We start from the raw sequence: 137224 nt of genomic DNA, 5'->3' as shown, positions 1-137224 counted from the left end.
CGTCACTGTCAATGTTGAGACGGCGTCTTTAGAACCAGGCTGCGGGAATCGAACCCCGTCTGCCCCTCGCCAGTGGAACATATCCCCGTTCTGAAGGACTACAGAATTATTCAATTTGGACCTGTACTGGAAGTTGAAGCAAGCAGAAAAGGCCATTCTGGAGATACAGCAGAGGACCAGACAATTCCCTGCCCTCTTACAACTTATCTCCAGCAGATGGAGTTGAGATAGCATTTGGAGTTACAGAAAAAGACATTATTGGCTTGTGGTTTTCACTTAGAGGAACAGCAACACCAGCACTGGCCTGCGAGGGCCCAGGCAGGAGTGTGGGATGCCACCGCCCAGCTGGCACCTCTTGATGTCATTTAATTTGCATACACCTGAGTTCCCTCTTGCCAGAAGCGGCCTTGAATCCTCCAAGGGGACTGTGGGCAGTTTGGTACAGTGCCATTTATTTGAAAAGAAACACCTTTTGAACAAATTCTTTTCAATAAGATGCAGAGTTGTCTCCACGACTTTTCAATTCCCCTATGATAGTGTAGTCACTTACCCTACAAGAACTCAACATCTATTACACATCCAGGAATGGAATCTATGAACACATCTCGGTCTCTTTTTGGAGCGGGAATCCACTCTACTTTTCTGATGGTCTCCTCTTTCGTTTTCCTTTTTGAGAAGTAATGGCAGTTGAAGCCTCTTGTCCTTGGGCAGTTGTTTCCATAACTATGTAAGGGTGGCATTAGGTTGTTTTCCTACTTTCATCTACTCCTGCTGCCCGTCTACCCACATCTGTCTACAGGAGACACAGAGAGATCCTTCCAGTGTGGGCTGGATTTTCAGACTCCTCCTTTCTGCCACATTTGTCTCTGTTAGATCTGCTATCAACATGCTGCTTGCTGGAGGGGCTGCCCTACTACAGGGATAATGGTGACACCACTGAAACCAGAGTTTTGAGATGAGTCCCCGCTTCTGCTGGCAGATGGGGTCAGTGCAGGCCACAGGCCTCACCAATTTCCTTCCGGGTTCTTGTCTCAGAAATTTGAAAAATAAAATGATGGAACACAGGAGTAAACGGAGTAGGATTTAAGTAAGAAGAGAAAGAACTCCTACAGTGTGGGAGGAGACCTGACCTCAGGAAAAACCCATTCTGGTGTGCTAGCCTAGAGGAGTACATAGTTTTGGGGTATGGATGTTTATCAGAATCTGCGTTAAACAGATACTGGAGAATCAAGAATGTTGGCAGTGTCTTCTAGTCCAAGTTTTTTAAAATTTATTTTTAAAGTTGTAGATGGACAGCATGTCCTTATTTTCATTATTCATTTATTTTTATGTGGTGCTGAGGATCAAACCCAGTGCCTCACATGTGCAAGGCAAGCGCTGTACAGCCCCAGCCCTTTAGCCTAAGTTTTAATCCTTCCTGTAACTCCCATCTGGGTTCATTCACCCTCACCTTCCATCCCCACCCCACACCCACACCAGTGAGCCTCATGGTCTTTACATTTGAAAAAAGCCTTAATGGGATCCATTACCCTAATTGCCTGACCATTGACTATCCTTATTCAGTAGTTGTGACCCACGCTTCCATTAGCAGCACTGGAGAAAACCACTGACATAAAGCGAGGGACAGTTCTATACCATTCCACCTTGTCTGCTCCAGGGTCCCCCAGCAGAGTCCCATGCAGGTACACTTTCTTTTTCTGCCTGAACTCTGACTCCAGCTCTACCATCCCTGCAGGTCCTCACGGTGGGATGTGAATCTCTCTGGAGCAGGGAGCACATCTGACCTTGCCTCCTCAGGCCACTCCTGCTAGGTCTTGACTTGTGGACCACTGCCAGTCCAGTTGCAATCTCTGAGTCACTGGCACCGGTGGCTCCCCGAGTGGGTCGCATGTCTGAGGATCCCAGTTTTCTCAAGTCACCAGTGCCCTAATACAAGCTCAGTCAGTTCAGCATAACAGCATGCTGTTACCTGCAGCAGTCGAGTAGGGTTTGTGTTCCAGAGTCAAAGAATGAACACCACCCATGCTGAGTGGAGCAGGATTACTAAAAAGGAAGGTGAGAGAAAGAGCTCCTGGCTCCGTACGCCTTGGAGAGACAAGAGTGCCATGGAGGTCTTCCAGCGTTCCTTCTTCTAAAGGCACACACGGAGGAGTTGAGAAGCTCTTCTTGTTTGGGTCTTGATACCTCAATTGTCCCACTGCAGGCCCGGCTGGATCATGCAGTTGTTCCCTGTGAGACAGAAACTTTCCCCCTTTGAGAAAGAGGAACCGTTTCATCACACGCCAGGCATGTGCAGATGGTGTTCTGCTTGCCCTGTTGCCCTTCCCATGCTCTGGTCTCAGCTCTTCCTGTCCGCGCACAGTGCAACCTGAGGCACGCTCCTGGTCTGCAGTGCACACCCGGGGCCCTGCCTGTGTGGCGCCTTTCTGCTAGGGCTCCGTGACTACTCTGGGAACTGCCTCCAACACTTGCAGCACTCCTCTCTGCGTTTTCAGGGTGTCCCCATCCTCACACGGCGGTTCACCCTCCAATAGGAAAGCCACCTCAAGCCCCATGAGGCTGGGGCCAGCTGGGATTCCCCCAGACTCCATGCCCTTTCTCAACTCAACTCTCAATTCAAATGGCAAATTTCTCTCTGAGATCCTGCCGACGATACTGATGGTTCAGCCTCACAGCTGCAAAGGGTCCAGTGCACTGTTTACCAATGCCAAAGAGAGCTTAGAGGACTCGGTGGAGAGGTTCTGAACATTGTATCACTCCCTCCTTGGCAGTGAAGGGACGGGATACAATGGAAGGCCACTCTGGGCATACAAGCTGGGGCTATACCTGCACAGGTGGACTTCTTCAGATGTTCTGTGACTTTACAAACCAGGTCATGCTCTTCAGTATCTCTCCCAAGGACTCCCCCTCTCTGTTCCCTCATCACCACATTCTTTTAGAGAATGTCTTATCTCTTATCTCAGTGTAAGCTTTCCGGGGGTACTGATTAATGTTTAACCCAGTACATCACACCCCTCCCCGGCACCCTGCTCTTTTGAGACAGGATCTTGCTAAGTTGTCCAGGCTGTCCACAAACTTACGATCCTAGTGCCTTATCCTCCCGAGTCACTGGGATGACAGGCTTGCACCACCTGTGTTTCTTTAAGGGGAAGATACCAAAATCAACCGAGGGTCAAGCAATGTTTGCAAGAAGGAAAGCAAAAGTGAGTTTGAGTCAATGTCTAGTGAAACCCATGTTATGCCGCTGTCCTGTAAAGATGTCCACAGGGGGATCAGAGAAGATCATCCAGCAGGGTCTGCGTCACGGGAGGCCATCCTCGTTCCCTCCTGGTGGGAGGAATACTCCTGGGGGAAGGTAAATGACCACGGGCATCATTGGCTATGGTGTTGCAGCAGCGCCACCTGAGGAAAAGAGAGGTCAGGTACACAAACGTTTTTTTCTATTTTCTTTTTTTGAGATGGGGTCTTGCTGTTACCCAAGCTGGCCTTGAACTCCTAGGCCTCATCGGTCCTCCTGCCTTAGTACCCTGAGTAGCTGGGACCGCAGATGTGTGTCACCACGCCCCGCCACTCACCGTTTAAATGGGGACCTGCCATTGCAGCTGAGCTGGCTTTCCTTGAAGCCTAACACGTCCTCCATGCTGAATATCCACGTTCTCAGGCAAGTCAGGCCAGGTTTAACGACCAGCAAGCAAGGTACTCCTTGATCCAATGAAGACCGTGTGTTCAGGGGGGTAGCTGGCCTGGCTTGCAGCTATTGCAGTTATACAGGAAGGGGTGTCAATTACCCTTTCAGGAGAGACTTAACCCCTCTCTTTGCCTCCTAAAAATCTACTAGCTCCATGGGCTTTTGATTCAGAGTTTCCCCTAAATGCCCGGATCCAATTCACCAATGTTTTGGCTACGATAGAGCAGATCATGTTTGCAGGATGGTGGCTCTGTCCAGACCTGATACGAAAATCTCAGTCCTTGTCCCCAGTGCCAATTCAATGACAAGGACAAGGTTTTAAGAAAAAGGAAGTTGCATTGCTTTGCTAGCAAAGGAGAAACACAGTGAACTCCTGTCCCAGAGGCCGTGATCCTGTCAGGGGGAACAGCGGGCTTTTAAGGAGGCAATTCAAACACTGCACTCCAGCTGTGCCCTGCATGCAGTTGAAATTCATTTGTAGACCTGAGGGAGCCATTTCTTAGATCTCCAGGTGCCAGTCTCGAAGTCTGGACTCCTTCATTCCTGTGGTCTGAGTGAAGGGCAGTTCAGTCTAGTACGGCAAGAAGAGTAATCTTAATTCTGCCATGGTCAAGGAGTGGGTGAGGGAGGAGAGGGAGGGAAAACATGTCAGTAGTAAAATAAGCCACAGTGGAAAGGGTGGACCCCGCTGTGCAATGACAACGCAAGCTGGGCTGCAGTGAGGCAGTAATCCAGAGGTCCTCTGCTGGATCCTGGCTTGCACAGATGGATGGATGTGCCCAGGACATGGGCATTTGGCAGATTATTTGAAAGGGCAAAAACTCAGGAGCAACCACCTGTTTGTCAACAAGGAATGGAGATGATGGCTATTGTGCTCTGCATGAGGCGGCTCTGCTGAGGCAAAGCAGGCGCATCTGTGGATCACACTCTTCTCCAAACCGTGAAGTCACATGTCAGAGAAGACTGCAGAGTGAGTCCCTTTTAGTTCAAAACCAAGACCAAATAGACACTTCGTCTAGGATTATGGGTAGAACAGAATGTAGCACCAAAGAATGTAACCTAACGCCATGAACTGGTTACCTGAGGTGAGGAGGATAAAAGAGAAGGTGTTTCAAGGACACTGGGGATCCTCAGGTTCTGCAAATTCTCCATCTTAGTGGCTTGGAGTGGTCGTGAGGATTGTTCTTCTGTAAACTGGCACGTGTACCTTTTAGAAAGGCTGTAACATGCATGCATGCATATAACAAATTTAAGGGGGAAACTTCAGGTGCTCATTTAGGAGTACCTATCTCTTGCCCTTGGTGATAGTCACCGTGTCACAAAGCCTCTGCCTTCTAGCCTCATTCAACAACAGACAATGATAAAGGCTTTCAAACACTGCCCTGTAGGAAGTAGGGAGGGAAAGTCCAACGAGGACATTTTAGTCAGGTAATGAAAAACAAGATTTGGGCCCTAGTCTGGGCACCAATTTTAGGCTGCAAATCATTTAGTAGTTACTCGCTCCTTGATAAAATCAAAGGTCCCCCAATTTTCCCCCCCTCTCCTGGTACTGGGGATTGAGTGCTCTACCACTGAGCTGCATCCCCAGACCTTTCACTTGTATTTCTCATTTTTAGACAAGATCTCACTAAGTTGTCAAGTCTGCCTTTCAATTTTCCATCCTTCTGCCTTGGCCTCCCCAGTAGCTGGGACCACAGGTCTGGGGTACCATGCCCAGTGGCCCTCCAATTTGAGGGGAGTTCTGTACTGCAGTTCGACTTGGTAGAACAGTCTCTCCTGGTAGGACAGAAGCAAAGGCTGAGCAATGATCTTTTCGCCTGTTCTGTCCTTTTGGTTTTGGGACATTCAGTGTGAGGCGACACACTGGTAAGTGCAGTTTGATGTGTCCTGTGAAAGGAGCTGCATTTTCTCTTGCTTAACCCTTGAGGAAACCCCCTGAAAAGGGCTGCTTGCCGAAACCAGACCCTGCTCTTCCTACAGCCACCGAGCTGGGCACTGCCCACCAACTCCTGCAGTGGCCCAGCGGTGTGTCCACTGGGTCTTGGCCATGGTGCCACGGGCCCCAAACCCAAGCCCCGTCCCTCAGAAGGCGAGAATGCAGAGTGAGCACAAGATGCAGCTCGACTCTGCCCACCGGTCCGCCTCCTGCCTGTGAACCGCCGAGCACAAGCCCAGGAGACCTCAACCCTTGGAGACCTCAGCTTGAACTGGGGAAGACACAAGCCCGCAGAGCCCCAGCCCGGGAGGCCCAGCCCTGGGCGGCTAGAAATGCTCCCTCGCGGGGACGGGGTGTGAGGCTGGGGCACATGATGCGGTTCTCTGTGACCCTGTGCTCTGTGACACAGTGCGCTCCTGGGTGGTCGGCCCACAGCGCAGCTGTCCCGCCTGTGCTGAAGGTGGGTCTGTCACGGATCGCTGCGGCGCTGGGGCAGGGGTCTTCGAGAGACCTTGGGCTCAAAGCTGTGTGAGCTGGCTATGCAAGAGTGCCAAGTCGTGCGGAGACTGCGGGTTGAAGGTAACATCTCACTACTTGTGCATCGGAGTGACGTGAACATGATTTCTGCTTGGTGGCCTGTGGGACAACTTCAGGGCTGACCTCCCCACTTATAAATAGGGTAATTACTGCATCGTTCATACTTAACCGACTTGTAACAAAGAAGAAAATCCTGATCTTCACATTTAAAAAGAGTGTGTTTATATCACATTTAAAGAAAACTCAGAATTATTAGAGAAAAATTCAAAATCAGCCCAAACTGTTAAAATATGAAGATGAGTTTCAAAACGTGTTCATCGTCTGGCCTGCCTTGGCTCTGTCCACAGTTGTTCATTTTTTTCCCTGCTAAGTGGAAGATGGCTGCGGAAAAACCTGGGAATCCCTGCACCCTGGAACTGGCTTCCGAGTCCTGAAGCAGTGGTTTAGGATACCCGCGGCCTGCTGGGCCTGCTCCTGAAGGAGGATACTCGGAATGTTCCACAGCTTGCTTAAGGAAGGTCTGCTCCAGAGCAGGCCTGGAACCCAGAGTCCCCGTCCTGTCCCACTGCTCCCCGCACCTCCCGTGAGGGCACCAAACGTCTCTGACATTTGTTTCTTCCTCGACAGGGGACCGCAGCTAAAGGGAAGGCGCATTTCCCTGCAGGCACCATTTCTGTTGGAAATGAGTGAAATACCAAGTTGACCACTCATCCTAGCTCTGCTATTCTACAATCTTCATTTAAATTTTTCTCCTATAAAGAAAATGAAACCTTACAGACTATTTTGAGGAATTATGATTACTGATATTAAAAGAAGAGGGTAGGCATAGAGTTTCACTCACACTCCAAGAACCAAAGCCCAGGGAGACAGCCTTCTGTAGAGTAGATGACAGAAGGGACAAGGCCTAGGAAGGACTCCTACTGCACATCTTTTTTACAACTGTAAGTTTTTGAGTCATAAGTGTATATATACATACCTAGATAGATATACTATTTATTCAAATGTTGAATTTAAAAAATAAAACAACTTGAGTACTGATTAAACAACATTTAGGAAAAATTATTCCTTAAGCTGAAAGGAGGCATGAAACTAAATGCTTAAGATTCTAAATTCCAAAGGCAAACATTCTTACCACATTCCCAGTTACTTACCAAGCTAGGCAGGATTGTGGTTCTCCAAAGTTCACGTCCTGATTAGCCTAGGGACTTGAAATGTGTTACTTGGTAAAGGCAATCAAATTGCACACAGAATTACGATTATTAATCTGCTGACTTCAAGACTAGATTATTCTGGATTATGCAGATAAACCCAACGTAAGTTAAGAGGTCCTCACAGGTGGAAGAGGAAGGCGGATGATGAAGTGTTACAGCCAGGTGATGCAACCTGAGAAAGACTCCACTGGCTACTGCTTACTCTGAAGACAGGAAAGAGCTGCCAGCTCAGGAGCGCAGGAAGCTCTAGAAGCTGGAAGGGTAATTCCCAAGCATCCATAAGAGCACATGGGTCCGCTAGCACCCAGTCCAGGGAGACCTTTCAGATTCTGACTTCCAGATAATAAATGTGACAATTTATTACAACAGCAACAGGAAACACATCTACCTAAACCCTGAGATTCAGACTAATGTTGGGTTCCTCTTCTGGAAGACAACAAGCCATCATTCTTTGAAGTGAGGGCCACAGATCACTAAAGCCCCAAGAATGTTCAGCCAACCTAAAGAACGATTTATGAAGGTGCAAGACTATTGAACATGTAAGAATTCAGATTATGCCATCATTTACCGAGATAAACACCCAAGGAAAAGTCTCAATGTCATTTGAAATAAAACTGTCCTTTCTAGACCGGAGTGAACAATGAGAAGCAGTGCCCAGCGATGACTGCTACTCTCTTGGGCATATTTAAACTTAAGTGCAAATCTAGGTGAGTCTGGTAGCAATCCGAACATCAAACTTTTGTTCAGTGATTGAAGTGAGAGTACAGACCGGGCGGTGAAGGGAGGGAGACAACGATCACGGGCCTCTTCATGGGAGAGGCAGAATTCACGCTGGGTTAGGAAATGCCAGGTGATCTCTTTCCACCTGAATGATGACCAAGGATGGGGAGATAACCACCATCCTAAGCACACTGGAGTTCTAATTTAGCAAGAGAAAGGGAACCGCCAGCCTAAGACCAAGGTAGCACATTGGCACACACCACCTATAACATTCTGTTAATGCAAATGTGAATTTCCTTATCAGAGTCACTTTTTTTTATGAAAAATCAGGGGTTTTGTTCATTGTTCGTCCTAGGGATTGAAGTCAGGGTTGTTCTACTACTAAGCTACACACCTTTCTCAAATTTTTTGAGATAAGGCCTCGCTAAGTTGCTGAGGCTGGCCTTGAACTTGGGATCCTCCTATCTCAGCCTTTGGAGCTGCTGGGGTCACAGGAATGTGCCACCATGTCCAGCCTCTAAATTCATTTTTTTGTCCTGGGGATTAATACAAGGGTCTCGTGCATGCTCGGCAAGTTCTCTACCACTGAGCTATATCCCTAACCCCATCTGTTTTCTAATAATAGGAGCTGAAAACAAATGTATGGGCATGATAGGGAACAGCCATCCCTGAGTGGGGGGGATGCAAGGGAATCATTCTACAAGCAGGACCCACTATGCTGACATCCACATGCTTTTTTTCCAAGAAGCTATTCACCTGCAGCCCTGCTGGACTTTAGTGGACTGATAGGTCACACTCCTCAGCAAACTTAAATGCAGGCCTGAAATAATATCCATAAAAGGAATGCAAGTTACCCCGAAGGGGGAACCTTTTGTGACCCTTTCACAGGCCAGATTCAAGTCAGGGAGATACGTATAATTCCTCCTACTGTGAAATCTGTCTGTAAGAATGTATGGTTAAGAATCCAATTCGGGGGCTGGGGAGATAGCTCAGTTGGTAAAGTGCTTGCCTTGCAAGCACAAGGCCATGGGTTCAATTCCCAGCACCACACACACACACACACACACACACAAAAAAAAAAAAAAAATCCAATTAGGACCAGGCAGGGTGGCACACACCTGTAATCCCAGAGACTGGGGAGGCTGAGGCAGGAGGATTGCGAGTTCAAGGCCAGTCTCGGCAAAAGTGAGACACTAAGCAACTCAGAAGTTCCTAAATAAAAAAATAAATATTTAGATATTTAATCTAAATAAAATACAACACAGGGCTGAGGATGTGACTTGGTGGCCAAGTGCCCCTGAGTTCTATCACAGGCAACCCCCCCAAAAAAGGGGGGGCAGGGGATGTGGCTTGGTGGTTAAGTGCCCCTGAGTTCAATCCCTAGTACTGGGGGGGGGGGGGGGGAATAATCCAATTAGAACTGGTCAGCGGGGGCCAAGACGACCTAGAGTTGTCATGGCAGTGGGGAGTTGAAAGTCAGATGTTATCCTGTCAGTCACAAGTGAAGAGGTGGACCTGGGCAGGACTCTGGAAACTTCTCTGGGATCCCCAATAAAACTGGAGTGCATTAGAGGCACATTGTCCCTCTCCTTTCTGAGAGTACCCACTTTCTCCCTTGAGAATGTCCTTTCCCTCTTCCTATCCCTTCAATAAACTCATGCCTATTACTCTGAGCAACACGTCTGAAATCTGACTAGATCACAAGACTCCAGGCCTGAAAGGGCCTTTATGCTGCCTCAGTTTCCCAAAAGGTCCAGCCTGTAACAGGGAAAAACATGCCACAGAGGTAAATCATAATTAGTACTACAAAATGTGAAAATAAAACAGCAGAATTACTCCAGGCCAATGTATGAACAAACTTTCTATCTAAAAAGTCAGACAGTAAACAGTTTTGTGGTCAGTCTGTTGCAACACTCCAGTGGTGTAAAAGTTGTCACAAACAAATGAGCAGGGCTACCCAGAAAGACTAGACAAAACGGGCAGCAGGCTAGACTTGGCAGAAGCCATCAGGTAAAGGTGAAAGCTGTGATGTGCAAGTAGAGGCTCAGCAATGTCTGCACAGGCCAAACGACAAAAAGTAAAAAATCTCAGGAATGTCAGGATCTTGGTTAAAAAAATGTCAATTTTAGGAAATCCGGATCCAATATATCAAATTATACAAGAATATGGAGAATTTTATCATTAAAATCCACTGGCTTTAATAGACTTATTTAGAAACTTGTATCCAAAAATGTAGAATGCATACATTTTTTGAAGTTCATGGAACATATTCCAAAACCAGTCCTATATTTAGCCACGAAGAAAAATATCAAAGTAGAAATTTTCAGGCCACATTTCTCAATCATAATAAAATAAAATTTGAAGTTATATCATTTAGAATGCTTTTGGATACAAATTTGCAGAACACCCAACTAAAAGTAACCCCAGCACTAAAGGTTTATTTCTCTTACAGAAGGCATCAGAGGCAGTCCCAGCACTGCCCGGGGTCTCCAGGCTCTGAGGCAGCTTCTCTGAGGTCCTTTGTTTTCTCCTCTTGGTTCTAAGACAGCTGCAGGCATCTCACACTCATGGGAAAATGTTTGACAACAGGAAGTGAACGTTGAAGGAGCTAACTTCTTCCCCAAAGCCCCAGTGACTACCACTGGAATATCCTGGTTACTCTGAGCTGCACAGGAGGATGGAAAATTAGAATCTGGACATTTTCAAATTCTAAGGCAACAGACAGATGCTGACAATAAGGCAGGCTGCCACGGCTGCTGGGTAGGCAACCAACATCTGCCTGTGACAGAAGTCACAAAATTTAACCCAAAACAAGTTGCCCACATGGAAATCAAGACTCTCCCAAACTTAGCCTCTTCCTGAAATAGGGTCAAATGGAACTGTGATGACCAGATGACCACCTGCCAAGTCACGGCGTCCTGAGTCTTTGGGAGGCTTCAACAGCACACTTCATGTCTGAGTACAGGTCCTTGGGTCTGTGCATGCAATGCATGGGAGCTGCATAGGCTGCCTCACCTCTCTTGGTGTGTGTGACTTCTCACCACCCCTTTTGGTACCTTCGTGGTTCACTTCCTGGGAAGTGATCCAAGAATAATTTGTCCAGTTCCTCACCCACCCCCAAGGAAACTAAAACTTGGCTCTTGTTGAAATTAGTAAGCTAGAATTAGAAAACGCGATTCTGAATGTGTTGGAGATAAATATTCCCAACCTTCCCCACTTAACAGTAGTCTAAACACATTCCTTTGTATGCACAGATGTCTCCCTACAACTCAGGGTGAAGGCCAAGCTCTGCCTTCTCCTCAGGTCTTCTGTGAGGTGCGGGCGTTGGCAGCTGTAACGGGCCTGAGCTAGTGGGCTTTCCCCTTACTTCCATTCACATGGTTGCTTGCCAGCACAAACTCCCGGATGATCAACAGGGGGTCCGTGCCGATGGCAGGCTCTCCTGCTTCTCCACTCCGAAGCCTGCAGTGCTGCAGCGTGGCGGCATGGCAAGTGGCAGTCCTGCCCCATCCCTGGCGTTCCCGGGCCTTTCCCTGGGCGTGAGAGGCCTGATGCTGAATCAGCTGTGAGCAGTGACCGAAGGCCCTCCCACACTGCTCACAGTCACAGGGCTTCTCGCCGGTGTGAGTCCTGAGATGGACAGTGAGGTGTGACACTCGTTTGAAGGCCCTACCACACACCTTGCACTGGTAGGGCTTCTCCCCAGTGTGGATTCTCTGATGCTGCCTAAGCTGGGAACTCACTCTGAAGGCCTTCCCACACACCTTGCATTCATAGGGCTTTTCACCCGAGTGAGTCCTCTGATGGCGAATGAGAGTTGATCCCTGATTAAAGGCTTTCCCACACTCCTTACATTCATAGAGTTTCTTGCCAGTATGAACAGTCTGGTGCTGAATCAGCTGAGACCGGTGGCTAAAGGTCTTCCCACACTCCTTACAAGCATAAGGCTTTTCCCCAGTGTGAGTCCTATAATGTACTTTAAGATGTGAGATCCGATTGAAGGCCTTGCCACATTCCTTACACTGGTAGGGTTTCTCACCAGTGTGAATCCGTTGATGTTCAATCAGCTGTGAGCTCCGACTGAAGGCCTTCGCACAGTCCCTACATTCATAAGGCTTCTCACCAGTATGAACTCTCTGGTGCTGTATGAAATTGGAACCAGAATTGAAAGCTTTTCCACACTCCTTACATTCATAGGGTTTCTTGCCAGAATGAATATTCTCATGCTGAATTAGCCGTGAGCCGTATTTAAAGGCCTTGCCACATTCCTTACATTTATAGGGTTTCTCATTAGAATGAATTCCTGGATGATTAATAAGGAATTCCTCCTGCCAGAAGTCATTTCTACACTTATTATATCCACATGGCTTTCCTCCAGTATGAATATTCTGGTAAAAAATGAGAGATGTCTGCTGGTTCAAAGTGGGTATCTCTTCATGACTAATTAACATTCGACTGAAGCGCATGTCTGGATCTCCTAGTTGTCTGTCAAACTGACTTTTGCATTCCCAGTTGCCAGGCAAACCTGAACACTTGAGACCATAACTTGCAAGTCTTTCCATTATCTCCCACTGGGGCGATTTGACTTCATAAACATGCTGCTCTGGATATAACACTTTGGTATCATAGCTGGATTCCAAAACTAAAACAGAAAAAAAAAGTTGTTTTTTTTTTTGTTTTTTTTTTTTTTTTCCAGAAGGAACTCTAGTAAAAATTGGAAGGGTTAGGCTCAAAATAATACTTATAAGCTCTTGTATGTGGCTAAGCATTAGAAAGTAAGCAAGTAGGATAGAGAAAGAAAAAACAAACCCATAATGGAGATTAGTATGGTAATCAGGAAAGTTATAGAGTAGTTCTAAACATGTTAGTGTAGATCTCAATCACCTGTGAATCACTTTTTTTTTTTTTTTTTTTTTAATAGGTTTTTATGGCTGGGTGTGGTGGCACGCAGCTGTAATTCCAAAGGTCTGGGAGGCTGAGGTAGGAGGATTGCAAGTTCAAGGCCAGTCTCCGCAACTTACCAAGACACCATCAAAATTAAAAAAAAAAAAAAAAAAAAAAAAAAATAGCATAAAAAGGACTGGGGATGGAGCTCAAAGGTGCATCCTAGATTCAAGATTCAATCCCCAGCACCAGGAAAGAAAGAAAAAAAGGTTTTCAAGAGATTCCAGAAGAGACAAATATAATCTGATATAACCTAGAGTAACTTGCAAATCACTGATTGCCTGGGGCTTGGAGACAGAAGGGAGTGTGTGGGAGGGCACATGAAGGAGCACAGGCAGCTTTCAGGGTCAGGGCAATGTCAGACTCGACTGTGTGGTGGTCACATGGGTACAGATCTGTCAACACTCATTAATATCACACTTGAAACATACATTTATCAAATATAGTACGTTTTTCAAAATCCTGGAGATTTCACAAGACAAAGTTCAAAGTCTTGCACAACAGTGAATATAATTAATACTACTGAACTCTACACTTAAAAATGGTTATAATGGTAATTTTGGTTATGTGTATTTTATCACAATTTCAAAAAGTAAAAATAAAAAAAGTGAAGGCAGGAATGTGTGGCTGGATCTGTCCGCCTGGGCACCCAGAGGCCATGCTGGCACAGCAGCTGCGAGACAAGGGGCTGCAGAGGCAGCCATACTCACGCCTCCCTGCAGTTTGCACGACAGGGCTGCTGTTTCTTCTGTGCATTTTCTATCACTGAAATTTAGCTGAATACAAGGCAAAGCCACTGACAACTGAGCAACCTCCCAGGACCTTCCCATTGCTGTAAGGTGACTCAGGAAAAAGAGGGCCCTGTTCCTTTCTAGGGGATCAGGTCCAGTTGATCAGAAGTCACATATTTTGCTGCTTATTCAGATTATAAGCAAAAAGTGAATGGTGTATTTGGTCCAGAGTTTATCTGACATAAGATTTTAGCTGAGGTGACTGCAATTATAGCTCCTAACCCCATTTGGCTAAAAAAGACTCATTTACAGCTTGATGTTAAGGAACCACAGGGGACAGCAGATGGGTGCATTTGAACAGGTTTATAAAGTGTTATCAGCAGATGATCTGAGAGGACTTTGCTTCATATGGTAGTGGCATATCGACTTTGCTCATTTTGTTGTTAAAGTATGAAGCAAAACTACTGGAAAATATGGTTGCTTCTACAGCAGAAGATGAAGACATGAAAGAGCATCAGGTTTTGTGAAAATGACATGGCTGCTGTCACTTCAAAACCTTGAGCCTCAACTACAGTACATCCCCACACTACAAAAAGACAATGCAAAGAGGCAGAGTAAAGACATTCCCAGACACTGGCTGTGTAAGAGGAAGGCCATGGGAGTCTACTGTAGCCCAGTAACGCATCTGGCCAGACAGATTCCATCAGTCAGTCATGGTGGCCTCCTTATATGGACCTACTCAATGGTTAGGACCTCCTACCAAGAAAACGAAGAGAGAAAAAGGGAACCAAAGGACGGCAGCAGACCATGGAAGTGAAAGCTGGCCCAGTGGACAGAAGGAAAAGGGTGTAGGAAGAGCTCACTGTGCCCAGGTGGACCTGGGGTTGTAGGAGTTAAAGTGATAATACATTACTTCATCTTTCTTGACTAAGTAGGAAAAAACCTTGGCTGCTTCCAAGGAAAAGCCTTTAAAAACACTCCTTTCTCCGTGTACTAATCTATCCTATCTTAAATTTTATTATCAATGGCAGAGAGTAGTGTTTATTTCATGAGCATTTTCCCAGTTTTCTAAATAAAACCATCTCTAATTATATAATATATATTATTACCCAAAGATAGTACTATAGTCACAATGTCTAACCTCTGGTATCTATTTAACTCCTTGTAAATGTGGAACAGCAACAATAATAGGTCTTATCCCAACAGCTCAGGAGGCTGAGGCAGGAAGATTGCGAGTTCAAAGCCAGCCTCCACAACTTAGCAAGGCCCTAAGCAACTCGATGAGACAAAATACAAAAAAAAAAAAAAAAAAAAAAAAAAAAAGAGGGGTGGAGAGCTGGGGATGTGGGGTTAAGCACCCCTGGGTTCAATTCCCAGTACTAATTTTTTTTTTTTTTTTTTTTTTTTGTAATTAGAAAAAAGAAAAAGAAAAGAAAAAAAGTAAGTTCTGTGTTTTCACATTTCCTGATGAGATCTGGCACAGTAAAGTGAACTATCTGCGCATTAGTACTCAGTTTTGGACAACCAATGGAAAAATGTCTAAAAATTTTATGAATAGTCAGCATTACAATATTTTGGTTTTCACTTCTAAGAAGTACTTGAGTTTAGCATAATTAAACATTTAAATTGTGAGCACATTGAATTCAAGTGGTGACAATTGAGGACAAACTATTAATTGTTGGGGACAACAACAAAATGCTGACTCTTGGTCGTACCAGCACACGCGCATCCTGGTACCTTCTCCAGTCTTATGATATATGCAGACAGCTAGAAGGCAACTGTCTTTTTGTGATTTGTTAATAGAGCCTGGACTGTCCCCTATTTGTCACACCCAGTACTGTGGTCTGGACAGGGCCCCTGCGCTGGCACTGAGTGGTAGAACCTTTAGAGGCAGGCCCAGTAGGTGACTAAAACACAGGACACCCCTCAGAAGGGGTGGCGCCCGAGGTTGCAAGAGCAGTTCACCCAGTGGGTGGTTATAAAGCGAGGCCACCATGTGCATTCGGCCTCCTCTTCATGTTGCTGTTTCGCTTTTCACTTTTCCACCATGCTGCAATGCACAGTTGAGGGACCTCGCCAGACACCAGCGCCATGACGTTGGGACCTTTTAGCCACCAGATTCATGAGCCAAATAAACCTATTTTCTTTGTAAGTGATCCAGTTTTTTGTCTTTTTTGTTACAGCAAAACAAAATGGATTAAGATCAAAATATCATTTAGTAGCAGATGCTGAACACCCTATTTAATAGATGCTGTAGTACTCTGAGTAGCAGATGAACCTCCTGAGTCCACTGGCTCACAGGAGACATTTTCCTCAAAGTCTGTATCTGAGAACTATGAACACTTTAATTTCAGAACACCACACAGCATGATAGGCAAGTGGTCCACCACCAAGCCACATCCCCAGCCCACATACAGTGCTTTTATTATTATTATTATTTTTTTTTTTTTGCGGTGCTGGGGGTTTGAACCCAGGGCCTTGTGCTTGTGAGGCAAGCACTCTACCAACTGAGCTGCATCCCCAGCCCGATACAGTGCTTTTAAAAGCATCCAAGCAAGTTGTACCCAAAGCTTTGTCTTACGCATACGTAAGCTATGGAACTGCCTCTACTAGATGAGGTACACCAACAGATTTGGAACGCTGAAACCATGCCAGACTAAGATTATTTAACCTGCCTTTTGTTTTCTAAAAACTGCTAACGACAATATGGAACAACTTGATTACATCAGAAAGAGCAATTTGGATTGTTAAAAAAATGAATGGTAGCCAGGCGGGGTGGTGCACACCTATAATCCTAGCTATCCTGGAGGCGGAGGCAGGAGGATCCCAAGATTGAGGACAACCATGACAATTTACTGAGGCCCTGAGTAATCTACCAAGACTCTGTTTTAAAAAACAAAAAACAAAGATAAACAAAAAAAAAAACAAGACTACCGGAATAAAACTATTTCATAATTTTAAGATTTATTTTAGATTATTAAAAATATTGACTTGTGTCTAAAGGATTTAAGAGTAGAAATCAATCTCCCTCTTACTCTTTCAGCTCTGCTTACGCCCAGTACTAAGCTGTTTGTTTGCTACTGTCCAGACTGTTGGTAACAGTAGATGAGCACTTCTGAGCTGAAAATATATTAGTTCAGCCTTTTCCTCCTCCAGTATTGACATGACTTGAGCATCCTAAGAATACAGAAATTTCTGAATGATTTAAATTAGGATTCTTAACATAGAAAGTATTTAACAAAAGGACCAACTTTCTGCCCACTCAAATCTCTTCTCCATCATCTTCACATTTCTTATTCATCTAAACACTGCATTTTTTAACGACTTTAAAAAACATGAGGGGCTGGTGTTCTAACTCAGTGGTAGAGCATTTGCCTGGCACATGTGAATCAATGGGTTTGATCCTCAGTACCACATAAAAATAAATAAAGGTCTGTGTCCATGGGCTGGGGAGGTAGCTCAGTCAGTAAAGTGCTTGCCTTGCAAGCACAAGGCCCTGGGTTCGATCCCCAGCACCACAAAAAAAATAAATAAATAAAAAATAAAAAAAATAAAAATAAAAAACATGAGGGGCTGGTGTTCTAACTCAGTGGTAGAGCATTTGCCTGGCACATGTGAGTCAATGGGTTTGATCCTCAGTACCACATAAAAATAAATAAAGGTCTGTGTCCATCAACAACTAAAAGTATTTTTTAAAAAGAAAGAAAGAAAAGAAACACGAGCTGGGCACAGTGGCACACGCCTGTAATCCCAGCGACTTGGCAGGCTGAGGCAGTAGGATCACAAGTTCAAGGCCTGCCTCAGCAACTCAGTGAGGTCCTAAGCAACTGAGTAAGACCCTGTCTCTAAATAAAAAATAAAAGATTGGAAAAGGCTGGAGATGTGTTTCAGTGGTAAAACAACCCAGGGTTCAATCCCCAGTACCCAGAAAAAAAAAAAAAAAAAAAGAGAAAAACTTGTGAGGAGCATGATATTCACACCTTCTCAGAGTGGGTCCCACACATCATGGCATGCTCTGCTTCCATAGGAGCTTCCCAACGCCCCCCATACAGACCAGAGCTCGCACCAAAGCGGCCTTTCCTCTCTCTCTGTGCTCCATGCCTTACTCAACTCCAGCCACCCTGGCCATCAGGTCTCAGAGGTACCAAGTGTTTCCCTAACCAGCTTCACACACACAGGCTACAGCTGATGTTTACCAACTGCAAACTCCTGCATCTCAGCTAAAATGCCTCATCCTTGGATCATCTGCCCTGTGACATGGCCCAAATGAACCTTTTCTTTTTTCTATGTATGTGCATGTGATGTGTGTGTTAAAGCCTGTTTCTTACTACAGTGTAAGTTCCACAAAGGCAGGGTCAATGTCTGCCTATCTCACCAGTGTACACTGTGGTGCAGAACAAAAGCTCAAAAAGTCACTTGCTGATTGTTCTCCAAAATTTAAATAAAGAGTTGATACAAATTCCTTTAGAAAAGTGGTTAAAGGATACACATATCTTTCCAAAAAGAAAATCCTTTCCTTAGGAAGCGTCATATTTGTATTCACTCTATCACTAAATACAATATGAATTTTTTAAAAATGTTTCAGGAAGGAAAGACCAAGACCTCTGTAAGATGTTACTGGTAAGATGAGAAGATGATAAAACATGAGCTCTGAATCTGGCAACTTGAAGCGAAGATTTTCTCAAGGGCCACTTCCTTGCTAACCTGTCTTGCCCTCTCCCTACCAATGCCTCACTCACCTGGACACAGGCTTCCTGACATCACCCTCTCCTCCATCCAGGGCTCTCTGCCTTGCTCCAGGAAGGAGATCACATCAGGTTTGGATACAGCAAGACCTGGTGAAGAAAACAGACCACCCAGTTATAGTGGGGAGTGGGGGAGTCCAGAACTGATTCAGGGCTGGGTCATTGCACAGGAGAGGCAGTTGCAAAAAGGGACTAAAGGAAGACCTAATGATTGCCTGAAACAGCTTCAGCTTGTGGGGCTGCCCTTTAATCACTCACTGAACTGACTAGCACCCAGACACAGACCAGGAAGGAACAGAAATGCCCAAGAGTAAGATTCAAGCCAACAGACCAGATCCACCTTACCCAGCGAGACCAGGTTGCTGTAGGTCTCCAACATCACATCTCTGTACAGATCCCTCTGAGCAGGCTCCAGCCATTCCCATTCTTCTTGGGAGAAGACTATGGTCACATCCCTGAAAAGTTCTGACCCCTGGAACAACAGGAATAAATGATACATGCATACTTCAAAGAGATGTTTTCACAGTGGGATTAGAGAAACTGGAGGTCTTTGCAGGAAGGGGTTGTTCTGGGGCTAGATGTGATAAAGGGACAGAGGAAATAGGCAAGACTAAAACAGAATGTCTAAATATTCTTAAACACCCCCCTTTACAGCAAGCCAAAGCTTCTGAACATAGGTCTGGGATGAAAATTAAAAAGATACACAGAGTTTTCTTTATTCTGAGAAACAGTGTGCTAAAATACACTGCCTGCTCTACTTGACACATTAAATTCTCAATTAAGAAAAGACCTATAATTTTTTCCTTCATGGAACGACAAACAAAAGATATTTAATGGGCTTCACCTAAATATTGTTCAAAAATTTTTATTAAATTTTTTTTTAATCTAAAACCAAGAATTTCTTGAAAACCTAAATTCATCATGTCAGAATATATCATGAGCATTTTCTTCATGAAAAAAACAATGAATATGAAGATGACTGTTACTAACTATACAATTTTGTATCAAGTGAAAAGAATGGCACATTGTGTTACTTTGGACCCAGGATTTGGATCACAAATCTCTAAAGCTCTTACCAGTTCTGACGATCCACCTATCAGGCTGACAATTTCATTTGCTATCAGCCACCTGCCTTAGTTCTGCACTGCTCTTGCTCTTAAGAACAACCCAGAATCAAATGCTCTCTGCAACCTCAAATTAGATCTTATTCTGGCTTTCAATCTCTCATGGATTCTCAGCTAAGCCTCCATTATTTCTTCCAAAGAAGGACACTGTACCACACGCTAAAAAGGAGACCAACCAATACCACCTCCCCTGCTTTTCTATGTGTGATAATCCCTAAATGTCATTTCCATCTCTTTGAACCTCAGTTCTGACACAGGATGCTCTCATTTCATAAATGGAAATGCATTTTTGCTCATCTGGTCTCCTGGCAGAAGGCTGAACTGTTAGGAAATGTGGAACGCTATTCAAAAGGGATCCATGGCATTGGGGGAAGGCAACAGGAGAGGGAGTAGCTGTCTGACCCTTTCATTTCCTAAAATGGGGATCTCTGAGAACTAAATTGTTAATAGAACCCAGGTGGGAAGTTTCAGGATAAGGAAAACAAAGTATTTACATGATTTTAAAACTCACGAGGGACATGACTTTTAGAATTTCAAAAGGTGGTGGGTCCTCCTCCAGGTTCCTCTCTTGAGGAAGGGCAGTGTGCTGAGATGGTGGAGCTGGGGAAGGAAAGAACAAGGAGAGGCTAGGCTTGCCTCACAGCTCCCAGAATGCCAAAAGTACAAGTCCCCACTGGTTTGTCCCCATCCACCCTCAAAACAGTGGGGACAAACTGTGGCCCTCACCCAACCCCTACCAAGGAGGCAGGGAATCAATGGTCCTTTCTCTTTTATTTCCCCTAAATTCCCAGAGGTTCTGCCTTGTTGCAGGCACAGGGATGCTCACACTCGTTCCAGTGAGGGAGACCCACTTTGTACCTCAAGTACAAGGAAAGTTCCTCTTAGGTTGAGAGTAGCAGAGAAGACCTGTGTAATCTGCATAGGCTCAGCCCAAAATAAAGATTTCCCAGGATTATGCCATATCAAATTTAACTTCTTTAAAAGTCTACCTGTGGGGCTGGGGTTGTGGCTCAGTGGTAGAGCAGTTGCCTAGCATGTGTGAGGCACTGGGTTCACCACATACAAATAAATGAATAAAATAAAGCCCATCAACATCTTAAAAAAAAAATCTACCTGTGGCGTGGGAGGCCAACAGGAGAGTTGCAAGTTCAAGGCCAGACTCAGCAACTTAGGGAGGCCCTAAGCAACTGAGTGAGACCCTGTTTCAAACTTAAAACATGAAAAAGGTAAAGGGTTCAATCCCCAGTACAAAAAAGCTCACCTAACCCTTTTCCCAACTTCCACAATCAACGAGCCCACTGTTGCAGAGGGTTTTGCAGAAACCACTTCAGGGTTTACCACGAGTCAACAAATGGGGTGGAGTAGCAGACCCATTAAAGGGAGTAAGCCCAGTGCACACAAACGTGCCCTTCCACAGAGACAAACCATGTGTAAAGTTGCACACAGTGTGTGCAGAAGAATATGACACGAAATTAGTGCATAAGGAGTCAGGTCCACAAGTGGGCAAGTGGCCGAATCGTTGCCGGCAGAGCCATAAAATGGGATGCACAAAGCTATCAAAATGACGGAACATTCGAAACTGGATCCCGTGCACAACATGAGAAAACCAGCAACAAGACGTGCAACCACCCAAACACACGTGACGAAATCCCCAGGCAACGGGCAGAGACGACGCTCGGTCCGGTCCGCTGCGCCTGGGTCCGGCAGCCGCGCGGCCCTCCGTGGACGCCGCCGGGGCCGCCGCGCCAGGCTCTGCGCCGAAGCCCAACGCCGCCCCGACGCGCTCCCCGGGCAGCCTCGACTTCCAGGCGGTCTCGACGCTCTCGGAGACCCCCTCGCAACGAGCCGTCGTCCGGGTTAAACACACGCAGCACGAGCCGGGCGCGCGCGGAGGAAGCGGCGCCTCAGGCCCTCACCTGCAGCCTCCGGAGCAAGGGCCCCGCCGCCCGAGGCGGACGCGCGGCGCCGGCCGGAAGCTGCGCGGGCGCGCATGCGCGGGCGCCGGGCCCTTCCGGGAAGCGAAGTCTCGGGGTGTCGGTCTCGCGGCGTTTCGGAGGGCCCGCGGGCGCGTGGGCTGCGGTCCGGCGGGCGTGGTGTGATGCTGCCCGCGCCCAAGGTGGCGCGAGGGGACGGAGGGCGCGCCCCGCCGGGTGCCCCGGACTGGCCACGGTGGACAGCGTGCGCGCAGAACCCGGGCTCCGGCCAGGAACGTGCGACACGGGTGGCGGCGGCGCGCGGCTCGCCGTGCCCGCGACGGCGCGGGTCTGAAATACGCTGCTTCTGCTGGTAAGCCGCGATGTGACGGCGGCGCTCGTGCTTGCGCCAGACGTGGGGTTCCCGAGAAAAGCGGCGCGCTCCCTCTTTACAGCCAAGCCTGCGCTTGTCCTGCAGCAAGAAGACAGCGCCGCGGGCGCCGAGGCCTGGGTTCAGACGTGCCAGGACCGGAAGGCGTACCGAGACGGGCTCCTCTGTCACCGCTCACGTGGAGGCCTGACATCAGGCGTAGGGAAAGGTTGCTTGCCACCGCTGGAAGTAAGACTGAGCACGTGTGCAAGGCACGTACTCTATGAGGACAGCCCTAGATAGGAAGGGTGGCCCAAGACAGGGACAGCCACCCCGGTCTCGCTTTTAACCGCAGTGACGGGTATGAGCTGGGTGGATCCAGGTCGGTAAAAGTAAAGCTGGCTCTTAACCGAATTGAACACTGACAGAATGTATTATCCTTTGTAACGAAGTCAGGGTGTACGGAAGACCTCAGGCATGGCTTAACCTAGGTCATCTGCGTAGCTGCTTCCATGTCTCCAGTGTCTTTAACATCCCCCAAGAGGACTTCTCCCAAAGGGTCCTGAAGACTGAGGAGGTGAGGACTGGAATCCTTGCCCATTAAGAGACACTGAGGGGCTTCCAATTAAAGAAAGACGTGTTCCCATCTTCTGTTTAAAATATCCCACTGTACTAGGAATATAACTCAGTGGCAGAACACTTGTCTAGCACGTGCAAGGCCGAGGAGTTAGATCTACAGCACCACTAATAATGACAGTAACAACAACAATAATAAAAAGATCCTGATGGCTACCCCCTTGGGTCCTGTATCTGACACTGAGCTTAAGTTAATATTTTTGATACTTAACAGAACTTTTCCAGCATTTCATCACTTTCTCTTTTATGAGGTACTTACTATGATACAGATCTGCCTTTCTTCCTTGAAATGTGGGGCTCTGTGACTCATTTCTCTCATATTTCTTAAACATGCTTTCATAAAAATCTTTGTAAAGAAAAAACTGACGTTCTTTATCCCCACCTCTTCTGGACTCCTCTGAGATGACCCTCTTTTCTTACAAATAAAAAATTCTAACATTAGCATTTACTACCAGTATTTATTAATGGTACAGGGAATTGAACCCGGGACACTCTCACTAAGCTATATCAGTGGTTTATTAGTTTTTATTTTGAGACAGGCTCTCACTAAGTTGCTTAGGGTCTCACTCAGTTGCTGAAGTTGGCCTCAAACTTGTGATCCTCCTGCCTTAGCCTCCTGGGTGGCTGGGATTACAGGTGTGTGGCACTGCACCTGGCTTCAGTCCTTATTCTAAATATTTGACAGGTATCCTGTTGGTCTCACACAAATTTTAGAATTGATATCATTTTCTCTAGTTTAGACACAATACAACTGAGACCCATGTTGATTCAATAATTTGTCTAAATATTCAGTTATAAGCAAGGGGCACAGTTGGGCAAGTACATAGGAAGTGTGACCCAGAGTCCTCACTGTCAACCACACAGATCTCAGTGGAATGCACATGTTCATGTTGTCCTCATTTTTAATGACACCAGGAAACTCAGAGGAAAAAAATGTTAAAACTAAGAATATTCCAATACCAGGTATCCCTGCCCTCCAATGTGCTCCTAGAGAACTCACTAAAATTCTTTCGGGAGGTCAGACATTAGAAGAGAGAAACTTTCCAATATAAACCCTGTGATTTGCTTATGTTTATAAGTTATATAAAGGCAAAACATTTATTACTTAAAAATAAAAAATAAAATCTTAAAAGAATCCTTTTAACTCTCATTAGAATCTTTTCCAAGAACCCAGAAGAACATTTATACACTCTTTAAAGCTGCATCATCATAAACTTTTTATCAATAGCTCCTCTGGAAATGCAGATCATCATGCTAAGTGAAATAAGGCATGCTCAGAAAATCAAGGATCCAGTGTTTTCACTCATATGTGGAAGCTGGAGCAAAATAAAGGAAAGAAGGCACTGGGGGCAGGGGTGGATAGAACACAGATATTAATAGGGAAGATCAGTGAACTACAAGGAGATGGAGAGGGAGAGAAGAAGGGATGGGAAAGGGAAGGAAATACAGAATGGTTTTAACAAAATCACATTCTATAATATATGACTATACCACAGGGAACTTTATGGATATGTAGAAAGTACCAATAAAAATAATCAAGTGACAGGAAGATCAATAGAGTAGAGGAAGAAGAATAGGGGGAGGGAAAGGGGAATGCAGAGATTGAAATCACATCCCTTGCATGCATGATTTTGTTAAAATGAACCCAACTACTACACATGACTAATGCTCTGAAAATCATTTTAAAAAATAGCTCCTGTCTTAATCAGCTCAGGCTGCTATAACAAATTACCATAGACTGGATGCCTTAAACAACAAAACATTTACTTCTTACAGTTCTTGAGGCTGGGAAATCTGAGATCAAGGTGCCAGAAATTCAGGTTCTTGTGATGATCCTCTCCTTGGCTTGCAGATGACTGCCTTCTTCTTGTGACCTTGACAGATAGAATGAGCTCTAGAATCTCTTCCACTGGTTATAAGGACACGAATCCCATCATAGGGGCACCACCCTCACACCTCATTAAACCTAATTACCTCCTCTCCATACCACCCTCAAATAACATCATATTGGGGATTAGGATTTCAACATATGAATGGGGTGAAGGGGACACAAACATTCAAGCCATATGCCTTCAATATGACTTATTTCCACATTTCAGATAGTATAAGTTACATTTTCGGAACACATATATGCAAAAATATTTATTGATCTCAGCAAGTATTACAATCACCCTCCATCACTTGCATCTGCTTCGCCCTCGCCCCCCATTCCCCCTCCGTCTCATTCAGCATAGCTAGAAGCAACTGGTTGGAACATGAAATTAGCAACAAAAAAGTCAGTGATAGGTGCCAGGAGAAATAGGCCACCAATAATCACATCTAACTTCTCAAAGAACAATCCAAGTATCCTTGGATCTGATTAGGTGGAGCCACAGGGAGTCAAGAAAGCAGAGTAACGAGAAGTTGGGCAGCCTCTCAGGGCAAGGTCCTCCTGACCACAGAGGACTCATTCTAACTTCAGCTTTGAGAAGTATACAGGTAGCTGAGGGTTTCTCCCTGTGGCTTTTATGACCTCCCAACCTCCCAACTTGACTTTATCTGCAGGAAACAAAACTTAATGGTCAAAGAGTGATTGAATATTTTACCCCTGGATTGTATCTCACCATTTTTTTTTTTTTTTTTTTTTTTTTTGCGGTGCTGGGGATTGAACCCAGGGCCCTGTGCTTGCAAGGCAAGCACTCTACCAACTGAGCTATATCCCCAGCCCTCATCTTACCATTTTTATTCAGCATAGTTCTGGAAAAGGGAAAAGAAATGCACATCGGAAGGGAAGAAATAAAACTGTATGATTTACAGATGATTTGATTGTTCACATAGAAAATCTCATGAAATCTGTAAAAACAAAAAACAAATGCTTCCGAAACTAATGAATGAGTTCAGCAATGTGTCAAAATATAAGTTCAACAAAATTTTACACATATTTCTCTATACTAAAAATGAGTGTGTGGAATTTGGAAAATAAAATCATCTTTATATTTTCACCCAAGGAAATAAAATACTCAGTGAAAGCACCCAGAAACCACTTCAGACGCAGCAAATCATGCAAGAGATTTTATTAAGCAAACAGGCAGAGTATCTCCCTGCAGGGTGTGAGAGAGAGAGAGAGAGGAAGGACACATGCAAGAGAGAGAGTGAAAGCCAGGAGGAGAGAGCATGAAAGCGAGGCGAGAGAGAGAAAGAGAAATTGGTGGGGGAGCTATTCTTAAGTAGTTGCAGGCTAATAACAGACCAATGACTGCCGAGAATGTTTACAGGCCGATGAGTGGACCAATGACTGGCTAGGATGTTTGCAGACTGACAATCTGGACCAATCACTGCCAAGAATGTTCACAGGCTGATGAGTGGACCAATAGCTGACTGGGATGTTCACAGACTGACAATCTGGCTTGTAAAATGGTGTCAGGGAGGTAGAATAATGGCAGATCTGATGCCAACACTTAGTATTAATGTAGTGAAACGTATAGAATTTGTACACTGAAAATTACAGAGTAGTGATAAAAGAAATCTTAAAGCACATAGATATACAATGTTCATGGATTGGAAGACAACATTTTGAAGATTTCAATTCTCCCCAAATTAATCTAATATTTCATGTGATTCACATCAAAACTTTAGGGAGTATTTTTCCCCTCCCCTCAATATAGAAAAGCTTACCATCAAATTTTAAGGAAAAGCACAGGCTCTAAAATAATGAAAACAATCCTTTCAAGAAATATTTTCAGTTGTAGATGAACACAACACCTTTAATTTATTTATATGTGGTGCTGAGGATCAAACCCAGTGCCTCACACATGCTAGGCAAGCACTCTACCACTGAGCTACAACCCCAGAAAACAATTGTTACAAAAAAAAAAAAAGAAGAAGAAGAAAGAAAGAAAGGGAAAAATCATTCTAGCCAACATCTATGCTGTTGGGACTAATGATACTTTAACTAACTCAGGCTGACTCCTTACTTCCTGGTGAGTGAGCAGGATCAAGGCCTCAAAGGCTGTTTCAAAGGTTCATGACGATAAACTGGACCACCGTCAGGGATTGGTTAACAACAGTTCCGCAAACGTGATCAGCTCGTGCTTGCCATATAGTCCAATGGGACACTCGCCTGTGTGAACCCCCCTGCCTTGCTGACCTTTAAGCCGATTGGTTCCCGCCTAGCCCCCACCCTACATAAAAGCTGTGTGACTTCCTCAATAAACGAGTTCCTGCTGTGATGGGTCTCCCTGACGTGTCTGATTGTCCTCCTCCGGGAGGGCTGGGAGCGGGCGGTCAGTCGGCCTTACCTATCCCGGTCTGACCTTGTTGGGGAGTGCTCCCTTCCCTTGCCGCTGGTCGAGAAGAGCAAGGGGGCTTAAGACCCCGACACTATGCTTACTCTGTAGCTGTGGTAATCAAGATGATTTGGTATTGGCAAAGGGATACACACACAGGTAAGTGGAATGGAACAGAGAATTCAGAGGTGCAGGCACATAAACATGCTCAAATGTTTTTTTCAATATTTTTTAGTTGTAGGTGGACACAACACCTTTATTTTATTTATTTATATTTTAATGTGATGCTGAGGATTGAACCCAGTGCCTCACATGTGCTAGGTGAGTGCTCTATCACTGAGCTACAACCCCAGCCCTCAAATGGTTTTTTAACATATTTATTAAGATATAATTTAATCACTCACCATACAATTCACATAACCAAAATGCACTCGGTAAAACTCAGTGGTTTTTAGTATTTTCCCAGATTGCAGAACTATCACCACAATATAATTGCAGAACATTCCACCACCACAAAAATAAACCCCTGTATTATTAGTGGACATTCACCATCCTCTCCAACTGGCCCTTAGCAAACTCTGATCTACATCCTGTCTCTATGAAATCACCTATTCTGGTTATTTCATATAAACAGACTCGTGCAACGTGTGTTGTGTCTGTATGGCAAGCTTCTTTTGCTTAGTATAATGTTCTCAAGGCAAGCGCAGTGCCACTGAGGTACATCCCCAGCCTTCGTTGCTTTTCAGTGACTGACTACTATGTATACTCGGATTGTCCCTCCTCTCCTACTATGAGTAATGCTGCAACGGACATTTATGTGCTAGTTTTGCATTTAGGTGTTCCCATTTTTTTTGATATGAACTTAGAGCTGGAATTCCTGATCCTATGGTGACTCCATGCTGTGGGCTGCATCGTGTCCCTTTGCCCATCCACACACTGAAGTCCCAACCTCAGTATTTCAGGACCTAACTGTGTTTGGAAATAAAGTTAAAATGAGCCTTTTAGTATGGAGCACTAATCTATTGTGACTGGGGTTCTTAAGAGGCAAGGATAATCAGAACATGTGGGCACTACGGGATGTACTATGTGAAGAGGCAGGAAGAAGTCAAGGACGCGGCCTCAAGGAAGACCAAAGCAACCAACACTGTGATCTTGGACTTCAGCTTCAGGACTGTAAGAAAATAAATTTCTATTGTTGAGGTCACCTAGTCTGTGGTGTTCTGTTACGGCAACCTTAGCAAACTAATATACTGAATATTTAATTTTTCGAGGAACTTCCAGAATGTTTTCCAAAGCAGCTGCATTGTTTTACTTTCCGACCAACAATGCATGAGGGTTCCAACTTCCCCACATCCTTGCCCACTCATTTCCGCTGACTTTTTGATACTGGTCTTCATGAGGGGTTTGAAGTATTATGCCATGGTGGCTTTAATTTGGTTCTCCCCTATGACTGAAGAGGTCAATAGCTTTTCAAGTACTTATGAACTATTTATATATCTTCTTTAGAGAAATGTCTATTCACATCCTTTGTTCACTTAAAAAACTGCATTATTTGTTTTTATGAGTGAGTTGTGTTCTTTGCGAATTCTGAATACAAGTCCTTACCAGATATCTCAACAGATTTTTGACAGGTACAAAAACAATTGAGCCCATCGTAGTTGTGCATGCCTGTAATTTCAACAACTAAGGAGGCTGAGGCAGGAGGATCATTGAGCGCAGCCTCGGAAACCTGGCCAGTCCTTTTCAAAATAAAAGGGGGCGGGGGATACTGCTCAGTGGTAGAGCACTTGCCCAGTATGGGAGACCCTCCGTTCAATTCCCGGTACAGGGTGAGTGGACAAAAAAAACAAAACCCCAAAATCTTTCACGTCTCATTATCACACAATTGCTCTGTCTTATTTTTTAAGTCGTTTTAAAACAGACGTACTTCCGACCATTTTCTACTTGCACCCACGCGCTAGTTCACTTTACTGGGGCTTCGATTAATGCTTTTTCCCGTCCTCAAGACAGATTTCTCCGCTCATGCCGTGCTACCACCGCTGACTTGGCGAAAGGGTGCCACCAGTTTCCGAAGAACTGGAGGGACGAGTTCACAGACTATTGGTGGAAGAACAGAGGGAACAGCTCAACTCCCTGCTTCGTTCCCTTAAGTCCCTCACTTTCCCTATTTAATTCTCCCGGGCGCCACCCCGCGGCCCGACGCGGCAGGCGCCCCGTCTTGGACAGAGAACCGCAGGCAGGGCGGGGGCTGCGCACGCGCACTCAGCGGGACCGCGAGTCGCGCCTGCGCACTCCGCCCGCCCCGGCGGTCCCGGCGGCTGGGTGGGCGGGGCGCGGAGTCACGGCGGCCGCCGTGGGCGGGGCCTGCGGTCGTCGTCCCGCAGCCTCCCAGCACGCCCCGCGCTGCCCCCCACCTCCCGGCGGCCCCCGCGGCCCCGGCCGCCTGCGCCGGCGCGCGGCGCCTTTGTGAGCGCGGCGGGCGGCGGAGATCCAGTCCCGGGCCCGCCAGCGTGCGCCCCGAGCGAGGAGGCGGTGAGCAGGGGCGGGCCCGGGGCCAGGGGACGGCGTGGGAGGACGCGACCGTGCGACCAGGGAGAGCGCGCCCGCGTGCCGTGCTCTCGGCTGAGGCTGAGTGTGACTCCGTGTGTGACAGTGTGACTCCGCGCCAGCGCGCCCGGGCCGTGCTCGCAGCTGAGGGTGAGTGTGACACTGACAGTGTGACAGCGGCCAGCATGCACAGGCCATGCTGACGTGGCTGAGGCTGTCAGTGTGACACTGTATATCATGCCACCAGGTGTAAGGGGGCCCATGGCAGCATGTAAGATTGTGAATGGAGGTGAAGCTGTGACAGTGTGTGTGACAGTGTGAGACCCACCACTGTATGCAAGGGGTCCTGGGACAGTGTATGGGTTGCTGTGCGGTAGTACCACCCTGTATCAGTGTGGGAGCCTGAATGTGTGCATGACACTGTGACAGCGTGAGACCATCCCATCATGTGTGATGGGGCCTGTGACTGAACACTGTTTTCAGGCCATGAGGATGTGTGACACTGTGACAGTATGAGACCGGGTCAACATGGGACCCACTACTGTGTATGAGACTGAGATAGTGGGAATGTATGTCATCATGCGAAAAATGACACTGTATGTGAGCTAGCCTGTGACAGTGAAGCTACTTGTGTGGAACCACGTGCACTGTGACAGTGAACCCCTGCCACCATGTATTAGGGTCCTGTAACAGGGATTGTGACTGTGTCAGATGGTATGACCCTTGGAGTCTGAAAGTGTAAGACTGTCACTGTTTGTCGGACTTGTGAGACTGAATAGAGTTGGACTGGGTGTTTGAATTTAAGCCTTCTGATCCCAGGCCCAGGGCTCCCAACCCCCACATACCAGGCAAGTGCTCTACCACTTTACTACATCCCCAGCCTTTTTCTGTTTTATTTTGAGAGGTCTTCCTAAATTGCCCAGGTTAGATTGAAGCTTGGGATCCTCCTGCCTTAGCCTCCTGAGTAGCTGGGATTGTGGGCATGCACCACCATGCCTAGCTAGGGCTTCTTCCCACTTAATTACTGCTGCTTCATTCTGTTCCCCACCACCACCTACCACAGTGCTAGAGATAGAACTCAGGGACTTCAGATGTTAGACAAGCACTCTACCACTGAGCTACCCCTCCGGCCCCTATGCTGCTTCTTAGATGCTTTATTCTACAAGTTATTGAGGTCTAGTGGGAAAGAACTCAGGATTAAGAGGTTCCAATGGCTGTTCACCAGTAGCCTGTGTCTCCTACCTCCCCCACCCTTTCTGAGGAAATTGCTCAGAAAAGTTAAGAGCTTGGTTTTTAGGTGCATTTGTTATAAGCCAAGACCCTAAGAGGTTGTCCTGACTCTTTTGTCTAGTGTCTTCAGAAACACATGACCCCTCTGATGCCCACTCTGTATAAAGATGTTTTCCCTAAGGCACTCACTTGGTGGCTTTCTCTCTCAATTTGTAAAAAGGTTGGGGGCGTATTTCCTTTCAACATCATCATCTGGTAGACACACTAAAAATTAAGACCTCATTTCCAGTTTGGCTTAATTATTACCATGACATCGTGGATATTTTTTTAGAAGGGGTCTTGCTGAGTTGCTGAGGCAGGCCTCAAACTTGCAATACTCTTGCCTCCACCTTATGAGTCAACCTCTAATTTCACTGATGAAAAAGCCTTCATGAGTGAAAAGGTGGAAGATCCTTCCTTGATAATGCCATTCTGTAGTTGCTGTTATTGTTTATCAGTGAGTGGATAATTTATGCACAAATTATATATTGTATTCTTGAGATATACAATTTTAAGTTTAGAATTATTTTGAAAAAGAATTGTAAGTTTAGATAAAATGACTCAATTCAATAACCTGAAATCTGCGGTGCGGGAGGAGAGAGGGAAGGAAAAGCTGGTTTCTAGACTGGTGACCTTGGGAGCTGCTGGGCTAATCTGGCACTTCATGGTTTCTTTTTCCTTCTCCAGCTCTATTTTCTCAGGACACTGCCCTTCTTCCAGAGAGGAGTTTGAAGGAGAAGGACAGAAGAACTGTCATAAACTCTTAAAAGTCTTAAAGCCATGTCAAAGGTAAGAACCATTTCTTTTCATTTCTCTAAAATACCATCTTATTTTTCAGGTTATATGAACTTTTCTTCCAGAATGCTCCAGCCTAACAGATCTCATTTATGCAGTGACTCGTTCCATATATCTTCCCTTCAGAAAAAAAGAAATTCCCCAAAAGCCATGAGCTTCCTTATTTTCCCCTAGCTAGTATTTTCCTCTTTACTCAAGTAATAGTTCTGCACCTCTTTTGAGTTCGTTATTTGAGGTAATTTGGAGGAGTGAGATATACTGTATTTTGAATATTAGAGTGAGGATCAGATGAGGCAGGGCTTTTTTGTAGATATTCTGTGGACTTTGAAGAGTAGAATATTATGGGAATAGTGAATTCTCATTTTAGGGGCGTCCTGAGTTCACAGCAAGCTGCAGCTATGATATTCTAGGTCATTCAGTTAAGATAGTGGAATTAATGTGGAAAAATGGATGTTTTTTGAAAAAAGAAAGTTATGGGGGAAGCACCTGAATCTACAATTTTAAAAAGTGACAAAAATCAGGGTTGGGGTTGTAGCTCAGTGGTAGAATGCTTGCCTCACGTGTGTGAGGATCCTCAGCACCACATAAAAATAAATAAATAAATAAATAAATAAAGATATTGTGTACATCTACAAATAAAAAATATTTTTAAAAAAATGACAAAAGTCTATAATAATGAAAATTGAAATAGTCTATGGAATTGGAACTAGAAGAAACACAAAACATCAGTATATAATGTCCAGAAACAAATGTAAGTGTAAGAATTCCATAAGAATGGAAACTATTTATTCATTCACTGTTACTAAGCACTGTGAACTAAGTGCTGTGGTAAATAAAAATAGACGTTGTCTGTGTAGAATTTAACATCTAGTTTGCTTATTATATGATAATGTACTGATATAGTGTTAAATCAGTGGGAAAAGTACAGATTATTCACTTAGAAAAAATGTTCTTCCTTACACTTAAAGATTTTGTATGTTGAATATTAAAAAATAAAACCATATAAACTACTAGATTAAAATAGAGAATGGTTGTATGAGAAATGCAGGCCATATTCAGAAATCATCTAGAGCAACACTATCCAATAGAATTTGCAGTCCTCTTGCCTCAACCTCCAGAGTCACTGGGATTATAGGCGTGGTCTACACAACTGACCCCAATGTAATTTTTTTTTTTTTTTTTTCCCCCAGTGCTGGGGATTGGGCCTTGTGCTTGCAAGGCAAGCACTCTACCAACTGAGCTATCTCCCCAGCCCCACAATGTGATTATGTGATTTTAATGCATACCTTTTGAAAATCTCTGCCAACAAAGATTATATTTAAAGGATGACTCTTATAAACAGCGTATAGTTAGTTTTTCAAAATCCATCTGGTAATCTTAGTCTTTTAATTAGTGTTTAGTATATTCCATTTAATGTTATTACTCATGGATATGTATTTAAACCCACCATATTCCTGTTTGTTTTCCATTTATCCCATTTTTTCTTGGTTTCTTTATTTCTTATTTTTGTTTTTTGGATAAATCAGGTATTTTCCCATTATTATCTTATTAATTGCACAGAATCTTTAAAACCTTTTTAGTAACTAAATAATACGCATCCATTACTTATTACATAATATCTTGTTTATTTCCCTAGTGTACTGTTTTCCCCAAATTGAGAAATCCTGGCATTTAGTATAAATAATCTATTAGTTTATTCTTGATTGATTACAGTTTTCTGGGGGTTTTTTTGTGTGTGTATGTTTGATAAATCTTTTCTGCACCAATAGCTATTCTCTCTGAAATTGTATACTTTCCATCAAAATAAGCAGAAAAATCATCTATCAGTTATTTGACATGCATTGTTCTGAACCTAGGACACTATCAGAAGATTTTTCTATATGCAATATTATCTCCAAAACTATAGACAGTTTAACTCTTTGACTTAGGCCCATGGTAGGATTTGAACACTAACTGAGCAAGAATGTGTTTGTGTCATTTCAGGATTTGGTGACTTTTGGGGATGTGTCTGTAAGTTTCACTCAAGAGGAATGGGAATGGCTGAATCCCACTCAGAGGACTTTGTACAGGAAGGTCATGTTGGAGAACTACAGGAGCCTGGTATCACTGGGTAAGGAGGACTCCTTATAATTCAGAATTTGTATGCAGGATTGTGTTTCAGTGATGTGTTTGGAAAGCCTCCAGTGTGCTTCACTGAATTTCTCTCTCTTAAGGTGGATGCAGTGGTGTGTGCCTGTGGTCCCATCTACTTGGGAGGCTGTGACAGAATTGCTTGAGCCCAGCAGGGCCAACCTGGCCAGGATAGCAAGACCCCATAGAAAAAAAGTTTTCTTGTGCTCCCCCAAATAGGTTGAGTTTTGCAGAATTAGTATCTTCATTAGTATGGTCCTGCAATTTCATCTTCCTCATTTTTCAGAATATTTTATCTCTTCTCCATCTCCCTCCTATGGTGCCCCCTCCCTCTTGATGACCAAGGAACTTAATGATTTACAGGTGTGGCTAATTCCTCTTTTATTTCTTGTAAGCAGGGATTTCTTTTTCTAAGCCAGATGTGATCTCATTATTGGAGCAAGGAAAAGAGCCCTGGATGGTGAAGAAGGAGAGAACAAGAGGAACATGCCCTGGTGAGTGAGAACTAGAGGGGCAGAATCATTGCTAGGGAAAGTTAGTTCCAGCCCATAATAGATGCTTCTCCTGGGTGCTTTTATTCAAGGCTAAAGGCCTGGGAAGAAGCATGTTTTAGCATGACCTCCCTAATTTATTCTTTTTGTGTATCTTCTCTCAAAAGTTATTACCTTCTATGATAACCTATTTTCCTGATCTGTGGGTCAAAATGTCAATTGTCTCTTTGTCCTTATCTTTTAGTTTTGCTCTAGTTTATTCATTCCATTTGTTTAAATTCAGACTTCGTTCTTTTCCAGATATTTATTCCTTTGCTTGAAGGATTGATTCTTTTTTTTTTTTTTAAATTCATTTATTCTTTCATTGATTTTCTGCTTTGAGCACAGAATCTTGCTAAAAAAATAAAGCATTTCTAGTTTGTTTGTTTTTTTTTTTTTTTGGTATTGGGAAACTCAGGGGCACTCGACCACCAAGCCACATCCCCAGCCCTATTTTGTGTTTCACTTTGAGACAGGGTCTCACTGAGTTGCTTAGCACCTCACTTTTGCTGAGGCTGGCTTTGAACTTCTGCCTCAGCTTTCCAAGCTGCTGGGATTACAGGTGTGCACCACCACACCTGGCTCTAGTTTTATTTTCAAGTCTAGGTAACTGGAACTTAATAGCACTTAATAGAAATAATCATAAGAAAATAGCTTGATAGGAGGAAAGATGAGGAATTTGGCTGGGAAAGTAGATTTATTCTGAAGAGATGTGAAGTTCTCCAAGTGTAGAAATGCAACATACAATTGGATTGGAAGGCAGGCTCAGAAAAAAATCTGATTTAAAGATGTCAGTATGAATGAATGAGATCATCTGTCTTAAGAGTTTGAGAAATGAAGGGGTTGGGGCTGGGGCTCAGTGGTGGAGCGCTTGCCTGGCATGTGTGAGGCACTGGGTTCCATTCTCAGCATCACACATAAATAAATGAATAAAATAAAGATCCATCCACATCTAAAGAAAATTAAAAAAAAAAAAAAAGAATTTGAGAAGTAAACCCTTAAGTTCTTATGGGAAAGTAGATCATTGACAACTTTCTCAGTGTCCTCTGGTAAACTGACTATTGTTTCTGTCTTTGGTTAAAAGTTTTTTTTCTACATAATTATCCTTTTCATTACCAGATTTTCCCCATGATTTTGAGCAAAGTAATCTGTTATTCTGTAATATTAATATCTTTTACTCCTTTTATCTAATACTATTATCTTTTATATTGTATTCTATAATACTAATATCTTTTATTCCTTTTATATCTATCATAGTTTCCAATTTTAGTTTCTTTAGCCTTTTCTTTTAGAGTACTGGGGCACTCTTTACCATTGAGCCATATCCCCTTTCTTTCATCATTTTTTTTTTTTTTTTGAGACATGGTCTCACTAAGTAGCTGAGGCTGACCTTAAACTTGTGATCTCCCTGCCTCAGCCTCCTGAATTGCTGGGATTACAGGCATGTGCCACCATGCCTGGCAAGATTCTTATTTTATATACTTATTATTTTTTTAAAAATTTATTAGGTTGCCACTCATAAATCAGTTTTATTTTTCAAGACCCAGCTAATGGATTTATCTTTTTAATGTTACCATTCTTTTCTTTTTCAATTCTTTGTTATTTTGCTTTTTACCTTAATAACATTTTCCTTCTAATTTTCTTATTTAGTTTGTTCTCTGTCTTGTTGGAATGTGAGCTTAATATGTCACTTTCATTTTCTCTTACTCAGTAATGAAATTATTAAGGGCTATGAATTTAAATCTTCCTTATAACTCTGTCCTACAGACTTTGACATTTAACATTTTTGTTATTGCCATTTCCTAGATAAACTACAGTTTTGAAGTTCCCTTTCACTGGAGAATTGTTTTAAGAAGAATTTTTTGGTTTTAATGTATTTTAATCCAATTGCTTTATTATATCTTATCAGATAGTATTAATATTAAGGAATATTTATAAACATCAAACTGCATGTACATAAATTGTACAATTTAAGAATTTCTAATATTGACATACATCCTTGAAATCATCACCACAATCAAGACACATAGTATTTACATGCCAAAAGATTGCTTATGGGCTGCAGGTATAACTTAGTGTTAGAGGATTTGCCTAGCATGTGGAAGACTCCATCCTCTGTGCCACAAAAAAGGGAAAACGAAAAAAAGAAAGATTGCTTGTATCTCTTGTCCATCCATTTCTCCATCTTGAGTTCCAAACAAATACTAATATTATCTTTGTCACTTTAGATTAGGCCAAACTAAGTGGAATCATCCACCATGGCTTATGTTCTATCCAGCTTCTCTCATTCGGCATGATGATTTTGAAATCTGTCCACATTGTTGCATGTATGAATACACTGATCCTTTTATTGCTAAGTAGTTTTAAGTTGAATAACTTCCACTGTGAATGGATAAACAAATTATCCATTTGTGTTGTTTCTAGTTTGGGGCTATTATAAATAAAGTTACTATGAAGCTGTTATGTACAGAACATTGCTTGGACAGTTGTTTTCATTTCTCTTGGGTAAATATCTAAACTGGGTCATATGATAATCATATTTAATTTTGTAAGAAACTGCCAAAGTTTCCCAAAAGGATGATACCACTTTACATAACCTCTAGCAATGTATGAGCATTTTGCTTGCTTTATGTCCTCAAAAAATATTAATATTAATATTAATATTAAAACAGTGCTAGTTTTAACCTTAGTAATTATAATAATCGTATTATAGTTTTATTCTGTTTTGTTTTGTTTTATTTGTGTATCGGATTAACCCTGGGGGTTGGGGGGGGCATTTACCATTGAGCTACATTCTGGCCTTTTTATTTTTTATTTTGTTTTGAGACAGGATCTTATTAAGTTTCTTAGCTAAATTGCTGAAGTTGATCTTGAGCTTTCAATCCTCCTATGTCAGTCTCCCAAGCCACTGAGATTACAGGCAGGTGTCACTGCACCTGGCAATTTATACGTTTATCCTTTCACCAGAACCACATTGCCTTGAATGCTGTAGCTTTATGATTAATTTTGATATCAGAGTGTGCCATTTGTAAAATCCTCTGACTACTATAGGTCATTTGCTTTTTATATAAATTTTAGAATGAAGTTGAGAATTTCTGTTCAGAAAGCTTGGATTTTCATTGGGATTACACTGAATCCATGTACCAATTGAGAGAGAATTGACACCTTAAAAACATTGATTCTTCTAATCCATGAGTATTTTTTAATAAACCATATGGTGTACTTTAATTTCTCATAGGATTATTTTGTAGTATCCAGTGTAGTGATGTTATATATCTTTTTAAATTTTTTCCTGAATCTTTTATGTTTTTTGGGTGTTATTAAAAATATAATTTTTTAAAATTCTGTTTTCCAGTAGTGTTCTGTTAGTATGCAAAGAATGTAAAGTGTTTTCATATTAACTCTACATCTTATGACCTTGCTTCAGGTTCATATAGTAGGAGTTGTAGGAGTTGTTTTAAATGTTCCTGAGGATTTTTCACATACAGAGCTATGACATCTGCAAACACAGAGTTGTATTTCTTCCTTTCTGATCATTTCTTCTTGGTGTATGTCAATGGCTAGCATCTCCTACACAATATTGAATACAACTGGTAAGAACAGATATATTTGTGTTGTGCCATTTGTCAGAGGAAATGTGTTCTATCACTGTTCAGTTGATGTAAGCTATAGTTTTTTTCATAGATGATCTTGATGAGTTTGAAGCAATTCCTTTTTATCCCTGATTTGCTAAAATTTTTTGTAATAAATGGGTCAAATACTCATTCTAAATCTGATCATGCAGGTTTTCTTCTTTATTCTGTTAATATGATGGAGTGCATTGATGATTTTCAAATACTAAACCAAAATCTTACTTTCCTGAGACAAACTCTACTTGATCAAGATTATGCTTTTCATATTGTCCTGGATTTGGTTTGCCAGTTTTACTTAAGATTTTACATTTATATTCTTATGCATTGGTGTGTGGATTTACATTGCTGTATGGATTTACCTTCTTATAATTTCATTGCCAGGATAATGCTGGCATTATGGACACAAGTTGGGAAGTATTTTGCCCTCTTCTGTTTTCTGGAAGAGTTGGGTAGAATGGTATTGTTTCTTCCTTAAACTGGTGGAATTCATCAGTTAAGACATCTGTGCCTGTTAAGACATTTGTTTTGTTTCATTTTTTTGCTTTTTAAACTTTTTTTTAGTTTTCAATGAACCTTTATTTTATTTACTTACATGTGGTGCTGAGGATCTAACCTAGTGCCTCACACATGCTAGGCAAGGGCTCAGCCACTGAGCCACAACCCCAGCCAGCCCAAGAACATTCTTCATGTGGGATATTTTTATTCATTAACAGCCTTAATGGATAGGGTTATTTTGGTTATCTAATTCTTCTTGAATCAACTCTGGTAGGGTATATCTTTCCAAGGATTTGTGCATTTTATTGGAGTTGTCCAGTTTATTAACATGTTCATAATATTTCCTACTTGATGTCATAGGGTGTATAATGATAATTCCTTGCAGTGTTTTATGTTTTGTTTTGTTGTTCTGTGTTTTGTTTATGGCCCTGGGAATTGAATCCAGGGTGCTGTACTACTGAGCACCAGGTATATTTTTATTCTGAGACAGGGTCTCCCTAAGTGGCTGAGCCTGGCCTTGAACCCGCAATCCTCCTGCATGCCTGGGATTCCAAGTGCATGCTGTCACACCCAGCTTTTCTTTCAGTTCTGATTTTTCTGACTTCTGTTCTTTTTTTTTTTTTTTCTCCTAATCAGTGATCTTTTCAATAAACTTACTTTTGGTTTTACTTCTCTATTAATTGTTTTCTGTTTTGTTATTTTCTCTACTTAGCTTTTTTTGTTTCTATTTTCCTAGAGTTTATTGTGGTTTTCTTCTCCCTTTTGAGGTCATACCTTATACTGTTGATATCTATACTTGTAGATTTTTTTCTAATACAAATGGCTTAAAGAATTTCCTTTCAGTACTGTTTTAGCAATATCACACAAATTTTGGTGTGTTTTATCATTGTTAGTCAATTTAAGATATTTTCTGATTTATTAAACTCTTTGACTCATGATTATTTAATTCCCAGATGAGTTAAGGTTACTAGACATCATTATTTATTTTTAACTTAATTCTGTTGAGGTTAAGACCATACTGTTTACTAAGAACATACTTGTTTCCTAGACCATTATTTGGTCTGATTGAACATGCCATCAATACCTGTTGTATAGTTGATGTGTATAGTGTTCTAGCAATATAAATGACATCAAGGTAGTTAATCCTGATATGATCCTGTATATATTTACTAATTTTTATCTAGTTTTATCAGTTGCTGGGTGTAACATATTGAAATCACCTAAAATGATCATACAATTTTCTTTTAGTAATTAACATTGTCAAATTTGTTCTAATGTATCTGAGGTGATGCATTAGATGCATACACATTAATAATTATAATTTCCTGGGGCTGGGGAGATAGCTCAGTCGGTAGAGTGCTTGCCTTGTAAGCACAAGGCCCTGGGTTCGGGTTTGATCCCCAGCACCCAAAAAAATAATAATAATAATAATTATAATTTCCTGATGACTTGATCATTTATCATGGTATGTCCCTCTTTCTCTCTGGTAATACCTTTGAGGTTTATTTCCTCTGATATGAATAGAAATACTCTGGCCTATGCTTGCTGTTTGCATGTTACTGTGGACAGCATGGGTCTTCCTGTTTCTCTTTCTTCTTACACATGCTACCTTTTAACTGGTTAGGAAATCCATTAATATTTAGTATGCAGCTTGAACATCCCTAATCCACAAATCTGAAATGCTCTGAAATTTGAAATTTTTTTGAATGCTGACATGCCATAAGTGGAAAATTCCACACCATGAAACTTCTTGTATCCACAAAATTATTTTAAATGTTATATAAAATTACATTCAAGCTACATGTATAAGGTGTGTATGAAACATAAATGAGTTTTATGTTTATAGTTGGGTCCTGTCCCTGAGATATTTCATTATATATATGCAAATATACAAAAAAAATGTCTGAAATCCAAAACACTTCTGGTTCTACCATAAGAGATAGTCAACCTGTAATTATTTATATAGCTTGATTTTAGTCTGTCATTATCATTTTTTTCTTTGCTCTGTTATTTTTATTCTGTTTCCTTCTTTCTTATCTTCTTTTAGCTTATTTGAATATGTTTTAGAATATTAATTTATTTCCTGGCTTTTTAGGAATGTCTTTCCATTATGCTTTCAGTGGTTGCTGTTGGGCAGTAGTATTCAAAATATGGTCTTGAGATGAGCAGCATCACCTGGGAACTTATTAGAAATGTGGATTCAGCCCTGATCCCAGACCTACTCAGAAACTCTGCGCATGGGGCCCAACAATCTGCATTTTTTTCTTTTTGCGGTAGTGGGGGTTGGACCCGGGGGTGCTCTACTACTGAGCTCCATCTCAACCCTATTTATGTATGTACGTATTTAGTGGTACCAGGGAATTATTATTTTTTTATTTAGAGAGTGGTGGTCTCACTAAGTTGCCAGGGCTGGCTTTGAACTTGTGATCCTCCAGCCTCAGCCTCCTGAGTTGCAGCAATCTGTATTTTAACAAGTTCTGTAGGTAATTCTGATGCACCCTAAAATTTGAGAGGTATGACTATAATAATTATAATAAAGATCCTTAACTTATCAATCCACTGAGAATTAAATATTAAAAATGATGACTTGTATTTTTACTTTTTTATTACAGTTTTATCAACTTAATCCTGGGTTTACCTAGATTCAGTGCTTCCTGTCAATCATTTTATATGCCTTATTGAGTCTTCAGGACTTCATCTTCCTGTTGGCTCTCTAGGGGACGTTCATGAGTTAATTTGTAATTGTTTAGCTACACGGGGGCAATTTAGAAGAGCAGTGAGGCAGGACAGCAGGAGTAAGCAGCTGCAATTTGAGTCTGTTGCCTTTTGATTTTTTTCCTGTCAAATTTCATTTTCTACTGTGGTATATCCAGTTCACTGGTAGTATTTCAGTCATTTACTCCATTGTGCAAGCAGATCATTCAACTGAAAGGATAAATTTGGTATTTCAAGTATTATTGATTCACTATTGTAAGCCCATCCTATTCTAGGCAGTGGGTATTCAAGAAAGGGGAGGGGTGGTTCTTGCACATGGAATTGTCCATTCTGGTGACGACAGAGATTAAATTAGTACATACTATAATGTGAACAAAGTTAAGTGCTATGAAGTGCAAGACAGAAGGACAGTGCTAAGTGTCTCATACTTTATATTGGGAGGTCAAGAAGGTCATCAGGAGAGGTAATGTGTGAGCAGACCCTGCATGCAGCACACTGAGGGAGGGAAGAAGATATGCAGGGCAGGTGCTTTCACATGGGAATACCCAGGTAGCTGAGGTGCAGTAGGCAGGTGAGAGACCTGTGGAGGGCAGGGTCAGAGAACAGGCCACACAGAGTTCTACAAATCAGGTTAGGGATTTCGACTTTAATATAGGCATGGTGAGAAGTCACTGGAAAGCGGGAGGCAGATTAAGGCCTGGGCTAAGTTAATAAAAACTAACCAGTTTGATATAAGATTTTTGTTTTACATAAAGGAATCTTAGCTTCAAGGATCAATTGAAAATTTATGTTTATGTTTAGTTGGAATTAGAAAATTAATCTCAAAAAGATCTTTCTCTAACTACAAAAATTTACATGTGTAGCTTCATGAGCAACCAGAGTTTCAAATGTATGTTTTGGGAGATCCAATGCACATTCGTTAGCTATATTCTTAACATTTTAAAATTGGTGCTTTTTTTCCCCCTTTTTTTTTTTTTGTTTTTGTTTTTGTTTTGTTTGTTTGTTACTGGAATTGAACCCAGGCCACACTCTACTACTGAAATAAATACATCCCCCGCCATCCTCAGACCTTCTTATTTTTTTCTTTTGACACAGGGTCTTGTTGCCCAGGTCTTATGACCCTGAATTTGTGATCCTCCTCCCTCAGCCTCCTGAGTTGCTGGGATTACAGGCATGCATCACTGCACCCAGCCTTTAAAATCTATTTTTTAAAGATGATCAACGTAGCTTGAATGCAGAATAAACTACAGCAGTAGAGGAAAGCTGAAGACTATAATATTAACTTAGATATAAAATGGCAATTGTAATTTTCGATGACATCTTCAGTGTTTTGCTTTTCTAATGTTACCTTACTGGTTATGCATGATTGTTTTATTTCCTGAATCAACTTTCTTAAGCTCTCATTGTTTGTAACCTCATAAGTTTTAGAATGCATTAAGAGACATAAATTTTGAAATACTTTTGCATTTCATTTTCCCATTTTTGTTTTAGAAGTTTCCTTATAATGAATAACACAAAAGATGTTTGTTTTCTTGATATCTTTTAGATTGGGAGCATCTATTTAAAAACAGTGACTTTTCATCAAAGCAAGATGTTTATCAAGAATCAGCCAAAGTAGTGACAATGGGAAGAAGCCATCTCACTCAGAGCCTTGTTTGTCCCAATTTGAAAGACTGTGAAAGTGAGGGCTGGTTTAAGAACAAGGTGGGAAGTCAGGAGATACTCTCTGATCAATTGATCATCACTCATGAAGGAATCCTCCCTGAAGATCAAAGTAATGAGTGCAATAGATCTTGGGAAACATTCAATCTGGATGCAAGACTAGATTCACATCAGAGGTTCCCCACCAAAGAAAGAGTACATAAATGTGAACCACAAAAGAGACGTTATCGAAAAAAATCTGTTGAAATGAAACATAAGAAGGTCTATGTAGAAAAGAAACTTTTGAAATGTAATGAATGTGAGAAAGTCTTCAATCAGAGTTCATCCCTTACTCTCCATCAGAGAATTCATACTGGAGAGAAACCCTATGCATGTGTTGAATGTGGGAAAACCTTCAGCCAGAGTGCAAACCTTGCTCAACATAAGAGAATACATACTGGGGAGAAGCCTTTTGAATGTAAAGAATGTCGGAAGGCCTTCAGCCAGAATGCACACCTAGCTCAACACCAGAGAGTGCATACTGGAGAGAGACCTTATCAGTGTCAAGAATGTAAAAAAGCCTTCAGCCAGATTGCACACCTGACTCAACACCAGAGAGTTCATACTGGAGAGAGACCTTTTGAATGTATTGAGTGTGGAAAGGCCTTTAGTAATGGTTCATTTCTTGCTCAACATCAGAGAATTCACACTGGAGAGAAACCTTACGTATGTCATGTGTGTGGGAAGGCCTTTAGTCATCGTGGATACTTAATTGTACATCAGAGAATTCATACAGGAGAGAGACCCTATGAATGTAAGGAATGTAGGAAGGCCTTCAGCCAGTATGCACACCTAGCTCAACACCAGAGAGTTCATACTGGAGAGAAGCCTTATGAATGTAAAGTATGTAGGAAAGCCTTCAGTCAGATTGCATACCTTGATCAGCACCAGAGGGTTCATACTGGAGAGAAGCCCTATGAATGTGTGGAATGTGGGAAGGCCTTTAGCAATAGTTCCTCACTTGCACAACATCAGAGAAGTCATACTGGAGAAAAACCTTATATGTGCAAGGAATGTAGGAAAACATTCAGCCAGAATGCAGGCCTTGCTCAACATCAGAGAATTCATACTGGAGAGAAACCTTACGAATGTAATATCTGTGGGAAAGCCTTTAGCTATAGTGGATCACTTACTCTGCATCAGAGAATCCACACTGGGGAAAGACCCTATGAATGTAAAGATTGCAGGAAGTCCTTCAGACAGCGTGCACACCTCGCTCACCACGAGAAAATCCACACTATGGAGACTTTCTTGGCCCTTTCTTCTCACTCACCCTCCACATCTAATCACTTACCAAGACCTGTAGGTTTTATCTCCTAAATATGTACAGAAGCTGACCCATTTAATGCATTTCCACTAAATCATCCTTATCCAGTACATACAATCTGTTGAATATGGAAATAGCTTTCTGTGAGTCTCCGTGTGTGCACCATTGCCTTTCCATCCTCAGCCTTTCTGCCAAACTTGTATTTTAAAAAAAGTGTTGATTACATCATTCCTCATTAAATCCCTCAGTGACATCCCATAGTTCTCAGCACACCTCTCAAAGTAACCTAAAAAGCCTCTGCCCTCCCTCATCCAATACTTTATCCCAGACTACCTTCCAAAACCCTCTCATTCCCTGAATATGGACTCAGAATTCAGTACTCATTCCGACAGCCAGTAGATCTGGGCTCCAATCCTTAATCTTCCATTTTCTAGTCCTAATTTTGAGGAAGCAGTTTATCCTTTGTAAACTTAAGTCTTATTTATATTGTAGGAATAATAATGATACTACCTCAAAAGTTAATGAGAGAATTAAATAATGCATGTAAATTGCTCAGCACAGTGCCTAGCATAAAGTAATAACTATTAATGTAAAATTAAAGACCATGGCATACAAAGAAGAGCTGTTCATCTTCACCATAACGAAGCAGCAGCTTAGGCTAAGGGATCTGTGAGACCTTTTCATTAGGAATAGCAGTGTAGGTGGTGAGATCTAATGCAATGCAATTGTCATTAGTCTCTGCTCTAGGGTAACATGGTGACTAACTTCAGCATGAAGAGGTGTAGATCCATGATTATTGACAAGAAAGACAATTTCATTAGATATTCAAGAGTTCTCAAAAGCTAGGTTTTATATGAAACCACTTTTCATAAGAGAGAGAACTGAGGGCTGGGATGTAGCTCAGCAGCAAAGCATCACATTCACAAAGCCTCGGTTCAATCCCCAGTTCCAAAAGGAAACAAACAAACAAAAAAGAACACCAAAAAAAAAAAAAAAGAGGACTGAGATGTGTTCACCATTTACATATAAACAAAACAACAGAAATTTTAAAAACGAGATAAAACTTGATCAGTAATCAATGAAGAATAGAAAATAAAGTATAAGTTTTATCCTCTTTCCCAATTCCAGGTCAACTGTTTCAAATCTACGTCATTTAAACTAAAGAAGTTGTTACATTTCTAAAATTCCAAACCAAAAGGAGGAAGGAAAGTAGAACTACAGGTCAGTACTCAAACTGGCTGCCCACAAATGTGTTTGATTCAGTGTGCATTGAGTTTTAAATGAACACCTTGAGGATGACGTGTCTCCTTTTCCAGAGCTCAAACCACTCTCCATTCCCTTATGTCTGCCTTGCTATACTGTTTATACTGCTTCCCAACTAACTCCTAACAGCTCTGAGTGTGCACCAACGCAGTAACCAGATCACACCTGAATGTAGATATGCATAGACTGACAAACGGTTAATGGTGGATGGAAATGAAGACTTGAATAGACCTTTATCCTCCTCGGGAATTTTCAGCATGATATACAAATACCAGTAGCCCACAAAGTTATATACAGATTTTTTTATACCTAAACAAATCCTGAGATTTTTCATGATATGTGTGTCTCTGTGTGTGAATGTTTGTGTGTGTGAATATATATACACATTCATAAAAGTACACATATAATAAAAGTGGCATTTGACAGCAGTTGTTTAAAACTTGGGAAAAATTGATTCTGCTCACTTCAAAACTAATCCCCTTGTCCTTCACATGAAAGTTACTTTAAGTGGTTATCTAAATATGGAACAAAACCCAGAGGACAATAAAATCATGAACTGAGAACAATCTTCCCAAATATGTGAGAAGCCTCCCTCTCTCCTGCACATAAAGATTCAGGTTTGACTGCTAAGAATTTCACAAAAGTTTTTCTATGGATAAAGATAGTGTAACATTCAACTGTTATCTATAACTAGAAAGTACAAATTTTAAAAATTTAAAAAGTATAAAAAAAGTAAAAAGTTTTTAAACCCCAGAATGGGAGATGACACCTCTCCCTCCAGGAGCAAAGAATATGAAGATTCATCGAGTGATCATTAAGTATGTGGTAAGTATGACCAGAAGTACAATTTAAAGAATCGTTTTTCAGTATGTTGATAAAGTTTTGCATGGTGAAGTCATAGGAAAGGGGAACCTGCTATGTACTGGTGTGGGGTGTACTATGAGTTTGTACAGATATCTGGGAAACAACTTGCCAATATCAAAATTTTCATTAGGAAAAGCAAGGTTTTCTTTGTAATAAAAATAGCACACAACTCTGTCTTCCTTCCAAATCCCCTTAAATCAATAGGTCAGGGTAAAAACAGCCAAAAAAAGAAAGTCAAGCAAGGTCAGTGATTCTGTAAAAGGCAAAAGGGGTGGAAGAGTTCCTGATGTGCCAAGGAAGCAGCTGCTTCCTGGAATGTCCGAGGTCAGAACAGTTCTGGTAATGGTGACCAGTCTGCCAAAGGATCCCTCAAGTTCTGGCAGAGGATGAGCGTGGGCGGGAGAATACAGACGGCATGTAAACTGGGGTTCCTGCTCGGCCTCATTAGCATCAAGATGCAAGGTACAGTGCACTATGAAGTATCAGTGGTGTGAAGTGAGTGCCGTCACCATGGCCACAGTGCAGTGTTCTGAATGCTCATGATTCACTGCTCTGGGTTTGGGAACTGTAGGAAACAATCTGAGTTTCTATCAATGCATTCACAACTACAAGGTTCTATCCAGCAGTTAAAAAGAATGGACTGATGATATTGAACTGATATTAGTATGGATTTGACTTAAAAGACATTTTAAAAATTGCAGGCTGGGGATTATAGCTTAGTTGGTAGAGTGCATGCCTTGCATGCACAAGGCCCTGGGTTCAATCTCCAGCACCACACACAAAAAAATTGCAGAATACATACTATCTATTTAGAAGTACATTTTTAGTCAGGTGCAATGGCACACAGCTATAATTCCAACTACTTGGAAGGCTGAGGCAGGAGGATCACAAGTTTGAGGCCAATCTCAGCAAATTAGCCCTTATCTCAAGATAATTAAAAATAAAAAGGAGTGGGATATAACTCAGTGGTAGATCACCCCTGGGTTCCTCTTCAGTACTGGAGGGGAAAAAGTAATGGATTTATGTAAGTATAAAAATGCATAGGAAAATTCTGAACAGATACCCAACCGGTCACTGTTCCTTCTGGGGAGGGAACTGGAATGTTCTGCTCATGGGAATTTCACATTATTTATATTGTTGGAAGTTTTTCTTTTTTTATAGTAATGGGGATTGAACCCAGTTGTAAGTTTTAAACAAGAATGTGATAATAAAGATTATCAGTAAAGACACTGTGTTAGGTCAGAATTTGAGCGACTATATGAGGGAGAGCAGAGCCACTGAGGCAGAGGGCAGCAAGCCAAAACCACGACCAATCAAATGGGCAGGAAAACTCCATTGACCCTTACCTCCACCTATCACTCAGCAGGACCCCCCCACACACACACACCCATTCCAGTCTATAAAGACCCTGGGAGCCAGAGCCATGTACAATTTTCTTCAGCTCCCTACCCTGACCCGTATCCTGGGGGGTTGGGAATTTCGCCTGAGAGTCAAATTCCAATAAAGCTTGCTTTGGCTGCATTCTGTCCAATTTTATTTGGCCACTAGCTGTGTCCCCAAGTTTACATTTGGTGCCGAAACCCAGGAGGGTTTTCAGGCTTCCCCACATTGGGATTGAGGTCCACACCCTCCCTCAGATGAACCAGGAGATTCTGTTCCGCTCCACCAAACTCTGCTCCACTCCACTCCATCCCGTTTCCCTTTATCTGGCATCAGAGGGGGTAAGTTCCCTGGGGTTTTTCCCATTTGCTTTCCAATCTTTACCCTCCAATCCGCACAGGGTCTGTCCCTTGTGCGCGCTCCAGACCCCCCCTCCATTCCTTGTGGGCTCTGGTAGCTGTGCAGACGTTCTAGCCTTCAGTTAGCCCCCTCCCATTTATTCTGTTCCGGACCCCCAAAAGTCAAAAGATGTTTTGGCTTTTGGCCCATTCACCGTTTTTGCGGTGTATCCAAGCTAAAATTGGGATGCCTTTTTCTGCTGTACATCCATCTGAGTAAAGTTGGACAGCTAATGGGAAATACCAGTAGCTCATTGGATCCCAAAATCCTTTGGGCTGTCTCTACCATAATTTCACTAAACTGGGACCCCCCACCAAGACTGAGGGGAAACAGCTAGTTTTTTATTTGACCGTGGCCCGGCCTTAGTATGGTCTAGATCTCAAGATGGCCACCAAAGGGCACTCACGACCATTTGCAAGCTTGTCTTTTTGGAATTTGGTGCTCGCCCTGCCCTTCCTTCCACCTGTTCCACCACCCAAGTTCTCCCCGGGGGTGGGCCCAAACCCCTCCCACTCCATGCTCCACCAGAATTCCCCTCCTCTTCCTGTCCTCCTCCTGCAAACCCACCTCCTCCCCCTGTGGATGCAGCTCCTCCTCTTCCTCCTCAGAGTCCTCCCACCTCCCATCTGGAATGTCCCTCCACCCAGTCTGTTCCCTCCTCCTCTATTGGCGCTCTCGCACAGGATCTCATCAGAACTTCCCACCGCCTAACCCAGAGCTCCTTCTCCTTTGGAGGTGGCTGGAGCAGAGGGCCTTGTGTGAATCCAAGTTCCAGTCTCACTCCAGGATCTTTCCCAGATTGAGAACCATTTAGGGTCTTTCTCTGCTGACTCCTCTACTTATATTAACAAATTTAGATATCTTTCCCAGACTTATGCAGGGCTTTCTTCCGCTCTCACCTCAGACTAACCACCCTGCATCCAACAGGCACCATTAGATCTTACCAGCCAAATCCATCTAACGGACATGACTCTCCCATAGGTGAAAAAAAAAAAAAAAAAAAAAAAGCCTTTTACCAAAACTCCAACAAAGTAATAATTAACAGCTGTGTCATTTTTCCAGGACTCTTGTTTTTTTCTTAAATTCTATATTTTTTGAGCTCATATCATTAATGTTTTGATCAGTCCTATTTTTACTGAACTCGAGTTTTTGAGTATCTGTTACATTACAATGGAAATCTCACCTATAAAAACTACAAGGTCTTTGTTTTTGTGTTATGTGCATATCATGTTGTCTATTTTATGTCCAAAAATTGTGCACATGATATCATGACTTACCTCACAAGTCTCCAGGTAGTCAAGTTTAAAAATGTTAATTGACATTAATCATTTGTTTTCGAACTTGTCTCCTACGGGAAAAAGACCACAAATACTGCTCAATATACCTATCTGATATCTTGGTTTTTACAATAAAATAAGGATTTGACATGTGTGGGATTACTCAAATGTGTTTCTTGGAAACATCTAATTAATTTACAGGGTGTTGCCACTGGCATCCTTGTGCAACCAACTGGACCTTCCTACAGACTGGTGGCATATCTCTCCAGGCAGCTTGATTCTACCATTCTTGGGTTGCTACCATGTCTCTGGACACTGGCAGCAGCAGCTGAATTAACTAAGCTCTAAAACTCACCCAACCAATAACTGTGTTTTCCACCCATTGACTACAGGACCTCTTAAGCCATAAATTCCTTCCACTCCCACAGGTGCTGGAGGCCCTGTGTTCACCTCGTGAGGACCTCTTCAATTACCCACTCCCCTCACCTGACCTAACAATTTTTGTAGACTGCAGTTCTGTGCTGGGTCCCAATAGATGCTGTAGAGTCGCTTAAGCAGTAGTCACCCCTGCCTCAGTTCTGGAGGCCAATTGCCTTCCAGAAGGGATCACTTCCCAAAAGGCTGAACTCTTTGCTCTGATTAGGGATCTAATTCCATCCAAAGGTAAACAGGTTAACATCTACACAAATTCCAAATATGCCTTCTTGATTGCTCACTTACATTCAGCTATTTGGAAGGAGTGCAGATTTCTCACCACGAAGGGGTCACCAGATATGAAAGAAAATCAGAAGTTTCTAAGTATGGAATATATTCAGTAGAAGGGAAAAGAAAATGTTTCTAGGTAAGAAAGTCTGTGTGTAAGTAAAGGGCAAATTTCAACAAGTTTGCAGGTAACTAAGTTGATTATATGTACGTGAGACAATCAGTTAAATCTATTTAAGGTTTTTCCTAAGGTCAAATACTAATGTACTGATATAAACCAAAGTTTAATCTATATATTAAAATGACAAGGATTCCTTTAAAAACATCAATTTACTCTTGACATTGTGTCTGTTAAGTTTTATTCTTTATAAACGTCTTAAAATGATATTTAAGAAAGAGTGTGATGTGTGATAGCAAAAAATAGGACAACAGTGACTGAGATTGGGGTCTCTGATGACCTCATGGCTGTGGCATGCCTGGTGCCTGGGAGTGTTCCTGTGCAGGGGCACAAGATACCTGGCTGCTGTGGCAGTACCCTCCTGGGGAGGCTCTGTGCAGAAGTCCTATCAGCTCTGACATTGATCTCAGGCACACAGCTCTTGGACAGGAAGGAATTCTTTCGCTAGATAACCAGTGTTTCATTAGCTCCCTTCTCTGGTTCCTTCCCACCTTACAGCAACTTTGGACAGTGGACTTCCTTGAGAGCTACACAGAGCTCCTAACGTTGCACTTTGCAGCTGAGAAAAAGTTACATAGATGTCCTAGTCTCTGTAGCTTTCCTGAAAACAAAGAATAATGCTTACATAGTCTTTAACCTCATAATAAGACATATATAAAGATTGCTGATGTAACTCTTTAGAACTGCACTTCCATCAGAGAAGAGAGCTCCATCTGATCCCTGCTTAATCTTCAAAATCTGTGTTTATAAATATTTACTTTCTAATCCTCCTTTACTCCTCACTGAACTTGAGTATTTGATCATGCTGGTCATAGCAAAAGAGGCAAAAATCAGCTTCAGAATTAGAACATTTTACCTACGATTTGTGAAGAGCCCCGCCTTACCTGAGATAAGGCTCTGCCTCACCCTGCTGCATGTTAGAATGGCTCCAAAATAAGCCAGACTTTAGATCATTTAAAGTTGTGCTCAAAGTTTGATGCTTGTTGTAAAGATTACTGTGATCTCAAACAGGGAATATAATGAATAACTCAGCCAAAATTCAAGATAGCTATTGCACAAACTGCATGTTTTACTGTTAGTGATTCCATTTTGTATTTTCCTTGTAAACTCTATAACTGTTGCCTGATTAACTTTTGCAGAAGTATTGCTTCAAGAGCAAACACCATAAATTAACTTGAAATAGTAAGTCATCACCTATAGAACAAATATAGACCCCAATTACATAAATGGGGGCGAATAACTCTAAAGTCATAAACATTGAAATTAAAGCCCAGCTCTTACTTTATGACTGGTGAGACTAACTTCCTGGATGTTTAAGGTCAAACTTAGAAATTGAGATTAAATACAGAGGCCAAGAGAAACCAGTATTTGTTTGGCTCTTGCCCTGAGAGTCAGCCTGAATTCAGGGAACAAGAGAACTTCTCTAAGGAACTGTGTAACTCTGGGTCACACGATCTCCTGATAAGGGAGACTTATGAGGCCACTAGAGGATGAGAAGCCAATCAGTGCACCTGCTGCAGAGGAGGGTCATGGAAAAAGGGAGACATCCCTGATGCTTCCAAGGGAAGCCATCTCATCAAAGAGACCCTGCCTAACTATTGGCACTAATGGGGCTAAGAAGCTGCTCTTAAGTTCCCTACGAGTGACCCCTGTGGGAACTCAGCTGACTCTTAACAGACAGGAACAAGTCAATTCGACCAGTTTGATCTTCAACACCTAGCAAAACCAAAATATAGCCATTCATGGGCATTTAAAAGAAACAATAGTTAAATTCAACCTAAGATGTACACTTGTGTTAACCCCCCCTAGAATAAATAAAGACTGGAAGCTATGAGAGAGCTGCTAACTATCAAGAGAAACTTACTGAATCAGGAGTTTTTAGTCAGTTTAAGGCCTACAGATCCTCCTAAGCTACAAAGGTAGGTTTAATATATGCTTGCTAGTATGATTATCTAGCCCTAAGTCACAGGAATATACAGATCTCTACTAAACACAGGTTACACCAACAAGAGGACTTGGTTATGCAGTCACTGCTAACCAAAAGCTAGACCAGCAGCTCCAGAAGGCAGGGCAGGCATCTGCTGCCCCACCGGCATCCCTGCAAAGATGAATAACATTTATTGCTCAAGTTTCCTTGCAGAAATGTCGAGCCCTGGATCTGACAAAGGGGGAATATGCCTCTTCCTAAGAATGTTGTTGCTGCATCAATGAAACCGGTCTAATGGAAAAGCAACGTCGAAACTCTCAGACATCTAAATGAAAGGCTGAAGCAAGAAGAATCAAATGACCCCTGGCCAGGATGGCTGAACTCCACTCTTGTCACCTGGATGACCCCTACCCTTACTCCCCTATTTGTGATAGGATTTCTGCTCATGATTGCTCCCTGTCTTCTTAGGTTTGCCTGGAACCACATGAGTGAGGTTGCCAGGGTGACATACAACCAGATGCTCCTGCACTCTTATAGCTGCCTCCCCACTGACCTAGAACCCGAACCTTTTCTCCCCACAATGCCCCCTAGCATGCAGGAAGTAGCCAGATGGACTCCGGTGCCCTATATCACCAAAAAGTTTGGGATGTAAGGTTGAAATTTGGGCGACTATATGAGGGAGAGCAGAAGCACTGAGGCAGAGGGCAGCGAGCCAAAACCATGATCAATCAAATGGGCAAGAAAACTCCACTGACCCTTACCTCCACCTGTCACTTAGCAAGAGCCCCCGCCCATTCCGGCCTATAAAGATCCTGGGAGCTGGAGCCATGTGCAGTTTTCTCCAGCTCTCTACCCTGACCTGTACCCCGGAGGCACTGGGAATTTCGCCCAAGAGTCAAATTCCAATAAAGCTTGCTTTGGCTGCTTTCTGTCCGATTTTATTTGGCCACTAGCCGTGCCCCGAGCTTACACGTTGAACTTACATCAACTTCAGCAGTGGGAAAGTGAAGCATAAGTGAAGTCCTCCTCTTTGAAATGGCTTGCACCCCTTCTCATGCATATGGAGGTCCTGCTAACCCATCCCATTCAGGACAGAGACCAGGAGAACATTCACAGAATCCCCTTCCATTCGCATAGAGTAACCAGACCGTACAGCTCTGTGCTGTGCACAGGTGGTCAAGATCATTGCATGTGATGAAAACTATGGTATACTAATGACCAAGAGACAGGGCTAGATCCAGAAGGAAATCTTGTGTCATAACAGAAGAAAGTGAGAATTCCACTTTAATCTGAGATTTGAACAGATGTTGCATATTTAAAACAATAGGAAGCTATTTTAAAAATGAATCACTAGATAAGACAGAGCTCCCAAGAATAAAAAAAAAAATATTACACTGTGATAATAAGCTTCTGAAAGAGACTTAAGGACAATCTCCAAATATGTAAAGAGACAGAAAAATATGAAAATGGACATGGAAATTTAGAAGGTTCACATCTGACTATGTTCCAGAAAAAAAAACAGAAAATTTAAGAATGTATCAAATAAACAATTGAGAATCTTTCTAGACTGAGGCAAAGCATGTATGTTCATATGTTCAGCTTGGAATAGCTTATTGAATGGTGGACAGGATGAATTGCAAAAACAACAACAGGAAAAAAAATGTCCAGAAATCCAATTGTGAAATCTCAGAATACTAAAGATGAGAACATTGTGAAAGTTTTCCAAAAGTGTCTAGGTGTCCTAAAAACAAACAAACAAAAAAACCAGAATTAAGCTATTTTCTCTCATCAGCAATAATCAATGACAGAATACAGAAAAGTACCTTCCAAATTATAAAGTAAAATTACTTTGAACCTAGAAGTCTATACCCAGCCAATAATTATGGAAAGCATGAGGCCAGGTGTTGATATTTTTGGATAGGCAATTGACATCAAATGTCTTTTGTTAGAATAATAAGACAGGAAGTGGGAGGAAGAAAACAACAGTACTAGTTTTTGGTTTTGTTTTGTTTTGTTTTTTGTTTTTGTTGTTGTTTTATTGAAAATTTGTTATTTATTTGACAGATAACTTCTAAATTAATATAAAGAAATGACAATAATTTGTATACATACTAATTCAAAACATTTTCACTAAGTACCAAGTAGAACAATTTCCTATCTTTTCACCAAAAACACCTTTATCATTGAAAGACTGCTTCAAACTTAATTTAGGTTTTTAATCAAGAAACCTAAAGCTGCCAATCAGAGTTTCTAATCAGCATAAGATGATCAGGTTAAACCCTTATGAATAAAAAATAACTTTTAAGTTTTGACCTTACATTCCAACCAAGGGGATATGCTGGCTTCAGGCTGATCAACACAGGTCCACAAGACAAATAACCTCACAGTACAAAAACAAAATGAGTAATAAACACACACACACACACACACACACACACACACAAGGTGAGTATAAAGCATCATGTAAACTACATGTTGTGTATATTCAAGGGGAGTAATGCCTATTTCCCATGAGCATACACTGCAGCAAGGGGCACAGAAACAAGTACCATACACTAACCCACAGGCAGTGGAAGGAATGAAAGTCCTGTGCCTTGGAATGGAGCGGAGGCTTCTCGACCAGGTGGTACCCAGGCCAGACCAGGAACATGAGTGGATATGGCAGTACGTGGGGAGGGATCTTCAGGGTTGGAGAGGACCCAACAAACCAGACACAGCCACAGACCTACTGACTAGTCAGAAGACAATGGAGTGTCTGTACTGGCAGAGGGATGTGATCTAAGAAAAGTATACAACAGAGAACAGAAAACCTCCTCCAACAAGAGGGCAAATACCTTCCCCAGAGGAGCCACATGCTCTCTGTAGAGGTGAAGGAGCTGAGGATCACTCTGCAGGTCACCTCCGCCCTAAGGCCCTAGTCCCTGGCAATCAAATTCATGAGCAAGAATCTTCCTTCATGTAAACTGCCTTTTCTTCAAAAAGTAAAATAAAAACACAAGCAAACACCACAAAATTCAAAAGAAGAAGAATCAGACCAAGCTTTGACTCCTCGTACTTCACCTGTGTCCCAGCTGTCATGCTAGAGACTGAGTCTGCTTTGTTACTCACACTGGTTCATTATTGCAAGGCATCTGGAGTATCATGCTCCTAATACAGCTCCCCTCCAAACAGGCAACACCACAACACAAACTCACCTCAACAAAAGGCAGCATCCACTTAAGGATCTACTGATATTACTACACTAACAGCATATTTTAACCCTTTTTCTGACCCATTAACAAAATATCTGCACTCTGTACTACTGCTGTGGAAGCATTAGATTCCTCTTCTTGAGGTAGTTCAAAGTCTTGAGACAACAAATTTACATATTTTTCTCTACTACCATGAATGGGTAGTAATTGTAAAAGGCCTAAAACCAAACTTCTTTTCCCCTGATTCTGGAATATTGTAATTTTCCCCCCTCAGATAATAACAAACTAACAACTGGAAAAAAAAAAAAACTATATAAAAGTCATTTAAAAAATTTAAAAACAAGCAAAAAACCAAGAAAGAATCTGTGTCATCAAACTAAGTTTAAACTTTGCTACAAACAAAACAAAACCTCACTTGGTTCACCAACCCATAAGCATTTTATAAACTAATCAAGTAATTAACAGCTCATAAAAATTGGGGAAATTTTTAGGTGGAAACGAAAGTAACACCAACTCATCCCCTGGCAAATAATTCTTCTAAAATATCACATCCACACAGAGAGGTTTGGTGAAACTGTCTTCAAGAGGCTACCTCGTAGGCCAGATCCCCTTCAGTCTGCTTCAGAGGTGCAGGGATATTGGCAGAAGCCTGCTCCAGGTAGACCAAGGAGCCCTGAGGGCTTGGCTGGCTTTCTGTGCTGCACATTGATGTCCTCCAGCACCTGCTGCCAAAACCTTACCTCTGTCAAATGCTTCTGCACCAGCGCATCTTTCCGCTGCAATTCATTCCTTAGTTCTTAGATGTCCTCTTTGATAACTTGCTCCAGTTTCTGGACAGACAACTGCGATCTGTTCTGTAGAAAGAAGCATCCTGTCTGTCTTGCAGTATCTAGAAACTTCTAGATACACTGATCAACACCAGTTCGAATTTCTTCCTGATTGATGTCATTGACATAATCCTGACTCATGAGGGAAGCAAAGCAAGCCTCGAATGACAACTCCACCTTGTTCTTGGCGCACCAGGCACTGCGTGGAGAAGGGAAGCCTGGCTTGGAGGTCGCCGCGGGGTGGCAGGGGCCCAGCAGCTGCCGGGAGAACACACCGCCCAGCGGAGCCACCAGGTTTGGGATGGCGGGCGGCAGGTACCGCCACAGCACTGGTTTTGATTAACAGTGGCTCTAACACAGAGAGTAGAGGATGAGTAGGGGCCACTCCAACAAGCAGAGAGCCATCTGACCAAATTGCTGGTAGACCAAGAATTCAAGGCGTCTGATGTTGATAAAATAAGAAAAATGGGCTAGCAATATTTCAAGCTAAAATATAACTTTCTTGGCAGGGTGAGTTAAGTCCCTCATTTATATAAGTTTCACAAAGAGCTTGTAACATTGATAGATCCAGGAAGAGCAATTATAGTCAAGACTGAGAGAAACAAAACTCAAATGACCACTTCCATGTCAATCCCTGGGGGCTCTGGGGGATGACTTCCCCTAGCCTAGGCTTTGTGTCTCTGGATGAACCACTGGATCCACAGCATGGGGTACTCCACATTCTGGGTCAAATGCATGTGCCAGGTCACCGGATTGACCATTCACAGAAATACATGCAGACATGGCTGGGAGGTTGCAGATCTCAGGGATTGTAGGAGGTCTATGGCAGATTTGGCACTACTCTAGCTTTCTCTACCACCCCCTCCCTGTCATGATGTTCTGCGTTGGTTCCAGCCCAAAGACGATGGAGCCAAACAACCATGGACTGGAAACACCGAAACTGGTTTTGTTCAGTTGCCTGGGTAGGCCTCCCAATTCATGATCCTTCTTCCTCAGCTTCCCAAGTCACTGAGATTACAGGCATGCAACACCAAGCCCTTCTGAACATGTGTGTTGTAAGGATATGAAGAATGGCAAATCCTGGTAAAAGTAAATGGAAGATATCAAAAACTGTCCCCAAGAGAAAAATGCCTACAAGTTGCCAGAGCAAGCAAAGATCCTGTGAAGGCTAAGAATGTTGAAGCTTGGACACCTGCAGCAATTGGAAGTAGTGCTCCAGGTGGTGATGAGAACGTGCGCACTGGGATCAGACTAGCAACGGTGGACGTTCTGAGACTGTTGAGGCCCAGTGCACTCCAACACAATGCAGTACTCCTACAGTGGAATGGAGTGTTCCTGAGAATCTAATGAACCAATAGAAGGCTTGTTGATTCAAACACGACTGGAATACACTGGGGAACAAGGTGTGTGTCATGACCAGAAGCCAAGAAAAATGAGATTCTCCCAGCAAATTGTTTATATAAAAGGTAGAAGATTCACAGAACACTTTTTAAAAATATTTTTAGTTGTCATTGGACCTTTATTTTATTTATTTATATGCAGTGCTGAGAATCAAACCCACTGCCTCACACATGTAGGCAAGTGCTCTACCACTAAGCCACAAACCCAGCCCCCAGAACACTACTGAAACGCATCTGAATATCAGACAAAAGGAACAGAAACCTTTTTTTTGAACCAGAAGAGAATTGTAATCTAAAATCCATTTTCTGCCCACCCATTATATTGAGTGGTATAGTTCAAAAACCTTGAATAAGAGAATTCACAAATGCTCTCTCCTTTAGAAGCAAACTCCAGAATCACTTGATAAAAGGCAAAATAACATTTTAAATCTAGACTAATGTTTTGTACCTGTAGAGAAAACACTTACTTGATGAATTCGTTTAATTCTTCCAACTACTGCTAATATTCTGAAAACAGAAGAATCCAGCAGAACCTGTCACTCCAGCATTTCAAATTATAAAATTATAGACTCAGAGTTGCAGTCCTTACTTGACATTGATAGTATGAATCAAAAGAAGAAGATGCTTTCAGAAAACAAAATGTTAGACTCATGAAAACATCAGAGTCGGTTAATGAAATATTTGTGTAGCTCTGGAAAATCAAACAGCAGCTCTGGAACAGGTCAGACATTTGATTCTGTAGCACAAATTACAAGCTATTTGATAAAAAAAAAAATCTGAATGAACACATTGGGAATAAACATGAAGCAATAGCTGACGAACCCTTTACGAAAATAGCAAGACTTCAAAGACATGTCAGAACGGCATTATTACCTCAAAGGAATCGTTTGGAGCCAAACACATTATCCAGTAACACAGTCTGTAAGGCTGCAAATCCAGACCATGAATTTGAGTAAGAATTAAGAGTGAGTTAATTGTCCAGAAGATATGGTGACTACTGCTGGGTGAGGTGGCACACGCCTGCAATCCCAGCAGCTTGGGAGGCTGAGGCAAGAGAGTCACAGGTTAAAAAACCAGTCTCAGCAAGTGAGTGAGACCTTTTCTCAAAATGAAAAAAATAAAATGGGCTGGGGATATGGCTCAGTGGGATAGCCCCCTGTGTTCAATCCTAGTGGAACAAAAAAGAGGGAAGAAAGAAAGAAAGAAAAGTGATTTCTGTTAACTGTGAACCTTCTACCCCTCAGGGAAAGCAAGTGAAAGATCAATTTGTCATCAGTTTGGGTGGAGTTTGTTTCTGAAATGATGATGATGTTATGTTGATTTCTGTTAAAAGTCGTGATTTGACAATTCCAATTCTATCAAATCCAACAGATATTAGAAAAATCACATCAGGAAATTCCAACGATTCAACCTAGTGCCATGACTGAAGTTAGGGCCATAGAGAAGAAGCTTCATTCTCTTACTGATCCGACAAGAGGGCTCTCCAACTGCAACACAGAAGAAACTCCAGGACCCACTAGAGCTCTGACAGCTGTTTCAAGCTCAAAAGAAAACCCCCAGTGGCCGCACATGCAGTCAAGGTTTCGGTTCCTTGGAGCGCCTGCCCCTCTCCCAGAACCCGCTCCCTGAACTGGAGAACATGCTCCCCCCACGCCCAGAGACCAGAGCTCAGAGTGACTGTGCTGAGACAGGGGCGTCATCCTGACTTGGAACCTCCTCAAGATCAACCTAGGTGCACACTGGAGGAAAGCTACCATCTCTTCCTGGGCCTTGAGAACTCACTAAGTGGGTTTGGAAGAAAATTGGAAAGATTAAAAAATGACTGCTTGGGCAGGGATTGTGGCTCAGTGGCACGTATGAGGCAGTGGGTTCGATTCTCAGCACCACATATAAATAAATGAATACAATAAAGATCCATCAACAACTAAAAAAAAAAATTAAAAAAAACTGCATTATCTCTGTTTTTGACTTCAACAAATATTATTTTACTGTTCAGGTAAAAGTTTTTTTGGGTGTTATGGGTCATTTTGTTTTTGTTTTCTTTTTGTATGTATATATTTGTTTTTTTGGCACCACAGATTGAACCCGGGGGCACTTAACCTCTGAACCATACTCCCAGACCCATTTTTAAAAATTTTTTCCATTTTGAGACACGGTCTTGCTAAGTTGCTAAATTTCTGAGGATAGCTTTTAAATTGCAATCCTTCTGTCTCAGTCTCCCAAACTGAGATTGGGAGATTACAGGGATTAAAGGTGTGCACACACCTGGCTGATCATTCTGTGATACAAAGTCTATTCGTGGGTTTTCTGAAAATATTACCTAAAAAAAAATCTTCAAAATTATGTAGTGTATTATGTTTTTTCATATTTGAGTTGTTTCCCAATGTTACTCTAACACTACTTGCCATTTAACAGGGCCAGTTCAGATGGTGAACCCTTTGGTGTGGGGATTGTCCATATACTGTAAGTAGCTTGTACCTTTATTAATTTGATTTACATTAAGCACGTACTCTCCATGTGTGGGTTCTCACAAATACACTATGATGAAGCTCGAGTTGTGGCTCAGTGGTACAGCACTTGCCTGGCATGTGTGAGGCCATGGGTTCAATACTCACCACATATAAGTAAATAAGATCCACTGACAACTAAAATAATATTTTAAAAACAATACACTATGGTAGACCCATGTTGCTAAGACATTGTGAACAATTGATTTGGAGTCTGGAGCTGCTTTTATCAGAAGCCCTAGGCTACAAATTGCCACCATTTCCTCTACTGACAATCAGCATTTGAGAACTTCCTTGTGGTCAGTTGAGCTATAGGAAAGTTGGCCCTTTATTGAGGCCAGATTATCCCTGGGGTACACCTCCACCAAGGTTTCATAAAAATTCTGTTCGAATTCTCTGGGCTATGAATTTGTGCCTCTCCTCTTTATTTTCTTTTTGGCTGTCAGTTATTTGGGGAAATAGTCTGGAGGTTTCCCCAAAGTCTGTTTGTATGTGTCTGTATAAAATTTGTTAAACGTTGTGTGCTATGTACACAAAGCATTGTGCACCCACACTATTTCAGTGGTGGAAGTGTCCACCATAGACTTAAGGGTTTAGGTTGCTGATTCCCTAAATGCCACCCTTTGCAAATGTCCCGGCTGCTGTCACTACTCTAATGGGCAGGTCTGGTGGAACCTCACTGAGGGCACACTGAAGTGAAGACCAAGCACCCAAGAAACAGAGCACATGGTCGCCTGGAGAAATGGAGGTCAAGGCCCAGGGAGACAAGCCTTGTGGGCAGTTATAACTGAGATACTGAGAAAACAGAATAAAAGACATGGAATTGCAGCGGGGTGGAATGAGAATCAATCTTCCTAAGGGAAAACCTGACCCTGAGATGAATGTATCTATTGACATTCATTTCACTCACAGTGAATACTCATGTTTTGCTGCAGAAATACTAACAAGTTTGATAAGGGTGTTGCCTTAGACCCTGCAGTATGGGTAAGTTAAATTCTCATGGGTTTTGAAAAGGTGCCTTATTGTGTGACAGAGGAGATGTGCAGGACTGTAAAGTGAAAGTAAGAAGCTAATTCCTGGATCCAAGATGGTGGACTAGAGGGAGGCTGCGTTCCTTGTCGCTCCGTAACTCCGGTTTCAAACAGAGGATATCTGTTTCTTGGTGAGGCAGTTTTTGCTGCTTATTGATCCCCTGCTGTTTACCCCATTTGTCTGCTGTGATCACCTGCAGTCTGCCAGCATATCAATGCCTTTTTTGAGTGCAGACTGCTCACTGTCAGGCATCTATCATCCGCCATTTGCCTGCCTCTTGCCTGTCCATTGCCTGCCTTACACCTATCCATCACCCACCGCCCGAGGTTCGCCTCCCAATTCTCCAAAAACAGTCAGCAAACTGATTGACGACTGCCAGTGGAGCGCCAGCTGCCTGCTGTTGCCTGGAAGTTCATTGTCAAAGTACCTGCAGGTTTGATTACACGTGGCTGCCGCCATTTTGAGACAACAGCCAGGTCCTATAGGACCCCTGGCCGAACTGACTGAGCCCTGTGTCCAGGATCCCTCAGCCCAACCGATCACTCCCTGCCTCCGGGCCCCTCACATCAACTGACTGCTCCCTGCCGCCAGGACCCCCAGTCCGACTGACTGCGCCCTATCAACAAGACCCCAGACCAACTGATTGCACCCAGCATCCAGGATCCTGCAACCACACCAAGCACACCCAACCTCCAGGACCCCTGCCTGACCAACTGCACCCTGCCTCCAGGACCTCCAGCTGACCACGTTCACACCCCAAGCTGCAGCTCCCCATTTGCGAACACATTTGGAAGCCAGAGCGGCCATCTTGGATAATCCTGGAAGCCATAGCTCTGATCTTTAGGTGGGGCAAATTCCATCCTGAGACGCCTGCTTTGAGACTTGAAGCTCATTGTCAGGTACCTCTCATGCATCAGGCTATTAAAGACTGGGAGGTTTGAATACTATATGACTGTTATACTGTAGATTTTCTTTTTTTTCCTTATTGAAAAATTTTAAGTTTTTATTTCTTTACTTTTCTTGCTCTCTTTTCCTTTTGTTTACCTATTCCCTCAGAGTCTCTTTCTCCCTTTTTGAATGCTAACATCCAATTTCTTTTGATTACATTCTCACCCTTTCTATTATCTAGAACTTCTGTATATTCTTTTTTTATCCCATTAACAGCTTCATTCTACATCCCTCTGCATCCTCTTTGTCCTCCATTAGAAACTGCAGACCTTATTGCAAATCTGTTTGTTATACTTAAGATAATAATTGAACTCATTCTGTCTATTATGACAATATTGTTATTGTCCTCATAGGGGCTATTTGGTCTAGGATTGCATAGTGTCTAAATTGGGCACTGCTAATATTGATCTCCCCTTAAAGAAAGGGTTTTGGAAACCTATAGGGCCACTATAAGCCTATAGGGGGGAATCTGCAATACCCCAGATCTGCACTGCTAGAGGGGAAGATACATGAACAACATGAAAAAACAAGGGAAGAAAATGATCCAAACAAATCTAGATTATATATATTTTTTTTTCTTTTTTTTTTTTGCGGTGCTGGGGATCGAACCCAGGGCCTTGTGTTTGCAAGGCAAGCACTCTACCGATTGAGCTATCTCCCCAGCCCTAGATTCTATATTAATAGAATCCAATGACAGTATGTTAGAAGAAATATCAGAAAAGGACTTCAGATTATACATGATTAAGATGATTTGTGAAGCAAAGGATGAGAGATAAGAGAGCAAATACAGGCAATGAATGATCATACCAATAAGCAGTTGAAAGAGCAACTGCAGAAAGCAAAAGATCATTTCAACAAACAGAGATTCTAAAAAAAAAAAAAAAAAAAAAAAAAAAAAAAAAAAAAAAAAAAAGGAAATCCTTGAAATGAAGGAAACAATAAACCAAATAAAAAACTCAATGGAAAGCATCACCAAAAGACTAGACCACTTGAAAGACAAAACCTCAGACAATGAACACAAAATATTTATCTTGAAAATAAAGTTGCCCAAACAGAGAAGATGGTAAGAAATCATGGACAGAATCTCCAAGAACTATGGGACATCATTAAAAGACCAAATTTAAGAATTACTGGGATTGTGGAAGGCACAGAGATACAAACCAAAGGAATGAACAACCTCTTCAATGAAATAATATCAGAAAATTTCCCAAGCCTGAACAATGAAATGCAAAATCAATTACAAGAAGCATACAGAACACGAAATACACAAAATCACAACAGATCCACACCAAGGCACATTATAATGAAAATGCCTAACATTCAAAATAAAGATAGGATTTTGAAGGCCGCGAGAGAAAAGCACCAGATTACATATAGGGGGAAACCAATACGTATAGCAACAGAATTCTGAACCCAGACTCTAAAAGCTAGAAGGGCCTGGAACAACATATTTCAAGCTCTGAAAGAACATGTTTGTCAACCAAGAATCCTATACCCAGCAAAATAAACCTTCAAATTTGAAGATGAAATAAAATCCTTCCATGATAAAATAAGTTAAAAGAATTTACAAATAGAAAGCCTGCAACTACAGAATGTTCTCAACAAAATATTCCATGAGGAGGAAATGAAAAACAACAATGTAGGTCAGCAAAGGGAGGAACTACCTTAGAGAAAAACCCACTCAAAGGAGAAACCAAGCCAAGTTAAAAACCGAAAATTAGCCCAAATAAAAGGGAATACAAATCATATCTCAATAACAACCCTGAACGTTAATGGCCTAAACTCATCAATCAAAAGACATAGACTGGCAGAATGGATTAAAAAGAAAGACCCAACAATATGCTGCATGCAAGAGACTCATCTCATAGAAAAAGACATCCACAGACTAAAGGTGAAAGGATGGGAAAAAACCTACCATGCACATGGACTCAGTACAAAAGTGGGGGTTTCCATCCTTATAGCAGATAAAGTGGACTTGAACCAAAGTCAGTCAGAAGGGATAAAGAAGGACACTTCATACTGCTTAAGGGAACCATAAATCAGAAAGATATAACGATCGTAAATATTTATGCCCCAAATAATGGTGCTTCCCTGTACATCAAACAAATCCTTCTCAATTTCAGGAATCAAATAGACCATAACACAATAATTCTGGGTGATTTTAACACACCGCTGTCACCACTGGATAGATCTTCTAAACAAAAACCAACCAAAGAAACCATAGAACTCAGTAACACAATCAATAACCTAGACTTAATAGATATATATAGAATATTCCATCCATCAACAAGCAAATTCACTTTTTTCTCAGCAGCACACGGAACCTTCTTGAAAATAGACCATATGTTATGCCACAAAGCAGCCCTTAGGAAATGCAAAAAAATAGAGTTACTACCTTGTGTTCTATCAGATCATAATGGAATGAGAGTAGAAATCAATGACAAAATAAAAAACAGAAATTACTCCAACATCTGGAGACTAAATAATATGCTATTGAATGAAACATGGATAACAAAAAACATCAGGGAGGAGATAAAAAAATTCTTAGAGGTCAATGAGAATGATGATACAACATATCAAAATCTCTGGGACACTATGAAAGTGGTACTAAGAGGAAAATTCATTGCATGGAGCGCATTCCAGAAAAGAATGAAAAGTCAACAACTAAATGACCTAACATTACAGCTCAAAGTCCTAGAAAAAGAAGAACAGAATAACAGCAAAAGTAGTAGAAGACAGGAAATAATTAAAATCAGAGCTGAAATCAATGAAATTGAAACAAAACAATTCAAAAAATTGACAAAACAAAAAGTTGGTTCTTTGAAAAAGTAAACAAAATAGACAAACCCTTAGCCACACTAACAAAGAGAAGAAGAGAAAACTCAAATTACTAAAATTCGTGATGAAAAAGGAAATATCACAAAAGACACCACAGAGATACATAACATAATGAGAAGCTACTCTGAAAATCTGTATTCCAACAAAATAGAAACTACTGAAGACATTGACAAATTTCTAGAGACATACGCTCCTCCCAAACTGAACCAGGAGGACATACACAGTTTAAACAGATCAATATCAAGCAATGAAATAGAAGAAGTCATTAAAAATCTACTCCAAGAAAAGCCCAGAACCAGATGGATTCTCAGCTGAGTTCTACAAGATCTTCAAAGAAGAACTCATTCCAATACTTCTCAAAGTATTCCAGGAAATAGAAAAGGAGGGTACCCTACCGAACTCATTCTATGAAGCTAATATCACCCTCATACCCAAACCAGGAAAAGACACATCAAGGAAAGAAAATTTTAGACCAATATCCTTGATGAATATAGAGGTAAAGATCCTTAACAAAATATTGGGAAACCATATCCAAAAACATATTAAGAAAATTGTGCACCACGATCAAGTGGGGTTCATCCCTGGAATGCAAGGATGGTTTAACATCCATAAATCAAAAAACGTAATCCATCATGTCAATAGACTTAAGGATAAGAATCATATAGTTATTTCAATTGACGCAGAAAAAGCATTCAACAAAATACAACACCCCTTCATGCTCAAAACACTAGAAAAAATAGAGATAGTAGGAACATAACTGAACATTGTAAAGGCTATTTATGATAAGCCCATGGCCAACATCATTCTTAATGGAGAAAAACTGAAAGCATTCCCTTTAAAAACAGGAACAAGGCAGGGATGTCCTCTTTCACCACTTCTATTTAACATCGTTCTTGAAATACTAGCCAGAGTAATTAGACAGACTAAAGAAATTAAAGGGAACCGAATAGGAAAAGAGGAACATAAGCTGTCACTATTTGTTGATGACATGATTCTATATTTAGAGGGTCCAAAAACCTCCTCCAGAAAACTCCTAGACCTCATGAATGATTTCAGCAAAATAGCAGGCTATAAAATCAACATGAATAAATCCAAAGCATTTTTATACACAAGCAATGAAACATCTGAAAGGGAAATGAGGAAATCAACTCCATTTGCAATAGCCTCAAAATAAATAAAATACTTGGGAATCAATCTAACAAAAGAGGTGAAAGACCTCTACAATGAGAACTACAGAACACTAAAGAAAGAAATTAAAGAAAAGCTTAGAAGATGGAAAGATCTCCCATGTTCTTGGACAGGCAGAACTAATATGGTCAAAATGGCCATACTACCAAAAGTGCTATAGAGATTCAATGCAATTCCAATTAAAATCCCAATGATGTACCTTACAGAAATAGAGCAAGCAATTATGAAATTCATCTGGAAGAATAGGAAACCCAGAATAGCTAAAGCAATCCTTAGCAGGAAGAGTGAAGCAGGGAGTATCACAATACCAGAACTTCAACTATACTACAAAGCAATAGTAGCAAAAATGGCATGGTATTGGTACCAAAATATACAGGTAGATCAATGGTACAGAAGAGAGGACACGGACACAAACTCAAATAAATACAATTTTTTCATACTAGACAAAGGTGCCAAAAATATGCAATGGAGAAAAAATAGCCTCTTTAACAAATGGTGCTGGGAAAACTGGAAATCCATATGCACCACAATGAAACTAAACCCCTCTCTCACCTTCAACTCAACACAAAACTCAACTCAAAATGGATCAAGGACCTCAGAATCAGACCAGAGACCCTTCATCTTGTAAAAGAAAAAGTAGGTCCAAATCTTCAACATGTCGACTTAGGATCACTTCCTTAACAGAACTCCCATAGCACAAGAAATAAAAGCAAGAATCAATAACTGGGATAAACTCAAACTAAAGTTTTCTCTCAGCAAAGGAAACTATCAGCAGTGTGAAGAGAGAACCTACAGAGTGGGAGAAAATCTTTGCCACTCATACTTCAGATAGAGCACTCATCTCCAGAATATATAAAGAACTCAAAAAACTCTACACCAAGAATACAAATAATCCAATCAACGAATGGGCTAAGGAAATGAAGACACTTCACAGAAGAAGATCTACAAGCAATCAACAGATATATGAAAAATGTTCAACATCTCTAGTAATAAGAGAAATGCAAATCAAAACTACACTAAGATTCCATCTCACCCCAATTAGAATGGCAATTATCAAGAACACAAGCAACAATAGGTGTTGGTGAGGATGTGGGGAAAAAGGTACACTCATACATTGCTGGTGGGGTTGCAAATTAGTGCAGCCACTCTGGAAGCAGTGTGGAGATTCCGCAGAAAGACTGGAATGGAACCGCCATTTAACCCAGCTATCCCACTCCTTGGCCTATACCCAAAGGACTTAAAATCAGCATACTACAGAGATACAACCACATCAATGTTCATAGGTGCTCAATTCACAATAGCCAGATTGTGGAACCAACCTTGATGTCCTTCAGTTGATGAATGGATAAAGAAACAGTGGTACATAAATATATATACACAATGGAATATTACTCAGCCATAAAGAATAACAAAATTATGGCATTTGCAGGCAAATGGATGAAATTGGAGACTATCATGCTAAGTGAGATAAGCCAATCTCAAAAAAACCAAAGGATGAATGATCTCACTGATAAGCGGCTGATGACACATAGGGAGAGGGGCAAGAATGGAGGAAGCAGGGACTGTATAGAGGGAAAAGGGTGGGAGGGGAGGGGAGGAAGGAAAACATAACAGAATGAATCAAAAACTATTACCCTATGTAGATGTATGATTACACAAATGGAATGCCTTTACTTCATGTACAAACAGAAACAACATGTATCCAATTTGTTTATAATAAAAACAAATTAAAAAAAAAAAAAAAAAAAAAGCAGCAGCAGCTAATTCCTTGCAACTCCAAGTGCTGACCATGGACCAACAGGCACAGCATCCCCTGAGTGTTTCTTAGAATTCCAGAACTGTGGGTCCTAAGCCAGGCATGATATGAAGAATCTGCCCTTTTATAAGCTCCCCAGATGATTTTCAGTAAGGTTTGAGAATCACTAGGCAAAAACACAGTTCCTGCTAATCTGAACACTGCCCTTGATAAATACCTCATTGGGACAAGCTCCCTTAAGTGACAAATCCAGCTGGGTGGGTGGCACACACCCACAATCCCAGCTACTCAGGTGGTTGAGGTGGCAGAACCCCGAGTTGGAACGCAGCCTAGGCGATTTAGCCAGACTGTCTCAAAATAATTTTTTAAAGAGTTCAGCCTTTCACAGATTATATTGAATAATGGCAGACTCAGATTTATAGAAATTTCCCAAACTCAACAAAATGAAAAGAAAGTCACTGACGAGGAGAGTGGCACCACTCTTACAACGGGGACTGGGGCTGTAGTTCAGTAGCCGCGTGCTCCCTCAGCATGCAGAAGGCCCTGGACTCGATCCTAAGCACCCCCAGATGTAACGCCGCTCAGGGACGAGCGCCTCTGCACCCGGACCTGGGTTCGATCCCCAGCCAGCACCAAAAGAGAAAAAAGTATGCAGAAATAGTTTGGGCAATACTAAAAGAGCAACCGGGATCTTTGGCACTCTCTGCTGTCAGATGGAAGTGCCATGATGGAAAAAAGCCACCTGGAAGAAATTCTAAAAAACTTCATTGGTATGTTCAGACCTGGGTGGCAAAGAAGGCTGCTCTGAATAAAGACACATAAAATTCCTCTAAGAGTCCTTCTACTTCATTCGAGAGATACTACTTCAGTTAGAAAAGACAAGTGGCCAATATTTATTAAGGCATGTCTACCTTTGATCTTATCAAACAAATTATTGGTAAAACTTTTCAAAAGCCTATGTATAAGCCAGGCATGGTGCTGTACACCTATAATCCCAGGGTCTTGGGAGGCCGAGGCAGGAGGATTGCAAGTTTGAGGCCAACCTCAGCAACTTAGTGAGGACCTAAACAAGACTGCAAGACCCTGTCCAAAACAAAACAAAATACCTGGGGATGTGGCTCAGTTGTTAAGTGCTCCTGGGTTCACTCCCTGGTACAAAACAAACACAAAAATTTACAGGAATGTTAAATAGATCTTCCTAACATCTCTAAATGCCTATCTGAGAACTATACTTCTAGAAGATGGAGTTGTAGGGAATGGTTTAACCTACCTAAAATCTTTTTTTTAAAAGCTGAACAAAATGTATAAACTGTTGATGTTGAAGATGGACAGATAGTAAAACAGGCAGTTATGACAACGGGTCCCCTAAAGGCCACTCCCTAAGATTAATTGGTAGGAACATTCAGCCAATGCTCTGTCCTCACATGGTGGGAAGGGTACAGCAAGTAGACCTGAGTGAAGGCTATATAGACTCAGGATGAAGAGGGCTCAGCCAGCTGGGAAGTCTTGGACTGATCCAAGAACTGTAACACTTCCAGATGTCCAGCAGAGGCAGACCAAGGGCCTTGGCACTTTTTAACTACCCACTCAGCACAGATGGTAATCAATGACCCTGCCTTGGGGTCTATCAACTCCTAGACTAGCATACCTGCATGACAACCTACTGTTAGGTCCCCTCTCACCGGACGAGAGCTGCTTTTCTTCTCACTTAAATAACCTACTCTTTTTTTGTGGTGCTGGGGATTAAACCCAGGGTCTTGTGCATGTGAGGCAAGCACTCTACCAACTGAGCTGTATCCCCCTAACCTCCTCTTAACTCTCACCTTCTGTTGTCTATGGGTTTCATTCTTTGGATTCACAAGAAGAGAACCTGGAAGGAAGGCAGGGTGTGTGGCCGGGCTGCTGCAAAGCAGGCATCTACCTGCTCTGCATGCTGAGTGGGGTCCTGCTGGCCGAGGGCACCCTGCAGTGAAGACCTGCACTGCTGCAGAGGGCACCCGCAGAGGCCGGGAATCCAGATTCAAATGGACACCGTGCAGGGGGAGACTGACCCCCGAGAACGGGAAACACGAGGTGAGTACTATGACATCCCCCAGATAATTGCATTGCTTCCAGGTGTCACGTACAATCGGGATGAAAGTCAAAGAACAGAAAACTTTTAAGGAGCTGGTTCTGAGAAGGCCTGTGAACCCAAGAAACCTTCATTCAGGCTGATTAGGAAAAAAGGGAGAAAATATGCTACCAATAGACAGAATGAGAGAGGCAACACTAGTCATCAAGGGCAAAAAAAAAAAAAATATATATATATATATACATGCGCGCGCACACACACACGCACACACACACACAATAGCCTTTCTGGAAATAAATCTGATAACCTAGATAAAATGGGAGAACTTTTTTGAAAGAATCAGACTACAAAAGGTTACTCATGAAACCCAGAACTGTTTTATGACTATTAGAGAGATGGAATTTGTAATTTAAGCCAAGCATTTATGTTACTATTGCTTGTTAACGAACATACTTTGAAATGACTACCTTTCTAGCCTTTGTTAGATCTTAATTCTATCTTGGCAGATATTCAGTAAGACCTTAAAAGAACGTTTCTGGGTGTACTGAGCAGGCTGTTCTCCACGTGCGGGTTTCCAGCAGTCTGAACATGACTCAGCTTGGTGTCTGTGCTTTGGGTGCTTATTTCCTGGTATTCTGAGCTCCATGGATTGGCATTCTGGGATCGTGAACTTTGGAAACTTCTTGGCCTCAAGTTTCTCCTGCCCCATATTCCATGCTTCTGGAATTTCCGTTGTTGTGTTGGACCCACAGACATTTCCCCACAGGCACTTGGTATACACCACCACCACCGCCTTGTACTTCGGTGTGTGTTATGTGTGTTTGTGTAGATGGACTTCACTTTCTCACTTATTCTTCCCTAGTGTGTCCATTACATTGATGAACTTGCTGAAGACACTGTCTCTATTACTGTTTGCATTCCTTGTATTTCCACTTGATTTCAGGAATCAGGCAAGGCTTAAGTTTTGTTGTGGCTGGTTACCCAAGTTCACCACTAGTGACTTTGAGGTGAGTGCTGGTTTTCCAACGCAGTCACCTCAGCATCCAGGTCCTCTTCAGGTTTAGGTAACCCCTGTGGGTTATTCCTCAGGGTCACTCTAGTTCTACAAAAATATTCTCACTCAAATATCTTATGAAGGACTTACCACTCACCGGTGCATTGTTGCATTAAGCAATGGATCCCGCAACCCCCACTCCACTACTCCCACGACCCTTTACACAGTCCTCCCACCCTGCTGCTCCTTCACTACCCCTCTGGAAGCCATGTCTCCACTCCACACCCTCCCCATCCTTGAGCCTCCTCCTCCTCTTCCACCTAACACTCCGGTGTTTTCACACCCTGCCTTCTCTGGTCCACAGGAAGTGCCGGGGGCAGGAACGATGTCTTGCCATTCACACATCCCTGGGTCTAGCGGCAACTGGTTCCAGGACAGCTACACACAACTGTGCACACACGTTCACTGACGGAGCGCTAGAAAGTCGCAGGCATAGCTTCAAATCAAAGTACTATCAAAACTGCCTCTCCTACAACCAGGCAAGTGATAAAACAAATTTTGTCAGGATTTAGTTTTCAGGATGAAAAGAAAAACAAATCTTGATTTTCTTGAAGTTGGATGTACTTCTAAAACTTAGGTTCACTACTAAAGAATTAAGTGATGGTTTTGATCCTTGAGAAAATAACTGAGCTCCTTTAGTGGGAGCACAGGTAGGCCTTAAGTTACTTTGCCTGGTGGGGCCCTCAGAGATGCCTCTAAGGCTGAAGTGATGACAAGATGAAGTGGGGACTTCTGACAGGGTCAGACATAAGGCAGCAACAATAAGCAGTGCTCATAGCCCATTGCAAGTCAGGCTCTGAGTGAACATACTCCACCCCAGTGCACTCCAGAAACATCAGGAAGAGCACGAAGGTCAACAGGCATTGAGGCTGAAGTCAGTGCCTGCAGGCAGGTCATCCTCTTGCTCCTCCCCACTCTAGGGACACTTCATCTGGGACCACTTGTAAGGCAGACTGGGAGAAAAGACAAGGTGGAGAGGAGGGACACATGAGCAGAAGCAGGAGAAAAGATGCTCCCCACAGCCTCCCGCAAGCCATTTACTCACCCATTTTCTAAGTAGATTTTTTTTTTTTTTTTTTTTTTTTGCAGTGCTGGGGCTTGAACCCAGGGCCTTATGCTTGCGAGGCAGGCACTCTACCAACTGAGCTATCGCCCCAGCCCAGAGATTTGCTTTTAATGCTTCCTCTACAACTCTGAAAAAGGACGAATTTAAACAGAAGCCAGTTGTTCTATCATCCTGCACACATGTGCACCCTCACAATTCTGGGTGATTTTCTTCACTTGTCCAAGTCAGAATAACCTGACCCATGTGACACACATCCCACAAAGTTGTATCAACAAGACAAGGTGTTCATAAAAGATTTTTGCAGAAGGAAAACACACAGAAGAGTCTGACTACACAATCTAACCATAAAACAGAACTGTGACTTTATTTCTGACTTGTTTTACACACACTGGAAACAGGTAAACAGCTGAAATGGAAGAGCCCACCCAGGGCTTCCCGTGTCTTAGTCTACGTGGGCTGACATAACAACACACAGCAGACTGGAGGACTTAAACAGCAGAAATTAACTTCTCACAGTTCTAGAGGTTGGAAGCCTGAGATCACGACGTCTGCCTGGCCAGCTTCCGCGGAGGGTTCTTTTCTTTGTTTGCAGGAGTTGCCCTCCTGTGTTCTTGCATGGTGCAGAGAGTAAGCTCTCTGGCCTCTCTTCTTAGAAGGGCAGTGACTCATCATGAAGACTTTTGCCCTCATCTAATGCTACATGTCCCCCAGATGTCCCATTTCCAAATGCCACACATGGAGGGTTAGGGCTTCAGCATGTGAGTTTTGGGGTGACACATATTTAGTCTGTAACATATTTCACAAGTTCCATTACATACCAGTGTTACATGAAAATACCAAAGTTTACTCATATAAATATAAACAATTTATTTTCAAATAAAAAAAAAAATCTCCCTGCTCTGAAGTTCCTCATCTTGTCAGTAGCTCCTGGTTCCTTCCCATTAGTCTATCTTGGCCATATTAAATTTTCACACCACATCCTCATGTCCTTGAAGATAGTATGGTGAAGACTACTGCTGCACCTCATTAGGAGTGCTATCTTTATCCACTTAAAGACTGTCAGGTGAAAGCAGCATCCTGTTTTGCCAGGAAGTTCCTTTTATGTGATAGTTTTGGTTCTGAGGAACAGACTCAAACTCTACCTTCATGTGAACTCAAATGGGACTCATTGCCCCATCTACAAAAACAGACTTCACAATTCCATTTTGTTGTATGTGCCAGTGAAGTATCTTCAAAACTACACTAGAAGTAAAATATCAAAAGAAAAATAGCCTTCATTCTCAAAGACTAATCTAATTTCCTGAGCTTGCTTCAGTTTATTCAAATCCACAGGTCAAAAGTCACCAGTGACTTCTGTTCTTTGGCTTTCAAAACGGGACACATCATCAAATTGTCCCATATATATGAAATTCATATTAGAGATAAATACAGACATATCTCAATACACAAAGGTTTAGTCTGTGAGCTTTTGGCTTTACGATGGTGCAGAAGCATATGTTCTGTAGCAACTGTACTTCAAATGCGATCTTTTCCTAGGCCAGCAACAAGCACATGATGCTCTCTTTTGATGCGGTGGCAGCAGTGGGCACAGCTCTGTCAGCCATGCCATCGTGAGGGTAGATGATCGGTACTCTACACTGTACTGTTGGCAAAGCTATGATGTTAGGTTTAAGTGTGCTGTTTACTGTATTTTCAACCTCTGATGAATTTACCAGGATACAACCCCATCCTAAGGATATCTGCACATTTCCCCCATTCCTCTGACTGCTTCTTTGACAACCTCATCCTTAGCTTTTAGAGTAAAACATTAGGCCTTTTCTTCAGAATGTGTGCTCTGGTGTCGAATCAGGGACGAGCTGCGACTATACGCCTTCCCACACTTACTACATTCATAGGGTTTCTCAGAAGAATGACTTCTCTGGTGTCGAATGAGATCTGAGCCACTGCTGAAGGCTTTCCCACACTCATTACACTCGTAGGGTTTCTCTCCGGTATGACTTCTCTCATGAAGGATAAGGGACGTGCGCTGACTAAAGGCCTTCCCACAGGTCTGGCATGTATACGGCTTCTCTCCGGTGTGAATTCTTTCGTGCTGGGCAAGATGTGCACTCTGGCTGAAGGCCTTCCCACACTGATCACATTCGTAGGGTCTATCTTCGGTATGAATTCTCTTGTGTCGAGTAAGGGATATTCGGTGACTGAATGCTTTCCCACATTCCTCACACTGATAGGGTTTTTCTCCAGTATGAATCCTCTGATGCTCAATAAGAAATGACTGGCGGCCGAAAACTTTACTACATTTATTGCACTTGAAAGGTTTCTCTTCAGAGTGAATGTTCTGATGTATTTTAAGGTTTGCGGTTCCAGAAAACATCTTTCCGCATTCCTTACACTCAAAGAGCTTCTTCTTCCGTTTATGCATTTTCTGATGCTGAAGAAGGGATGAATGACGATTACAGACCTTCTCACATTTGTTGCATCTATACAGCTTCTTTCCATTATGAACCCTTCGATGCAGAATAAGGGTTGAAAGGCGCCTAAAGTCCTTCTCACATTTATCACATTTGTAGGGCTTCCCTGAAGTGTGAATTCTCTGATGAAGCAGAAGGGGTGAAATCCTACTGAAGGATTTCCCACACTTTCTGCACTTAAAGGCATTCTCTAAGTCACGACTTCTCCGCAGCACACTCTGACTTAAGGCCTTTACACTTTTATGGGGTTTCTCTCCAAGATGCATTTTTTCATGTATAACAAGGGCTGGTTTCTTTTTGAAGCCTCTCCCACATCTACTGCATTTATGTATTTTCTTTCTACTGTGAATCCTCTTATGAACTAAAAGGGATGACTTCCGACTAAAGGCTTTCCTACATTTTCTGCACTGGTAGACTCTCTCAACAATTTGGATGTTGTGATGTACACTGAGAGATGGGCATGAACTCAAAGCCTTCCCATACTTAGAGGTTTCCTTTCCATTATGGATTTTTCTATGAAGAATAAAGGCTATTTTTTTAATGAAACTTTCCCCACACTTATCACACTCATGGCTTTTCTCTCTACTGTGAACTCTTTGATGAAGAATGAGAGATGAGATCTGTCTGAAAGCTTTTCTACAATTACCGCATTCATAAGGCCTCTCTCCAGTATGTGAGTTCTGATGAAGTTTGAGAGAGACGCTTCGACTAAAGGTTTTACCACAGTAATTGCATTTTAAAGATTTCTTCCGTGAATTACCTTTCCTGGGTTTGCTTAGGAATGAATTTTTGCTGTAGCCCCTGTTCCCTGTGGGAACCTTTTGTTTTGTAGAAAGCGGTTTCTGACAGCTGCTTTGCCCGGATTTGTTGCATTGATTTGGTGGTAATTTCTTGGTCTCACACTTAGACCTGGAGTCTGAAAGATACCAAGAAATTAATTGTTTGTTTTCCTGTGCTTGAAAAATGAAGCTAGTACAATATGCATGCAGTTATTATCATTACTCATCATAAGAACAATGATAACCAGAACAGTAACTTTTTAGTGTCTTCTACGGTTTGAATTATCATACAAAGAATTTTAAAGAAACAAGTTAATATTTCAGGAGAGTTTGCAATGTGAAAGTAAATAAATTGAAATTTTATTTAAAGAATAAAGTTTTACCATATAGTACATTCAACCCCACAGATTGTCATTAGATAAATGTAGTTTTATTATATGAAATGTCCATAAAAGGCAAATCTACAGAGACAAGATCAGTAGTTGCCTGGGTCTGGAGGTGTGAATCAGGATTATCTGTAACTTGACATAAGGGATCTTACTGGGATGATGAAAATATTCTAAAACTGAATTGTGGTGATGGTTACACAATTTGTGGAAATGTGGTAATGGTTACACAATGTGGAAAACATATTTTTTAAAAAATCACTGAGGGCTGGGGAGATAGCTCAGCTGGTAGAGTGCTTGCCTTGCAAGCACAAGGCCCTGAGTTCCATCCCCAGTACCGCAAAAAAAAAAAAAAAAAAAAAATCACTGAATTATGTTCTTTAAAATATCTGAATCTTATGATGTAAATTATACTTCTGTAGAGTTGTAAGCCCCCCAAAATGTAGAAATCAAATATTTAAAGAATACAAACCTACTAGCAATTAGGATTCAGTATTTAGATTTTCAAGGGTGAAAACTATGAACTCAAGAGAAGTAGGGAATCCAAGGAAAAAAGGTAACAGATTAGACTAAATAAAAATGAACTGATGAGCTGGGGATATAGCTCAGTTGGTATAGTGCTTGCCTTGCAAGCACAAGGCCCTGGGTTCAATCCCCAGCATTGCAAAAAAAAAAAAGAAAAAAAAAAAAAGAAAAAAGAACTGCTTCTGGAAAAATAGATGAACCTGAGTAGGACACAAAAATCCAGATAATTTAAAATGACTATTTGTATGCAAGACTGATTATAAATCTGAAATTATATGGAACAATGAACACAACACAGGCTTTGGAACTGTGCAGTCCAATACAGTAGCCACAAGGCACGTGGATCCACTGAGCACCATGTCACGTGGCTAGTCTGATGTGGGATGTGCTGTGTGAAATACACTCCAGATTGTGAAGACAGTACAAAACGGGCATATAAGAAATCTTGTTGTAAAAGTAGTGACTAGACATTGCAGTATTTTGAATATACTGTGGTTTAACTAAAAATAATTTTGGCTGTTTGTGAAGTTATCTTAATGTAGATAGTAGCACTGATCAAATACGTGGCTCGGGCTGTATTCCCAGTGCACAGTCATGGGTTACATGGGACTGAAACTGGCTGAAGAGCCTGTCGTTGTCTAACTACCCGCTGTGAGGAACCCTGCACCCACCACTGTCGTGCCTCTCAAATGCGCACACGGACCCCTCACAGGGTCTCCATGAGCACTGGACACACTCCAAACTCCTGACACATGCTACACTCACCTTCGTGTCGCCCCAGGATTCAAAATCTGAAAACAAAAGCTTGCATATTTTTTGCAAATGTTTGGATATTTGGAGGAAAAACCCCCCAAAGTACAAGGCCATTCACAGCCTTCATTGATCATAGGAAGATTAGCATGCATCTTTTATAGAAAGACTGATGTGTTTGCTTTTGGGATGCTGCTTCAGACCCTGCTGGGTGTGTTATGCAGTGCAAAACACATGAACTGCTCACCTTTCTCAAATTGGAACAATTTTGAAATGTGAAGCACAATCTCCTCAAAAGCTTCTGAAAAAGAGTTCTGTGGACCTGTGGCTGTAGCACTTTAGGAGATATACCATAAAATAAGCAGGCAAATGGGGAATCAAAGAGGATAGGCCAAGGACACCTTGTCAGCAAGGCTAGGAGCCTCAGTCAAGCGGAAACTCAGGACTTATCCTAGCGTCCATGCTGCCCCACATCCTGCTGTCTTCCTCTCCTTATTCGGGATCTCATTTTTTTGTGTGGATACTAACATTACCTTGGATCATCTCTCTGCTTTCTGTCTGGAAGCCCCTTAAACCACAGCTCATTTAAAAAAAAAAAAAAAAAAAAACAGCTCATATTAGAATTAATCCTACCTCATTAGGTCAATGTGAAAATATAAAACCACTAAAAACATACTAAAGTAATATGGGATATATTCCAAAAATATAGAGGAATTTCAAACTACTTATAGCAGAAAAAACAAGGTGAATGCCTATACCATCATCCACACTTCCATGTAACCAAACAGAAAAACAAGAGGAAGTAAAATCAGCCATAAGACAGAAAGGGAAATATCTGAACCAAAATGTGACATGCAATGCTTAAATGACAGGAGGATGCTTTCCAGGCTGCTCTGGGCATGAGACCCAGGTAGTGGGTATACAGCTGCGCTGAGGTGGCTGAAAGATGGTTTCCACCAGGATTTAATACTGGACCCTCAGAGCACTTGGGTACTCAAGTCGGATACAATAAAGAAAAGAGGAAAGCGCCCAGGCTGCGACCAGGAGCCTACCTGCCTGCCTACCGATGCAAAGAGAGTGGGTCAAGCAAAGCGCCAGGGTGTCCTGGTGCAGAGGAAGCAGAGACCAAAAGCGTTGCCTGAACTTGTGGGAACCAGAGTGAGTCCCTGGCCAGCACACTCAGTGTATCCGGTGGCTGCAGGACACCAGGCCCCCCACATTGGCAGGCTTGGAGAGTAGGAACAGCACTCGACACCTGCCCAGCACCTGCCCAGTGAGCAGCAAAGGCAGAGGGCAACTCGGGTGCCGAGTCCAAATGACAGTGACCCCTTGGGGCAGGTCAACCCAGCCTCTCCAAGGAAGGCACCTTTCACCCAGCCCACCAGACCTGAAGGGCCACAGGCAAGGTGCCTGGGCCTGCAGGGATCAGGCCCCAGGGTCCCAAGCACAAGACTCTGTTGCCTGAACCACGGCAGCGCAGTGCAGAGGGGACCGAGCTTCACATCACACAGCTTCACTCCTGGTTGGCAGGGAGCTCAGAGTGCGACCCTGACAGCACAGGGTATGCCCCACCCCTGTTCTGTCCCACTTCACTCAAGAAAACTGGTAAGACAGGACATGGGCAGTGCCCACCCAGGTTGGTCAAACACTCTGACCATGTCAGTGGAGAAGGTCCCTTCAACCTACACCCAGATACACATATACACACAGTTCTGTGTTTTGTTTTCTCTCATATTCAGCATTTGTTAAGTGTGGTCACCATTTTCTAGATTTCCTTGTGAGGGTGAGGGTTGAATGGGCTGAATACCTTACTTTGATCTTGTACTGTTTTCCTATCCCCATTTCTCTTATCATCTTATCTTCTGCTATTGGCCAATTTTTTAAAGAGATATTTTTAGTTGTAGATGGACACAATACCTTCATTTATTTCCATGTGGTGATGAGGATCCAACCCCATGCTTCACACACGTGAGGAAGTGCTCCACCACTGAGCTGCAACCCAGACCCGTGGCAAATCCTGGTGTCCTTTCTCCCTCTCTCCCAATAGCATGACTTGACTCTCTCCACTCCACAAATACCCTGCCACTGCTCTTCTGCATCTTCTCTGTTCGTTTTCTGAAACTGCAACATCTCCTCTAACTTCCTAACACATTTCCTCTCCCCCAACTGACTATATTCTTATATTATTCAGAACTACATGGTTTATATGGACCCAGCCCCACCATTAATGCTGATACCATCACTGCTGCAATGGGTGAAAGAGTCGACACCTGCTATTTGCTTTAAAGCCATAGCTAGTCCGTGGTATTTTCATTGCTGACAATTGCTGAACCCACTGATCCTGTTCATTGGTGGCAATTAATGTTTAAGAATCATAATAGGATCTGAGTATTTAACACTGTTTACCGTCTGTCATTTCCAACAGTTTACTATTGTTTATTTTGCCCCATTCTGTGAGTTAGTGGAGGACATTAAAAGTGCACAGGTTAGAGACTCTGCTGCTAAACTAAACATTCACTGACATGTATCAACTCACAGAAGCAAGGAGATTAAAGCCCCAAACCAAGAACAAAAACCCAAGGAGGAACACCAGAGATGGACCTCAAATCCCACCCCTTGGCATCATACATCAAAAACAGATAAGTCCCAGAACAGATAAGATAACTACACATAAAAGGACATGCACAAAAGAGGTAGAGGAATTCACTTAAATTGATGCACAAGACCAAGACTTTTGAAAACATGAGAAATCAGACAAACAAATCTCCCCTTAAAATTCACAATCCCCCAACAAAGGATCCCACTGATAGTGAGATAGGCAAAAACCCTGAGAAAGATTATTAAAAACTAATTATCAAAATGTTCAATGAATTAAAAGAAGATCTGGGGCTGGGATTGTGGCTCGGTGGTAGAGCGCTTGCCTAGCATGTGTGAGGCACTGGGTTTGATTCTCAGCACCACATATAAATAAATGAATAAAGTAAAGGTCTATCAACATCTAAAAATATATATATATACTAAAAAAAAAAAAAAAAAAAAAAAAAAAGAAGATCTTAGGAAGGACTTAAGACAGCAATCATATAGGAACATTTGATAAAGAAATAAAAATAGAAAAGAAACCAACCTGGACTCCTAGAAATTAAAGACAAAAAGCAATCAAATTACAAACTCACTTGAAGGCATCACTTACACAGTAGACGGTGTAGAAAATAGAACCTCAGCCCTTGAAGGCAGAACTTTAGGCACTGAAGACAGCGTATATGATCTTGAGTACAAAGAATTCAAAAAAGGAAAAAAATTACACCACATGATCAGAACATACAAAAACAACTCTGAGACAACTTTAGGAGAACAAAACTGAAAATCACTGGGATACCACAGAACATGGAGCTACAAACTAAAGGCATAAAGACATTTTCAATGAGATAATTACAGAAAACTCCCATATCAGAAATGAGATAAACAACCACACACAGGAGGCTCACAGGACCGCAAACAGACCCGGCCAAATGAGAAGCTTGCTGAGACATACAATCAAACTCCCTAAAATAGAAAACAAGAAAGATATATACATGTATGATTACACTATCCATGTGACTCTGCACCATGTTTAGCCAATGAAAGAAGGTGTGCTCCATTTGTGTACAATGTGTCAAAATTTTTCTACTGTCATATATAATTAATTAGAATAAAAAAATTAAAAAATTCAGAACAATTCAAAAAACCCCAATCAATAAATGAGCAAGTTAACTAAAAAAAAAGAAAGAAAAAGAAAATAAAACAAGGAAAGAATATTCAAGCTCAAGGGCAAAATATCAGGTCGCATTTGGAGGCAAACCAATAAGACCCACTTCTGATTTCTCTGCTTCTATCCTATAATCATGGAGGGCCTGGAACGAGATATTCCAATCTCTAAAAGAAAACAAATGCCAGCGCCAAGGTTACTATACCCGCAAAATTCAGTGTCAAATTCAAGGGGGAAATGAAAATCATTCCACAACAACAACAAGAATAAACTAAAAGAATTCAAGAGCCCCAAACCAGCACTACAAAGAATATTCAAAGATAAACTTCACACAGAGGAATGAAAAAATGATTCCCAAAGTTCACAGAAGAAGTGCAACAGAAGAACAAACCACTAAATGACAATCGAGACAGTATAAAATACAGCAAAACACTTCAAAATGGCAGGAAACCACAAACACACATCCATACTAACGCTGAATGTTAATGGTCTCAACCCACCAATGAAAAGACACAGATTAGCAAAATGGATGAAAAAAACAAAATCCAACTATATGCTGTTTACAAGAGACTCATCTTACAGGCAGACACCCACAAGCTGAATATAAAAAGATGGCAAAAAATATTCTAGGCACATGGTTCAAGATAAAAAGCAGGAGTAGTTATTTTCATATCTGACAAAGTACATAACAAACAGAAACTAATTAGAAGAGACAAAGAAGGCCATTCCATCCTAGTAAAGGAAACAATTCAACAAGATATAATCATAGTAAACATTTATGCCCCAAATGTCAATGCACCCAATTACATTGAAAAATTACTCCATGACATTAAGTCCCACATAGACCATAACACAATAACATCAGGGGATTTCAATACCTTATCACCAAGACAGGTCATCAAAACAACAACAACAAAATCAACAAAGATATCTCCAACCTTAACAGCACTATAAATTAAAGGAACCTAAAGGACATCTACAGAATATTCCCCCCAAAAACAGCTGAATTTACCTTCTCAGCCTACAATAAAAAATTAGAGATCCCAAATAAATAAGCTGATGCTCCACCTCAAGGCCTCAGAGAAAGAACTAACCCACAAACCAGTAGAAGACAGAAAGTAGTTACGATCAGAGCTGAAATCAACGAAACTGAGAATAAGAAAACATACAGGATAAATACAATAAAGAGTTGGCTCTTAGAAGACAGATCAGAGATGAAAAAGGAAATATCACCACAGACCCCTCTGAAATACAGAGGATTATCAGATGCTATTTTGAAAATTTATACTCCTATAAACTGGAAAGAAAATCTGGAAGACATGGACAAATGTCTAAACACACATGACCTGCCCCAAACTGAACCATAAAAATATAGAAATTCTAAACAGAAAAAATATCAAGTAATTAAATTGAAACAGCAATTAAAAGACTTCCAGAAAAGAAAAGTCTTGGACCTGATGGACTCTCAGCAGGGTTCTACCAGACCTTTATGGAAGAACTAACACCAATCTTTCTCAAATTATTGCACAAAACTGAAGGACAGGGAATATTCCAAATGCTTTTTATGAAGCTAGTATAACCCTAATACCAAAACCAGACAAAGACACATCAAGGGAAGAAAACTACAGACCAATATCCCTGATGAGGGCTGGGGTTGTAGCACAAAGGTAGAGCGCTGGCCTAGCATGTGTGAGGTACTGGGTTTGATTCTCAACATCGCGTATAAATAAATGAATAAAAATAAAGGTCCATCAACAACTAAAAACATATATCAGAAAATATTTAAAAAACAAAAAACACACTGAGAAAATAATACGCCATGATCAAGTGGGTTTCATTCCAGGGATACAAGGTTGGTTCAACATCTACAAATCAATAAGTGTGATTTATCACTGAAATAGGATTAAGAACAAAAACCACATGATCAACTCAACAGCTGCAGAAAAGCCCTTTGATAAAAATCCAACACCATTCATGTTAAAAATGCTGGAGAAGTTAGGGATTGAAGAAACTTACCTCAACATCATAAAGGCCATTTATGACAAACCCAATGCCAATATCATACCAAATGGAAAAAAACTAAAAGCATTTACACTAAATTCTAGAACAAGACAAGGCTGTCCCTCTCATCACTCCTATTCAATACAGTTCTTAAAACCTTAGCCAGAGAAATCAGGCAAGGAAAGGAAATGAAAGGGATACAAATAGGAAAAAAGAAATCAAACTATCTCTATTTGCTGGTGATACGAAACTATATCTACAAGATCTCCCCACAAAAACCACCACTTGGGAATTAATCTAACCAAGAAGATAAAAGAGCTCTACAATGAAAATGAAAATTATAGAACACTGAAGAAAGAAACTAAAGACCTTAGAAGATGAAAAGACATACCATGTTTTTGGATAAGCAGAATATTGCCAAAATGGCCATACTACCAAAAGCAATATACAGATTCAATGCAATCCTCATCAAAATACTAATGACATTCCTCACAAAATTAGGAAAAAAAATTCTTAAATTCATTTGGGAGAATAAGAGACCCAGAATATCCAAAGCAGTATTAAGCAAGAAAAGTGAAGAAGGCACCACAATCTGTGATCTCAAATTATATTACAGAGCTGTAATAACAAAAATAGTATAGTACTAGCACTAAAATTGATATGAATATCAGTGGAATAGATGAGAAGACACAGACAAACCCACAAACCTATAGCTGTCTGATATGTGAAAAGGTGCTAAAAATATATCATGGAGAAAAGACAGCCTTTTTATTAAATGGTGTTGGGAAAACTGAACAGCTATCTTTCACCCTGCACAAAATTAAAATCAAAATGGACCAAAGACTTAGGAATTAAACTGGAAACCTTACAACTGCTAGAAGAAAACACTGGTCTACCCCCATCATATAGATGCTGTCACAGATTTCTTTAACAAGACACCCAAAGCACAAGAAATAAAACCAACAATCAGTAAGTGGGATGCCATTAAGCTGAAAATCTTCTGCACAGCTAAGGATATGATTAACAGCGTGATGAGAGAGCCTGCAGAATGGGAGAAAATTATGGTCAGCTACTCCTCTGATAGGAGATTAATATCCAAAATACACAAAGAACTCAAAAAACAACACCAAAAACCCCCAGACAACCCAATAAATAGTCAAAAGATCCAAACAAAGTTCTCAATAGAAGAAACACAAAAGGTTAGTAAATTTATGAAGAAATGTTCGTCATCTCTATCAATCGAGGAAATGCGAATCAAAACTATAGTAAGGGGGCTGGGGAGATAGCTCAGTTGGTAGAGTGCTTGCCTTGTAAGCACAAGGCCCTGGGTTCGATCCCCAGCACCCCCCCAAAAAAAAAAAAAAAAAACTATAGTAAGATTTCAACTCACTCCAGTCAGAATGGCAATGATCAAGACTATAAACAGTAAGTGCTGGAGAAGTTGTGGGGACAAAGAAACACTTGTACGTTGTTGGTGAGACTGTTGACTAATGCAACCACATTGGAAAGCAGTTTGGAGATTCCTTAAAAAACTAAGGATGGAACAACCATTCGACCAAGCTATCCCACTCCTTGGTATTTCCCTAAAATATCTAAAATGAGCATACTCAAGAGACACAGCCACATCATTATAGCAGCACAATTCACAAGAGTTAAATTATGAAATCAACCCAGATGCCCATCAATAGATGAATGGATTAAGAAATTTTGATACACACACACACCAATATAAACACAATGGAGTTCTACTCAGCTATTAAAAATAATGAGGGCTGGGGCTGTGGCTCAGTGGCAGAGCATTTGCCTAGCATGTGTGAGGCACTGGGTTTGATCCTTAGCACCATATGAAAATAAACAAATAAAATAAAGGCATTCTATCCATACACAAGTACAAAAACTTTGTAAAAAAATGAAATTATGGCATTTGCTGGTAAATGGATGGAAAGGTAGACTAGAATACTAAATGAAATTATCCACACCCAGAAACTCAAAGGTCAAATGTTTCCTCTCATGTCAAAGTAGGAGTAAACTAAAGGAAATTGGGACAGAATAAGATTACATAAAAAAACCAATCACATACAAATTAAAAGAGAAGTGAAAGGAAGTCTAGTAGAACAGAGGAGGGAGAAGGGGGAGGGAGAAGGGCTGTGTCATGAACTGAAATAGACTTCCATGATGATGTATGAGCCAATCGGATGAACTCAGCTGTGTAGAACCATAAAGCTCTAAAAAAATAATAAAATAAAATGGTCAATGCTTTTTATAAATAAGCTCCCTATATAAGCTGACATTCTTTACAAGAACCGTAAAGTCACTATAAGAAATTGAAAGTTCATGAGGAGCAAATTTACAAGAGAGTATAAAAGTAAAATCAGAAAACAAATGCCAGCAAGTACACAGGAAAAACAGTATGGTCTATGTAGTAGAAGAGTGTGGACATTCAGCGGATCTACAAGGGGTCAAAAAACACACTGCCAGGGCTCCAATCCTTGCCCCAGTGTCTGCTGGACGAGAGACCCTGGACAAATTAGTCAACTGAAGATTCAAATCCTCATCTGTCACACAGGAATGCAGAGGTAGCCATAAATATTGTGGGGACTACAGGCCTTTGCATAGAACATGCACACAGTAAGTTTTCAATAAGCTAAGAGAAAAGTTTTTAATGACAATATCCAGTACTAGTGAGTATGAAAATCAAACTGACACTGTGCCTCATTTCTGTCCATGGTGCTGATTTGGTCTTTTTCTGTTAGACCAATGACTGTGATCTATTACAGCGAGAGACTACAAAGCAAAATCGGCAAAGGAACAGGTTAATAGGGCAAGGTTCAGTGGAAATGAAGCACAACTTTCAGGAATTAGCTTATTGTGGAGTCACAAGCAACAAACTTATGACTGACAACACATAGGCAACATTGTCCACAAGAAAAGTTACTAGAGTTAGTGCCCAGAGTTACTATTGGGGGCTAACAAGCTGACAAATCTGTAAAGAAATTCGGAATTATTTAGTCTGAAAAGAGGTCCTACCCTTTAATCCAGCAATCCCATTCCTGAGACTCAATCCTATAGCAAAAAGACAAAAGCGTGCACATCCACACATGTTGACATTAATGGGAAATTGGAATATAAATGGAAAATGGAATACAACAGACTATTAATAGAACATTTTGACCATAAAAAAAATTGTGAAGAGTAGAAAAATCAATTTTATAATAACAATGACAATTTCAAGAAATAAGTATAGTTACTGATAAACACATGTAGCTATTTTTTATCTTTTCCTTTTTCTAAACTTTATGTAATTTAAACATACACAGTATGTAACAGTATTTTGGTGAAGAACATTTCTTCTCTTTTGTCAAAACACAGGCCCCACTGTTTTCCCTGTGCTGCCGTATCTGGCTTAGAACCCAAAGTTTCCAAAGCCGGATGCCTCAGTTTGTGGCCTCTTCTCCTGGCTTACACCACACTGCTGATCCCTACTCCCAGCCCAGGTATCCCATGTCCAAGGAAAAATGCAATGAATGAAGACAGACAAATCAAAAGACTCACAACTGGGCCAAGGAGGAGTCTAGGCTGGCTTCTCTGCACAGGTTTGGGTGTGGAATATGTAGTGGGGCCTCTCAGGAACTTCAAGAGCTTGCCCCTCACGATCGCCTGGCTCTCGTGCAGAATGCCTCTTACACAACAGCAGAATGAATGTCAGTCTGCCCCACATTCACCTATTGCAATCCTCTCTCCCAAAGGAATAGCATCTGGAGGTGGCCCCTCTGAGAGGTAATCAGGTCATGAGTGGAGCCCTGCTTAAAGAGGAAGCAGAGCTTCCTCCCACCTCGAGCTCCAGAGGAAGGAGCTGTCCATGACCAGAAAGCAGGCCTTCCCCCGGCACTACCCACCAGTGCCTTAATCATGAACTTCCCAGCTTCGACTGTGAGATGTGAGTTCTTGTTATGAACCACCAGCATCTGGTATTATCCTAGGAGCTTGAATGGGAAGAAGTAGGCTTTATCCTCGGTCACTCACCTGGGCCCCTGTGTCTTCTCGGTGGCTCCACCATCCATGGTGCTTTCCCTTTCTCCAGTAAGGCGATGACATTTGGCCTCCGAGAGGAAAGACCTGCACACAGGATAAACATGGGAAGTGACCACACTGTCAGCACCAGAGTCAGAGCCAAGCCCTGCATCAATAGGTCAAGGGTCTACCAGCCCAACAGGACATACAGGACGTGGAGGGCAGCTGGAGAATGGGCACTGTGATACTGTGACTTGTAAGAAATATATATTTGAGGCCTGAGGTTGTAGCTTGGTGGTAGAGCACTTGCCTAGGTGTGAGGCACTGGGTTCAATCCTCAGCACATGTAAATAAATAAAGGTATTATGTCCACGTACAACTAAGAAAAAAAAATTTAAGACAGAGAAATATATGATATTTATCCATTTCCTGGTATACACCTCCTCAACACTGCAAGTGTTGTCTTTTGTATGCTAATGAGATAACTGGTGGCCAGATATTCCTGGGAGCCTTGGCATGGGCCAGAAAATCCAAGCATGTGATCAGAGGGTTGGGCCTTTCACCTCACCCCAAAACTCTGGGGAGGGCCCAGGCGCTAGAGAGAGATCACTGATGGTGGATGATGCCATCAATCAGGACTACATAATGAAGGCTCCACAAGCCCAAATACAGGTTGGGAGAGTCTCCTGTTGCTGCACTGTACAGGGTGGCACACCTAGAGGGGGCGCAGAAACTCCACACCCTCCCCTCACCTTGCCCCATGCAGCCCTTCACCAGGCTCTTCATCTGCATCCTTACATATCTTTGATATTAAATGGGTAAGACCTCAGTCACATGCTTTCCTGAGTTCTAGGACAGAATCTAAGGAGGGGACTCATGGGAACTCCAAATTTACAGGTGGGTCAGTCAGAAATTTCAGAGGCCTGGACTTGTCAAGCAGGGGCAGTCTGAGATGAAGCCCCTAACCTGTGGTTTGATGAAATTTCCAAGTAGTGTCAGAGCTGGACTGTCAGTCAGGTATTGGAGAACTGCTTGGTGTGTGGTGAGAAACCGATACACATGTGGTGTAGGACTGTTCTGTGCTGAGTGGTGAGTGACACAGAGTTTGGTTTTTAAAATCTTATACCAGGAAGATGCAAACTCAGTTACAGCCAGTAGAGCTGTTCCTTTCTAACTCCACAAAACCAAATTCTCTTCCTCAACAATGGAGTCAGCTGCTGGGAGATGGGTTAGTAGGCTACCATCTCTCAGTTCCCAAGCTCCACCCTTCTGTACTCTGCTTTGTCACACTGGGGCGGGACTCTGTGATTCACTCTTTCCCTTCCACTCAGCATCTACTAAAGGGGCTCTGCTGATTTTGATCTCTGGTTTCTTTCTGTCCCTGCACTCCCAGAATCAGCCTCCTCTGGCTTCCCCAGAAGTACAAACCAACCAGGCAGTGCACCCCTCCCTCCTCAGAATCTGAACCCATGTTCTAGGCCCCTTCCTTTAAGTCCTAAAAAAAAGTCTCAAACTCTCTCCTGTGATCTCCTGGCCTCAGGGACAGTGGCTGTATCCTACAGTTACTATCTCTGTGTGACAATGGTGGTCACTATTCAGCTTCTAACACAACCTATCAATTCCTTATAGTAAATTCTCCCAAAACAACTAGGGTATCCTCAAAAAATTGCATACAGAATTTCACATGACCCAGCAACTCCGCTCATTAAGTATCTACACAGAAGAAATGAAAACATACATCCACACAAAACGTGCATATCAACATTCACAGCACATGAATGTTTTCACAGCAAGGTGGAAATAATCCAAACACCCATGAGGCTCATGAGTGAACAAATAAGACATGGCCCATCCACACAATGAAACCCTATGTAGCAATGAGCAGAAATGGAGTTCTGACATGCTGTAATACAGATGGACTTCAAGAACACTATGCTAAGTGCTGCACACTTAAGGTTCCATTTGTGTGCAACCCCCAGAACTGGCAAGCTCAAAGAGGAGGAAGAGTAGCAGTTATCTAACCTGGGAAGACAAATGAACAGGGAAAGAAGAGTGACCCTAATGGGCACAGGTAGTCTTTAGAGGGCAATGAAAACATTCTATAATTCACTGCATGGCTGGCACAGTGGCATATGCCTGTAATCCCAGCAGCTCAGGAAGCTGAGAAAGGAGGACTGAAGTTCAATACTAGCTTCAGCAACTGAGTGAGGCCTTAAGCAAATTAGCAAGACCCTGTCTCAAAACAACAACAAAAAAAATTCAGGGGACTCAGCTCAGGGATTAAGTGCCCACTGGCTCAATCCCAGTACCAACAAAGTAATTAATTAATTTGATTGATTGTAATGGCTGTACCATTCTGTTAAAACATTAAAAACACTGAATTACGTATTTTATGTGGATGAACTGTATCGTAAATGAATGATACAACAATAAAGCTGTTAAAAATTTTAAAGAAAACAAAAAAACACAAACAAATAAACACTACAACTGGATTGGCATCCATTTCTCTAACTAAACCCTAACCGTAAATGTCCCTTAACAGGCTTGCTCTAGATCATGGCGAAGAATCTTACCCAGTGAGACCAGGTTCCTGTAGTTTTCCAACATGACATCTTCATACAAATCCTTCTGAATGGGGCTTAGCCATTCCCACTCCTCCTGGGAGAAGTAGATGGCCAAGTCCCCAAAAGTCACTGGTGCCTGAAATGAAAAATCACATGTCCATTCACCATAAACTTGTGCTTCTACATAGCTGGAGAAGATGGTGGCTTCATCCCAACACAGAAAACACACGGTACCAGGAATCATGCAGGGAGCATTCAGGGTTCTGAGGCCAAAGCAGGCAAGGGTTTTACAAAAATTAAATAAGATGTAGTTCAATATGATACAGCTGCTTTTAAAGAGTATGTTGCAGATGCCAGGGGCCATGGCACACACCTGTGACCCCAGAGGCTAAGGCAGGAGAATCACAGGTCCAAGGTCAGCCTGGCAAATTCAACAACACCCTGTCTCAAAATAAAAAATAAAAAGGACTGGAAGTAGAGCCCTTGGGTTCATCCCTGGTATGAAAAAAATCCCAAATAAACCAAAAAATATTATGTTGCATAAACAGCAGAGCAACTCAGATCTGCTGGGCATTTACGAAGAAAGGCATCTTTAAGTTCCTAACTACCCTGACTCACTAGCCCTCAAGCTAACCACTGATAAGGCCCTGCTGCCAAGACCACAGTAACTGTGTGGATGAAGGATCTGAGGCCCACAGAGGCAAGGTAGCTGACATAAACAGAGGAGGACCTGGCAGTGGATCCCCATTCAAGCTCTGTTAAACAGCATATGAATAAATTATGTGTAGCAAAAAGTTCCTTGCAGGTATACAAACCACTTAACACAGGGAGACTAGTTTGGCTATTGGTTGTTGCTGGTTTGAAGATGAAAAAAGGGGGCCAAGTGGAAATCATGAGATGGAACTGAATTCTCCTAGTAACCAGTTACCCTGGAAGAGGACCAGAACCTCAAATCAGAATACAGCCAACAGACACCTTGATTTCGGTCCTGGGAGACCCGAGCATTAGACCCAGCTAAGCCATGCTGTGCCTAGACCCTGACCCACTGGACTGCATAGTAAGAGGTGCATGCTGTCTTGAGGGGGTGAGTTTGAATTTGTTGCGACAGCAGGAAAGAATGAATGTCCCCAACACGGAGGGAAGCGTGTTTGTTATGGAAAACTGCACTTGCAAAACTCATTCTCAAGACTGCTCCTCTGTCCAGTGGTGTGTTGACCACAGGAGGCGGGTGCTGCATGGCCCTGCCTCCAGTGCACCCACAGGTTCCTCTCAGACTTGGATCTTAGCTGGGAACTCTGCTCCACGTTAATGTGGATTTTTCAAGGAGAAACGGGATGAACATGAAGCACATGCTGAATCTCCTCTGCCTCAGCAGGTCTCATCTGGAACCAGAGAAACCAGTTCTCATCCTCCCTCAGGAGAGGGCATTGTGCCAGAACTGCAGGGCCCCTGAGGATGCTGAATGGTGAGTGGTCATATGCATACTGAGGAAGGGGGACAAGGGCACTGGGCAGCTTCCTGGACCACTAGGTCCTTCTCACTTCCCATGCTGCAATGTCACAGGGAGAAAACCAGGAACCAGGAGTCTCCTATAAGCAGGAAACCTCTGGAAGGAAAGCAAACGGCTATACCTTACAAAACAGGATGGAATCTTCCTGAAAAGAGAAACTGCCATTCACCTTGGATTTGGATTTCCGCCGCGCAGCAGGCATCCCTTCCCTACTCTTCAGGGTCCCAGTTGAGAGAGAAGTGGAGAGCTGGAAAGGCAGCGCTGGGGAGGAAAGAGGTCATGGGGTAACGTGGGCCTTCTGAGTGGCCCCAAAGTCCCCTGGACCCTTACCTGGACACATGCACACACATGTGCACATACAAGTGGTGCACAGAAGTCAAGGCGTCTATAGCATATCTGTCCTATCCCCAAGGTCTGGCAAGGGCAGGGAAGGTCACAGCCAACAGTGCCCTGTTAGGATCTGGCAGGCTCCTGATCAGGAAGTAAATGAGCAATGTGCTAGTATTCCATCATCCACTCAACACACATTTATGGAGCATCTATGGGTACCGGGCACTGTCCCTGGCACTGGGGAGAGCAACAAACCAGGACAAACAGTATCTGTTCCCATAGCCCCTGTACTTCCAACAGGGAAAAGCAATCTACATGGAGCACAATGATAGCCAAGGTCACTGCTTGAAGAGAAGAGGGCTAGCATGGGGGAGGGGGGGGTAGAGAATGATGCGGTGGCCAGGGTAAGCCTCTCCCAGGAGGTGAGGGTGAGCTGAGGTCTGAATGCAGGAGGATGTGACCCACAGGGTCACAGTGGGAGAGCTTCTGGACAGGGGTACAGTGCAGGCACGGATTGGTGAAAACAGGGAGAGAGGAGGTCACCTGCTGAAGCACAATGAGGTGGGAGGGCAGGAGGGGAGGATCAGGAAGGCAATGAGCAATGCAGTTTGATTCCTAGTGTGAGAAGACACTACTCTGGGGGAAAAGGGAGGGGCTGAGCAGAGGTGACAAAAATCTAACCGTACATTTAACAAAATGTTGGGGGGTGGCTATAAATTTGTTTAGGGGTTAGGGGAAGCAAGTGATGAAGCAGAGGTTGGTTAGCTAGTGATACAGAAATGTGGGGGACAACAGACAGTGTGGACTAGGGTGGGAGGAATGCAGATGAGATGCAAGCCACCTCCTTGGGTTGAGGATGTAGCTTAGCGGTAGAACTTGACTGGCCTGCATGAGGTCCTGGGTTCAATTTCTTTTTCTTTTTCTTTTTTTTTTTTGGGTGCTGGGGATTGAACCCAGGGCCTTGTGCTTACAAGGCAAGCACTCTACCGACTGAGCTATCTCCCCAGCACCCTGGGTTCAACTTCTAATACCACAGTCAGAAAAACAACACCCAAACACCAAAGACCCCCTCCAGTCTAAAGGAGTTTCTGGCTGAATGAGCAACACCTGTGCCATCCAGTGTACATGCCACAAGTGATGAGCAGTGGAAATAAAGTCAGCGCAGCCAAGACACTAACTATATTCTAATTTCAATTAATTCGCCACTGAAACAAGGAGCAGTAAATTCAAAAATCTCTAGATAAAAATCTATTAGAAAATTGAATTGAAAAACTGATAATCCAGTTACCACAAAGCTTTAAAGTATTTTTAGAACAACCTGGTATGTCACTCTACTTTTCCAATGATCAATTTTATGAAATAAGCACAGACTTATCTTCAAAAAGAGAGTATAGAAAAAGAACATGAAATATTTCACATACTTTTTTTCTATTGGTTATAGGTTAAAATAGTAATATTTTGGATATACCGAATTAAATTAAATATGTCATTAAAATGAAATTTAATGATGAATTTGCTTCTTTTTACTGTTTCAGCACAGCTACTAGAATGTTGAACCATGCATGCCTTATGTTATGCTCATGAAGGACAGAGCTCCTCCAGTTATAGAGTCTGTATTCTAACACCGCTCCTCTTCTCCAGAGCACCAACTGTCATGCTTGTGCGGTATCGGGAATTAAACTTGAAGACTACCTCTTATCCTAGCCACCAGACAGGGTACTTCCTTTTTATGCTCCCAGGCCTGAGAACACACCCAGTGATTCTGCCCAACACTGGGTGCTGAACCAGAGGCAGCATTCAATCATTCTATGCTAAAACCATAGCACAGAGAAACAGTTCTGCTGGCCACAGTCCTCTAACCTTGTCCCCTAGAGAAGAGCAGAGGAATAAACTCTATTTCCCCCATTGGGAAAGTCAGTCTGAAAATCAGCCTGAAATCCAAAGAACTGTACAATTGCTCTTCACCAAATGTCAACATTTTCCATGGCCTTAAAAAAAAAAAAAAAAAAAAAAAAAGGAACCACTTAAAAGTATAAGTTGCAGACCCAACAATAGTTCATCCCTAACACACATCAGCATGTGCCTCTGAAGAATACCACCCTTGTACCATAGTGCCAATGACATTGGATTTGTCCAAAAAAGTTCTATATGATTTTCTGTGAAAAGGATTCAGCAGGATTCAACCTGGAAAACAGAAATAAGAAGTTTTTTCTCTACACATGTTCCGTGTCCCTCCTTGGGGATGGGAGGAGATAAAAGAAACCAAGACCATACTTATGGTCAAACACAGATACCGGGTATATCTGTTGGTCAGTCTTGTTCCGTTCAATGGTGCCACCCAGAAGAATGCTGGGGTTTTTAACTCTTCTCTGTAAAACAGAACAGTAGTAAAAAGTAAGAGCAACAAGTAAAGCTAAGATCAATTAGTAAACATTGAATGCTTACATGTGCAGTTTGAGTCCATTAGCAACTTGTTACGGCAGTTACAGGAGACAAGTACAACAACCTTCCATTGTTTCCTTCCAATTCAGGAATCCCTAAAATGGACTTCTTTTGCTTTGTCAGTGGCCCGATGCTGAAAAAAAAGGGAGGGGGAGGTGGTAATTCAGAATTTCAGAAATGCTGGGGTGAGATGAAGGGTTGGTTGCTCATGGCTGAGGCTAGCCTGTGGGGTCACTCCAAAGGGCAGGGAAAGAGCACCAAAACACTGGCCCCTGCCTCAGTTTCCAAGTGTAGCCCAACACAACTGCACAAGTGCACAATTCTCTGGAAGAACTCCAATTCCAAAGTTATAAGTGTGATCTGGCAGAAACAGTCACATTGTCACATATTTGCAAAGTCACTGACAATCTGCATCCTGGTCTCCTAGGCCCAATAAAAGGCCACATCAGATTGTCACATGCACACACTGGAGCAACAGAAAAGCAGGGAGACTCACCACCCAGCAGTGTTGCAAAATTCTATGGGCCTGGGACTTGGAGGGAAGGTGAAACAGCAAGGGTCAGTGTGCCCACAGTCCCGTGCTATTGCACCATCCAGCAGTCAAGGGTCCAGGTGCCTGCACTATCACACCATCCTGCACCACAAGCTGTCCCAGAATCCCTAGGCCCTGTACTCCCCAACCCTCGATGTTGCAGCATCCCGTGGTCCAGGTCGCACTCTGGCCCGGTACTGTCCCGTCATCCAGCGGTCCAAGGTCCACAGATCCTCACTATTGCATCATCCAGCAGTGCAGGGCCCACCGCCCCCACACTGTTGCATCATCTAGTGGTGCAAGCCCCACCACCCCCACGCTGTCCCATCATCCAGCGGTCCAAGGCCCAAGGCCCACCAACCCTTGCTATTGCATCATTCAGCGGTGCAGGGTCCACCGCCCCCCGCATTGTTCCATCATCCCGAGGTCCAGGTCCCACAGCCCCTCATTGTCGCAGAATCCCAGTATCGGGCCCAATCACCCTCGATGTCGCACCATCTCAAGGTCCCAAGCTGTGGCAGAATCCCATGATCCGCGCCCACAGACCCTCGTTGTTGCAGAATCCTGCAATACCCGGCCCACCGCCCCTAGCTGTCGCACTATCCCGCAATCCCGAGCCCACCGATCCTCAACGTCGAACCATCCAGCGGTCCGGGGTCCACTGACCCTCACTGTCACACCATCCTGCGAACCTGGGCCCACCGACTCTCGATGTCGCACCATCCGCTATACCCGGTCCACCGACCCTTGCAACCGTACCATCCATCAGTCCCGCGCCCACCGACCCTCAATGTCGCACTATTCAGAGGTCCCGGGCCCACAGACCCTCACTGCCGCACCATCCTGCGATCCCGGGCCCACCGACTCTCGATGTCGCACCATCCGCTATACCCGGTCCACCGACCCTTGCAACCTTACCATCCATCAGTCCCGTGCCCACCGACCCTCAATGTCGCACTATTCAGAGGTCCCGGGCCCACAGACCCTCACTGCCGCACCATCCTGCGATCCCGGGCCCACCGACTCTCGATGTCGCACCATCCGCTATACCCGGTCCACCGACCCTTGCAACCTTACCATCCATCAGTCCCGTGCCCACCGACCCTCAATGTCGCACTATTCAGAGGTCCCGGGCCCACAGACCCTCACTGCCGCACCATCCTGCGATCCCGGGCCCACCGACTCTCGATGTCGCACCATCCACTATACCCGGCCCACCGACCCTCGCCGTCGCGCCATCCTGGGGTCCCGTGCCCACCGACCCTCGCCGTCGCGCCATCCAGAGGTCCCGCGCCCACCGACCCTAGCCGTCGCGCCATCCAGCGGTCCCGCGCCCACCGATCCTCGCCATCGCGCCAACCAGCGGTCCCACGCCCACTGACCCTCGCTGTCGCATGTCGCACTATTTGGCGGTCCCAGGGTCCACCGACCCTCACTGCCCCACCATCCTGCTATACCCGGCCCACCGACCCTCGCCGTTGCGCCATCCTGGGGTCCCGCGCCCAACGACCCTCGCCGTCGCGCCATCCTGGGGTCCCGCGCCCACTGACCCTCACCGTGGCACCATCCTGTGGCCCTGGACCCACCGATCCTCGCTGTCGCGGAATCCGGCGTGGACCCAGGCCCACCGCCGGGGAACTCGCTCTCGGACACCCCCACACCCTCGCCAGCTCCTCACCTGCTACCCCGTGGCGCCCACCGACACAACTGCGCAATAACTCCCGCGCTTGCGCGCTCGCCCCGGGACCCCAGCCCGCACAGGCACGCCCCTCACACGCGCAACACGTAGGCGCGGCCCCGCCCCCAGGGCTTCCCCCAGCGGGGGCCCGCCCCCCAGCGCCGCCCGCCCATCACCTCGCGCCGCCTGAGGCCCCGCCCCGCAGCGTGACGCCACGCAAGCACGCTCACGCGACGCGAACCCAAGCCGCGCGCCAGCGCCCGCTCCTCACCCGGCGGGGGCCCGCGTGCGCGCGCCTCGGGGCCAAAGCCCCTCCGTGAAGTGCCGGCCACAGCATCTCTCGGCTCGCCGCCCCGCCGGCCTCCAGACGCCGCGCCCAGGCCGGTGTGCTTCGAGGCGGCTTCACTCACGGCCCTGTCGGCCTGTAACTCTCAGAAGCCTCTGGGCGATGCGACTGTGGAAGGCCGCCCCCACGACGCAGGGCGAGGGAGGCCCTGGCCGCGCGGGTCCCCATCTGTCCGATGTGGCGACGAGCTGGCCGAGAGACGGGCAAGGAGACGAGCCCGCGCCCTGGCGGACGGGGAGGCCCAGCGTGCTCTGCGCGGCCCCGGACTATGCTTCCCAGAAGCCCCCGCGGCTCGCGCCCTTACGGACTGCGCCTGCGCAGTGCGGTCAGGGCCCGCGCGGCGATCCAACCCGTGGCCGTACGCGTGCGCAAGCCCCGTTTGTATTGGCGGGCGCAGGTTCCCCCGCGTCCGTGCGGCTTTTGCGCAAGCGCAGAGCTGTGCTGGCGCTCCAACGCCCCGCAGAGGCCGAGTCACGTGTGGCCCTTTTGGCGTTGTGTTCTCCCTGCGCTAGCGTGCAGACCCGGGTGGAGAGTGTTTGTGTGTTTGGGGAGCCACTGGCCGCACGGGTCTGCAGCGCGCGTCCTCGTGCAATCTGGCTGCTTTTGCACGAGGGCCCGTTTCGCAGGTGCAACACAGAAAGCCTGAGATACTTAGTTGGCTGCCTCTAGATCTGTTTTCGTGGTTTATATGTGGGAAGTCACTTTTTGTAACCAGGTGTTTTGAGACCTAGTTTTTGTGGTTGCGTGGATGAGAGCACAACCCAGGGCTTGCACTCTCAGGCACGACCTTGTGAGTTTTGGAAACGAGGTATTGTGATGGAGGAACCAGAACTGATTATAAAGTGAGATTATAAGAACATTATGATGAAGAACCAATGCCTGGGGAAAAGGTTGATTTTTCTCCTCCCCTCTGTCAGCCTCTTTTCAGGGAACCTAATTAACCCCGGGTCCCTATCTATTGGATTGTAAACATCCCTGGGACAGGTTTTTCAAGGCCAGAGATTCAACAGGTTCCTGTGCATATAGTCATTTCTTACACTTTGTAACTTTTTGAACTCTACAGGAATGTGGCAACGTCACTTACTGCTAGGCCAATTAACTGCTATCTAAACTATAACCTCCTAGGCTTAGTTCTTAGAAACATAGCTCTTTGGGAGGTAAACTCAAGTTATCTTGAATTATTGCTGCCTGTAGTGAAGGCCACTTCGGGATAACACTCGCAGATGTTTTACTGTCTTTGTTTTACACCTGTGAACTGCTTACCATAAATTCCCTGTGCATGGTCTTCGGTTACATAGGCCAAGAATTCAAACCCACTAATGTTGTAAAGGTTAAGAAATTATGTCAAGTTTCCTGTAAAAGCCCCATGTAACCTCAGTTTAAGACCCAAAACTTCCAAGCACTAACTCATCTGGGTCCGCTTGCATCAATATACCTAAGTTCTCCAGCCCTCTGAGTGGTGCTTGGTCTCTTGCTGAGCTCGATTTCCATAACAGTATTGAGAGTCAATGTGTGGGGAACTAGTTTTGACTTCCAATTTGTGTGACCAGATGGTGGTGATAAAAAGAGCACCTAATAGGTATGACTCTTGGGACTTTTAGTGTTGCCACTGAAACCAGAGTTTTAAGATGCTGGATATTCATTTCTGTCAGCGGATGGAGTTTGTACTAACTGCTGATCTCTGCAGCTGCAATGCCTGCTTTAGTGTTAGCAGCTCACAGCAGGAAAGATCTACCACGTCAGCTGTGAGGGTTGCTACTGGTAAAGCTGGATTCTTTTCTGCTACTATCAAGCCAGCGGTATGTTGCAGCTCCTGGTGTTGCAGCTGGAGTTACCCTAGTGACTCATGGCCAGTTTCCTTCTGGGTTCTTGTCTCATAGAGTTGAAGAGTAAAATCCACAGACAATCACGGAAGGGAAGAGCAAACAGGGTAGGATTTAGGTGAGAAGGGAAGAGAGAACACCCACAATGTGGGAGGGGCTCTGGAAGCAGGATACCATTTTGGTGTGCTAGCTTAAAAGTTTATATAGGTTTTGGTTATGAGCATTGATCAAAAGCTGGGTTAAACAAGCATTGAAAGAGTATCAAGATTGTTTGTGTTCTTTAGCCTGAGTTTCAATCCTTCCTGTAAATCCCATCTGGGTTCACCCGCCTCCCATTTTCCTGCCTGCTGAGACAAAGGAACTAGCTGGAGGTGTTCCCACAGAGGAGCCTCAAGGTCTTTTACATCTGAAATAGGTCTTGCGGGACTTGTTAATAGTTCTACCCCGTTAGTCTCCGGTGTGGTTTCTGCAGGTGTGGTTTCTGCATTTGAACAAGACCTTAATTGGGGCACAACAATTCTGATTGCTGACCACTGACTATTCTTATTAACTACCAGCACCCTAGAACTGAAGCCAGCGTGTCCCTGATCAAAAATGATTTTTAATGATTCCCCTCAAGGTCATGCTTAATTCTTTTAATCTGCTTCTGAGTTTTTTCATCAGATATCTCTAGCCAGGTATGTAAACTGATGCACAAGGACCTAAGTAATACACCCAAGGTCACACAGGTAGAAATGGGTCAGAGTTGATTTTGAGTTTTGTTCTGTTTTTGTTTCCCTGTGCATATTATGGTGTTTAAGACATCTCTGGGCCCTGAGTGCCAGGAGCAACTCCAGCTACTATGACAAGTTTCAGTGCCAAGTGTCCCTTGGAAATGCAGAGTCATCCCCTACTGAGTACCACTGGCTTAGGCCACAGACAGTTTCTTTGCGAGGACTTGCCCCAATGGTAATCTTGCCCAGCAAGATGCTGCAGCCTGGACTGGTGGGTCTGGTGTCTGTGGCCGGCTGAAAGGCCACTGAAATAAAACTGCCTCCTCAGGGAGATGACCCAGTGCCTCTAAGACAGATCCCTTCTCTTACCTTGCCCTCCTGCCCCGAGTTGGGTTGGCCCAGCCAATAACTGTCAGGCACCACAGAGTGGCCCATGGCCTGCCCTGGGAGTGGAGCTTGAATGTGTCACCAACACCGTCCTTGCCCTCACTCAGCAAGCTGTGAGCAGATGCCGCCACTGCACCTGTCCCTGCAGGGCCCCACCTGCTGATGGGAGGCAGGGTCCAGGACTGAGTAGGGAGCACACAAGAGCTCCCCTGTGGGAACCCCTCCAGCTAGTTCTTGGGAGTGGAAAGGGGTGTTTCAGGGACATGGTGTTTTACTGTCTGCTCCCCCCACACCTTTTTTTTAAAGAAGGACACACCTATGCACAGTCTACCTGCAGTTCTATTTTTTTAGCTAGATTGTGGCCAGGAGCAGAACACTGCCTTTAAATGACCAGTTGGATCTGACTGCTCTACTTTCTGGAGACCTGTTTTATTTCTCCAGACTATTTTAAATGTGTGCTGCAGATTGTGATATGGTATTATACAGGTGTGTGCATGAACATATATATTTAAGTATATGTAAATGTTCTTGTTCATTTTAAACTTTGTTTTGAAATCTCATAATTTTTATCTGATTTTTCTTTTCACCCAAAAGTTGTGTAATAAAAATATTTACAGTTTCTACTTGTGAAGCTCTTTGTATGTTTTACTCTTTAAATCTCTTATATCTTACATTGTGATCATAAATATGGTTTGTGATAATTCCAGGTTTTGGAATTTATCAGTGGATTTGAGAGGAGAAAATACAATTTTCTCAAACCTCATGTGTTCTTAGCTGGGACATATTCCTGTTAACAAGAGGCAGATGAGTAAGAGAGAAACCAGCGTCTTATTATAAGGGTGGTGTACAGCGCACGGGAGAGAAGACCCTCTCAAGAGAGACTCCAGGAGATGTAGATAGGCTGCCTGCAGGTCCCCCAGGAGGACCACTGACCCTGGTCAGCACCCCAGAGAGATCAGGGGAACCATGACTGCCCAGGCAGGCTCCTTCAGCTGGCAGGGTATGCTGCAGAGTAAACTTGTTCAGAAAAGTAAACAAATGAACAAATAAAGACGCCAGTGTGCAGTCCCCAGGAGAGGGTAGGTGATGTGGCGACAACCGCCAGTGCACTGGCATCAGGGCTAATGTCACTCTACCAAGGACTTCTCGGGCTGTCCCTCGCATCGGTCAGTTCATAGATTTGTCTACAAGGATGGACTTGTATCTACCAGCCTAGCCACCTATCTAGATCTACTTGCCCACCTGTCTATCTGAAAGGAGTGTGTGTGTCCACAGGCAGAGGCAGAGAGAGAAAATCCAGTGATTTCATACGTCGCAATGGAGGTTTTTCCAGAAGAACTTGTCCCCAACGTTACTGGTGTAGCTGGTGAACTGTTTTTCCTTAAAACGCCATGTCTTCTCTTAACCCAACAGCCAGGGCAGGGCTGTGCTGCAGGCGGCTCTGGGCAGTGGCTCTTACCCAGTGTGCCTATTTCTAAGAGACCCTTTTTGTTCCCCTCAGAAACAGCAATGCAGGTTGTGGCCTGAAGTCCACCATCAAAACAAGAAGCGGGGACGCTGCCTGCCCAAAAAGGAGACTTGGTCTGCAGTGACCCCTGGGCCTGACTCTGGCAGGAATGGCTCTGCCCTGGTGGTGTTGGCAGGCAGACACCCCCGTGGGCAAAGCCAGCACCAGGTCGGGGCCAGAGCCGCCTCACCATCCCCGTCCTCTGCCTCCTCTACCCCCGTTCTTCATCAGCGACCCTCCCCCGGCCGCCTGCCTCCTTCATCAGACCTCCTTAGAGCTGGGTTCATGGTGGCTATGTCCTGTTTTGGCCAAAACCAGCACCGCGGTTGTGGCCCTCCAGGCTGCGAGGCCAGGAGCAGGATCTGACGGTGGTGAGCCCCAGACAGCTCCCCCTGCTCTCATGCAGGTGATCTTCTGGGGGTCTCTCTGGGGAGTTCTCCTCCCTTCCCAGACAGGGACCCACACCACAATCCCCACCTGGCCACACCATGGTCCAGTGCAACCAGGACTTTGTCACGCCCTTCCACTCCGTCCTGGGCTATTTGGGCCTCTTGGTTCTGGGGACCTGTACTGTAGCTTTCCTGGCAAGGAACCTGGCATCTTCACCGCCAGGTCCCCCCCTTCAGCATGCTGCTGTCTACAGCCTCTGGGTGGCCTTCCTCTCAGGTTACCACAGCCCTGGGATGAGGCTGTGGTGGCCCCGAAAGTGTCTACTGTGGCCTTCTGCACTGGCCTACTTGGCTGCATCTTTGTCCCCAAGCGGTATGTGATACTTTTTCATCCATAAGGGAATACTGTTTAGTCTTTAAGGAAGAAATCAGAGAAGCCAGAAATGCACGGATAAAGTAAAACGGACAGAGGAGGGACTAATGCCTTTTAGTGGTAGAGAATTTGTAAACTAATTATATGATTTACTCCTAGAAATCAGTAAAAATAAAACAAGTGATTCAACATGAAGAAAATGGTCATGATACAGGCAGGCAATTCACATGCAAAACATGAATACCCAGTGAATAATAAAAAGGTACTACACATAAATAGTAACAAAAAATTCAAATTTAAGTAACCATAAAATAGTTTATTACTTCTCAGTACAATGATAAAAATTTTAAATCTATAATCACCAAATATTAACCAGGACATGGAGCAACACACACACGCACACGGATGTGAGATCTGTATAGACCTGGCATCCAGTAAGATAAGATTTTCAGGAAACACTTGAATAAAACTAGGGGCTAATGGGTGTGTATCCATCCTTAGGGTAAGAAACAGAAAAAACACCAAAAACAAATGGAGATAGTTACTTATAACGGACCCACGGAAGTTGGGTAAGACTGAAATCTCCCCTTGTTCATGTTTTTAAATAAATTGACTTTCGAATCATGCAGTTGTTCTGCATATTCAAAATAAAAATAAAGGGACAGTGGGATCCAGACACGAAGGCAGTCTACCCACCAGCTGTAAAGCACCCCTCTAGATGGATTTTAAAAGAAGCCATAAGTGAGCTGGGGAGATAGCTCAGTTGGTAGAGCGTTTGCCTCGCAAGCACAAGGCCCTGGGTTCAATCCCCAGTACCGCCAAAAATAAATAAGTAAATAAGTAAATGAAAGAAGCCATGATTACAGAGATACAAAGCAGGATATGTCTGGAGCGGAGAAGTTCTTCACTGATTGCAACCAATGCAGGCAGGGCGTGATCACATTGGGAAACCCTGTATCAAACCAGGATATGAGACATTCAAGAACTAATCAGAGAGAGTTGTTGAGAAGTAGTATCTGTCCTCCACCTTTCCCTCTGCAGGCCTTGGGGCATGTGCATTAAGAGTCCCACCCTGAAGCAGAAGTGAGGACTCAGCCTGAAGCAAGGGTTAGGACAGAGTCCCTAGAGTGGACATGGCAGGGCCACCAGATGGCCCCTGGGGAGGAGGGCTAGGTCAGATGACCTACATCTGTACTTAATAACTTAGGAAAGTTACAAACACACCTTACAAATAGATCTTATGCACAGAAAACAAGAACTAAAAAATAGGTTTTTTTTTTTTTTTTTTTTTTAATGGCAAAGTCTTTACTTTTAAATGATTATCAGTACACCAAATAATAACATGTAACAAGTTCTTGAGTCCTATCATCTAGTAATTTTGATTAAAATAAACTAACAGCAGCCCAAACAAGTACGTTACTATTCATTGTTCTAACCCTTAGTGAGAATGAATGAATTTAAGGCTGGCTGCAGCTTTAGACAAGTTACAAATAACTATTTACTACTTTTTCATAGATAAAGCCCCTGACCTTCAAGAAAGTATAAGGGAAAAAAAAATATTTAATCCCTTTCTTTCTTCAAAGAATTTTTTTTTCTACTAGATCTAAGGAAGAAAAAGTCAGTATTAATACATCGCTGCTTGATCTAGAAAGCATAGGAAAACAGATAACACACACTCATTAAATTTCTAAGAAGGATGAGGTAAAAAGATGAAACCTTTGGATAAGGACTAAGGCCGAACAAAGAAGCTAGATTTGCTACTCTCCAAAAGGACCTACTACATAACAGAGAAATAATTTAATGCCTTTCGTAAAAACAGAACTCAAGCTCTGCTAAGCTTCGTATTCCACAAGGCACTTCATGTTCTGAAGCGCCAACCAGAAAATAGGGCTTCTTTCTTCTCCTATCCATTTATGCGGTAGTTTTCGTGGATTTCTGGTCGGATGTCGCAGACAAAGGCCAAGAGATTATCCAAGACTTCATCCCTGTTCTGCCGGAAGTAGGTCTGCAGGATGGTCATCTTTTCCTGGGTCTCCTTCTCCACTTCAGTGCTGCAGCTACCATGGGATCCCAGGGCCGCAGCTTCCTTGGCCTTGAACTCTTTCTCCCTCTGCAGGCGGTACTGTTCAATTTCAGCCTGAGCTTCTTCTTTGGCCTGTTTCAGTCTCCGGTTCTTTCGCTTGCGGGCCTCCGACACCTTCTCAGCGGCCCGCTTCTCCGCCTGCAGCAGCTGTTGGATGCCCTGCGACTGCCTGGCCATGGCTGCGGCGACTCAGAAGCCCAGGCAAGCGGCCTTACTCCGCGACGGCCCCTGGGTCAGCTCAAAAATAGGTTTTTTAAAGGATGAAACAATAGAATAAATATCCCCCCCATTCTTTCTTTATGTACCCTTGAGTCTCACAGCGATGCCTAACTTCCAGGAAGATGTATAGTATGACACCGTGTATTTAAAATTTAACTGTGCAAAATAAGACACATATACCTGTGATAAAAATATAAGCTCTAGCACAGGCATAGTAAACACCAAATTTAGTACAGTGTTTGCCAGTAGGAAAGGAAGTCAAGGAGCCAACTGTCAGGGGTGATGTGAGTTTGCCCATACCTGTACTGTCATGTTTCTTAAACTGTGAGGTAAGTGGATAACAAAAATTTCCATTATTAAAATACTCAAACCTCACTGAGTTAAATAAAATGTAGGTTTACTGGGCCTACTCTTCTAAAAACAGCATGTAGAAACTCAGAACAAACCTGAAAGTAGTCCAATTTCTTTATCCTAAAGATAACTTTCTCATGTTAATTTGATCATTTTTATGTGTGTACTCCTTAGACCCGTTTAATAGTTGCCTTCTGTGGCAACTTGGAGAGCTTCACACAGATCCAGGCATGAACTGACTCTGACATCCACAAAAGCACATGGTAAAATGTGCGTTTGGTCTTGGTCCCTTTTCCTGGCACTCAGCGCCTGAAACCACTGGGATCTCCAGCGTGATTAGTGACTTGTCACGAGGTGGCTGCTTTATGATGGAGCTGGTTGCTGGGAAGACCCAGGCAGGACTTCCCTCTCTGGGGATCTTATGGAAAGCTGTGAACTTTCCCCTGGGACACACCACACTGTGCACCAGGGGACGGTTGGGCACAATCATTCAGAGCACCCGTGCCATGCTGGGGGCAGGACCAACTGCTAGGGACACCATGGCCCACGTGGTAAAGCATCAGATGAGGCAAATGGCATAAAGACACTGTGTAAATACAGAGGCCTCGGTGCAATTTTCTTCTTGTAGTTTCTGAGGATGATCATGAACCAGGAGGGGTGAGCATGGGTTTCTGTCCTGGCTTGCTTCTTAGAAGTCACACCACCCAGAGGCCAGAGACTTCATTTCTTTAACCCTTGCATTCTCCACCTGTAACATGGGCAGAGTGGTTTTGAGGCTCAGACAAAGCACCAGTTACAGAAGCAACGAGTCAAAATTAACACAGCAAGGAGTGATGGAGCCAGCATTCGGGGCTCTGTGTGCCACAGGCAGACCCTCTGAGATGGTGAAGCAGACGCGAAGAGGTCACGTGTCTCACCCTAGGTCACCCAGTGGCAAAGGGCAATGGTGGCCAGAAGACCACCCCTCCCCGTCCTGGAAAATATGCCCACACCCTAATCCCCAGCAGCCGTTAACGGGTGAGGTCGTGCAGGAAGACAAGCAGGACTGAGCAGAATCAAGGTCGCTTATAAGCTGCTTTCAACTAGGGAGGTCTGTGGGAAGTCGTATGAATTATGGGTTTGTCTGAGCCAACATAAGGCAGGGAAGCTGCTTTTCTGCTTTTCTGGATGAAATTCCCAGGTTCGAGAAAGCCCAGATCATGCTGGCACCCTGCCTTAGCTCACAGCCTTGAGATCAAGCACAGCTGCCCAGAGATGGACATCACCTGCCAAGCACCAAACAGCCCTGCCACACGGAAACCTTCGATCTACATGCCCTTAAATAAAGGACTGGGGCCTGTTTGGTTGTTCAGTTCCAGTTCCTATCAGGGCTGGAAGATCCGTTGGGTGCTCCCCTTTTAAATCTAATTTCTGGCTTTGTCTTTTATTCCTTACTGATTATTTCAGACTTTTTGTTTTCCCAGGCAGCTCACGCCTCCGAGCAGGATTCTGCTTTACTGGGATGCTGGCAACCTCGGCCAAGGTCATCCTGGATTACCTGGGGCCCTCAAGCGGGAGTCAGTGTTGGGGTCACAGAGGGGAGGACTCCTAGGCACTCTGCACGTGGAGGAAGGACCACACAGAGGCTGCCAGCAGCTCCCACGAGCTGAAGCAGTGAGGGAATGGATTCTTCCCAGCTGCTGGCTTAGGAGGCAGGTGCATAGCTGACAGGTAGGGGGAAGGATGAGCAGTCCAGTTTAGAGGAGGGTAACCGAAGGTGAGGACAGGCAGACCTCGAGCATGTCTGCGAATGAATTAGTGAACACTGGTGCAAAACAGAACCCGGAGGCCATCTGGTCAGCGCCCCTCCAGCTTTGCACATCAGAATTCCGAGCGACTTGAATCACACTGCCCTGGGCTCTCACCAAGACAGTCTGACCAGCCTCTGGAGCTGCCAGTGCGGTGTATTTTTTAAGCAGCTCCTCAGATGGCTCCAATATGTGAACAAATGTAAGAACCACTGAATGTACTAAATTTATTTTAAAGATAAAATGTTACAGTTTCGCCCCCAATGGAATAGCAGTGTCACAATAAAGAGAAAACGGTGCTAATGAAGCCAAAATTAAAGACAGGCAGTTAGGATAGATAGGTGATCAGGTGGAATGGAGGAAATGGAGGCCAGTTTGGGTCTGGAAGTTGGAGACCATCGGTGGGAGATTGGAACGTCAATGTCTCCAGAGCCCTTTGATTACCAAGATTACCTGCCTATACTACCTCTCCCAAAAGGCTGCAGACTGGGAGTTGTTAATGAATGCCCCCTGGGCGGCTACCTGCCTGGATCACTCCATTTGGCCCTTCCCCCTGCCCATCTGCTTCCCACCTTTTGACCATCCCACCGGCATCTCCTGGGAGCCTAGTCCCACAGGCAGGAAGGAGGGAGATAAGGGGGACAGAGTAGGAGAACAAAGGAAATACTAGTCTATAAAAGGGGGGCAGGGCGCTATCACTTATTTGGATAACAGAATACCAGCCATGGCCCCCTTCTCCCTTCCGGAAGACGTCTGTTACTACCTTTAAAAAAACCCTGCTCTATAAGCTTGCCTCCGCGTGCTTCTCTAATGTTCAAACTTCAACATTTGAGGAGGCAGATCTTGTCACCGATAATTGGCAGTATCAGTAACAGGACCTATAACAGAGATAAAATTGAATCCCAAAGAGAATTTTGGAGCTCTTAGGGACACACACACGCGCTAACAAGGGAGACTGAAGGAGAGCTGGAAAGGGAGCGGATTTCCTGACCAAATGGGGCAAGGTGGCCTATGCCCTCCCCTTCCAGGGTCACAACCAGGGCACATGGTTCATCCCTTCCACTCGGAGATTTCACAAGGGCAACATGCCTAGGCCTGAACTTTCCCAGAACTTGTAAGGTGAATATTTATAAGCAATGGCACAGGCAGACCTGACTGCAAAACAAGACGCTGGGCACCACGGTGAGGGCACCAGGTCGTGGAGGGCGTGAAGCCCTAAAACTACTAACTGGGCTTTCTCAGTGAAATAAACTCCAAGTTCACGGTGCACCCCGTGTTACCAGGGGTCGGATGTCCAAGGTCCCCAGGTAAAGTCAGAGCAGTGCCTGGGTCAGAAGCTAGAATCAGAAGTTCCCATCACTTAACCCGAGGAAACTCGTGGCTCAGTGAAAGATGAGAACTAACAAAGTGTTCACACAGCACTGGACATGGCAAGGGCAGGTTTCTGGAACTCGGTGACGTAGCTTGAACTTTGTAGCATCCCTCAGCGAGAAAAAAGGCATCCATTCCGTGCTCAGAAGAAAGCTTGGCGGTCACAGAATCTAATACACTCAACTTGCAGATCAACTTCCCAGATCCAGGGGAAGGGAGTGGCTTGTCCAAATCCTCAACCTCAAATAAGGGCGATGGTTACCAACGCTGCTGACTCGGGAGTAGTCACTACTTGTGCGCCACTGTTCTTAGACTCCCTAAGCCCTCGCAACAATCTTACTGAGGCAAATTCCACAATCACCTTCGTTTCACAGATGGGGAAACAGAGGCTCTGAGCCTACGCACCCTGCTCGAGGCCGCAGAGCTTAAACTCCGAGTTCAGAGAGCGTGAACAGGACTACCATCTCCGGAATGGGGTTACAGGGTGTAGACAGGTTGCAGCACAGAGCTCACAACCGCTTCATTTGTTCAGCCCATCCAGGAACTATGACGACACAGAGGCGGCGGAGACACCACGGAGACCAGGAAGCCGCGCCGGAGCCTCTCTGCTCGGGATCCAGGCCCGGCGCGGCCTGAGACCCAGCGGGCTAACCCAGGTTCTCGTACCCACGGCTGCCGCAAAGAGAGGGCGCGAGAACCCACAACACGCATGTGCAGCTATCTGCTCCAGACGCTGCGGCCTCTCCACCAATCGAACTCCCGTCTTCGGCTTGGCCCCGCCCCTTTCCCCAAACTTCCGGCGTCTCGCCGTCTCCACGGCAACCCTCAGCGGCTAGAGGCCCAGGGACTTCTGGGTATTGTAGTGTGGAAAGAGGCAGGGGCCTAAAAGCGCTCGTTGGGCAGGAGCACAAATGGCGTGGCGGATGAGGACGCTCTCAGCGAGCCTCCTCGCGCTGTCCGTTGGGGCAGCAGGTGGGGCAGAAGGATGGCGCGGGGCGGGGAGCGGCGGTCCAACCCCTGCGCAGGCGGGAGCGGGAGGTTCGCAGCGCGCGTGTTAGCTACCTGGGCGGTTGCTTCCGGCTTTCTGAGCGCGGCGTGGTAACCGCGGTAGCGCCTTCCGCCCTTGCGTGATGACGTCACTCGCGGGGTGTGCGCGCGCATGTGCTCGAGCAGGAGGCGGGCCCGTTGGGGAACCGGCGTCTTGGCACCTTGCACACTGTTGGGGGTCGGCTGGTTATGGCTAATAGTGTACGTGCGGGTACGCACGTTGGGCCTAGCAACCTGTGTTACATTCAGATTGGCGAGATAGCTGTAAGCGTGAACGTTTTCTCCATTTTTCGTGTGGTGCTGGGGATAGAACCAGGGCTGTGTGCATAATAGGCAAGCACTCTACCAGCTGAGCTGCATCCCCAGTCTGGTTTTCTCCCCTTTAGTATAGAAGTTTCTGTGCACAAAGTGCAAGTGTCCGTATTTCCGTATATATATATATATATACTTTTTTGTTTAGTTGTAGATGGACATAATATCTCTATTTTTTTATTTATGTTTACGTGGCACTGAGGATGGAACCCAGTGCCTCATACGTACTAGGCCAGCGCTCTACCACTGAGCCAGTCCCCCCTGCTCCCTTTAAGGGATAACCTGGACACTGAGTCCATAGACACACACGAAACATCACCTCAAAGGTTGACAAATGCATGTACAGTTACACATATTTTAAAACAAAACGGTTAAAGTATTTTTAAATCACCCATTTCGACCAATTTTTTGATGAACTAACGAGACGTTTTTGTCATGACAGGAGGACTTCAGTGCTGTTAACATCCCCATTTTGCAGATGATAAAATAAGGCATTAAGAGATAATAACTATGGCTAAGGCTGTAACTTAGTGGTAGAGCACTTGCCTAGCATGTGTGAGGCACTGGGTTGGATCCTCAGCACCGCGTATGAATAAATTTTTTAAAAATAAAGTCCATCAACAACTAAAAAAAATTTTTTTTAAAGATAATAACTTCCGACAGGCATGGTAGCACATGCCTGTAATCCCAGAGGCTTGGAAGGATGAGGCAGTAGGATCAGGAGTTCAAAGCCAGCGAGTTCAAAGCCAGCCTCAGCAACTTAGTGAGGCCCTAAGCAACTAACTCAGTGAGATCTGGTCTCTAAATTTTAAAAAAATATAAAAAGGGGCTGTGGGGGTGTTGCTGGCTGGGGATGTGGCTCAGTGTTTAAGTGCCACTCGGTTCAATCCCCAGTACCAGAGAAAGAGAGAGAGAAAGAATAGCTTCCTCCACACTGCTGTATTCAGTAAGTGGTGGAACTGGGATTTGAGCCCAAGAAAAGCATGTCCAGAGCCCCAGCTCAACCAGGACACTGGACCTCCCCAATGTAGGCAAAAAATATGCAGCTGGACAGTGGGGCACAGTTTGATCCTGAAGTAGCCCCCAAATCTTTATACAAAAGAATAGGGACGCTGAACAAGGCAAGCCCAGGTCAGTCCTAGCTGTGCAGCTGTGTGACCTTGGGCCAGGTGTTGATCCCTCTGAACCAGGTCCCTCCACCTGTAAAGCGGAAGCACAGTAGAACCTTCTGGTAGGATTGATGCCAGAATTAAATGACAGAGGATTTACCCTTGTCGCCTAGGTTAATTCCCCGTGTTGGGCGGGTGGAAGAACCAAGCACTTAGCCGTTCAACAATGAACATTTAATATGGAAACGGTGGGGAGGTGAGAACAGTTGGAGACGCCCGCAGGGGTTCTCTCAGCTGCTCGGGCCCATCCTCTAGCACGGCCTTCCAAGAGGCAGACAGAAGCTGCTCATCACCCTCCACGGTGGCCGTCCGGGGGACGGAGCTTCTCTGGGAGATGGGGGCCCTGTGCACGTTGAGCTGGGCAGAGTAGACTCACTAGAAAGCACAGCAAGGGTCGTTTCTGAGGACGGGAAGAAAGGAGAGGGCAACGGGTTTGTGCATTTACTGGCGCCTTCATGCATCGCCAGGCCACCCAGCGGGGCCCACGGGGCTCTGTACGACCCTGCGGAGCTCAGTTCTGCCACCTTCGTCCTGGGCCCCTCTCCCGCCGCTGGGTTCTGTCCGCTTTGTCCTCCTCCTCAGATTTCATGGGGCTGGCTCCTCGCCATCACTCGGGCGAACGTCTCCCCGGAGAGGGGGCCCCCTGCAGTTACCGTCACAGCCCGGTGCCCGCTGCACTCGGGAGCGGATGGCGTCCTCCCGCCCTGTCACTAGAGGGCGCGCTCGGGAAGCCGCTCCGCGCCCGCAGCCCGGCGCTCCCGGCGCGGGTTACTGCGCAGCGCGGAGGTCGGGTTCGCTGTGGCCCCGGGGCCCACGGCGGGGCAGGTGGCTTCTGCTCCCAGATGGCCTCGGCCTCGAGGAGGGGTTCTCAGACTGTGCTCTGGAGGGCTGACTCCAGCCTGCGCCCCTCTTAATAGAGTTCCTTCTTTTAATAATCGAGGCAAAATTCGACTGATGTAAAACTCACCATCCTAACCATTTTAAAGTATGCAGTCCAGTCTTTTAATACACTAACCATGTTATGCAGTCATCACCACTAATACCAGAACATTTTCATCAACCCCCCCAGCCCCGCAAAACAAAAACAAAAACAAAAAAACCCTTACTACCCCATCCCCTGATAACTGAGGCTTTCTGCCTCAGGTTTTGTCAATTCTGGACATTTCATATAAACAGAATTATATACTGTGGTCTTTTGTGTCAGGCTAATTTCACATAGAATAACATTTTGAAGGTTCGACCATGTTGTAGCATGTATCAGAGATTCATTTCTTTTTACAGCTAAATAGTATTCCATTGTACAAATATGCCGTATTTTGTTTATGCATTCAGCAGCGGATGGATACTGCCAGGCCTGGCTCTTCATGCCTGTGGTTGCTCTGGCTACAACAGTAGTACTGACTAATTGCAACACAGACAATATGGCCTGTCAAGCCAAGAACTTGACTGTCTAGCCCTTCACAAAGAAAGTTTGCCACCTCTGGCCTAAGGGTCATATACTATCATACAAAACAAAAACAGGGTGTGGCTAGTGCTGTGAAGAGCAGGGAACATCATCCCTGCGTTTCCCTCAGCTGCCCTGCAGTGGTGTCCACCCCTGAGCCTAACCTGCGGATGCTTCGGTGAACCTTGAGGCTGAGGAGAGACACTCCAGGCAAGCAAAGAGAGGAACCCCATCCCTGTCAGAGGGACCAACATGTCTGATTTGTCTTCTTGTGAACATAAGAATCTTCACCCTGTTCTCCACTGTATGCAGGATCCGTCAAGAGTAGCCCATCAGAGGACTGGGGAGATAGCTCAGTTGGTAGAGTGCTTGCCTTGTAAGCGCAAAGCCCTGGGTTCGATCCCCAGCACCACAAAAAACAAACAAAAAAAAAAAGAGTAGCCGATCAGGGCTGGGGATGTAGCTCAGTGGTAGAGCTTGCCTCCTAAGTGTGAGGCACTGAGTTGGATCCTCAATACCACATAAAGATAAATAAATAAAATAAAGGTATTGTGTCCATCTATAACTAAAAAAAATAATTTTAAAGAGTAGCTGATCAATAAAAATTCATTCAGCGGGCTCCTGAAAAAGTTAAACACAGAATTTCATGTGATCTAGCAACTCCATTCCTAGGTATGATTTCATGTGATCTAGCAACTCCATTCCTAGGTATGTATCCAGGAGTCTGACAGGTTCAAACACAAATTTTTCCACAAATGTTCATAAGAGCACTATCTTCAATAGTCAAAAAGTGGAAGTAACCCAATGTCTTTCAACTGATAAAAAGAATGTGGTATATCCATGCAATGGAATATTATTCAGTCATACAAAAGAATGGCATGCCAACACATACCATGACACGGTTAAACTTTGAAAATAGCATGTCAAGTGAATAAAGCCAGACACATCACAGAGTGTGATTCCACTTACATGAAAGTTCCAGAATGTGCAGACCAGCAGAGACAGACAGTAGAGTCCTGGCTGCCAGGGGTCATGTGGAGGACCCCTTAATGGAAGAGTTTCCTTGTTGGGTGGTGAAAGTTTCTGAGGGTAGTGGTGATGGAGGCACAGCCTTGTACGTGAACTGAATGTCACTAGTGTGAATTTTAAGTTCTGTGTTTCTTGCCACAATTTCTGAAACCCCAAGACAAAATGTGTCGGGCGCACGTGTAAATGAACCCCTCCAGTCCTGCACGTCCCAGTCATTCCTAAGGTACTTTGTCAGCCACGTTGGCGCTGGCTCGAGATGAGGGCGATGGGACTCCCGCGTGATTCTCTTTCTGTGAATGGAGCTTCCAGACCCGCCCAGGCAAACACCAGGCAGCCAGGACGGGCCCTCCCAGCCTCCCGGCCCCAGCGTACCTGGCGTCCAGTTCTGGGTTGCAGTAGTGGCAGTAGCACTGCAGTGGCGGTGACGAGGGCCGGCCAGTGGAGGAGGTGAAGGAAAGCAGAGTTGGACGGTGACAGGCGCGCCTCCTCTCCCGGGTCCCCACTGCGCGCCGGCCCCCAGCCCTGGTCCCCCCCGGGGTCCGGAGGCCCGCTGCTCACCCAGTCTCCTTTGTTGTAGGACACAAAGAGGAAGGTCATCATCATGTAGGCACATCTGAGGAAGTTCCAGTTGTTCTTCTTCGGGGTGAGCTTCTTGGGAAGGACGGTGGCCATGGCGGGCTTGACTGAGGGGACAAGGGGGACTCCTGCTGTTCCAGAAAGTCTCCCCATGAGGGCTCCACGCCCGCGTCCCCACAGCCTCTGGAGTTAGACCCCCGCCCATGCTGGCAGCCATTCCATCGCCCACCACCCCACGCAGTGGTCAGCTCCCCACCCGGCTCCCCTCACGTCCGGATGTCCAGACGTGGCTGAGCCTGGCCCATCCATCCCCACGTCTCCTCAGACGCCTGCCCTTCCCAGGCCCACACCTGCAGGCCCGGACCGGCTGGGGCCTCCAGCCCCCCCCTTGGTCCCTCGCCCACACAGGTGCCAGCTCCTCCTGGCTCTGGCCCTGCCGCCAGGGGACTGCAGGGCGGGGGTCCTCCTGCCCAGCATTCTCTCCCTCCTCCGTGTCTTCCAAGAGTTCCATTCAGGAAAACCCACATCGTACGGGTGAGCGTGCCTACCTCCACAGGTCCATGCAACTCAAACACACAAAATAGAGACTCCCCTGTTGAGAACTCAGGAGCAGATGCCCCCACCCCTTGTCTGAGAGCCTCACTTTAGAAAACCAGGTCTCTGTCCCTGGAAATGGGAGCAGGTCTTATTAGAAGTCAGCACACCTCCTGCCAGCTCCCCAGCCCTGGGCGTTTTTCTTCAGGACTCGGGCGGCTCTGGGACATGCACACATGAGGACAGTAGCATTCCCGGCTCCCGCTTGGTGACCACCGGCTCCGGCCTGCCTCGGCTAGTGCCCTAGCTTGAGGACCATCATCTCCCGGCAGGTGTGCGTGGGTTGTGTCTGCTTGTCCACAGGGGTTCCCTCCCTCCGCAGTTGCTTAGCTTCATGCATTCTGGTTCAGTGCTTTTTCAGTAATAAAACTGCTCATTCTCTTCTGCCTTTGTGGAGGGATGTTCTGGGTTGGGAGGATATTTTGTTTTTAATCATATTTCACATTTCATAAGCGACAGCCTATCCAAGGTTCGCCCTCCCGGTCAAAGGCATATTCTGGGTTCATGTTAAACAATGAGTTTTCAGGACTAGAGTTGTAGCTCAGTGGTACAGCACTTGTCTGGCACATGTGAGGCACTGGGTTTGATCCTCAGCACCACATAAAAATAAAAGGTATTGGGTCCATCTACAGCTAAAAAAAAAAAAAAAAAAAAAAAATTTTTAAACTGAGTTTTCAGCTAAGCATAGTGGTTCACGCCTGTAATCCCAGCTACTCGGGAGGCTGAGGTAGGAGGATCCCATGTTGGAGATCAGTCTCAGCAACTTAGTGAGGGCCTGTTTCAAAATAAAGAGGGCTGGGGATGTGACTCGGTGGTAGAGCCCTTGCCTCACATGCCAAGGTCCTGGTTCAATCCTCAGTACTGGGGGGGAGAAGGGGAGAGGAAGAGACAGCTTTCTATGGGCCCCTGGTGCCTCTGTCTCCCCTCTCTTGCCTGGACAGCTGGATGGGATGCACACCCAGGGGAGAACACCCAGCCCTGGGAAGTGCTGGCGATGGTGGCAAGGATACACGCCTCTTAGGGTCTCAGGAGGGAACGTTCCAGGCTGCCACATTACTCTCCGGCACACTCTTGGTGATTCCTTAACACATTAAGATGTTCCCTTCTGTTCCTGGTTTGCCGAGATTTTTTTTTTTTTTTTAATTTTATCATCTTTTTTTTCTGTATCTATCGAGCTGATAATCTGATTTTCCTTTTTGTGTTAATAAGATGAAAATTACATTTATGAATTTTCATATATTAAGCCATCTTTACTTTGTTGGAATAAATTCAATGTGGTCATGATTTCTAAAAATATTTTGCCCAGTTGGATTTGTTAATACTAGTCCAGAATTTTCATCCCTGTTTGTGGGAAAGATTGAAATGCAATTCTCCTCTCTGTCACTCTATTTCTCAGATCTTTTATCGAGGTGGTTTTGTCCTCACAATGAGTGGGAAGTGCCGATTTTAATTTTCTGGAAGGTCCCCTGAAGGTTGCATGGTCCTGCGAAGCTTCCAGGAAGGGACTTTCTTTATATTTGTCCCTCCTCCAGCCTCCGTGGTTCTGAGTCTTTGAAATCTGTCCCTTGATGGTTCTTTGCATGGACAAGCAAGGTCAGCCGTTTGCTCTTGGGGACTGTTCAGTAATGGTCCTGGTGCTGCCTCGAAGCCCAGCGGTGGGAGTCTGAATCCATGGTTTCAGTTGCATGTCTGCAGAATTCCATACCTTTTGTGAACCATAACCCTGAGTTATTATTCAGGAATTTCTGTGGATTTAGTGACCCTAGCTGTTTTAACACACTCCTCTCCGTCATGTGGGTCACCTGGCATGTTCTTGCTGCCCTCTGACTTTCCCTCTCGGTTTTCAGCCACGTAATCCTATTTCTCAGTACTTACCTGATCATGCCCAGCAGGACAGAGTGGACTCGATAGTCAGCAGGAGAAGCAACGGGGGTGAGTGAGTGCTCTTACCCCTGCCTGGGTGTATGGCTGTCCACCCCACAGCGATGGGGGCGGGAGGGCAGGGTAGTTTGAGGAAGGTGGCTAAGGTCAGGAGCCACCCAAGCACTGGTGTCCTGCCCTCGGCTGCCCGGACTCCCTCTTTTCAGGGCTTTATTATGCCCCGAAAAAGGTGCTTACCCGGGGGCTCACCGTCGGGAAAGGAGCTCACCGTCGGGGAAGGAGCTCACCATCGGGGAAGGAGCTCACCCCCGGGGAAGGAGCCAACCCCGGGGAAGCTCACCCCCAGGGGCGGAGCCAACCCCCAGGGGAGGAGCTCACCCCTGGGAAGGAGCCAACCTCCAGGGGAGGAGCTCACCCCCAGGGGAGGAGCCAACCCCGGGGAAGAAGCTCACCCCCAGGGGAGGAGCCAACCCCCAGGGGAGGAGCTCACCCCCAGGGGAGGAGCCAAACCCGGGGAAGAAGCTCAGCACCTCCCCAAGGTGCCGGCTGTCACTCACCTTCTTCCTTACAGTCACTGGTTTCTTCTAAGAAGGAAGAAGAGGAGGAGGAGGAAAAAGGGAAGACAAGAGAAATCGCCTGTGAACAACACCCTGGCCCTCGGGGACGTGGTCAGGCTCCTTGCTGCCCCGCCCAGGCACTTTCCCGCCTTCCGCACGGGGTTCCCCCCTGGGAGGCCGCTCCGCAGAGGTCCTGCTCTCACTTCCTAGGTCTTTGCTAGGAGTCCCCTCCCTGCGCCCTCGGGAAGCCGGCGCCCCTCTCCCAGCTGCACGCCCCTCTGTACTCTGCCCTCCACAGGACAGATCCCGGCGACTCGGAGCCCCCTCTAGTTCCTTCTGGCTGCGGATTGTCTGTTCTGCTGCCTCTCTGCCCCAGCACCTGGACTGAGGCTCAGCACAGAGTAGCTAACGTTCCTAAGGGCCGTGGGATGATCAGAAAGCTGCCCCAGCAGAGCGCAGGAGGGTCGCGGCTGGCGGTCTCTCAAGGCTGCTGCAGCACAGGCAGTCCCGCGTTGTGCTTCCGTGCCCAGGAGCAAACACGGACGAGCCACCAGACTCACCGTTCAACACCTGTAGACTCAGCAAGCCTAAGACCAGGACAGACAAGGGAGTCACCAAGACCGTACCAGGGACCAGGCTTGCCCACCCACGCCTCCCTGAGGATCAACTGGGTTCCAGACCTTTTTCCTTCCATCTTTCTCTGTCTCATCCTGGGGACATTGACTGATACTGTCCTTTGATGATCTGTTACCGTCTGCCTCCCCCATCAGACTACCTCTCCGCCGAGGCCTGAGCACGTGGACAGGTCAGGGCTTGTCCACCCAACTTGTCCTGGCTCATAGGAGGGGCCGGTGCCAGCTTCCCACAGTTCCAAGGTGGCAGGGGAGGTCTCACCCAGGATCTCTGTCCGTCCAGAAGCAAGTGTGGTCCAGGGGCACAGGACAGTGTTGAGTCCATGAGAGATGGGCCAGGAGGAGGAGGGAAAGTCCCAGTCAGACCTGGTGGGATGTGCAAGCCACTAGGGCAGAGCCCCCCCCGGGGCAGCCGCACCCTGCAGGTCTGCGTGCCAGTGCCTCGGGTGGCCAGCTGTGCCCGCTGCCTGCTGGGCCTTCTGAACCCGCTGCTATGACAACCCGACCTGGACACACTTCACACGACTGGCAGCCACACAAGTCGACAGTTCAGCACATTCACAGAGTCCAGCAAACTTCACCCGTCAACCTTAGGACATCTTCATCACCAAAGAGAATCCCTGCAGTTAGCGGGCACCTCCAAATTCTGTACCCAGGCGGCTGCCCCTGTTCCCTGGCCGTCTGCAGCCCTGGGATTCTGGTCACTGCTGGACAGCTCCTGTCTCTGGGGTTGCCTGATCTGGACCTTTCCCATGAATGACCCGAGTGCGAGTCGCGTCTCGGGCGTGGTGGGATCAGGCCTCGTTTCTCTGTGTGGCTAACATCCCTTCGTCCATGGACGGGCACTTGGGACTCTTTGTTTAAAAATCTCACTGGACATGGTCAGTCCACCTTGACACATTGCCAGTCTGTGGAGTGTTGAATAGTCACCAGGGAGCCCTGGGGCCACCAAAGTCTAAGATATCTGCTGCCTGGTGCTTTATGGGCAACATGGCTGATTGACCCCTGCTTTGTATCCCTGAATCCAAACACAGGAGAATCACCTCCGTTACTTGGGTAAGACGGAAGAAGCGAGCAAACAGTCTGCAGAGCACAGCCCCAGCCCAGGTCCATTGCCTCGACACCCCAGCCCTCTCCACGGCCACACCTCCTCCAGGTCACAGGAGGGTGGGGCGACCACGGGCACCCCGGCTCCGGGCCTGGCGTACGTGAGTCTTCCACGGACCTTGGGGTCTGGCTGGGTCTGCTCCCCTGGCCCTGCAGCAGGGCTGGCGGCCTCTGTCTGCCCCTGCGTCTGCATCTGGAGGTGGGGCGGCCCCAGGGAAGTGAGCGGGACAGCAGCAGCCACTGCAGACCAGGACCCCTCTGAATGTAGCTCAGCGGCCATCCTAGGACGCCCCTCGTGAGCCCTGCCCCCCACAGGGCACGGTGCTCAGCGGGGCTTATGCCTCCACACTAGCTGATGCTGGGTTGGAGGACTCTGGTCATGGGGGGGCTCTGTGTGGGGTGCTCAGCCACATCCCTGGCTCCACACCAATGCCATCTGCCTCCCCCACCACCTCCTGGGTTCCAGCAGAAATGTCTCCAGGGGTCCGGATGCCCCCAGGGGGCAAACCCTCCCCACGCACTCCCCACTAGGGGTCAGACCTTGTCTCACCCCCAGGCCCGAGGGGGCTGGAGCTGCCTGGGCAGGGCTGCAGTGCACAGGCCAGAGCCAAGTGCTGGGCTCCAGAGCTGGGCTTCCTGGTCCACAGAGCCACCTGGTGTGGCGGGGCTGACACCTGCAAGGCCACACTCTGCTGTTCCCTCTCTGAGCTGAATTCCATGCTCCTTAAGAGCCAGGTAGTAATAACCTCCCCAGTGCAAGAACAAGGCAGGGACCTGCAGATCTGAGGTGCTTCAAGTGTTATTGGGCCACAGTCAGGAGCACATTGAGGCAGGGGGGAGACAACGGCCAGAGAGCAGCCTGAGGTCCAGACTGCCTGGGCTCTCGTCGGCACCCCGCCCGCTGTGTGATCTGAGCAGGTCACTGTCCCTCTCTGTGCCCTGCATTCTCACTTGTAAGACAAGGATGGCCTCTTGAGGGTCATGCACACAGCACTTGGGACAGGGTTGTTGTTTTTCACCCAGTGTCTCCTGGGTTTGACTGAGGCCCCTCCTGCATGAAGGCCGGGTTTGGAGGTGGGCTCGAGGCTCGGACCAGACGGCACGTCAGGCTGGGTGTAGACTGCTTTCAAGTGGGCAGAGAGGTAGAAGCGACAGATATCACCCAGGGGTGAGTGGATGAGCAAAGTGCGGTGCAGCCATGAGGGAACGTCGCTCAGCCCTGAAAAGCCACAACTCGCGGGCAGGCGCCCAGGGCGTGGGGACCCTGGACATTCATGTGGAGAGAGAGGCCAGAGCACAGACACACGTCCCGGGCTCCGTGAGCTCCCAGAGCAGCCACAGAAGCAGGAGGGTGGCAGGGGCCCCCGCAGGGTGGGCAGGGGCTGCCGGTGGGTACAGGAGTCAGGAGGCAGGAAGGAATGCTCAGCAGCTGGACGGACAGTGGTGCGTGGCGCCCAATGTGCCGGGGCCACAGCACCGGACCTGCTAAGGAGGGTGAAGGGTGAGTCTCGCGCTCCATGAACTGCGTCACCATTTTTAAAGTTTGAAGGAGGCATGTGGCCTCTACCTAGCAGTGACTTTTCAGGGAATGGTGTCGTAAAGGGTCAGAGCTGACCTTCAGGAGAGCGGATCTCCATGAGAGCGAGGCGGGCGCGGACCAGCGTCCCCCGACCCCACCGGGGCTGTGCAGCCCGGGTCTGCTGCCTGACCTCTGTGCCTGCTGCTGGGCGGGTGAACACAGCTTGCCTGGGGAAGAAGCCGCCAGGAAGAGAGAGCCTCCAAGTGCTGCCCTAGTGCCTGACTCCCAGGTAGTGCTCAGGTTTCAGGACCACCCCCCAGCCGCTGCGGACCCCTGACCCGGGGGTCCCCTCACGTGAGATGCCCGCCTTTCTGAAGGGGAATGCAGCAGAGTCGTTTTCCCAGTCCTTGGGCTAAGAGAGGTGAGGAGAAGGTGGACAAAGCAGAGGGAGATGCAAACTTACGCTTCAGAACTGGGGCGGTCCGAGCCGGGGAGGGAGGAGGGTCCGGCCGTCAGCGTCATCAGGGGCACCACAGAAGCGCAGAGCAGAGAGAAGCCGTGTTAGAGGCCGGCTCCTGGCTGGCCCCACCGCAGGAGGGGTGGGGGCCTGGCAGGCTGCCCCTGACCTCCTGGGAGAGAGGCCCTGGACGCCCAGTGTCCTTGGGGGTTCGTCACACAGAGATGGGGAGGCTCCCGCAGAGCAGAGCCGGGGCCCTTCCTCTCCCGTTCCCTGCTGGGAGCCAGGCGGGGAAGCTCACAAAGGGCCTTGGCGCTCCCCTTCTCACCCCGCAGCCCTCCCTAGACATGGCAGACTCCGGGTCGGCAGGGGAGTTTGGGACCTCTGGGGGCTTGGGAAACGGACACAGCAGGACACACTTAGGGCTCGCCTCCCAGCCGAGGGGCAACCCAGACCCACCCGCAGGGCCTCCTCCGGGGACACCGAGTCCTGAGCTGGGCCCCCCAGACAGCCCCTTCCTTCTCCGGCACCTAAGTGCATCCAGGTTACCCGCAGGGAAGGAAACCGTCCACTCACTCTTCACTGCAGGAGCGCACCAGGAGCACATGGAAGAGAGCAGGCAGGAGAGCAGAGTGAGGACCCGCGTCCAGCAGCACCAAGCACCTCCAGCGCCGCCTTGAACTTCCCGAGGACCCCCTGGGAGCTTGCCATGGAGGCCAGGCCTGAGGGACCCCTGGGCAGACAGCTGGCCCTCCGTGGTCAGGCCTTGCCCGATCACACAGACAGGCACCTGGACTGTGTCCCGCAAGTGCCTCAGCGGCTGGAAGCCCTCACGGACGCCTGGAGTCCAGGAGCTGCTGACTGGGCCTTCCTGAGTGTCGGCAAGATGCTCAGACAGTTTTGGATTTTGGAGCATGTCAGATCTTGGGGTCTGGGGTTAGGGATGCTCAGCTGGTAAAGTTTATACAGATATTCCAAAATCTGAAATTTTTTTTCAAATGTGGAATGCTTCTGGCCCCGAGTGTTTCAGACACCGGATTCTCACCCTGCCTCACACTGAAGAAAACAGAACCCAGGCTCAGTCAGGCAGAACCAGGTGGAAGGACTCAAGCCCTGATGTCCTGGCTGGGGACGTGCAGCAGGGCCGACCAAGTGCGGCACCACCCTTGACCCAGCTGTGGCGGTCTCTGCCTTGCCTGGGGTCTGTCCTCCAAAAGCTGCCCTCACTGGTTTGCAGCTGCTCATCTCATGCCTTGCTGTTTGCTCGGATAGCCCGTTGGACCCTTACTGTGCCTCAGCGTACCTCTTAAACAGTACACACCACACTCGCAGAGCACTGAGAATGCACAGAGGAGTCTGTGCCCCAGCCCCAGGCCCGCCAGTGGTGGCCTCTGTGGAGCCTCCTCCCTCAGACCTGAGCTGGGTCCCAGAACCTCACCTGCAACGAAGGCCTGAGGACCTTGCTCTAGCGCAGAGGTCAGCAGACTTCTGAGAAGGGCTGTGTGGTTGGGGTGGGACACTGGCTTTGGAAAAGTGTCTGGGTGAGCTGGTTTGGCTGGACACTTTATGCTCCATCTGATTGGAGCTGTGGTGAGGTTTCAGGAGAACCGGGCTAGCGTGTGGCCTGGGGCTACCAGGTGCTCACTGCCTTCAGGAGACCCTTGTGTCGTCCTGCTGAGCCCTGCATTTTTCTGGGGCACAGATGTGGAAGGGGGACAGGTTCTCCCTGCATGTGGCCGGCCTCTACCCACGGAGCCCTTCCTAGGAACTCCCTCTGCTCTCAGCAGCATGGCCTCCTTTGTGCCCCAGACCACCTCTCCTCTTTCCTGAAGGAGGCTGGGAAACGTCTTCCCTGGGAGCCAGTCATGCAAGATGGCTTGCACACGCGGCTGTTAGAGGTTCAGGAGACTGTGCACAGCGAAGCCAGGAGCGACCTGAAATCAGCCATGGGAAACGGCCACCACGCATCTCGGGCGCTTCCCGCAGCCCTGCAGAGGTGCAGACGCTGAGCAGCACACCACAGTGGTTACCCTCCGGACCCTGGACCACGCCGAACGCCAGGGCCTCCACCAGGCCTCCCCAGCTTTTTCAAAGGGGTCTCAAGGCCCAGAGGGGGTGTGAGATCTAATTTTGGGGACGTCAGCTATCCCAGTACTTACTTTCTTCTTCGGTCCTGTCTGAGGCGGGAAGGCAGCCAGGTTCCAGCGGAGATGCAGAGCAAAGAGAGAAACAGGCGTGAGGCCTCGGGCTCTGGACCATGCTGACAAGCACCGCGACTCGTCGCAGGCAGAGCTGGAGATGCCCGCGAGCCCAGCAGCACAGGGCTGACGCTGCTGGTGAAGACGCATGCCCTGCTGGAGTCTCGCTTCCTCCAGGAGCCATGGAGACTCTGCCCTACCCGACACAGCAAGGTGTGGGCACAGGGCAGCAGGGCCATGGGCACAGGTGCGGGCGTGCAGTCTCCACGTCGAGGAACAGGCGACGGAGGCGTTGTAAAGCGGGGAACGGGTGGGGGTAGTTCTGGGTCGACCTTGGGGCTGGGGAGCCTGTGGGGTGCTGGTGCTGACCTTGTGGGGGAGCCAAGGGAAGCATCTTGGAGGGATTGATGTGTCTGAGACCTGAAAGATGAGCAGGGGTTAGCGGGGCGAAGGAACTTGGGAGAGGAATGAGAGAAGAGTCCGGGACAGAGGGCAGAGTGTGGGCATGGTCCTGGCTGGGAAGGAGTCCGGAGCTGTGGAAGGATTGAAAGGGACTCAGGATTCGGCTGGGTGCTGCGGACATGTGGGCATCTTAGGGAGTCCCTCCTGCGTGGCAGGGGCGTCTTTGAGCATGTGGATCTGTGTTGGCGTCTGATCCTGTCGCTTGCCAGCTGCTGAGCACCAGAAGCCATCCTGGTTTGCCTGGGATTGACAGGTTCCTAGGACGTGAGGGCTTCAGTGCTAAAACTGGAAGTCCCAGGAGACCAGGCCAACTGGGCAGGTCCAGGTGCTGCAGGGGCTGAGACTGCGGGTGAAGAGCTGAGCACCCTGGGCTCCTTCCAGGCCTCCGTGAATGCTTTGTTAGCTGCTCCTTTGTCTCTGAGGCTCTGCTTCTTTCCAGGCCTCAGATTTCTCTCCCGCATGGGCGGTGGTGGAACTCCAGTTCCAGGACGGCTCCTGCCTCCTCCAGCTCTGCTCCAAGCTGGCTCTGCAGACTCGGCGGGATACGAAGAGAGTGCTGCTATTCCCGGGTCCCAGCCCGCGGGTTCCGCCTCTCAGTGGCTGTGCTGGGTTGAGCTGTGGCTCTATGCCAGGCTCTGCATGTGGATGCTGCTGGTGAGGTCCGCTGCCTCCACAGGAGGTTCAGGCAGAGGTTGCTGTCACCTTGGGGGCCCGCAGGGTGGCCAGGAGGGTCTGCGGCTGCACAGGCGGGTGGTAGTAGGAGGGAGCAGGGGTGGAGCTGGCACGCGGGCACCATGTGGGGGAGTGGGCCACGCCCGAGGCTCTGATCCCCACCAGAGCTCCTCCACGCAGGCCTGCACAGACCCCTTCTGGGAACCTCTGCTCCTCTGCAGGGAGCCCCCTGCTCAGCCGTCTCGTCCCCCACGGTGGGGAGAACGGAGGAATCATTCTGAGGGGCAGCGGAGACACAGAGTGCTTTGGACCGGGGCCTGGGGGTGGACTGGGCGAAGGGAAGCGGGTCCCTCACGCCCACCTGTGGAGTACCTGCTGCCACCCTGCTGTGCAGGGGCCAAGGCAGCTCCTTCTTGCTGACCTGCTGGTGGACGAGGGCTCTGGGCCAAGACCCCAGGTGCCTCCGTGTGTGGATGATCCATGGGAGGTGCCCAGTGATGGCGGAGGGCCGATGCGTCTCAGGCGGACGCAGACTCAGCTTTAACTCCCCGGTGCCTCCTGGCGAGAGCAGAGCCCTCCTAGGAGGAGCCTCAGAGTGGTGCCAACGGGTCTTGAACCCCTGGCACCCACTCACCCTCAGCAGCGGCCACGTCCACTCGGCCGCGCTCCGCTCTCTTTACTTAGCTTATGGCTGTCTTCTCTCGACCTGTGAGATCCGCTTGCCACTTACTCAAACGCGGCAAAGTCTCCTTTCAAGACGAGAACTGAGTGCATTCAGAGAATCCGGGGCTCAGTCCCCTTGGGACGGTCGGTGGGGGCCGAGCATCTTCAGCTCCCACGTGTTGGAAAGTGAAGTCAGGAGGCACCCGATGCTGCTGCGGGGGACGGGCACGGCGCTCCTCCAGGCTGCGCGGGGTGTGGGTCCGTGCCCTGGTCCAGGCTGGCGTGCGCACACCCCTGGCCTGCACCGGGCCGCTTTCAGGGACTGAACGGAGACGAGCTTGCACAGTAAGAAAAGCAGAGGTCTGAGAGGCGTCCACTGCGCCGATGGCCCTGAAATGCACTGAAACGAAGCTGAAGGAAACCAGGAGCCAGACTCAAGCACAGCCTCCTTGCTGGGCATGAACGCATTGTTCAGGTGTGCGCGCGGAAGAGGTAGACGCATACTGCTGCTTTTAACTTGAAGAGCCAAGATGCTCTGTGTGCAGCACTGAACGCGTCTCCCACACCGGACTCCGGTGACGGTGTGGCCTCTGGTTGGCAGAAGTGGACGTGAGATGAAGCAGACACCCGGCTCTGGCTTTATGTTCCCTCAGTGCTTCCCATTTTAAAACGTTCCTATTTTTAAAACTTAGGAAAAGCCACGGGGTGGTGAGCACTAGGTCAGACTCCAGCCAAAGCCGTCTCTGCTAATGAAGAGGCCACGTCACTCAAACTCCAACGCACATAACCTGCAACTGGTAACGTCCCAACCCCCTGGGACCCAGGGAGGGTGCAGCACCGCGGGAGGGAGGAGAGAGGCCAGGGCCAGTGGGTGGGATCCCACACTCACCATCCGGGGACAGCCTGCTCATCAGACCTAGGGAGAGAGAGGAGGGCCATGTGCACACGCAGGGCAGACAGCCCTGGTCAGGGGCTCCTGCCCTGCAGACTCAGTGCTCTCCTCCAGGGAGGGGTGGCCACAGGCATGCCTGGGGTCTCCCCACACTGCCACCGGCCTTGTCCCCACTGTCACAGCAGGGGCTGCTTGCCTCTGAAGTTCCCTCTTGAGCACGGTGGGGTCTGAAAGCTGGCACCCAGCTCTGGGCAACGTCACAGAGCGTAGCTTATGCCACCGTGGCTCTGGCATCACTGGCAATATGATCTCCTGGGACCACTGCCTACATGGGGCCTCTCGGTGGCCGAAATGTCCCTGGGGGGCTTGTGTCTCCCTGTCTGTTCCCACCAGAGTCTGAGCTTCTGAAGCGTGAGCCTACTGGACCCGTGTCTGGGTCTCCGTTGCCCAAGTGTGAGTCAGGCACACACGGAGCTCTGAAGACCCCGTCCGGGTGTCCTGGGTGTGGCAGGTACTTACCCACGATCCCTGAGAACAGCCCATCCAGGAGCAGGGGTCGGCAGCCGAGTCGCAGACAGCATGCAGAATGTTGAGCCAAGGAGTGGCGGAGACCAGGTCATAATCAGAGAGACGGAAAGCAAGATCAGACGCGGCGGCTGCAAGGGACTGAGCAGCAGAATCTTCCAAAGTCTGCACCGGAGGAGGGCCGGTGGCAGTGGGGGAGACCCTAAGCATACAGTCGGCGACCTGTGGGCGGTTGGGGTCTAGACCTGGCCCTGTGGGGTCATCATCAGCCCCTTCAGCCTACGGCAGGGGCCCAGTGGGCTGGGAAGGGGCTGGGAGGCAGGCCTGGCCCTGCTGTGGCCTCACTAGAAAGGGAAGGAAAGACCACCTGCCCGGCTCTAGAAGGAGGCCCAGCTCTGCTCCACCTGCTCCACCCGGGCCCTCAGGGACCAGAGCAGCATCCCCTCACTTCCCGTGGGGATAGCGGAGCTCCAAGAAGTGATCCTGCAGTAGGACGCCAACCGCAGACCCCCCCTCCAGCTCCACCTCCTCTTCCACAAAACGGAGGTGCTGGTGGCAGAGGCTTTGGACCCAGTGGCGGCCCAGCCTGTCGGGGAAAGCGCCCTCAAAGTGTCCTCCCAGACCCTGAGACCCCTCCGGTCAACGCCTCCGAGGGCAGGAGGGGTGCCAGCTGAGTGGTTGGGTCCCCAGCTGCACCTTCACCAACCGGGTGGTCTTGGGAGGATCACCCAACTCTGAGCTCTTCCTGACCCAAGAGGGGAAATGCACCTCCCACCTGGAGCAGCAGTGACAAGCAAGGGGACATGTCCTGAGCACTAAGCCTCACTCCTGCCCCACGGTAACGTCAGGTAACAGGGAAGTGGTAATGGTCGTGGTAAGCGCGTACTTGTGTGGTGTGGGGTGTGTGCATGCACGGGGGGCAGAAGCAGGCAGAGCTGTTGAACTGATTTCCTGAGTTCGGTGAACACGTTTCACATCTGTGACAGCCTTCAGCCTGTGAAGGCCCAGAGAGGTGAGGTGGCTTCTCCAAGCCTGCCCAGCTAGGAAGGGCAGCACTGGGCTCTGAACACAGAGGTGCTCAGTGCCCACCTTGGCCTTTCTGAGGATCCTCGTCTGACTTCCTAAGGAGGCCTCCTGCCTCCAGCTTGCAAACCCAGTTGCAAAGCTTGGTCACTGAGCTTGCTCTGACCGCCGTCAGTAAGGGTCATCCGACAGCGCTGGTGGCAGGCTCTCTGCCTGACCTCAGAAAGCAGAGATGGAAACTGGCGTGCTCCAGTGTTAGCTCTCGGGCAGACCCAACCACCCCTCAGACCTGGAGGCCTCCGTTAGGTCACAGCCATAGGCTGAAGCTTGGACCACCGAAATGCTCCCCGTTTCAGGGAGAGGGACAGCACTTGGTTTCCTTCAGGAGAGGTTTCCAGCTCCCGCACCAGAAGCTGGGCAGTGGACACCAGGGGAAAGGAGAGCTGGATGGAGGCCAGCAGAGGCCATCCCTGTTGGGTCAGGGCTGTGAGAACCGAAGGGAAGGAGACCCTCACCTTTCAGCACTGCAGACGTCCAGCGGCAGGCAGGAGAGGAGCAGTGGGCCAGGGGCCAGTAGGGCCAGCGGGGCCAGTGGGATCGTTTTGCCAATCAAGGTTTGGAGAGAATGTGAGATAAATTAACCCTCAGCACCCCATTGCCCCCCGCAAGCCCTGAGGCAGGGTAAGGAACCAGAACAGGGAGGCGTGGCCCTTCCTAAGGGTTCTGGGTCCCTTTGGAGTCACATTTACCCAGGTGACAGAAAGCCCAGGGAGCCGCTGTCCTGCGAAACCCTGCCCCTACTCCGCCTGAGCTTGGGGAGAGGAGCAGGAGGGTCTGCAGGACAGCCTATGGTCATCTCCGCTTCTCAGCTGGAGGCCAGGACGGTTAACTTTTGCAATGCAGGACTGTGTGTCCACTCTGCAGCAGGCTCTTCTCGTTTAAAACCCACCAGAGAGCCCACTGCACAGTCGGAGCAGAGATCACCGGCCCACTGAAGCGGATCACGGTACGCCAGCAGAAAGCCCCGGGTTCCCCTGCTGTCCACACACGCCCAGCTTCACACGGCAAGCGGGCACGTGAGGGTCCATCCCGTCATCCCACTAGACCCTCCAGGGTCTCCATCTGCCCTGGGTGGAGCGTCAGGCCAGCGGTTCTGCTTCCTTGGTCCCCTGACTGTGGGCTAAAGGGACTGACTGTGGGGAGGGAGAAGTGACTTACGTTTGACTGAAGGGGCGACAGAGCCAGGAGTCAGACGCAGCATGGCAGACAAAGGAAGGGAGGAGAGAGGTCAAGGTTCACACAACCCACCCTGGGGTCTCCACACCGCCCTCCGCCCCTCCAAGGACACTGTGGCCTAGACTACCCAGGCAAGGCCTTGCACGAGGCCTGCTAATGCGCTAGACACCGCTGTATTGACAAAGGTGTTGACAGCCCTTAACTTAAGGGTTAGAAATTAGCTTCACAGCCCATTTCTCTGTGTACACCTGCAGCCACGGGCATAATAGATAACTAGCCTTCTGTACGATAGGTGTCCCTAGGTATCTACTGCTCAGTCAGCAGTCAAACTCTGCACCCATGGACTCAAGCATGGCAGATAGAAATGTGTGCATGTGTGTGTGTGTGTGTGTGTGTGTGTGTGTGTGTGTACAAATATAGAAAGTTTATTTAATATACATATTAAGTTGCATATGCAGGCTGGCAAGGTCCCAGAGACTCAGGAGGCTGGGGTAGGAGGATTGCAAGTTCAAGGTCAGCCTGGAAAACTTAGAGAAAATGTGACTCAAAATCAAAAGTAAGAAGTGCTGGGAATGTAGTTCAGTGGTCGAGCACCCTGGGTTCAATCCCCGGTACTAGAAAAAACTGCATATGGATTAAACCTGTGCCAATGTTTCCCCTTCTGGTTGCTCCCTAAACAGCACACTAAACAGGCGTCTAGTGTTTATAGTGTACTAGGTACCATAAGAAATCTAGGAATGGCTCAGAGTTTCCAGGAGGATATGAATAGGTTAGATGCAAATCCCGCACCAGTTTATACACGGGGCTTGAGCATCCAGATTTGGGTGTCATTGCTGGGGAGGGGAGCGTCCTGGAACCAACACCCCAGGGATACTGAGGGACAACTGAACACATTTACATAATTCTATGGATGTATATGGATATATAGTTATAGATTTGTGTGTCTCCCATATGTCTGATTTCATATAAGATGATTTTTTGTTTGAAGCATTGATTAAAAGAGTGAAGTATTGGAAGCAACCTGGGTGCCCATCAGTGAGTGACTGCTTAGATAAAATAATGGACATCACTCAGGAAATACCACACAGTCAAAACTAAGTGCATAAGACTGATGGCTTTTCATGGACCAACAGGGGCAGTGTTCAGAATGCATTGCTACGTGGAGAAAGCAGGGCACACGCAGAAGAGCGTGTGCAGCACACCGTCTTTATGTGAGTGAGAAGGCTTTGAATGTATAAACATGTTCACTGCTGCTTGCACCAACTGTCTCTGGAAGGATCTTAAAGCTGGAATTAGCTGGGTGCAGTGGCACACACCTGTAATCCCAGCAGCTCAGGAGGCTGACGCAGGAGGATCGCAAGTTCAAAGCCAGCCTCAGCAACTTAGTCAGATCCCGTCTCAAAATTAAAAAGTAAAAGCAAAAGGCTGGGGATGTGGCTCAGTGATTAAGTGCCCCTGGGTCCAATCTCCAGTACCAAGGGGGAAAAAAAAAGAATAGCACATTCCTTCAGGGAGGGGAACAGGGAAAATAGGGGCGGGGGAGGAAATTTTTACAGTACAACTTGGAGAACTTTTTGAATTCTAGACCCTGGAAATCTTATTTTTTAAAAAATTTTTAGTTGTATATGAACACAATACCTTGATTTTATTCATTTATTTTTATGTGGTGCTGAGGATCAAACCTAGTACCACACACGTGCTAGGCAAGTGCTTTACCACTGAGCTATACATCCCAGCCCTCTGGAAATCTTTTTTTTAATATAGTTTTTTTAGTTGTCAATGGATCTTTTACTTAATTAATTTATTTCTACGTGGTGTCAAGGATTGAACCCAGGGTTCACACATGTCAGGCAAACATGCAACCACTGAGCCCCAGCCCCAGCCCCTTGGAAATCTTATATATTAAGTGAAAGTTAAATATTTTAGATTAAAATAGCATAAATGTCTTAAATTAAATATTTAATTATTAATTCAAATATTATTAAATGTTAATGAAATGGTACTTTATATAACTAATCTAAATATTGTTATAATAGTAATTTAACATAAAACAAAAATTAAAACAGCACGATACTTTGAAACAGAACGGAAGTGTGGCTTCTGTGATGTGTGCATTTATTTAGGTTTTTCCAAACCTAGAGGCAGGAGCACAGGTGAGCGTTTCAGTGTAAGGGATCCAGACTGTCATCCAGGGCATTTGATTGACAGGGCTGGTATGGGATCTGAATATTTTGAAATCTTCGCAGGTGACTGATGGTGGATGATCTGGCGTGAGCATCTGGAGCTGTGGTAGCCTCTGGGTCCTCAGGGGACATGCACTACTTTGAAAACTAAGTTGCATGGCACATTTTAAATTCTCAGGACACGCTGGGTGCCTGGTGAACCTTGTCTCCCTTCCTCTTCCCTTCCTCTTCTCTCAGTCTGGGATAATAGCATCAACGCCCTTCAATTGCACAGCCCTTTCAGTTTAGGAACTTTCCTAGGTTACAGGAATAGATAGATGCACGAGTCCCTGCCCTCTGGAAACCTGCAGGTTTGCAAGGGTGGGAGAGAAAGACTCTTCTCAAAGTTTCATACAGGGGATTCTTCAGAAAACTTGGAATGGAACTACCATTTGACTCAGTCATTCCACTCCTAGGTTTATACCCAAAGGACTTAAAATCAACATACTACAGTGATGCAGCCACATCAATGTTCATAGCAGCTCAATTCACAATAGCTAACCTATGGAATCAACCTAGGTGCCATTTTCAACAGATAAATGAATAAAGAAAATGTGGGATATATACTCAATGGAATATTACTCAGCCTTAAAGAAGAATGAAATTACGGCCTTTGCCAGTAAATGGATGGAACTGGAGAATATTATGCTAAGTGAAATAAGCCCATCCCAAAGAACCAAAGGCTGAATGTTTTCTCTGATATGTGGATGCTAATTCACACTGAGGAGGGCGAGAAGAATAGAGGTAGTTTGGATTAGACAAAGGGGAGCGAAGGGAGGGAAGGGGGCATGGGGATAGGAGTGATAGAATGAATGGAACATCATGACCCTGTGTGCATGTGTGATTACGTGACCTGTGTGACTCTACATCATGTTCCACCAGATGGTTGAGAAGTCATACTCCGTTTATGCATGATATGTCAAAGTGCATTCTACTGTCATGTATAACTAAGTAGAACAGAATCTAAAAACAAAACGAGTCTCATCCGGGGACCACTGGGGCCCGGAGGCCCTTCCAGGGTTGATGGCTGATCTGGCGTGCCTTATTGGCTGGGCGGAGGGATGCCCAAGGGGCCGGCATGCTGCCTCCTCAGTCATTGCAGCATTGGGCTCCGGTCCCTCTCCTGGCGGGAAGCCTGTGCCCGTCCTCTGCCTTGGTCCATGGGTGAGGGTGTTTCTGGAGGAGATTGGTGTGAGTGGTGGACTGAGCAGGGAGGTTCGCTCTCAGCGTGGGTGCGCACCATTCTAGGGAGCAAAGAGGTAGAGGAGGCCCAGCCCCTGCCCTGCTCCAGAGTCTGGATGCCCATCTTCTCCTGCCCTTGTAGGTAAACTCCGGGGTCTCTGACCGCTGGGACTCCAGGTCTTAGACCAGGCCCCCTGGGCTCCTGGATCTTTGGCCTCAAAGTGAGTTTCTCCCTCAGCATTCCTGGTTCTGGGGGTTTGGACTTGGACAGAGACACACAAACAACTTCCCTGGCTCTCCAGCTTGCTGGTGGCCTGCTGTGGAACTTCTCCAGGGCTGAGAGAGCCCACTACCCTAACGATTCCCCTCCCCTCCCTGTATCACCGGTCTGTCCTTTTGGCCCAGTCTCTCTGGAGAGTCCTGACTGGTCCAGAAGGCCACGATCCTCCCTTTTCCACTCCCTGTCTGTGACATTGGGTTTTCATCTACTTCAGCCAAAACAGAACGTCACGGTGGATGGAGCACAGACGCAGAGGTGAGACCTCAGCTCCTGTCTCTCGGCCAGGCCTTAAAGGAGTTTGCCAACTGTAGAACGATCCCTGTCCTCCCACCAGATTGTCTTGTCTTAGGAAAAAATAGTCATTTCATTAAAATATTTTATGATAACGTGATGCGTGTTTTTAATTCTTATTTTTAATGAAATAAGCATGTCGGCAACAGCTGTATTGAGGTGTGATCCCCCATTTCTATGTTTTTTAGAATAGACTTGTGCATTCATCACGTCAATTTTGGAGCATTTCATCACCCCAAAACTAGACCCTCCACCCCATAACCATCACCCCACAATTCTACCCCCAACCCCTGGCAATCACTAACCTACATTCTGTCTTCATGGGTCTGCCTCTCTGGGTATCACACATCAGTGGATTCATACAACTGAAGGGGACAGGCACTTCTGCTGAGCAGGAGATTCTGAAGGTCCATTTATGCCACACCATCTGTCAATACTTTGCATTTATGGCTGAATAATATTCCACTGTAGGCACAGACCACATTGTGTTTGCCACTCATTGATTAAGGGCCACTTAGGCTATCTCCACATTTTGACGATTATAAATAGAGCTTCTGTGAACACCTGTGTTCAAGTGCCTATGTGGACTTCTGTTTTGGTTTCTCTGGGGTGTGTACTTAGGAACAGAATTACTGTGTGACTGTTCAGCATTTTCAGGATCTGCAGGACTGTTCTCCACATCCCCTGCGCCTTGGGCAGCAGTGAAGGAGGGTTCCAGTTCCTCTGCATCCCAACCAGCACTTGTTACATCTCTCTTTTGTGATGAATCCTCCCAGGGAGTGTACTGGGGAACTTCCCTGTGGTCTTACTTGCATTTTCCTGGTGACTAATGATGTTGAACATCTTTGCATGTGTTTATTGGCCATTTACAAATAAATATTTTTAATTGGGAATGTTTAGTTTATAATAAGGTAAATATCAATAAAGATCACCTATACTTGGAAAATAAGTGCTTTGGGGTTCTCATTAATTTTTAAGTGTTCAGATGCCCCCAGACTATGACCCAGCTAGAGTGGGTATGTGAACATCCCGCCCACCATCTTTCTTCCTGAGGGGTGCTCTCCACTCTTGCTGAGCAACTCTTTGCAGCTCTCAGTGGTGAAGGTGGATATAAAACAAGGATGGCCGCAGCTTGCTTCACCTGCTTCTTTCCTGACCCCAAGCAAAACTCTGTGCACTAGTTCCAAGTCCACCTTCCCCAGAATTCCCAGGGACATCTCCAGATCCCAGGGAATCTGAAAGGTGCTAGCTATGGGAATATAAAGTAGTGCGTATCCACAGTTCTTACTTTTTTCTTCAATTGCAACTGCAGGTGAACGCGTCAGTCATTTGTATTCCAACAGGATGGGGGAGCAGGGAGCAAGGAGAGAATTAAGCGTTAGGCTCAGATCACTACAATAGCCAAGAAGACCAGAGCAGATGTGTCCCTGCAGAAAGACAACTCATCCACTCTTTGTATCAATAAAGCCACCCAGATCCATCTGTCTACCCATCCATCCATCTACCTGCCCATCCATCCCTCCATCCACCCATCCCTCACCCACCCATCTATCCATCCACCTATCTATCGTTTATCCTTCTACCCATCCATTGTTCACCTATTCGTCATCCACCAATCCTCGATCCAAACATGCATCCCACCATCCATCTATCTATCCATCCATCCAACAAACATTCACTTGGCTCATACTCCAGACACTGGCCCACACTTCACGCTAGAGACACAGAAAAACTGGACTCTGCCCCTGCTCTGTAGGCCTTTGTGAATCTGATTGGGAAGAAAACTGTGGGTGCAGGAGGAGGAAATGAAACATTCCAAGCTCTCTTCTCATGGAACTTGCAGTCTATGAAGGTCTCGGTCATCTGCAGGCACTTGAGACTCAGCATGTCCAGAAGGGAATTTCTGGTCATCACCCTGCTACCCATAAAAAGAATCTATTGATAAAGTAGATATCCACGAATTCACACTGATACAAAAACGTGGATGAGTAAACAAGGGAGAAGGGTCAGCTCTTCCTTTCAGAGACATTCCAATAAGTACATGTGGAAGGAAGGAGGGTACTATGACAATGGCCGCTGAGAGACACTAGAGTCATCCTAGCTGCAGGCGAGATGCGCAATGAGGCTGAAGCTAGGGGCGAACGTGGAGGAGGAGCAGGATGTTTACGGATTCTCCAAGGATACCCCCAGTATATGTATTGAGGACCAAGGGAGAAAGGGTACGTGGAGCAGCCTGGCAGGTACCCCTCCACCAAGGTGCCAAGGCCAGCGTGGCAGGCAGTCAGACCTATCAGTGTCAGGTGACCCTGAGGTCATTCACTACCGAGGGCAGACCCACTTCTGTGGTATTCCTGTCCCAAACACATAACCTCAATCCCATCAAGGGAGAGCTTCCCACAAACCTGAGTTGAGAGACATTCCCAGATCAATTGACCAGAGAGCTCTTCAAATGTCCTGAGGTCACGGAAGACAAGGGAAGATGGGGGCTCAAGCGCTAGTGCTGAGGACCAGTCAGTCGTGAGCAGAAGGGCGAGTGTGAGGAAACGCTAGGAGGACCCGCTGGATCCTCCTGGAGAGGGGTCTCCGTTAGGGAAACATGGTGAAATTTGAGTTGGTCTGTCATTAGGCCTCGGTTCTGTGCCGGTGCGAGGGCCTCGGTTTTGCTGTGGTGCTGGGCTTAGGGCAAGAGGCTGACACTGGGGGACGCTGGGGGAAGGTATTCGGGAACCCTAAGACGTCAGCTTCTCCCAAGTCTAGAAGGATGTCAAGAGAAAGCCGAAACACGGCTCGCTCCGCAGCGCTCTCCCCTCTCTGCAAGGGCAGCCTCGGCTGCGGGAGGGGACACTGCAGGAACCTGTCCTCTTTCCCTGAGCTCAGCCCCTGCTCCTCACCCCTGCTCCTCCATGTCCATCACCTGCTCACGCTGCTCTACTCCTTGGTGACCAAAACAATGTCTTCACTCCTGTCCATGGTTCTGCTCTGACCCCCACCCAGCCCGTGCCTCACCTGGGACAGAGCTGATCATTCACACACACGCGCACACACACACACACACACGCCCACACACACACACACACACACACACACGCACACACGCACTTCCCTTCCCGGAGATGCGAGACAGCTTCCATTTGCCATGAGGACGACATTCAGAACCCCTCATACCACCTGCAAGGCCCAGTCCTCCTCTCCATTCTTCCTCGTTAGTGTCCCCCACCTCCTCCACCTGTCCATCTTCCTGTCACTGGCTGCTCTCAGAGGCTGAAGGGACTCTCGCAGGCAGCTCTGCCTGCCCGAACACCCTCCTTGACTCTGGCTGGCTAGCCCCTGTGCCTCACTGGGGTCTTGCCTCCGATGCCGCTTTTCCGAGAGACCTCCTCTGAATCCCCAGCCAGGGTGCGTTTACTGGCCTGACATGGGAATCGCAGGAGGACGCCTCTGGATTGTCAGTACTGAGCCCTGGGACAGGCCAGGAGCTGCCCGAGCCTTCCTGACGGATGGAGTGAGGAAACAAGCTGAGGGTCTGGAGTCTCCCTGGACCCTCTACCTACGGGGATGTTAAGTCCTGGATCTGTACAATTGGAACCTCTTCAATGACACCTAACTGTCCTCGGAACTGGTGACCCTTATGACCCCACTGGGTAGATGAGGACAGGGAGGTGGAGAGGTAATATCTCCCCTGCAAAGAGGCAAGAAGCCATTGATGAAAACCAGCACGCAGACACAGGCGTGTGCATCTGCCAGGGCTGGGACCGCATCTGGGACTCCACCGCCATTTCCTCCAAGGGTAGGGGAACCAGACGTCTAAGCCTGGACAAGGGGTCGTTGTGAGTGAGGCCTCAGGGGTCCTGTCTGAACCCAGCCCAAATGCGCAGGGACCATTTACCCTCACGAGGGATGCAGGCTTCTGCCAGGCCCAGGAAAAGCAGGAACACCGGGGACATCTTCAGAACCGGCTCCAGGTGGCACATAGTGGGGTCGGGGACTGGGCTGGACGTCCTCCTTCCAGGGCGGACAGGAGTCTGCTCCCTCACCTCTCCCAGGCTGCGGGGACAAAGCCAGCTGCCCACACATGCCCTCTGGCTTAGCTGGCGGCTGCAGACGGTGCCCACGCCACCAGCTGCCGGCCCAGGAACGGCTCCTTCCCGCTGGCAGGCATCTGCTCACTCATGTAGGGCAGCCGGGTCCTGCTGGTCTGCCACGGTGGAGGGCCCGTGGGAGAGGGGCTTTTATGTTTTTAAAAATGGTTGGGAGAAAAGACAGAAGAAAACTTTGTGAGATGTGAAAATGGCACAAAAGGTGAAGTTTTATTGGAATTCAGCTGCGTCCTCACTTAGGGACTCTGTTGGCTACTGGGGCAAGTTGAGCCCTTGCATCAGAAACTGTCTGGTCCCCAGTGCCTAAAATACTTACTGTCTGGCCCTTTACAGAAAAAGCGTTGTGGATCTTGGTCCTAAATACATCCAGAACAACAAAGCAAGCCAACAAACAACATCATCTTGCTCATACACAGGGTGGGCATGCCCAGAACATCTCCAGGTGTGTGTCCTTCCAGACGGCTGTGTCCACCCCTGTCTCAGGTACCTACTGGTCACGTGAGCTACGTGCCAGGTGCACTGTTTCATAATGACATCGTCTTGTGCAAACTGACCACAGGCCTGGGCATTGCAAGTGCAGATCAGCATGTCCCAGTGCATGTTATTTGATTGGAGTTAACAGGTATTTGGGAAGAGACAGAAATAAATGCTCCGTGGTCACACAATTTTAGGAAATGCTGGGTTTGACATCTTGGAGGTGTTAATGACCAAAGGGCGGGCGTGGATCCCCACGAGGAGTCTCTACAGCTCAGAGGCACCAAGAATATCCAAGAAGAAAGAAAGGCACGATAGGAGGCATTTCCCGGATTTATTTGACCTTAGGACTTTTTCATCTGATAATGGTGATACCTTGAAATCATCGTCTGCCAAGAACCACTGGTGTTCTGAGCTCTCAGCCGCTGTGGCCCGGCCGGGGTCCCACCAGTGCTGAGGCTGCGCTCTTCCCGCACTTGCAGCACCTCCCCAGCCTCCAGCCCAGGGGCCCCTCTCACTTCCTACAGCAGAGAGATGATCATGCAGGCTCCGCAGGCCCTGCAGGGCTTCGGTGCCGAGGTGGTGGGGCCAAGGGTCCCCTTTCCTTTTACTGGATGGGGACAGGTTCTGGAGGTGCCCACAATCCTGGGTGCAGGACTCCCTCCCTCGTCTTCAAAGCCACGTGCAGCGCCTTGGATTGCCTCTCCACTCCCGCCTGTTAGGAGGCTGGCCAGGGCCGCTCTCTCCCCCTCCCCGTATGCCCCTCCGGCTCTGGCTCCCTGCCTCTCTTTCACTTTGACTTATTCATGTATTGACTTGTTGGGGTGCGGGGAAGGATGGGCCTCGGCCTTCTAGGCGAGTGTGCTCTACCCGCCCCTCTTCCGTTGCCGGGTGTGTACTCCAAGAATCAGAGACCCGCCTTCAGACAGGTACGTGCACATGAGTTCACGGCAGCATCACTTGCAGTAGCTAAAACATGGAAACCACCCGACGTCCATCAGCGGATGAGCGGACAAATGCGGTCCATCCACACCAGGGAGGTTATTCAGCCGTAAGAAGAGAAGTACGGTGTGTGCTGCCACCCAGGGAGCCCCAGGGCCAGCAGAGTGGACTCCGCAGGCACGAAGACCATGTGGGTCACTCCCTTTATGTGGTACATTCTGGGACAGAAAGTAGGTCAGTGATTTCCAAGTGTAGGGACGGCAGGGAAGGAGGTCCACTGCCAGGTGAGGGGTGCTCCCTGGGGTGAGGAACGCAACAGACGGCGAGGTAGGCCCTCTAGCTGCCGCTGACTCACACGTGGGAAATGGTGGGTTTCATGCTGTGTGAATTTTACCTCAAGTTATTTTAAATGTGGAGAATTTTATTAAAACTTCCAAAAACATCAATAAGAATGAACCATGTGTTAATCAAAGGCAAGAGTAGGAGCTTAGTGGCTACACACCGTAACTACACAGCCAGCAGCGGCCACGGCAGCAACTGGGGCAGAGTGACAGAAAGGTCATGCCCCTGGGCAGCTCTGGGCACAGTCCAGGGCTCCGTCCTGGTGGGAGGGCTGAGCAATCTGTCCTTGCCACAGGACCATCACCCCCATGGAGTAGCGCCCACATGGACCTTGGCCCCAGCTGGCCTGACTGCTCTCCACACTGAGGTCCTGTGCGGTTGGCCAACTGGCTCATCTCTCCCAGCTGCCAACGTCCCTGGGCCTTGGCGAGGGCCTGGGCTGGCAGCCCCCTGCTGGACTTGGGCTGGCTCTGGTCAGTCCTATGTGTTGTCTTCCATCGTGAAATGAGCAAAAGCTCGGGAATTGGATCCAGATCTGCCACTCACCTGCCATATAG

The 137224-nt window shown here is 45.9% G+C and overlaps 5 protein-coding genes, 2 non-coding genes and 2 pseudogenes across 22 annotated transcripts; 4 read left to right on the top strand and 5 right to left on the bottom strand.

Moving 5' to 3' along the window:
* Positions 1–10504: 10504 nt before the first annotated feature.
* Znf582 (zinc finger protein 582) lies at positions 10505–21609 on the bottom strand. Of its 8 annotated transcripts, none has more exons than XM_047528355.1 (5): positions 21553–21609; positions 20148–20236; positions 18858–18984; positions 18507–18602; positions 10505–12734 (listed from the first exon to the last, which is right to left on the bottom strand). In XM_047528355.1, exons 2-5 carry the CDS (start codon positions 20154–20156, stop codon positions 11440–11442), a joined length of 1527 nt encoding a protein of 508 aa, XP_047384311.1. In that variant the 5' UTR covers positions 20157–20236; positions 21553–21609; the 3' UTR covers positions 10505–11439. The 8 variants fall into 8 exon arrangements, with proteins under 8 accessions (XP_047384311.1, XP_047384318.1, XP_047384315.1 ...); XM_047528362.1 differs by having other exon boundaries at positions 20131–20236; positions 21553–21587; XM_047528359.1 differs by lacking the exon at positions 21553–21609 and adding an exon at positions 21266–21544.
* A 7632-nt stretch (positions 21610–29241) lies between these two features.
* Positions 29242–44710, top strand: Znf583 (zinc finger protein 583). Of its 4 annotated transcripts, none has more exons than XM_047528345.1 (5): positions 29242–29352; positions 31324–31425; positions 33415–33541; positions 33957–34055; positions 42480–44710. In XM_047528345.1, the coding sequence occupies exons 2-5, from the start codon at positions 31417–31419 to the stop codon at positions 43952–43954; spliced, it is 1710 nt and encodes a 569-aa protein (XP_047384301.1). In that variant the 5' UTR covers positions 29242–29352; positions 31324–31416; the 3' UTR covers positions 43955–44710. The 4 variants fall into 4 exon arrangements, with proteins under 4 accessions (XP_047384301.1, XP_047384302.1, XP_047384300.1 ...); XM_047528346.1 differs by having other exon boundaries at positions 29252–29517; positions 33960–34055; XM_047528344.1 differs by having other exon boundaries at positions 29252–29517.
* A 10746-nt stretch (positions 44711–55456) lies between these two features.
* On the bottom strand, positions 55457–56630 carry LOC124966230 (mediator of RNA polymerase II transcription subunit 28-like; annotated as a pseudogene).
* A 183-nt stretch (positions 56631–56813) lies between these two features.
* LOC124966229 (activating transcription factor 7-interacting protein 2-like) lies at positions 56814–58265 on the top strand (annotated as a pseudogene).
* A 13843-nt stretch (positions 58266–72108) lies between these two features.
* Znf667 (zinc finger protein 667) lies at positions 72109–96091 on the bottom strand. Of its 6 annotated transcripts, none has more exons than XM_047528330.1 (6): positions 95765–96091; positions 93287–93416; positions 90681–90772; positions 89011–89137; positions 86450–86542; positions 72109–75156 (listed from the first exon to the last, which is right to left on the bottom strand). In XM_047528330.1, the coding sequence occupies exons 2-6, from the start codon at positions 93303–93305 to the stop codon at positions 73577–73579; spliced, it is 1911 nt and encodes a 636-aa protein (XP_047384286.1). In that variant the 5' UTR covers positions 93306–93416; positions 95765–96091; the 3' UTR covers positions 72109–73576. The 6 variants fall into 6 exon arrangements, with proteins under 6 accessions (XP_047384286.1, XP_047384287.1, XP_047384289.1 ...); XM_047528331.1 differs by lacking the exon at positions 95765–96091 and adding an exon at positions 95494–95614; XM_047528333.1 differs by lacking the exon at positions 95765–96091 and adding an exon at positions 92949–93210 and having other exon boundaries at positions 93287–93419.
* Positions 83703–83777, top strand: Trnat-ugu (transfer RNA threonine (anticodon UGU)). The gene has a single exon. It is a non-coding gene; the product is annotated as a tRNA-Thr (tRNA).
* A 5688-nt stretch (positions 96092–101779) lies between the features above and the next one.
* Trnaa-cgc (transfer RNA alanine (anticodon CGC)) lies at positions 101780–101852 on the top strand. Its single transcript has one exon. It is a non-coding gene; the product is annotated as a tRNA-Ala (tRNA).
* Positions 101853–102324: 472 nt separating this feature from the next.
* Positions 102325–103359, bottom strand: LOC124966755 (V-type proton ATPase subunit G 1-like). The gene has a single exon (XM_047528411.1). The coding sequence runs from the start codon at positions 103289–103291 to the stop codon at positions 102935–102937; it is 357 nt and encodes a 118-aa protein (XP_047384367.1). The 5' UTR covers positions 103292–103359; the 3' UTR covers positions 102325–102934.
* Positions 103360–109558: 6199 nt separating this feature from the next.
* Positions 109559–134815, bottom strand: Eddm13 (epididymal protein 13). Its single transcript, XM_047527268.1, has 15 exons — positions 134699–134815; positions 132101–132118; positions 126820–126825; positions 126117–126125; positions 124573–124581; positions 124051–124077; positions 121610–121784; positions 121326–121560; positions 117292–117383; positions 116346–116449; positions 116012–116038; positions 115452–115478; positions 112402–112526; positions 112216–112253; positions 109559–109770 (listed from the first exon to the last, which is right to left on the bottom strand). The coding sequence occupies exons 1-15, from the start codon at positions 134781–134783 to the stop codon at positions 109746–109748; spliced, it is 1002 nt and encodes a 333-aa protein (XP_047383224.1). The 5' UTR covers positions 134784–134815; the 3' UTR covers positions 109559–109745.
* Between the last annotated feature and the right edge of the window lie 2409 nt (positions 134816–137224).

Source organism: Sciurus carolinensis, chromosome 16 (genome assembly GCF_902686445.1).
Source record: "Sciurus carolinensis chromosome 16, mSciCar1.2, whole genome shotgun sequence".
Classification (NCBI taxonomy): Eukaryota; Metazoa; Chordata; class Mammalia; order Rodentia; family Sciuridae; genus Sciurus; species Sciurus carolinensis.
Note: the sequence above shows the minus strand (reverse complement) of the source record. Positions and strands in the feature narration are given on the sequence as shown.

Bases quoted from the DNA above. Each gene is read 5' to 3' on its own strand.
- Znf582 (XM_047528355.1), bottom strand. The intron at 18,603-18,857 runs GTAAGGTGGATC...TTTCTTCACCAG, and splicing joins CAGCAACCTGGTCTCGCTGG to GTCTTGCTGTATCCAAACCT. The intron at 12,735-18,506 runs GTGAGTGAGGCA...TTTCTGTTTTAG, and splicing joins GTCAGGAAGCCTGTGTCCAG to TTTTGGAATCCAGCTATGAT.
- Znf583 (XM_047528345.1), top strand. The intron at 33,542-33,956 runs GTAAGGAGGACT...ATTTCTTGTAAG, and splicing joins CAGGAGCCTGGTATCACTGG to CAGGGATTTCTTTTTCTAAG. The intron at 34,056-42,479 runs GTGAGTGAGAAC...GATATCTTTTAG, and splicing joins AACAAGAGGAACATGCCCTG to ATTGGGAGCATCTATTTAAA.
- Znf667 (XM_047528330.1), bottom strand. The intron at 89,138-90,680 runs GTGAATGGCAGT...TTTTCATTTCAG, and splicing joins GGCGGAAATCCAAATCCAAG to GCACCAGTGACTTTTGGGGA. The intron at 86,543-89,010 runs GTAAGATTCTTC...TCCTGTGTGCAG, and splicing joins CAGGAACCTGGTCTCACTGG to GTCTTTCCTCTCGGAGGCCA.
- LOC124966755 (XM_047528411.1), bottom strand. From the start codon at position 103,291: ATGGCCAGGCAGTCGCAGGGCATCCAACAGCTGCTGCAGGCGGAGAAG.
- Eddm13 (XM_047527268.1), bottom strand. From the start codon at position 134,783: ATGTGCCACCTGGAGCCGGTTCTGAAGATGTCCCCGGTGTTCCTGCTT. The intron at 121,785-124,050 runs GTGAGTGTGGGA...CTCATCTTTCAG, and splicing joins GAGCAGGCTGTCCCCGGATG to GTCTCAGACACATCAATCCC. The intron at 121,561-121,609 runs GTGCCCATGGCC...TGTGTCGGGTAG, and splicing joins GAGACTGCACGCCCGCACCT to GGCAGAGTCTCCATGGCTCC.